Genomic DNA, 121,896 nt, shown 5'->3' with positions numbered 1-121,896 from the left:
GTCGTGCCCAAGCTCGTTTGATGAGCTTGGGCATTGAAAGGATCCATCTTGGAGCTCCCAGAACCCGCTAGAGAGTTCGAGAAGGGGGGTGTGGCCAGGACGGGGCCGGGCCACGGTGGGAGCATAAAAGGGGATGAGAAACGGGGCTCTGGGCTGTCCGTGGGAATCGGGATCGTCTCGTCGTTGGGGGCCATCCATTAAGTAGGTACGCAAAAATCTGTCAAAACTTGACCCCTCCTCCCCTTCCTGTACGCACGCGTACTTTTTACACCCCCCCCCCTGCATACGTACGCACGACGCACCCCCCCCCCCGAATCCTATAGAATGGCCAATATTTAATCTATGCAGAAACGATCAAAGATGAATGATTTTGACGGACTATCTAACAACGCATTTGAAGGCCAATGTAGACGAAGAATTATCAAGGCTTCACCCCCCCCCCCCCCCGTTTCCTATGCGTAGGCAGATTGTCAGTAGACCCCCCATACGCAAGCGTACGCATTTGGGTTAACCCCCCCTCCCCCCTCCATGCGTACATACTAAATGGGTGGCCCCTTGCCGTTATTTCATCGTCGCCATCGTCGCTTTCGTCTCTGTCATCGATCGACGTCTCCACTGCTAGATAGTTAACCAGCTATCTAGTCAGTACCGTTGTTGCTAGACGGTGGTCAGCGTTGTATTATGAGCTATTTAGTGTGAAGTAAGAGTAATGAAAAAAGGTGCCTCAACATTAATTGTCTCCGGAGTCCTACATTACATAATCTGTTGTGTTCTCTGGCTGTTTGATTTTGGGTCTATGTTCAGCCCAATATTGCAGCCTTCTTTTATAAAGTTCTTTAACAATTTCCCGAAATATTTTCAATGGTTATATTGGCTGTCATCGGCAAACCTGGACGGTTACTATTTTCTCCTTTAACGTTCACGTCTTTTATGTCTCCAACCACACTTGCAGAAAATTTATTTAAATGTCGCTATGAACAGCTGCAGCGAGAGCATACCTCCTCGCCTGACTCCTCCTCTGATTTGTATTCTGATACTTCTCGCAATATCTGTAGAGCCATTCCATCCTTACAATTCCATTGCACTTCTAGCCCTCCCCAATCCAAGGGTTTGCCGTGAGATGGACTCTCCTACGCCGCGGGGCCTCCGTCTTTGGCGATTCTCGCGAGGCGTCGTCCCGCGCTAAGTCCTGTCCAAGCAACGACGTCGTCCATTCCAACGTCTTCTGGGCTGGCTTCAGCCTCCTTTCCTAGGACCGAGCCTTTGCATTTATAAAAAAAAAATGGTTGTGATATTTACTGTATGTACACTCTGCGTGTAATATATACAAATAATCATTTAAATCCTTTCTTTATAAAAGCGTGGATGACTGCATACCTTTCCTCTGATCGTTAATCAAATATAAGTAATACTTTACAAATAAAATATAAATATTCTCTTATATACTAATAATCTCCTTTATTTTAACGGCCCTAAAAGTGTTTTCCTGCAGTATATTCAGACGGCGTTGGTGACAATTACTCTTGTGAATATATTCAACCTGTGCTTTTGCACCGTTGGTAAAGTGATACGTGCTTGACATTTTATTTCAAGAAGTTGCAGTGATTAGTCACAGAGAGTGCATGAAGGCTCATTAAAAATTAAACAATGCAAAGTATTATTTCTGAATTTCCAACTTAGTGTCATTTCCCATCATGAGACACCAATACGATATGTTATCGAGTTTCGTTTTCAGTGAACTTATACGATTTATTTTTTTAACCTACCCTGCCGAATCCATCATGTGACATCACCCAGCTTCATCTACCGACACGACTGACACTCTTTAACTCTCTCTCTCTCTCTCGCTTGAACTCAGCGACAGCGTAAAACAAAATGTGGCATTTTAAAACAACCAAATATTACGTGGTTGTACAACGCAACAAGATGCGATACGTTACCAACGTCGCACACTTCGAAACGTCTCTTCTCAGCCCTCTTTACTCTTCGTGAGCTACTGCCTTGGCAGCACATTTCTGGCCTTAATTTCAGCATCATTGAAGCATTTCGTCTCTGACATTTGACTCAAATTGTCTAACCGGTGAAAAATGAGACCAACCATTTCCGGCGGTGGGGCAGCAATCGACATCTTTGCATTCCACAACGTGTCGCCCGGTGCACTCACGCTCTCCCACGACCGAGGAACACGCGTTCCATGAGCGGCGAGAATTCGGCGGCACGCGAGGACGGTTGTAGGGAAACGATTCAGTGCCTCCTAGCAGCCGGCAATTCATTAATGCAGTGGCCTTAGGGACTGCGGCCCTGGGAATTGTTTTTTTTTTTAAATATTTTAGCGGCCTCCGAAAAAATATATAAAAACACAGCTTTTTTAATGGCTGAAAAGGTAAGCCTGTTGCACGATGACAAACGTGGAGGTAATTTAGTGATTTAACATCATGATGCGTAACAAACGCTCAAGAACATTTCTTCACTTTGATTTGTCGATACATCGATGAATCGTTACAATTCGTATATAAAATGTAAAAAGAACAGGACTGAAATAACAGAAGTAAATAACAAAGGAATGTTTGGCATAGTGCAAGGGTGGTGGTAAAACAGTAACGGGAAGAAATTAAATATAGAAAGAGCCCCCCCCGCCCCACTCCATCAAAGCGAATATTCCCAAGGCTCTCCTTAAAGGTTGTTGTGTTTGTCCGTTGCATACGGGGCATATCGTGAGAATGCCAACATTAATACCAAATGTTTTGGGCCAAAATCCCATCACAGTATTTATTATTATTCTGCTGAAACGATGCGCTTGCCTGTTGGGCACCTTGGGGCAAGTATGGGGCGGCTTCAGGTGGGCCATTTAACAAGACCTTAATAAGCTCTGCGGAATTCTGCACAAGAGCGGACCTATTGTCTGCGTCTGTCACGGATAAATTAGCAACCCGCAGAAATGGCATGCGCGTCTCGGCATCGTGCAAAAAAAACCCCCTCTCACTGCGTCTTAAAAAAGAAGATTTGCGTTTCCGTGGTGTGGGAAAGTGCACGGCACCATAAGCCGTGGGAGCGCAGGGGGGGGGGGAGGAGTGGTGGCTTTTTTTTGCTTGCGCTGCCGTTACACACAGCTGTTGGGTTAAATGTAGTTATCACGCGCTGGAGAGAGAGAGCGAGGGAAAAAAACGGAACAAACTCTCCCTATGTTGGTCAGTCACGCACACCCCTTAGGGCACCTCATTACCAGGGGCTGACAGAAATCGGAGGAAGTCCTCGCTCCGTTTCACTCACTTGGTGTGTGCGCGTTCAATAACGACAAAGGGGGGGGGGGGAGGGGGGTACTTCACAAAAACTGCAAGTAGCGCAAAACGCCCGAGTGCCTTTGCAACCAAGTTTTTTTGTTTGTTTAAATTGTAAAAAAAAAACCCGCTGGCTACTGTTTGAAATGAAAGCGATGTTGTAGCTTGCGCGGATTTTAATTCCAGAATGCTCATTACTCTCTGTCTCTATCCACCCTAACGAGGCGTGCGGATGTTGTGTAATCCTATCAGACACTGCTGAGTGTCAGCGGCGTTACTGTTTGCGCACATGTGCACGTGTGTATGTGTGTATGTGCCCGTGCACGTGTGTATGTGCCCGTGCACGTGTGTATGTGCCCGTGCACGTGTGCGCGTGCGCGTGAGTTAAAACATAAAAATGGACAAAGGGTTTTTTTTTGCGTGTGTAAACTTTTTAACCCTTTCATATTTGACTGCAGCTTCGGGTCTGATTATACGGTGACGCCTGTAACCAACTCACCCGGAATTTGCCCAGTCTCGCAGGCTAAGCAGATCGAGCCTGGATAATGCTTTGACGTGTGGCCACTGCGAAAAAAAAACAGGCGCTGCAGGTTGCGGGCGAGCTACGTTGAAGCAAAACACACATTGTTGTATCACACTTCTATGCTCCCATGTCTGTGTTCCCCTCCACCAACCTGTATGTACCCACATGGTGACGTATGCGGCAAATAACGCCCAGGATCAGCCATGCCATGGGGAGGCTCTCATCCAGCAGTGTATTGACAAAAAGGGCTGTACGTGTATATTTTATGATAGATGCAGCGATGATGTATATTCTGGGGGACTGTAGTTCAGTATATTAGTAAACTTCTCTGATTCCAAGGGACCTGGGTTCAATTCCTCACAATGCACACTGCCAGCGGGCACGCAGCTTAATTATACGCCAACATCCAATTTCTTATACAATTTTATTTAAATCTTCACCGTATGAAAAACAAAACTACCCCATGTAAGGAATTTGATCGTGGCTCTAAGCTCGTGGCTGCATGTGTAATTCCATTCGATGCCATTTTGAATAAATTGTCCACTGTTTTCGTCTGTCCAATTCTAGAAAAATAAACATGGACGTGGCGGGGTTGTTTTAGCATTCCCGTAGCCACAATTTTGTGTCTGTTCCACACATTTAAAAAAATATACATATATAGAAAATATATCTTAATTTTACATGCCTTATAAATATCTAAGCAACTCAAGAATCTGCACAGGGCAAGCGTATAAACAGCACATTCAGACAAAATAAATAATGAAATTATATTAAAAACAAGAGCACAAGTTTGGGAATAATTTGAGTAACCCGTCGTGACACGGGCCGTCTCAACGCCGCACAAATGATGACTTATACTGCGATCGACTGTATAATCAAATCAATGCCTTTGGTATTTGCACCGTTAAATAGCGAGGCAATTGACTAAGGCGCTATGTTTCACAGGCATCGTCTGCAGCCGTTTCACAGTAGATTGCTATGTGCTCTCCCCAATTGAGTACATTTTCAAATGTAGCACATTTTGACCGTGGCGCTGACAAACGGGACATATCCCTTTTAGAATGTACTGTGTGTACGTTGAACGTTTTTCGCACCGTACGTAGCCAACCACGCTAATCGGAGGTGCGTGTGAAGGACAACAAACGAACACACAAAAAAAAAACAGTTCTAAAGAAATTAGTTTTCAAACTAGATTTAAAAGTGCATAGCTCCGGTGGCTTCCTAATAACATAAGAATAACGTGACGGGAACTTTAACGTGTGCTGTGGTACATATGGTTACAACACACTGCCATATTAACCAGGGCGGCTGTGGGGCTCGAACCACAAGCCACTGCATCAAGGGGAAAAGACTCAACAGCTGGGCCACATCCCCGCCACGGCCATTGCTTCAGTGATGACTTCAGGAACATCTCTTGACTCGCGACGGCGATTGGGCTGAAGATGGAAGAGCCAAAGGGGTAGCAGTCAAAATGAATCGATGGCACCGTAGAGAAGGAAAGTCTTATATGAGGGACGAGAGAATCAGGAGTGCGGAGAGCCAGGAGAATTTCTCAACATCAGCGGCAGCAGAGGGGAAAGAGCGATGTCCCACAGTTTGGAGGTTGATTTTGGATTTCACAAAGAGATCTAGGCCGTTATGGTGACTGTGCAATCAGGGGAGTGAGATGGTATATATATCCTGCATTCCGGGATTGGGAAAGGGGTGACGCAGTGATTGACACACTGCGCAATGAACCCCGGTAAACTGAGTTCGATATCTGGCCACTGCTACCATCAGTGGCGAGTGATGTCTGAAACGATCATGCCCGCCCCCAACCTCCCTCCACCAACCCACATAGACCAGCATGGTGAAGTATGGTCAAACAATCCCCATGACTAATACGGCATGAGCACTTCATCCAGCAGTGGCTTGGCAAATGGCTCTCAAGAGACGCAACTAACCCGTGTATAGCTGCACATGTGTGGACTTTTACACAAAGGCACAATTTCATTCGGTACATAAGTTACACATCCCATTAATTTAATCCAGCATAACGAGCCTTCTATTTGATTAACATAGCCATTTAACGGTTTCATGTATATGCTCACAATTACTGGCATCTGGATCCGAATGCAGGCCACTTCATTAATGCCAATACGGTATTTTCAATTCACATGTATGCGCCACTCTGTACACTTTAAAGTGTACGTTTTGTGGATGAAGTATAAAACCTGCCCTGGATTAATCGACACAATGGTATGCTTGAGACACACACGCATGCAGAAGTAGCGAGGTAACTTTAAGAGGGAGTACAGCAAATTTGCTTCCCACTTAACTGTTCGGGAGTATGATTTATTTGGTGATGCTGCATTGGCAGTGGTGCACAAGCCACTTAAAAAAAATGATATGCTATGACGAAGGGCCATTGTTTGAAACGTCGCCTATTAGTTAGTTTTCATTTAAAGTGTTCTCCCGCTGTGTGTGTGTTTTCTCCAGGAACGCTGGTTTCCTCACGCATGTAAACACTCGCAACGGGATTGACTGTCCAGACATCACCATGGATGACACTCACGAAAACCATCTCAAGATTCAGCGAGGACTTCGTCACCACCTCAAAGGGTAATGGCAATCCTTTGAGCATGTTCAATCCACTGCTGGATGAAAGCCCTCCCCAGGCCGTGTGGGTGTTTTAACTTAGTCGACCTTGCTGGTCAGCGTGGGGGGGGGGGTGATGGGGTTCAGAGATATCACTCACCACTGATGTTAGCCTTGGCCAGTAATCAAACTTAGGTTGGCGCAGGTTCATAGCTCAGTTCGTGAATCACTGTGACATTATAGCACTGTATTTGAATTTTTTTTAATATAACCCAACATGAATGTACTGTTTGAGCAACATTTTTTTTCAAAAGCATTTTCTTTCTATTTCTACATATTTATTTTGTATTGCTACATATTATACTAGCAATACAAAATACCGTGTAGTATACACAGTTTTAGGTTTGTATGCTGTATATTTTCCATCCAAGATCTCACGAGAAGAAGTGGCTCAGTTGTCAGTGGTCTCTCACCTGGTTGTAAACAGAGAAGTAAGGGTAATATATCTAAAACTACATCTACTTTGCTTTTCATCCACATATTATCATCTACATAAAACGTATAACACATTTATCAATCACACTGCCTTGAAATATATAACAGGCAACGTTTTAGGAAATGGCTCTTTTTCAGAGTATATACAACAACGTAAAAACTATTATCTATTGCAGCAATATTCCCCATCCGTGCCAGCACGACTGAGTATGCCCGACATCACAGTTTTACGAACATTTTGCCCTTATGAAGGTGGACAACCTATTTCTCTGCAATAAAAAAAAATACGATTACAGTCCGAATTCGTCGACATATTATTCTCAAATAAAGCAAACACTAGTGGTTATGCCATGACCCACATGCTGTATTAAAATTGTCTGAAAAGTACGTCCGCAGCCGTGCAACTGTCCACGGATTACGCCTATACCCAGATCACTCTCCGTGCGCCCCCAGGTCCATATAAACTAAGCAGGGCTTGGGAGTGCACGGGAAAGTGTCTCGCAAATGCCACACGTTGTCGGGCTGCAATTGATAGATAGCCAGGAGATGGTAAAAGGTAGCCAGCAGATGTACAGCAAATGGATGGTTCAGTCCATGAGGAGCTTTGTTACATCGCGTATGAACGTGTTTGCTATTGCTAATCTGATTTCTTCCCACGCCACTCTATGCAGGGCCCTCCTGCAGATGAGTCTTGAGACTCATTGAGACTTTTCTGGATAGAGGATGTTGACATTGCTATTAATATTGTTGTGAAGGCCGATTGCCTGAAACGTCACTTATTATAGGATTTGTTTTCTCTTTAGGGCAGTGCGATTGAGGAATGTTGAGATTTTGTTTTTGCCAAGGCAGTATCACAACTTCAGGGGTCATTTGCCAATTTTGGGGGGATTTATTGAAATATTTCACATGGATAATCTGTTGAAATGGAATACCTCGTTTGCAAGGGTGACCTAGACCAGCATGTCCTGAATAAAACAGTTGTATTGCGTACGAACATATTATTGCTCCTCGTAAACATTTTCTTTTATAACAACCTAAAAGTCCTGGATAAATCTGCAGTGACTGTTGTAGAGGGCGATAGTATCAACAGACTAAGGTATGTAATAAACATACCGCCTATATGCAAAAACCATCAACAATTCCTGAACAACAGTATTGCGATACCTTCAATCATCATCAAATAAATGAATTTTTATCACGTGACAACAGCAGCACAAACTTGCAGGACCGGTGTTTGTCGTCACTATAACTCATACCTACCAACCCATACGGTTTACTCCGTATTTTAGTGCAGGGAAATGTAATTTTCGGTCCACATGACGTACGGCCGTTTCAATACGGGCAAAACATTGTTTTTGTCTTATTTTGGTGTTTCTCCCTTGTGGTGGGACTTGTAGGATGGACGTTGACATTTATAACGGCACGGGGTAACCAATACTGTCTGAATTATTCTGTGATAAGGAAGGCACTGATAAGGGGTTGACAGGTATGATAACTTAATTATCAACTCAGTATCATCACCAATGCTCACCGATGCAAAATCTGCCCTCTGCAAACCCATATATGTGGAGTCCCACACTTTTTATTATAATATGGGGCCCATTTAACTCGGCCAATGCCAAAGATAATGGACATATATAAATGATGTGAAGACAATAGCTGTCAACCCATACGGTTTACCCCGTATTTTTGTAGAGGAAAATTGAGTTTTCAAGCCCATACGGCGTAGTTCAATACGGGCAACATGTGTTTGTCTATGTGATTGTGTTTCTCCTTTGTGATGGGACTTTGTAGGATGAACGTTGAGATTTATAAGGGCACGTGGGTGACCAATAAGGTCTTAAATAAGGTAGGCACTGATAAGGGGTTGACATTAATAACGTAATAAGTGCGTTACTAGTATTAATATTCTGTCGTGATGGATGGGGGGGGGGGTAATGTTTTTTTTTAATTTCGTAAATTATAGATGTTTAACGAGTGTTCGGGAGGGGGGGCGGCGTATTTATTTGCCGATCTTTGATAAACTTCGCTTTTATTTTTTAACCCGTTCGGCCACTCCCTTAAATAAGAAAAATAAACGACACGGGGCGTGACGTCACCTCCCCCGCTGTTTGTCCCAAAAATCCCCCCCACCCCTACACCCCCCCCCCCACGAGTGGCGATTTCCTTTTATGGTCAACATCCGCCTCCCACACTCAGCCGGGATGGAGAGAGAGAGAGAAAGGTGGAGGGGGGCTCGTCCAATAGGAGCCGCTGAGCAGGGGTGTCGAGGGGGGGGGGGAGGTTTGAATGGGAAGGGCGAGGGCGGTGTTGTCGAGCCCACGCCCCGGACACGCGCCAACGAGCCCGCCCACCCCCCCCTCCCCAGCACGAGTTGGTATCGCCCGCGTTATGAATGGTGAAACTTTTCGCGTTGAGAGCGCGCGGTTGTTGCGGGGGGTGGGGGCAGCCGCTCCGACTGCACTCGCGCGGCGTGAATTTAACCAATTAAGCAATTAACAGCGTCGCTTGTTGCTGTTTTTTGTAGCTGCGGCGGTGGTAGTTGTGGTTGGTGGTGGTGCTAGCGGAGAGGCAGTGGAGACGAGGAGGAGGAGGAGGTGGAGGCAAGGAGGAGAGCTTGCGCTCGGCGTCAAGATGCCGCGCGTGGTTCCCGATCAGCGGAGCAAGTTCGACAATGAGGAGTTCTTCAGGAAGCTGAGCCGCGAGTGCGAGGTGGGGGACGCGGGGACGCGGGGACGCACAGGGGGCCACTGGCGGGGACTGCCGAGAGACACGGGGACACTAGAGGGGTACGGGGAGACGGGGGGGGTACAGAGACACTGGGGGGGGGGGGACAGAGACACGGGGGGGGGTACAGAGATACTGGGGGGGGGGGGGGTACAGAGACACTGGGGGGGGGGGTACAGAGATACTGGGGGGGGTACAGAGATACTGGGTGGGGGGTACAGAGACACTGGGGGGGGTACAGAGACACGGGGGGGGGGTACAGAGACATTGGGGGGGTACAGAGACGGGGGGGGTACAGCGACATTGGGGGGGGGGTACAGAGACACTGGGGGGGGTACAGAGACACTGGGGGGGGTACAGAGACACTGGGGGGGGCACAGAGACACGGGGGGGTACAGAGACACTGGGGGGGGTACAGAGACATTGGGGGGGTACAGAGACACTGGGGGGGTACAGAGACACGGGGGGGGGGGTACAGGGAGACGGGTAGGGGAAGGACACGTGTGGGGGGTGAGACGAGAGATACGCGAGGTACGCGGTGATACACGGGCAGCGATGGTGATACAGCGACAAGAGACAAGAAGACGTGGATTTGGGGACGGGGTTAGACACGTGAATACGGAGACACGTCAGGGGGTGGACAGAGAGACACAGACGCATCGTGAGACGTGGAGACACGGGGAGATTGCACACAGACAGCGGTAACATGGAGACACTTGGAGAGAGACAGGACGAGAGAGGGACATGGACTGTCACAGAAACGCATGGAGACAGGACACAGAAGTCTCGGAGACACTGAGACGGACGTAGAGGCAGAAGGGGTGACGATAGATGGGGGACGGAGAGAGACACAGTGACACAAACAGCGAGACACAGTGACATAAACATCGAGACACACAGTGACATAAACATCGAGACACACAGTGACACAAACATCGAGACACACAGTGACACAAACAGCGAGACACACAGTGACATAAACATCGAGACACACAGTGACACAAACATCGAGACACACAGTGACATAAACAGCGAGACACAGTGACATAAACAGCGAGACACAGTGACATAAACATCGAGACACACAGTGACACAAACATCGAGACACACAGTGACACAAACAGCGAGACACAGTGACATAAACATCGAGACACAGTGACATAAACATCGAGACACAGTGACAAACATCGAGACACAGTGACATAAACATCGAGACACAGTGACATAAACATCGAGACACAGTGACACAAACATCGAGACACAGTGACACAAACATCGAGACACACAGTGACATAAACATCGAGACAGTGACATAAACATCGAGACACACAATGACAAACATCGAGACAGTGACACAAACATCGAAACACACATTGACACAAACAGCGAGACACACAGTGACATAAACATCGAGACACACAGTGACATAAACAGCGAGACACAGAGTGGCACAAACATCGAGACACACAGTGACATAAACATCGAGACACACAGTGACATAAACATCGAGACACACAGTGACACAAACATCGAGACACACTGACACAAACATCGAGACACACAGTGACACAAACATCGAGACACACTGACACAAACATCGAGACACACAGTGACACAAACAGCGAGACACACAGTGACATAAACAGCGAGACACACAGTGACACAAACAGCGAGACACACAGTGACATAAACATCGAGACACACAGTGACACAAACATCGAGACACACAGTGACATACACAGCGAGACACAGTGACATAAACATCGAGACACACAGTGACACAAACATCGAGACACACTGACACAAACATCGAGACACACAGTGACACAAACAGCGAGACACACAGTGACACAAACAGCGAGACACACAGTGACACAAACAGCGAGACACAGTGACATAAACATCGAGACAGTGACATAAACATCGAGACACAGTGACATAAACATCGAGACAGTGACATAAACAGCGAGACACACAGTGACATAAACAGCGAGACACACAGTGACATAAACATCACATCGAGACACACAGTGACATAAACATCACGTCGAGACACACAGTGACATAAACATCGAGACACAGTGACATAAACATCGAGACACACAGTGACACAAACAGCGAGACACACAGTGACATAAACAGCGAGACACACAGTGACATAAACATCACATCGAGACACACAGTGACATAAACATCGAGACACAGTGACATAAACAGCGAGACACACAGTGACACAAACAGCGAGACACACAGTGACACAAACAGCGAGACACACAGTGACATAAACATCGAGACACACACTGACACAAACATCGAGACAGTGACATAAACATCGAGACACACAGTGACACAAACAGCGAGACACACAGTGACACAAACAGCGAGACACACAGTGACACAAACAGCGAGACACACAGTGACACAAACAGCGAGACACACAGTGACACAAACAGCGAGACACACAGTGACACAAACAGCGAGAGAAACAAAGCAATGCCTTCGCAGTAACGCACCACAGTGGCATAGACGGACAGCTGTTGTCCGTCTCGCTGGCTTAGACACACACCGAGTTTGGTGGCCGTGAGCGAGAATCGAACTCGGGAATCGCTGGGTTCGGTAGCGCAGCGCAGCGCGCTAACAGCAGCGCCACCGCTCCTCACGAGGAGACAAACATCAAGTGAGACACACAGAAGAGACACACACAATGAGACACACACACACACAAGAGACACACACGCAAGTGAGACACACACACAAGAGACCCACACACACGAGACACACACACAAGAGACACACACACACGAGAGACACACACAAGTGAGACACACACAAGTGAGACACACACAAGTGAGACACACACACAAGTGAGACACACACACAAGAGACACACACAACGAGACACACACAACGAGACACACACACAACGAGACTAGCAGATGGACACATGTCCACAGGGCTACGGCTAACACGCGTTGCACTGGTGCTGGGTAGCGGGACCTTGCCCCCTGGCAGGGAGGGCTGCGCTGTGGTTTAAACTCTCCTCCGCTCGCTTCACTTTTGAGTTTACTGGGGGTTAGTGCGGTGGTTGCCGCACGTGGGTTAATTGTGTTGGCATCTGGTGGTGGGGGGCATCCAGTCAACGCGGTGTGTGGTTTCTGTTGGAATCGTGGTGTGGTTCCGTGGTTGTAGCGTGGGGGGGGGAGCGGTCAGCTACGAACCCGGCGGCCCGAGTTCGACTCCCGCGCACGGCCACCAAACACCCATCAGTGACGGGTGTCCGAACCGGTCCTGGGTCTTCCTCCCCTAGGTCGACTCGGCCTCAAATGAGTAACCTGGTTGCGGTGTGTAAATATCATCACTTGCCCCAACAGTCTGTTGCGGGCTGTACGGGGGATCTTTGCATTTGTGGTGAACTTTAGGTGTGGTTGGGTTCAAGTCTACGCGTGGGGCAAATCTGTGGTCTGTGTTGTTGAAGGTTCGGTTGCAGTGAGGTTGTCCACTTAGTTTGGTGCGTTGGACACGGCAGACGTCTGACTTTTCCACTTTAAATACATACTTTACATGTATCATCAAGCCATGTAAACTCACCCCGTGTACCGTAATTCAAACAAGCGTCGGTTTCTAGAAGTTCAGGGTTTTTGTTGACACATCGCCCGTATTTTAAATAGATGAGATGGCGAACGCACAACCCCACAAACCGTGTATCTTTCTCTCTCATCCTCGTGAGAAAGCTCAACTCGTGAAGTGCACGTCATTTGCAGAACAATTGTCATCACATGTTATCGTAAATATATTGTTATTAACTTAATAATACTTAGTCATATAAGGGTAAAGCATACTTTTTTAAGCGAATGCAAATTATTGTAGTCTTACATTTACATTATGTAACATTTATTCCACCCCCCCCCCCCCTTTATTACTACGTTAAAGTATTATCCTACTCTCCATTAATTGCAACACGTGTAACACAACATGATAGACGTTAGATTTCCTCTTTAATCATGTGAAATTGCCTCTAGATTTGGAACAAAAAAACGTCAACATTTAAACCATTAGTTTTGAAATAGACAAATGTGTACATGTATCTGCACATGTGTATTATTATAAGGTAGACTTTACCACTACATATCAAAATACATCGACAGATCCACATCTAAAAAACGTAACAGCTTGACGATTTGCCCAATCCGTGGTGATGAAGACTTTGGCAGTTTTTTTTTGCCAAAAATATTACGACAAAAATGATAACACAAATTGAGGCCATCCAGGTGCAGCGGATGTTGTATGCTATCCCACTTTTAGGTTGTTAGTCTTATTTTATAATCTTAGCATTTTTAATATACAATATTCTACTTTACCTGTATTATAACTGGAGTGGTCTAGCAGTGGTTGGAACACGACACTATGAACATGATGAAATTAATGATGTGGCAAGTGATATCTGAATCAGTCCTCGGCGCCTGCTTCACCAACCTGTACTGACCAGCATGGTGAAGTATGGTCAAACAACCCTCACATCTGTCATGCCGCGGGGTGGCCCTCGTGCACCAGCGGTGGATTAATAGAAGACGTATAAATCGCAATAATTGTGTATTATATTTCCAGCATGTTTACGTAAAGCGTGGAATGCGTTAAAGCAGATATCAATTCAAATAACTGCATAAACGCACACGCGTGCACCAAAATGCGCGACTTAATTTAGCATGTTTTCAACACGACATGCTGCGCTTTCCCCTAGCAAGTACTGCCACATTTAGCCAATCCTTTCACATGTCGCATCATTAGGGGTTGATCGCTCCGATTGACTGGACGAAGCGTCTGCGGTGGAGGCAACCGCATCGTCAGCCGCTCGCTTGACTGCGCGGCGGGCTCATGCGAGCGATCCTCCTGGCTTGTGTGTTTGTGCGTCCGTGCATGTGCCTTCTCGGCCGCAGGTCAAGTACACCGGTTACCGGGACCGGCCCCAGGAGGAGCGGCAGATGCGCTTCCAGAGTGCGTGCCGAGAGGGTCGCTCAGACCTGGTGAGTGTCGAGCAAGCGGGCACTCGGGCGCACACAAAGACAGCGGGTCGCTCCCCGTGTGGCCTCTGCACCGTTGAGGCAATCGCTGCACGCTTGTGCAGCAATGGAGCAAACGTTTTGGTCTTGTTGTGTGGGCGGTAGTGTACAACTACATAGTAACACAAACGTAACACATTCGTCACCACTCCCCATATGAGGAAAAAAATACATATATAGGCGGTACTCCCTGGTTCTTTCGGTAAAGTCACGTGGATAGAAAAAATAATAAAAGAACACGACGTTTCGGTCGCAACGCAAGCGTCCGTCATCAAAGCTTCAAATCAAGATATATAGGTGATGTTGCAGGCCATAACCCATCTTCACAGCAAAACTCCCATTAGCACGGTTGGCTACGTACGGCACGAGAGAAGTTCAACGTACATACATACATACAAACTGTTTCCTGCAGGTGTGTTGCAGGAGAGGCGATGTTGTGGTTAGCGCACTGTGCTGCAAACCCGGCATCCTGTGTTAGATTCCCTGCCACAGCCAACATCAGTGGAGGATTTAACAGAACCAGTCCTGGGCCTTCCATAAGTTGGCAGTCTTCAATAATTAATTGATGTATTACTGAGAAGACAAAGGCGGCCGGGCATGGTTCTGACAACACCAACCTCTTAAACACTCTGCCGGCCTTCGTAGGTGCTTCCTAACGCGCACGCATACATGCAAATGCATGCACAAAACACACACTCTTTGGAACAAGGTTCCCACATTATCTGTGTTGACTGTTTAGGTCCGTGCAATAAATTCTGCGCAGATGTCTTAAAGAATGCATTGCTGTACTACCATCTTCTGGCCACCTCTCAAATCTTGTCTACAACACTCAGTTTTCCAAACATTCTCCCTTCCAGGCCCCAATTTGCTTAGCTTCTGAGATCTGATAAGAGATCGGGGATTTTCATGGTGACTTGGTCGTAGAATTCCCAGGCCTACGTTCAAAGACACCACTTGTCAATATTATTCAAGGTCAGGAATTTCAGCCAAGTCGTATTAATTGTAGAGCAGTGTTATAACTACTTTGTCACCACTCCGCAGCACGCGCGCGCAGACACGCACGCGCACACGCGCGCGCACACGCATGCATCTTGGCCTCGGGGTAGTCGGGCACTCGCGGACGCGTACACTTCCCTTCCTGCTTTAAACCTTTATCCCACCCTGCAGGCATTGCACATGCTCTGCCCTTACCACAACAAGGATCCTACTTTTAGAATGAAAGCGGAAAGTTTATAACTACGAGGATGAAGAACCCAGAAAAAAAAAAAGCTGGGCCTCTATTTTATCACGGTAACAGAGTATTTGTCTGTGTTATTAGATCTGCATTCGTACGGTATATTCAGGCACACGTATGTGAGGAGTAAATAAAAGGAAAGGTTGTGTTTTTTTTTTCTCTCTACCTAAAAAGAAAGCCGTTTAGGGTTTAAAAAAAAAAACATTTTTACAACCAATGTGGTCACGTCGCTCAGATGAAAAAAATGTAATGATCATACATTGTGGGAAAATTTATCACATTCTGTGAAGTCACTTTCTCCAACATAAACAACTTCCTTATGACCAAGAATTACTCCATGTAGTTAAAAAAGTCCTCCACTGACAAAACAATTCTGAAAGCATATTAATTAAAAACATGTCACGTTTAAATGATACATCCCTATAAAACACGTAGTTTTATTGTATATATGCTTTGTAAATTAACATTTGAAGTGCAAAATATTTGAATTTCAGTTTAGGCTTCAATAGCACTCTTTGTTTTAACAGCAAATATGTTTTCTTCACGAGTAATTTTATTGATTATGTACTTGACGAAATGTATTTACTATTATGGCCTTTCGGTGTTTTGAGAACTGTGATGTTATGAAGCATTGTTTATAATCCAGCATTGCGGTTGAAAACACGAGCTCACGGCTAAATGAAACGACTGTATTACAACCGTCAGGAATGTCGTCAATCGCACATGTGCAAGGAGTAGTGGAAACACACGGCAATTAAAATAATGATGTAGAACAATCGAAGTTTGGAAATATATTTTGGCCAATTAGCCTTCTCCAGGCCAAGGTCAAATGGTTACCAGCGATGCTATTTAACGTGCGTGTGTCATGCCTCCTGTTTGGAGCGGTGGAGCCCATGCCACCTGTGTGATGACGCATGGTCCTCTGATCCCCACAAGTCCCTCTTGTGTGCCTGGCAACAAATATTTTGAAATCCGCAAACGTGTTGGTAAATCAACAGTTTAATGTGATCGCTCGAGCCACTCGCATGTTTGCTACATTTCAAAGAATCGGCCCAATTTTATCACCAAGTTCAGGTGCCAATTTGGAAAAAGGCACGCTCCACAGCAGTTTTTGTGTAGCTCTCTTACCGATAATTGCGCGGTCCGGAGGTTTTTGCACTTAACCTCTGCGGTGCTTGGCAAACACCGGCATTTGCTGTTCGGCATAAAACAGCACTCGGACAATAGCATTTCGTTTGCCGCTCTTTCTCTCTCGGTGGCATCCGTTTGGTGGCTTTCAAGTTCATTAGAGGGCCTCGCGTTTCGTCCCGTAATTATTTCCATTCGCCCGTTAGGAGCACGCTCGAAGCGGCATTCCCGCTTGCATTCGCATTATTTATAGAAACCGTAAACGCTCGCTGGCAGCCCTTCTGTCATTTAAAAAGGAGACACGTGCTCAGTTGGCCGGGTCGTGCGGTTAACTTTATACGAGGTCCTCCGCCACATGGAGCAGCGTCAATGCCCGGTCTGCGCGAGTCGTGTGCGTTTTGTGAGGGGTTTAGGGCACGATTTTCCCCGGCTTCCTGAAACGTCTTCGGTTCGCCGGGGCCTTGAAATCGGAGGTTTTAAAAAATATATTTATTATACATTTGCTTTGCGTTTTTAACGGTGCCGTAGCCTGCTTTGATGAGAACAGCCGCTAAAACACGTCGTCCTGTTTTTGGGTCTTCATGGATCGGGTGTGTGTGTTCTATGCTTCGCTGTATTTGAACAAAATTAATTCAACAACATATACCGGAGTCGTGGTTCCTAAGTCTTATCGACTTGCAGACCACTATTATACCCTTGAAACATTTTCACAGAACCAACTTGCAGTGAAACAAATAGGTGTTTTGTGAAGAAGAAAAAATCGTACGTGCAACAGTTCTGCAGACCACTTCCCCGAGGTCTTGCTGTGGGCCCACCAGAGGTCTGCGGATGACAATTTGGAAGCCACCGTTGTACAGTTGCAGCATTTAAAAATAAAACGGAGAAATATGACTTGGTAGCATTAAGAAAAAGCGATTTATTCACTTTGCGATTGGCCTCACATTTTGAAATGAGCATCCATTACGTAGCGCTGTTACGCATCCACATTGGCACTTTTTACCATCTATAACATTCTTACCCACTGTGGACCAATGAGAAAGGAGCTTTTGTATGCATGCCCGGTACCCGATGCTTCACGATAATTCTACCATGAAATTGCATCTTTCTGACATGCAGAAACTATTCTTCATTGTTCCTATATTTTCGTCACTTCTCCGACATCCTACTTGTTATACTGCAGTGCATTTTTGCGGTGTTTGCGATGGGTTTTGAATGTTGAGTATGCACAGTAACGGGAAGTCTAAACGGCTGGGGTACGCGATGTAACATTTGTAGCCTGCATAGTTTTTCACTCCACCCCCCCCCCCCCTAATTCTTTTCTGCAGTATTTAGTATTGCATGGGCAAGTGCAGCACGAGGAGTTGCGATAGCCTACTTGTGACTGAGGTTTAGGGTCCGTGTGCGGAACGGTGTGGTTGGTGTCTTCTCTCTCGAGTGTTTGGTCGCTGGCTTGCCGTGTTTAATGAGCGATAGGGATGGAAAGTAAGAGAGCAGCAATTATCTGTAGAAGTGCCCCCAATAACCTCCACTCCCGCACTGATTGCTGCTGTTTATGACACCAATAACGGGCTTCTGGTATCTTGGTGTTTCTCCCGCGACTCTCAGAGTCGGGGAAAAAAAACGTTCAAAGGAGTGGTTTGAGATGTGCAGTGGAAAAGATGAACGCTTATTGCAGCTGGGCAGAACAGTCCGGGCCCATTAAACAATCAGGCGTTGCCCTCGTTCACAAAAGGTTAATTTCGCAATTTGGAGTTTTTTTTCTCGGCAGAGATTAACGGATTGAATTGTAGGTGATACAGTGAGGGAAAAAAGTCTTTGATCCCCTGCTGATTTTGCACGTTTGCCCACTGACAAAGAAATGATCAGTCTATAATTTTAATTGTAGGTTTATTTGAACAGTGAGAGACAGAATAAAAAAAATCCAGAAAAACGCATGTCAAAAATGTCGTAAATTGATTTGCATTTTAATGAGGTTAAGTATTTGACCCCCTCTCAATCAGAAAGATTTCTGGCTCCCAGGTGTCTTTTATACAGGTAACGAGCTGAGATTAGGAGCACACTCTTAAAGGGAGTGCTCCTAATCTCAGCTTGTTACCTGTATAAAAAACACCTGTCCACAGAAGCAATCAATCAGATTCCAAACTCTCCACCATGGCCAAGACCAAAGAGCTCTCCAAGGATGTCAGGGACAATTGTAGACCTACACAAGGCTGTAATGGGCTACAAGACCATTGCCAAGCAGCTTGGTGAGAAGGTGATAACAGTTGGTGCGATTATTCGCAAATGGAAGAAATACAAAAGAACTGTCAATCTCCCTCGGCATGGGGCTGCATGCAAGATCTCACCTCGTGGAGTGGCAATGATCATGAGAACGGTGAGGAATCAGCCCAGAACTACACGGGAGGATCTTGTCAATGATCTCAAGGCAGCTGGGACCATAGTCACCAAGAAAACAATTGGTAACACACTACGCCGTGAAGGACTGAAATCCTGCAGCGCCCGCAAGGTCCCCCTGCTCAAGAAAGCACATATACATGTCCGTCTGAAGTTTGCCAATGAACATCTGAATGATTCAGAGGATAACTGGGTGAAAGTGTTGTGGTCAGATGAGACCAAAATGGAGCTTTGGCATCAACTCAACTCGCCGTGTTTGGAGGAGGAGGAATGCTGCCTATGACCCCAAGAACACCATCCCCACCGTCAAACATGGAGGTGGAAACATTATGCTTTGGGGGTGTTTTTCTGCTAAGGGGACAGAACAACTTCACCGCATCAAAGGGACGATGGACGGGGCCATGTACCGTCAAATCTTGGGCGTGAACCTCCTTCCCTCAGCTAGGGCATTGAAAATGGGTCGTGGATGGGTATTCCAGCATGACAATGACCCAAAACACACGGCCAAGGCAACAAAGGAGTGGCTCAAGAAGAAGTGCATTAAGGTCCTGGAGTGGCCTAGCCAGTCTCCAGACCTTAATCCCATAGAAAATCTGTGGAGGTAGCTGAAGGTTCGAGTTGCCAAACGTCAGCCTCGAAACCTTAATGACTTGGAAAAGATCTGCAAAGAGGAGTGGGACAAAATCCCTCCTGAGATGTGTGCAAACCTGGTGGCCAACTACAAGAAACGTCTGACCTCTGTGATTGCCAACAAGGGTTTTGCCACCAAGTACCAAGTCATGTTTTGCAGAGGGGCCAAATACTTATTTCCTTCATTAAAATGCAAATCAATATATAACATTTTTGACATGCGTTTTTCTGGATTTTGTTGTTATTCTGTCTCTCACTGTTCAAATAAACCTACCATTAAAATTATAGACTGATCATTACTTTGTCAGTGGGCAAACGTACAAAATCAGCAGGGGATCAAATACTTTTTTCCCTCAGTACGTGGAAATTAAGACGGAGTTTTGAGGGTGACATGAGTTCACACAGACTCATTACTGTTTTTCAATATTCAACACGAACATCGCTAAACGTTTTTCTTGTGCACCAAGGTCTACTGCTGTTAGATGTAACACATGCCACGTACATTATTGATATGCGTTTTTGTAAATAAAAATTATACAATATCGTATATTAGGGCTGTATTAGTCCAATACAGCATATTATCCCTAAAATAATGTATTGATTGAAATATATTAATATTTTTTTACATTTACAATACATGCATCAAATCGTGCATGTAACAAGTGAATTTTCTCCGATTCATATGTGTTGTTTGTAATTAATGAAAGTGACTTCTGCAGCCACTTGAGGTTCTTAAAGTGCACCGCGACATTTACTAACAAAAGTAATACTAACAATCCATTGTTGAATGGAATCAGATCGCCTTGGTGGCGAATTATATCGGAATCAGAATATGTATTTATTTTGGAGAAATCCGATGAGCGATAAAGCTCTCTTTCACAGATGTCCAGTAGGGGTGGGTCAGAACGTTGCAACAACAAACAGTACAAAAGCACGATAGGAGTGCAAAGTATAGGAAACGTGTAAGAAAATCACGAGTTAAAAAATGAAATGACTATTTTTTATTTTAACAGGTAAAGCCCACTGAGCTCTTAGCTTATTTTTCAGAAGCGACCTGGCCACAAACGATAGCTTAACAAAGTGGCTCATCATGTGGAAATTTAGAGCAGCCAAATAATCTAAATAATCGGCACAGTGTATACATGTGCATGCGCAGTGTGTACACGGTTCTCTGAAGAGTGGACATGAATACAAACTGTGAACTGGACTGCATGGGGTGGTCCTTATCCAGCGGTGGATTGACAAAGGGCTGCACATGTATAACTTAATTCACAAGTCGTTTTTTTACCACTGTGTATTGCTGTTAAAATTATTTAGACCAGTATATATAGTAAAAGTATATGTATGTATATATGTAGCGGTTGCGTGTAAACATGATAAACAAGAAGATGTCCAAAATACAAATAAATATTGTACAGTTAAAGTTTTTTCACCGAATGTTGCGGGGGAAAAGTTGTTCACAGATGCTCATTATTGAAGTTGCATTGAAGATGGGTTTTTTTTGTAAATATGCATTGCGTGCATACGAGTGGTTGCATACGAGTGGGAGTAGCTTTGAAAAAATGAACCACAACATCTGGATCACAGCGGATTTGTCAGCTGAATTCCCTTTGAATTGAGTGACTGTATGGGCACACTGAGTCACTGGTATTCTCAGAATTGACTCCCTGCGAGACGAGCCCTTAAATATGACTCTTGTTTTACTGTCGGCGGACTTCACCAGGCTACTTAATTTTTTTGAAATGTAAAATATGTGTTAGTGAGGTTCATGAAATAGTTTATATATATAAAGACGGTAATTTAAGCTAGATGTGATTAATTACTTGTATACACGAGCGTCTTCATCAGCATCACGTGACACATTGTCCTTGCGGCAGTTTAGCCCCACAGATACTCCCGCCAGCTCAACAAGAAGGGATTTGGTCTCTGGCAAGCATTCACGATGGGTCAATTTAACAATTGTCTACAGATTATCAAACTGTATATAATCATCTGACACAAAACGGTCACTTATCACACACATTGTTAGCTGTCATGTGTTAGAAGTCATGTTTGTTAATATTTAGTGGCATGATTAGGTAATTCATGAAAAGCATTCCTGTACTCAAAATGTGATTTGTCTCAATTGTGTATGAGGCAGAGTGGTAGCAGTAAGAATTAGGGTACATTTTTCTTACCAAAAAATTATCTCCACCATACAGGTAGCTAGAGTTCGTACACATCACACATCAAATGTTGAGCAAAGAAGAATCCGCTGTAAGTGTTCTTAATGCGACAACTGAGCGAGGAAAGGTGGTGAATATATTTCCAAAGGTCTCCCATTTACCTTTGTGAGAGTTGAGGCAGGCATCGTTAGCGAGCACTCCATGTTTATATGTGTACACGTTGACATATTCAGGTGTTGTCATTTTTTTAAAAAAAAGTTTTGCTTATCGGTGGGCATATCAAAACAAAACTCTTGCAAACAAACGAATAACCAGCCCTAACAGCAACGTCTCTTGTGCTTCAAAGTTACGGGGCAACTTGCAGAGGCAATGTAGTGTACGCAGTGGTTAGGTAGCTGTTCTCATACACTAAATCTAACTACATTGCCGCACAGGTAATCCATCGGGTGACCCAGCGACACATCTGATACGCTTCTCTGAAGAGTAATGTGATTGTTCATCGTTTCAAACGTGAGGTTAAATGGAACCTGCAACATTGTTACATTTTGAATATGATAGCTATGGGATGTAACCAACGTTTCGCTATTAAAATCAATTCTGAATCTCATGATGCATACCTCGAATCATGCATGTCAAGAAGTGATTATATAAAATGTATGCAAATGATATGCAAGAAATATGCTAATAGTACATTTAGGCTGATGGTGCAAACAAAACTGGTCAAATAAAACTCCAAATTGAGAAACGCTGCAATGATTAAAAAGGAAAATGATTAATAAAGGAAAGATTCTTGAATGGATTCGCAACCGAAAATTGTGACAATTTATACGCACCATGGGGGTGAATTATTACATGCCTAATTACAAGGGCTGTACACCATGGGCACCTTTGCAAACGAGATGTTCCATCTCCAAGGGATTATCCAAATAAAATATTTTTTTCATAACAATAATAAATAAACCAAATTATACCCATTAAGTGTTGGGCAAAAACGTATTTCTCCCTAAGCCAGACACACGCCCACGGCTTCCCCCGTTTAACGGTGCCACCAATTATTCGCAAACGTAATTACGATCGTCTTGTAATTGTTTGCCCAGATATGCATATATAAAGACAAAGATCCCCCATATACCCTTAACAGAGTGTTGGGGCAATTGCTCTTAGCGAGCACCTTTGAAGGCTGGAACGACACATGAGGGGGTGGGTGGCAAACACCACGCCCAGCCCCTTTCTCTCCCCAGTGGTGATGTTTACACATCACACCAGGTACTCATTATAGGCTGAGTCAACTTAAGGGAGGCCCATGACCGGTTCAGATAATCGTCACTGGTGGTGGACGCGAGCGGGAATCGAACTCGGGTGGCCAGGTTCGAAGCGCAACGCGCTAACCGGTACACGAACGCTCCCCACAGATATACATATTCATATATACAACAACAACCGCCATTCGCAACTAAGTGGCGGTGACGTCACCACGACGCTTGTGCCACACATACATACACACACGTGTGTAAGGTTTGTCCGGTTTTTTTCCTCCCCCCCCCCCCCAACCTTCCAGGCGTTTGTCGCCACAGGCACGAACCTGTCGCTGCAGTTCCTGCCGCCCACCTTCCACACGGAGGGACAGCGGCCGGCGCCCACGCGCGATTACGTGGACTTTGAGAGGGAGCAAGGAAAGGTGATTAACGCGCTCACACACGCCCGCGACGACACACTCGCACACAGGATGCACGTCGACTCTTCCCCCCGCCATGCCCCCACCGGGAGCTGCCTACGTTTGACCACTGCCTAAAGCTGACGTGAGAGATATCTACCCTCGAGCAATCGGGGATCGTTGACGGGCTCGAGCAGGACTTGACTGTGATATGGGAGGACTCCCCGTCATTGACTTGTTCTTGACTAGGCCCTCTCTCATCTACGTACGTATGTACGTTGAACTTCGTCCACACCGTACGTAGCCAACCGTGCTAATTGGATTAGCGGGGGGGGGGGACACACACAACATACTAAACACAAAAAGGAGTTCTAAATAAATGAGGCGGCTGCAGAAGCGCATCTGAAAGCGCGCGATGCAGTGACTGTCATTGTTTGATGGCCAACCAAAGGCCAACGCTGTGAGGATGGCCGGAGTTCATGGGACTATGTGACCTTGCCCCACCATTTCCCCCCCCCCCCCGCGCCACTCTCCTCTTTGTATTCTCCTTACCCCACTCTCTCATTCTTCCTTGCGCCTGTACTCTTACTTATTTTCCGTAGATCACTGCCAACCGTGCTATCAATGTGTGGAGACGAAAAACTCCGGGTTCTTTTCTCTGATTGTGCTGCTGTTCGAAAAAAAAAAGAAATTCAAGAACGTGGAAAAAAGCCCAAGTTTATCCGACAATGGAATGCTGGGACAGGTGCTTTTAGCGTAAGCCGATTTGGATGGTAGTGCCAGCATATTTACAATTCCTGCATGGCCACTTTTATTTCCCCAGCCGTTGATAGTGACCGTGCCCTGAGCAAGGCAGTCTTATTAAGCTTGAGGCAATATGTGAAAGGGAGCTGTGGGCCAGGATTAGATGCCGGTTGCTTGCAGCATGCACGAACACGAATTAAACGCGCCGCCGCTGATTTTGTTTCTTAGCGCTGCTGTGCGTTAAAGCCACCAAACCGGCACTCCCCCTCTATGTAAACAGACCCACACATGCCGTGGTTACAGGAATGTACCGCGCACACCGTTTGCGCAAGGGGTAATTAAATCTTCAGTTAAATTGCTTGTGTTGTCTTGAACACCGATATACGTCAATGGTGATTCGGTTGGGTGAACATGTGCAGCTGAGGGATGAGACAATCCTCAATCTCTCCTCGGTGCCATAGAGAGTATTCGCAGGGTGATACATTTATAGATACACCACTATAATTACATGGGGAAATTATAGAATAAACACTTTTTTTATTAAACGCTTCGAAACGTCTCTCGCCAACCTCGGTACTCTTATCAAAATATGTAAACACTCTCCTCCGTAAGATGTGGAGCCAGCCCTTTCACAATGTTGTACATTAAATTATCCGATGAGAAGAAAGTGGAGCACATTGATCATTATAAATCAGTGGGGTATCCATAATTGGATCACCCTGTTTCCAGCTAAACGTCTCTCGGTTCAATCCGAGACACAACAGAGACATACCCACACACGCGCGCACACTTAGAGCTGATTAACAACGTGAACAAATTTCTGCAATGAATGCAAAATTATTTTGACATTTCAATTGCACTCGCGTTTCACATTCACGGACGGTAAAATGAGACTTTGAAAAAAAAAAGTGCATTGTTGCATATTCTGGGGAAATTTGGTAAATTTCCACCACACTGTTCCGGGAATTTGAAATGGTTTTCACACAGTCCGCTCAAGACCCTTTGCCATTTGACCTGCTGTATAATGCAACGTCAGCCCTTACCACTTAGCGTCAAAGCCTCTTGCTTGAGTTTTTGAAGCCTTGGGCTCCCACTTGGGCAGTATAAGAGCGGACGATTCGGCCCTTGCGATTAGTCACGCGCTTGCCTGCAAGAAACAACTGTGTGCATTGAAACATCTGTGGTTGTTTTTCCCTGTTGTCAATGCATCCTTCGGCACTGGTGGCTGAATAATGATAACTTACAAAAAATGTATTCAACGAGTTTAATTGGGAATGGAGGCAAGGGTTAATAGTTATTGAGGGAAAGAGTGTTGGTCTCACTGAAGCAATGATGTGCGGTGTTTTGGTGGATGTATATGACGTTTCATGGGCAGTGTCTCGTAAGAATGTATTGATTATGCTGCCTGCACCCGTGATTTGATGCATTGTCATAGGTGCTTTAAAGGATCGATTATTTTTGTCTCGTTTGGAGGATAGTTTATACCGTCCTACTCAAATGTCCCATCTTGGTTTTTTTTTCTCGAGCCGAGTGATGTAATTTTCATGAATTGAGTGATTGATTTTTGCATGCTAAATTCATCCTCTTTATCCGGGCGACGGATAATAAGATGCAGTCAAATTGGCGTAAAAACGATGCTCTTATTGGTGTCTATCCACGGACAGCCGCGCGGATAACAGGAGTCGTTTCCGAGGATAGACGTGGATGATGGGATTTACTGGTAGAGCACACACACCTCTGCTGCCTCCCTTGTCACCGTGGTGAAATACGACAAGATTCACTGCTTGTAATGTTTGATTGTTCAATTACAATGTTCTGCTGGCTCGGGACCGCATTATGAAATCTCACGAGCAGGGTCTAAGCGCCAGTGGAGGGCAACTTTTCCCTTGCTGGGGGCCGAATAGGGACCTTCAAACACCTTTCTTTGCCGGGCAACCCCACATGAACAAGCTCGCACCTTCGTATTATCCAGTAATAGCGTGAAAAATAATGAGGGCTTTCTACATTACTGAGTAACACGAAGTATTGCCAGGTAAAAAATGTTTCCTGTCATATCTGAACAAGGTGGCTATCGCAAGGATGCTTGCAGTGACAAATAAATATTGTTTAATAATAATCATATCAACTTGTAGCAAGCCGCACAGTGTCCGCTCTATCTCATAGAGAGAGAATGACTTGGAAGGCGCGAGGAACCACAGGCAAGCAGGGAAGGCAGCCACGCAACGAGCCGGCACCAACAATTGCCCAAGCTCTGTGGTCCTCTATATATTGAGATGTTGTCGGCCGATGAACGAGTGTTTACACGTGAGAGAAGGTTCCCCACCCCTTCACTCGTGGCACCTGTACTATTGTAACAACTGTCTGGCCCTGGCCATCGGTCAAATTCGTTGCCAGTCGCATGGACGCTGCCGCCGCTGCCGCCGCTGCAGCTGAGTCACGGGTGGCGTGTGGTGCTGCTTGCGGTGGCGGTGATCGCGGTGCGGAACGGTGGCCGTCGCGCAGTCGTGCTGTGAAGTGGCGGCCGTGCTCACGAGCGGCGGGAGCTCCGGGGGGGGGGGGGGGGGGGGGTGGGCCCGCTTAGTCACCGCCATGGAGCCGCCGTCGTGACCGATCTCGCTCGGCGGCGGTCCCAGCTGCAAACCGCCCTCTGAGAACGCGCATGCGACTGATGGGAATAACGCCCGTAGGTACGTACCCTAGTACCGCAATGGTAATAGGGTATGTTGTGTATTTGGTCGTGGCCATGTCCGCGTTACGTTTATTACGATGCATTGTATATGGGCAAAGGTAATTTAAGGAACGCTCCGCCAGACAGCTGCAGACCACCCTGTTTCAGGGAATCACACAAATGTGGCGAGCGGTGTAAACCATTGCGTGTGTAATCGCACCCACCTTGATAGCAATATGACTATCGGTGGTGTTGTACATTATTCTGTTATAGGCTATAAGTTATCACAGTGCGGTGCTTGTGTTACACACGTACGTGGGTAATTGCAATATTATGTTAAAAAAAAAAACACACGCTCCCAGTTGTAAACCGGGCCTTTGGGAATAGCGCTGATATTTGCAAGTTATAGTACAGACCCCAATGGTTGTCATAGCATAACAGCCGCATGTAATTTTTCTGTTATAGTAGCACAGTGCTTGAGAACGCTTACATTTGTGAAGGGATATTTATGCAATATATGTTTTGTATCCAATCATACGCATATCAGTAATGGAAATATTGTAGTTAAAATAATAAATATTGTCTGATAGCAATAGTGCATCTGTTACATGCACTATGTACACATATTGTCAGCTGAAAACTGCCCCTTTCAAAACGATGATAACAGTAAATTTTGATTTAAAGCTTTCGTGACTGCAGTAATTCATATTCTTAGTTCTTTCGGTAAAGTCACGTTGAAGGGAAACAACAAAATAATAAAATATATATAAAACAATAAAAATTCTCACGACGTTTCGACCATAACACAAACGGTCGTCTTCAGGTGGTTGAAACGTCGTGAGAATTTTTATTGTTTTATATATATTATTATTTTGTTGTTTCCCTTCAACGTGATACCGAAAGAACTAAGAATATGATAACAGTGTTTATATAGCAGTGCACTTACTCATGGTGTAATGGTATGATTGTGTTCTTTATTACTCTACCGTGATGTTGTTTAATGTAATGCCTCTCCCAACTGCGGGAATATTACGACAGGAGAGCTCCTCTTATCCGCGACCCTATTATCCGCTACTCCTATTTTCCCCTACTATTATCTGCGGCTCTGTTTCAACTTGTTCTTTATAATTTAAGCGATCATGCAAAGCAAAGCACCGTCCTCATTCTCGTTATTTTTACTCAGATAGGAGTCGTGCGGCAAATTGATCCCATTATCTGTGGGGTTACCCGTGATATTTGGTTTTAACATATAATTGTGGCTGATATGAGAGGGAGTCCTTCTGGATTGAGATACTGTTTAGCAATCTGATATTAATACTTTGATCCTCTATAATAGCAGCACTATTGGAACCATGAACAATATATTCCATGAATGTGATGTTGGCAATTATGCCCGATGCTTCATCGGTGCTTATCGTGAAGAGAGTTTAGCCCAAAATTGTCATAACCACCCCACAGTGCCTACATTCATACAACTATCGTGACTGATTTAAAATTGTATTTATGTTTTGGTATTGGTTTGAGGATGCCTTCATCCAGCATTGGAATCATCATGGCTGACGATGGTTGCTGCTTTTCAAATCAGTATCAGCATATGTATTTTATACTGGAGGAATCTGATGAGCTATGAAGCTCTTTTTAATGGCATTCACGACACAGGGGGGGAGGGAGAGCAATGGGTGCCTGGAGCTTTGTTTACCAGGGAGACTAGGTAACTTGAACCAGGTGTCTGGACACTGGCTCATTGAACCTCTGTATTATTTGTTTACTGTTTTCTTGACGACCAAACGATTAAACTAGTACTCGTGTCCACTTATCAGCAACGCCGTGAAAAACTCCCATGTTCATGTGCTGCGTAGGGGCAGTTTCACTCTGTATAGTACATGTGTGCGGCGGTGACATCCTAGCGGGAGCACGTTCATCACTTGCTGCAGTGGCTCATGGTTATAATCCAGTGGCAGCCCTGGTTATTATTGCGGGTGCATTAACCAAAAACAACAAAAATACACGCCATCTGCTTCGCGGTGGGCGTCAAAGGTCGCGTGACGTCATTCACAAGACTAGGCTATTGTGTGCTGGTGTCGTGGTCCAAAATTTGCAATATGTGAAGAATTACACTGGAAATTAGTCAATTGGTATATACATTGCCCCTGAATGCAAAAAACTTGGCAGACCATCCTAGTGAGGCGTTTCTGGGTAAAGAAGCATAATAATAATGTAATCGAGGGAGAATGTGAGCTGCTCCTTAAAGTTCTTAAAAGCTTCCATCGTGTCAAGTGCAACGTCAGACATCATGCTGAACGGCACGCAGATCCCTCCGAAACCACATCTGAGAGCTACGTGAGCATATCTGGGAAAACCTATACAATGTGAAAAAAACAATCCTGATTTGTTGTTTCTCTCTTTGTGTGCTGTTACACAGATACAGCGAGCACACGATGAGTATGTTTATTGTAAATTATGAAATATGCATTGTGAGTGGGTTGGCGATGCGTGAATCATACAACAGAATTTTTTTGGGCGATGAGTAATGTGCTTTGTTGCTCATGGGAGTTGGATTGCGGTATCATTGAATGTGCAGTGAACCTCGGTTTGTGTGGTGGTGGTGGTTGTTGTTGAAAAGGTAACGTAAGAGAAATCGGAGCACACTTGTACAAATTGAAATGTTAGTATTGGAGGAACACAACAGAATGTTTAAATGCACAGCAGTTAGAGGGCACACCTGGAGCAAAATGATGAAATTGGCGGGCGAGAGAATTTTGAATGATGTTGGACAGTTTAATATGATAATAAAATGCACTATACCACTGTGCCTAATGTAGAACGTTTTCAACTGGTGCACATTACCTGCAGTGGAGTCGATCCGAAACATTGACATCGAAGAAAATTGTTCAAAAATTCAAAAGTGTGCAAAGAAGCATGGAGACATGCACGCTATGAATTATTATTATTGTCGTGGGCTTATCCTGCCGAACCCAGGCGACCAACCGCATCATCAGCAGCATGGAGTGGGAGGAACCTGAGTCCACCGTTGAGTCCACCGTTGAGTCCACTCAGGAAACACTCAGTGACACGGTCTGCCACTGACCACAGTTACATTGCGAGACGGACAAAGGTACACGTGGATCAGAGGACACCGCAAATTAGAGACATCGTAGTGGCTGTGATTGATTGAACGTAAGTGGGGCTTGGCCAATGGACGAGGATGCTGATGGAGTGACAGCCAGGGGAGGGATTTGTGCCGGAGAGGACAACGATCCGCGGAGATGGAGTGATGAGGTTAGCTCACGTGGAGTACCGCCATCACGGAATTGTGTGGAGTCGCGATACCGTGAGGAGACCTTTATCCAAAAGTGGATAGAACATGGCTGATTACGAACAATACTGCAGGCATATTTACCGTGACAATATTGGAACGTCTGCTTTACAGTGGACATTAACACCCCCAAGATGTCATTCGCAAGAGTAGGCCAATGTATGCCGGTAGCATCTTCCAAATGAGAGAAAAAAGACGCAAATTACTCGATTTGGGACATACATAGCAATCATTGGCACATATCGCAAAACTTTCGCAGGACCCCCCTGTGAGGCTTTTGCGGGTAAATAAGCGTGAAATAATAATAACAGTGATGATTCATATTTTCCTGCTTGTATGCAGACAGGATAGATCGCAGACAGGACAAATCACAGGCAGGATTCGGTCGTCGGCCTTGCTGTTTAATAAATGCTCAATGTAAACGGTTGGACGATCATCAGATATGTTCATCGTGGCCCAAGAAAAAAACTTGGCTTCGGTGTGTAGGTTCTGGCCACCCAAGCCAGACTTGCTCCCCAATCAGGGGCCGATTGCCGTGTAAGTGGTTACAATAGATTAGGAAGCAGAGCGTAATGCTTTTGGTTGTGGTTTATTCAGATGGTGCACGTGTGTCCCGGCTTCCACAGTGCATCCAGGTCGGTCGGTCTTTGCAGGTGTGATGCTCGGTATTATTGTGCTGATCATTATTATTAGAATAATTATTCTTGTTTACCCAGGAAAAACTCGCTGAGGCTCGTGCCTCTTTCAGTAGGGGGGCTCCTGTAAATTAGATTCGATATAATAAACTACTGTGAATTCCGTTCACTGATATGTCATTTTATAATGTATGTGTAATGTATGTACACTAATAAATCGCATCGAAAATGCTAATGATGCCATCCGTTAACCCAGGAAAGTCTCGCTGAGTCTGAAGACTTTTTTTCAGGAGGGGGTCCTGCTTTGGGAGGTTTGGCCAATACCGTGAATGAGTGTTTGACACGTGGAAGGAAACCAGAATACCCGGAGAACACCCCACGTACACGAGGAGGGTGTGACACCCAACACTGCCATCTCGAAGCCAAAGCCACACAACTGCTAACCTAGATTACCTTCAGAGATCTGGTGACATCAGGTGTGTTTGCAGTGATTGGTTCGTAAGCATGGGATTGCTTTACAAAAAATAGTTGGCTGCACACATCGTTCAAGAGTGTTTATTTAACAACAAGACAAACTTGGACTCAATGTTGGTGTTCCCAACACCCTGTATCTAGCTGTCTAAATGTAACTAGCGATGCTTGCAGACAAAATGGGAGTCCAACTAATACGACAGAGGCCAAAAAAACCATTTACAAAATGTTTCCTCATCATCAGACATGGTGAATCCACTGCTGGAGAAATGTTTCCCCAGGCCATCACCATCTCTGTCACCTCCAATGTAATACATTCACCTGGCCACCTGCGCACGAGTTGATGTTAACGTTCCATCTCAGACATTTATCATATATCATGGGTATTGGAATAAAAGGTAGAGTGGTCATTGTTCTGAGTACAAGAGACAACTGTGCTGTGTTAGCAGGCTATGGGAGGTACAAGAGACAAGCGTGCTGTGTTAGCAGGCTATGGGAAGTACAAGACACAACCGTGCTGTGTTAGCAGCCTATGGAAAGTAAGAGACAACCGTGCTGTGTTAGCAGCCTATGGGAAGTATGAGAGACAACCGTGCTGTGTTAGCAGCCTATGGGAGGTACAAGAGACAACCGTGCTGTGTTAGCAGGCTATGGGATGTACGAGAGACAACCGTGCTGTGTTAGCAGCCTATGGGAGGTACAGGAGACAACCGTGCTGTGTTAGCAGCCTATGGGAGGTACAAGACACAACCGTGCTGTGTTAGCAGGCTATGGGAGGTACAAGAGACAACCGTGCTGTGTTAGCAGGCTATGGGATGTACAAGAGACAACCGTGCTGTGTTAGCAGGCTATGGGAGGTACAAGAGACAACCGTGCTGTGTTAGCCTATGGGAGGTACAAGAGACAACCGTGCGGTGTTAGCAGCCTATGGGATGTACAAGACACAACCGTGCTGTGTTAGCAGCCTATGGGAGGTACAAGACACAACCGTGCTGTGTTAGCAGCCTATGGGAAGTACAAGAGAACCGTGCTGTGTTAGCAGCCTATGGGAAGTACAAGAGAACCGTGCTGTGTTAGCAGCCTATGGGAGGTACAAGACACAACCGTGCTGTGTTAGCAGCCTATGGGAAGTACAAGAGAACCGTGCCGTGTTAGCAGCCTATGGGAAGTACAAGAGAACCGTGCTGTGTTAGCAGGCTATGGGAGGTACAAGAGACAACCGTGCTGTGTTAGCAGGCTATGGGAGGTACAAGACACAACCGTGCTGTGTTAGCAGCCTATGGGAAGTACAAGAGACAACCGTGCTGTGTTAGCAGCCTATGGGAAGTACGAGAGACAACCGTGCTGTGTTAGCAGCCTATGGGATGTACAAGAGACAACCGTGCTGTGTTAGCAGCCTATGGGAGGTACAAGAGACAACCGTGCGGTGTTAGCCTATGGGAGGTACAAGAGACAACCGTGCTGTGTTAGCAGCCTATGGGATATACAAGACACAACCGTGCTGTGTTAGCAGGCTATGGGAAGTACAAGACACAACCGTGCTGTGTTAGCAGCCTATGGGAAGTACAAGACACAACCGTGCTGTGTTAGCAGCCTATGGGAAGTACAAGAGACAACCGTGCTGTGTTAGCAGGCTATGGGAAGTACAAGAGACAACCGTGCTGTGTTAGCAGCCTATGGAAAGTACAAGAGACAACCGTGCTGTGTTAGCAGCCTATGGGAGGTACAAGAGACAACCGTGCTGTGTTAGCAGGCTATGGGATGTACAAGAGACAACCGTGCTGTGTTAGCAGCCTATGGGAGGTACAAGAGACAACCGTGCTGTGTTAGCAGGCTATGGGATGTACAAGAGACAACCGTGCTGTGTTAGCAGCCTATGGGAGGTACAGGAGACAACCGTGCTGTGTTAGCAGGCTATGGGAAGTACAAGAGACAACCGTGCTGTGTTAGCAGCCTATGGGAGGTACAAGAGACAACCGTGCTGTGTTAGCAGCCTATGGGAGGTACAGGAGACAACCGTGCTGTGTTAGCAGGCTATGGGAGGTACAAGAGACAACCGTGCTGTGTTAGCAGCCTATGGGAGGTACAAGAGACAACCGTGCTGTGTTAGCAGCCTATGGGAAGTACAAGAGACAACCGTGCTGTGTTAGCAGCCTATGGGATGTACAAGACACAACCGTGCTGTGTTAGCAGGCTATGGGAGGTACAAGACACAACCGTGCTGTGTTAGCAGGCTATGGGAGGTACAAGACACAACCGTGCTGTGTTAGCAGGCTATGGGAGGTACAAGAGACAACCGTGCTGTGTTAGCAGCCTATGGGATGTACAAGAGACAACTGTGCTGTGTTAGCAGCCTATGGGATGTACAAGAGACAACTGTGCTGTGTTAGCAGCCTATGGGAAGTACAAGACACAACTGTGCTGTGTTAGCAGGCTATGGGAAGTGTGCCGCAGTCGTACACAAAGTCCGCTATGCTTGAAGGAAGCCCTTTGTCGTACATCAGTTTCAAGGAAAAGCTACTGATGCTACATTCATTTTCCGAGTTTTTTTTGTTGGGTACCATGTTTCCACAATAACCACACTGATAAAGATTAAGGATTGAGCTTTGTTTAAAGGTACGACTGAATCGAAACAAATGAAAATAACCAATACGCACTTGGATAAATGAACTAGGCCAACCTTGATAATTACGGACGCATTTTTATTGTTTTGTTTGACTTTCTCGGAACGGTCGTGTTTAGTGTTTACATCTCGGAGCCAAGTCGGTGGTGACTGCCCTTGGGCAAAACAGTGCTTGTCATTTTGAAAATAGCACTTGAATTCTGGGAGACTAAAACGTACCGCAAAGCTTATTGCTGTGCATGCATCGTCCATGTACGTCTGAAAATGTTTGCGTTTAAATTTACAGCCCTTTGTCAATCCATTTCTGGGTGAAGGCCTCACCATGCTGTATCGGTCAGAGCGGTTGTGTTGACCACCATACGTCACCATGCTGTTCACTGCGGGTTGGTCAAGGGATGTGGGGGTGGGAGCTTGAACCGGTTCAGATACCACTTCCCTCTGATTTTGGCGATGGCTGGGAATTGAACTCGGGTGGCCTGGTTCGTGTATCTACGTTGAACTTCTTTCGCACCATACGTACCGCACAGAGCCCTCGCCACTGCACCGCCGATCCACTTGAGCATATTTGCGTGTACGCTATACAGTCCGCACACGTATGCTGCGCCAAATGCAAATGCCCTTCTTTTGGTAAAATGTGTGACAGAGTGGATGACGACAGGCCGGTATGCGTCTCTAAACTTACATTGGAGATACTTTTACAATAATGAAAATGTTTTATATAGTCATTGTCTGTTCAGGCAAGAGCGATTTTGTTCCCTCTCCCCTCCAGCCCCCCCAATGAATTAGGGCCGCTGCCTTGGTGTCACGGTTGGCGCGCTGGACTCGCAATCCCGCGGGTCCACTGGTTCCATTTCATCTCCCGGCGCGACAGATCCACCTATGAGCATGTTTATTTAATTATCGCCTCCTCTTCTGTGCGCCCAGCAGCAGCGTGGAAGGGTGAAGTGTGGGTAACCTCCCACCTTTTTAGAGACGTCCGGCCAGTTGGTAGAGTAGGCCAAGTGCCCCCGAGAGAAGGCTGTCGAGAACTCCCTCTCATCGATCCCTTCTGCAAACAGTGGCGTTGAGTGAGTGATTGCACCTCTACCGTTCACAGTTTATGGAATTGGCGATACATCCAGAACTAGAACCCTTGTGAGAAATAGTCTTGAGAGTCGTTCATGCTTTCGCGGAGATTTATTCAAGTGCTGCTATGATCCACATGCACTGAACCCGGTTGAACTTTTGGCCCGTGGTTAGTCTTTTTTTTTAGTGGAAAAATAAAAAAAAATTCCAACCGCGGTTAAGGGCCGCTTCTTTTCAATTCGAGCGATAGCTGGAAATTAAATTACTTGCGTGTGCGTTTACAGAAAGTGGCTCAATTAGTCTAGACTGTGGCACTGTGCGTAAACAATTTACTGCAACGAAACTCGCATTGCTACTTGCGCCCTTGCACACATTCTGGACAGCACGCGCACGGTAAGCCCGGCTGTATCGTTGCAGTCATCCAAATGGGGTGTGTTTTGTAGACAAAAGCCCTTTTTGGCATTTACCTAATGGGGCTTCACCACCCACGTTGTTCTGTGCGTGTTTGTGAATCCCTACAGACTCATTTTGTGCTGTTAGTCCATGTGGTGTATTTATTTATTGCAATGCACTTTCGCCTGTTGTACGATTTTCTTTAATATTGTCAGGTGTTGTGCCCCTAACTCAGTAGCTCATTATCTTAATGGATCACCTGCGCGGGATTTTTTTACATAAGTCTCCGCACAACAGGATGGGGCGCTTCATCTCCGCTGCTGTACCTATGGTCTAGAACATATTTCCGCTTCCCTCACTAACCTTTCACACGTTGTAACTATCAAATTGCTTCGCAACATTGAACATAGGTTTTTTTAAACGTGCCGGCTGTCTGTTAAAAAAAAAATCTTAGCTGGATTGTTGACATTGGCTCTTCATTAAAACCGTTTCGGACAGCCGTTGGTGATTAAACCAGGAATTGATGGTCTCACCCTGGCCACCAGTGACTCAACATCATGATTCATTTATATTCTGCATTTAATTTGCTTAAATTCCAGCTCGGTTTGACTATTATTCCACGAACTTTGCTCTCGGTGGCAGAGCAGGTGGGAAACTGCTGCCCCCTGTTCATGTGGGGGCAAAGGTCACCTGAAGGGATTTCAAGATAAATCTCCCCGATATCCGCTATCGCAAATGGTCGCACTGCCCTGCGAGACTTCCGAGTGACGCCGATAGCACGATTGAGATAGCATGGGAGGGGGGGGGGAAGATTCTCTGAGCTGAGTTCTGCAAATAAAAGGTGTGGCGCTGCAATCGTGTGCTCACGAGACTGCTGGACGAACGGACCTCGTTAGAGGGCAGCTCTTGGGAGCCCCTTCAGAGGATATTTGGCCTACTCTTCCACGCTGGCCAGAAATTTGGAAGCGGTGGGAGTACCCACATTTTATCCCACCACACAATTTTCTGATAGGCTATGGTGTCGTGGTGGCGAGATGTTAACTACCTCACCTGGTATGCAGTAGGTTGTGGGTTCGATTCCGACCCTGAGGCCTGCTGTATATTTGGAGTTTGCATGTTCTCCCCCCCCCGTGGTCGCGTGGATTTTTCTTTGGGCCCCTCCGGTTTTCCCCTCCACATTGAGACTCAACATGCGTTTAGAGTATTTGGCTACTATAAATGTCCACGCAATAAGCCACTTAGTTGAGCTAAAATTTGTGGCCAGGTCGCTTCTGAAAAATGAGCTGTATATTTCAGTGGGCCTTAACCTGGTAAAATAAAAATAGTTTAGTGGGGGGGGGGGGGGGATTCAATAAACGTGGCCCATTGTTTGAACTGCCGAGCGTTGCGTGATAAAATTCAAACAATCCGACCCCCGGAGCAAGTCCAGTGCGCTGAACCGCTGTGACATCGTCGCCGATGGTCGGCGGCCGTGAGCGTGCCCCGTCAAACTCGTGCCCCGTTCACGTTCACGCGGTGGTCGACGCTAACAGCGGCGGCCTCCTTAGAGTGTCCCCCCCACACCCCACCCCCCAAAAAAAATCGTCGCGAATTTGGCACGGTCGTGGGGCGGCCGTGAAAGTCGCCGCTTGTCTGCCTGTGCGGGGCGGCTCCTCTGCGTGCTGGAATGCTTCGGTCGCGATGGGCCCCCAGTCTCCTGATAACAGGAATTTCTTGTTCCTCGTCAGCGGGTTTTAATAAGAACACCAAAAAAAAATAACTGAATGCACGCGCGCATGCGAAACATACATGCATATAAAATGAAATAAAAACGAAGATAAAACAAAACGCGAGTGTGGAAGTTTCCAGGGCAGACGTCGCCGCCATGCACGTGTGCAAAAATACAAAGGCGGCGGGGTCCGGGGGTGCCCCGCTGTTCTTCCGCGAACAAATGAAAATATTTCTCTGGCGCGTGTATTTTTGTTTTAATGCTCTTTTGTTGTTGGCACGTTGTCGCCCCCAATCCCCCCCCCCCCCTCGTAACTGTTGTTCGTGAAATTCCCGCCGTTGTATTCGGTAACGGACGATAACGTTGAGAAATCACGCGAACCTCTGGAAAGGTGGTGGGGGAGGGGGGTCTGTGTGGTGGCGCTTGGCGCACTGCGCTACGCACCCAGCGACCCGAGGTGGTTCTACGTCACGGCTGACATCGATGGCGCATCGAGTGACATCTGCACCATCACTGAGCGACCAACCCACCCCCCCCCCCACTTCATAATCCCTCACAGACCAAGGTGGTGAAGTATAGTCAAACAACCTGTAGTTTGGGGAGGCTCTCATCCAGCAGTGAATTGAAAAACGCCTGCAAAAATATTACTTCGCTATTTTATAAAGTGCACCATCTCTAATGCTTTAGACTGTAGGTAAATTTCATGACCTTGACCGATTACATTTGACCTTGACTGACAAATTGGAAATACTCCTGACTCGCAGCGGAATGAGGAGGAGGTTCTCTACAGAGTGTCTTCATCCTAACCTCATGATTATTTTTGAGCATTTTTTATTATTACCTTGATCTTCACAGACAAAAGCAAGGGGAGGGTATATTTGCTTAAGGCGTTTCACAAAAGCCACGTGTGTGTGTGTGTTTTGTGTTAGCAGTTGGGGGTGAAGGGAGTTGGCGCATAAGTTGGGGGTCGGGCGTGAGACTTGAGACAAGTTGTGACATTCATGAATGGCGCGCTCCGTGGCCAGACAATGTGTCACTTTACAAGGCTCTCGCTATGTCTGCTCGGGGGAGGAAAAAAAACAAACAGAATCCGAGAGCGCTCCAATCAAGAGCTAACGGAATAAAATAAAACCCCATCCTTGGCCACAACCCACATGGGGGCAACGCATAAATTGTCTCTGCAATTATGATGGAACAGTTGTATGTAGGATTGAGAATGACTTGACGACATAAGAGAGATTGGAGCCAGAAATATGTGGCACTGCTTTGAGCATATTGGCACAAGGGGGAAAGTGGAAACAAATGACGAAATATGCAGTGGACACCTACGGGTTATCTGCCCATGGATCGTAATGATGATGTAGGTTTGGTGATGGGGTGGGGGGTTGGATTTAGAATTGCCGTACTGTACGAACTTAAAAAAATATATGGACCTCCGTTTTGCTGCGAAACTTGTTATGCGAGGTTATCGTGACACCGCATGAAAGAAAACGCACTCTCGAACGTCCGATGCAATTTTTTTAGATGTCCACGGTGCGATGGGGTATCCCGTCCATCCAATACGGTATCACCGTACCTTTACATTGAACAGCGGTCGATCGTCGGTTAATGCCGATGTTCGAAGGCTCGCTTGTTCGCTCGCTCGTGCAAAGTGTGGAATGCAGTCGGAGCAATACACCTCCGAAGTGCCAGCCCAGCGTTTTAAATTTTTTTGCCGCAGGTCGTCGTTGTCATCTGCCTGAATGGTCAAGTGCCTCTTACAAAGGACACCCCCTCAGAGCAGCCACAGAGGCTGCTATAGTCCACGGGCTGCCAATGCATTGACACATTTGTCATCGTGATAATGAAATGTCACGTCGATGCAATTGAACATTTGAATGTAGGGAACGAGTATTACATTATCTCTATTGATCCCGGCCGCTGGTAATGTTGCTCAAATCTTTTTTCTCATTGCTACCATGTATTTATGATATATGTTCACGTGTATCATAACTCATCCGTATATATGCATGCATGTAGTATACCCGTGTGTATAATGTATGCAGACTTGTGCTGAGTGTCTAGCCCAGGGAATTGATATCACTCCAAACCTCCTTATTTAAATATCAGCCGTTAATACAACTGAGCCATTTATGAAACCCAGCAGGCATAAGAGAAATGTTGTGATGACAGTCCCCCCCCCCCCATCGACTCTAAACGAACACGTGCTCATATAAAAATAAATTAGACACTGCAGTCCTTTAGAAGAAGTTCTATATGCATTTGAAAATCCCGCTTTGCGCTTCCACGGCCGTCTGGAACGCTCTTCCCTCCGACATGAGGAAGCTACTGGAGCTGTGCACTTTTAAATCTAGATTGAAAACTCATTTCTTGAGAACTGCTTTTTGTGTTTAGCTTGTTGCCCCCCCCCGCCCCGCTCCTGTGATTAGCACGGTTGGCTATGTACCGTGCAAAAGAAGTTCAACGTACATACATTTGAGCGTTCTAACCTCCAAAGTTTTAAAACCCGAAGCAAGGTTTGCATGCTTATGACAGGTCATGGCACCCTGTGCACATGGAAAAGTGGGCGTAGTTGAATCGCGAGCGTGTCAGTGCGTGCCATCGCAGTTTAATAAAAATGCCAACATGCAAAAGTGAACCCCCCATTGCTCGTGTGTCTGAAGGAGCCAGAATTTCCCTCCAAGTCGAATCGTGGTTATCTTTTTGCAAATCCCGCAGCCCGGGAGGTTTTTTTTGTTTTCACGCAAGTGGTGAGTCTTATCAAGCGTTGTCATGCTCACAATCTGCAGTTGTGCACCCAGAATAATTTGCTTTCAAAAATAACCAACGCCAGTTGCAGTAATTTTTGTTTACAAAAATAAACTTTTACTCAAATGCACCCACTCATCTGTTTTTCCACACGGTACTGTGCGTAGCATTGGGAGCCGTGTCTTTGCCTAAATTATTATTTTGCTGTTAAGCGATGTAAATTGAAATAAAGAATTCGATAGGCATGGGGCGGATTTATTAACCCTAGATTTTCGTGACTTAAAAATATAACTGGAGAAACTAATCCTGAAATGTGTTTTTTTATATCTAAAACTGATGCCCAATAACAGATCCCTTTCTCAGTCTCAATTATGTTCATAATGAAGGAAAAGTTTTTCTAATGGGATAAGATTTGCAAATTCGCACTTTGTGGTCATGGTACACTCCTTGTAATCCACCGACTTGAAGGCGGGGTTGGTGGACCACGCAGAGATTAGAGCCAGCTTGAGAAAATGCTTGCAAAGTAGCAAGCTGGTGCCGATAAGGAAGCGGTAGAGCAACTTGGTCCCCTCCCTAACTGTTTGCATTTGAATGATATCCTCTCATGTAGGGGGGGGTTTCTCCAGCAACTCCGCTTGTTTTCTCGCATACAAAAAAAACCACATACTACATTGACCAACCGTCCCAAAGCAAAATGCTCCTTTTCGACGAGCCTTGGCACTCGGTGATACTTTCGTGGGTAAATATAGGAGTCTGCAACAAACGAGGTATCCTTTCGATGCATGTCCAAGCGCAGAGCGATGCATTCTTGGATCGCGAGAGGTTGCGGTGGCTTGATGTAAGGCCTTCATCCAGCAGTGGATTAGCCATGCCAGAGACGGTGATGACGACGATGAAATGCGGTAGGTGTGCTGAACGTTTCGTTTGGCCTCCGCGGAGGGAGGAGGGGTGACGCGGCTGCGGTGCGGCGCGAGGGATTCCGCAATTCATTTCCTGCGATGCAAAGCGGCGGGCGCTCGTAAAACCGAGCCGAGCGGCGCGCGGAACAAAATGAAAGCCGTCCTATTCATTGACAGCAGCGCACCGCTCTTACAGTTGCCTCGCGTACACGGCATGACAGGAATGGCACATCCTACGTGGGAAAAGACGACGCTACGGAAAGTTAGTCGCACCATAAACGTGTGCCTCGTCTCGATAAACCTAGACGTACACAAGCACCTAACCGGATTATAAGATTCACTCCCCAGATTTTAGTTCGAAATAGAAAAAAAAGCGCACGATAATCCACCAAAATACGGGAGTAATTAAAAAAAAAGGTCGACCCGTAAATTTTAACCATCCCCAATATATAAAAATAACTGTTAGAGATGTATTTGTTTACATTTTAAAAATATGAAAATGTTCACCGATGTGAAATGAATGAAGCGCTTCTGAACATCTACTTGCCATTTTTTTCCCCCTTCCCCTCTCCCCCCCCCCTCTGCGTTGGAAAACATTGTGTCGCGCGTTGGAAAAAATGTTGTGTCGTGCATTAAGGCGCCCTCGCCAAAGCAGCAGCAGCAGCAGCCGTCCTCGATGGAGAGGGAGGCAGGCACGTGTCCGCTCCCACCGGGCGCGTTTTAACGGAGGGGGACGCGGCTTTCGTGCGCAAAAGCCCCTTTTGAACGAGCGGTTGGCGGAAATTACTCCGGGCTGCAATTGGCGCCTTGTTGAGTCCAGTGCACAAGGGGGCTTCAACTTTCTTCCGGAGGCCTCTACACCGGAGCGATCGGTCGCGTGCGACCGGTCGCTTACGCATGGACGTCTCGGCAACCGGGAGAAGTCCACGTAAAAGCGGGCAATTAATTTGCGTGATTTCGTGAACGATTACCTATGTGCAGTGCGGTGGCTTCTGAACCTTTTTTCCCCACTCCGGCGGCACTCGAATATGGGCCCGAGTGGTCTGGGTGAATATTGTGGGGGGGGGGGGTGGGGGGGTGCTGACGGGCCTGTCTTTTGTTGCGCTGCGCTGTGACCAATGGGGAGGGGAGGGCGTGAGGTGGGGGGGTGGATCGGCCACTGAACGGTACGGAGGAAGGTTTGTCTGTCCCAGCTTGCGAACAGCGAGGTTCTTTCCTTTCCTTTAATTCCAAAAGCACCGCGGCACATCTGGCACTCTTGCCGCGGAATACCGGTTGTGAAGTGCTGACATTGCCCAACTACCCTTTTACTCATTGATTGTCAATTTAAGATGCTTGTTAAGCTCGTATAATACCTTCTAAAGTCTCATCACCATCCGCTCTGGTCATTCCACTGCTAGATGAAGGCTTCCCTAAGTCACTGCCACCTCTCGCGATACTGCGATGCATTGCGTGTATAATGTCTCGTGTATAATATAAAAAAAACAGAGTGCTGGGCACAGTAGCTGTAATAATAAGTAAAATTTGTACGGCAAAGGATGTTTATTTTTGTACTCTTCCTCGTAACCTCGGTTTAAAATTCAGACTGCATTTCTCTGTTCCATATTTCTGCAAATTCTCATTTTGAAACTAATTTTGTATTAGCTATGTAGGGGCACCCACGTGTTTGTTGCTTGGGCCCACTATGAAAACACAAATTATCACTGCGCACAGTAATTACAGGCATGGATGCAGGCATTGGCATGATTGTTGTTCTTAGTTAAAAAGCAGATAAGTGCGTGAAAAGCAAAATGCAATATGGCAAACGAACGTTGCTGATTAAGAAGAACTTTTGGCCCAGTCCACCAAGCACTACCGTCTCGGGTCATGCAACCTCCACTCGCACAACTCCGTCGAACCTTGCACACGTCCTGGCGAGAACACACGTGCAGTAAAATACCCAAACTGCAAGGGAGACCTTGGGTTCATGCGTGTTACACTTCACTGCTGGATGAGGGCCTTACCTGTCTGTGTGGATGGATCATGATATCTGACCATACTGGTGAAATGCCGGTTTGTTCATTGGGGGGGTGGGTGGGGAGTACAGTACAACAACGGATTTTCGTTTCCTAGTCCTCTGCTGCTCACCACGTGGCGTCGTAAGCCCCATCACAACCCGCGTGTGCACGGAACTCGCCCAATCTAAGCCATATCAGTCTCAACTCTGTTTGGCGTCCATAGACGTGGTCATCATCAGACCTTGGATAGTAAACCTTGTATTGTCGATATTCGGTGTACAATACATTGGCTTTGGAAAAATAACCTCTGTGGCCCTGTCAACTTATTAGCCCTTAAACTTCGCTAATTCACAACCCCCCCCACACACACGCACCAACCCCCCCCATGCTGGCTGCTTACGGATGTGGCGAGGAGTGATGGGGGCTGCGATAAGACGGGGTGGGAGCCAGCACAGGAAGGAAGTTTCCGTATGCCTGCGCTGTTGTTGGTAATAAGTGCTGTTTGGACGGGTTTCTAAAACAGAAAAAATTGCCCCGTAAAAAAGGGGAGCTTCGCAAATAAATAAAAAAAGGAAAAAGAAACGCACACCCAAATGAAAATCCCCAACCGTGGCTCGCAATGACAACTCATCTTGAAGACGGGCAAAACTTGCGTTAAACTTTCCCCGTGCTCAAGCCATTTGTCCGTTGTACGACAGCGGTGCCGTGTTTTTTTTTAAATCAAAGTTTCCTTATTAAGAAAAGCCACAATAACATGAATATTGTACGGCACGCGTGTGCTTGCCATGTTAGAGCTCAGCATTGGTGGCAAGTGACTCTACTGGATGGTTTAAACGAGTACTGTACGTGGTGCGTGAACATCGCAGCACTGGGAAGACAAAGGCGTCCGGGCGCGTTTCTGGCCACACCATTCCCCCGAGCCCCGGGCATTGTGCCAGCCTTAATGTGCTCACCAGCAGCACTTGTGCCCCAATAGGCTATGGGGCTATACCTGGAATCTTTGTGCGTGTGTGTGTATGTGCGTACTCTGTGTGTTTATACGTATATACACACATCTCTCTCGTACCATTTTTTTCTTTCATTATTTGTTAATTTAATCATTTTTTCTCTCCCGGCAACCGGCGCGCAAGTTTGTAATAAATCACGATGTACTCAATTCCGCCACTGCTTTCTCCTTGTCGCTGCAACACGCGTGGATGCCGCGGCGACTTATTCGTCGTTTCATGTTGTCGTGTTGCGAGAGACCAGCAGCGAACAGGGCAAGCCGCGTGTGTAAGTCGCTTGACATCTTTGATGGCATGCCGCCGGCGATATGTCGCCGCTGATGATTTTTTTTTCGTTTCCATGTCGCGGGGGCTAACTAAGCTCATGGCAAATTGCGACAGCCTGGATTTGTATAGCCCTTTGCAACGGGCCTTTTAAATTGTGTAAATAAAAATGGAAGAGGGGTGGGTTTGGTGGGTTGGGAGGGGGGGGGCATTCCATTGTTTATTAGTTTACAGCTGCACGGGAAACTTGTATTTCAGTTGGGGGGGGGGGGGGGGGGTGGGGAAGTTACTCTTCTTCTTCTTCCGTTTGCCTGTTATTGTCGTGCGAGATGAGAAACGGATGGCACGGGCGAAGAAGAGGCCGCGGTAAATCGAGACACGGGTGACGTGAAATCTTTTTTGTAACTTTCGGTGGCTCGCGCGCCCTCCTCTCTCTTTGCTCGATGTTCCGAAACGGGTCTCAAATCTGCACCGTCGCCGACAAAGGAGAGATCGGCCGTCGCGACATTTGCCGGGGGGGGGGGGAGAGCCTGGCCGATGTACGCGGCAAAGAAATTATTTCGGGAACGCCCCGTTGCTGCACGCTGCTGCTGCTGCAATTTGAATCGTCTGGCGTTCCCAGCCACTGAATCATATCGACGAAGAGAGAGCCCCCTTCAATTTGCCCCACTCCACCCCACCACTTTTTAAAAAAAACGCGACGCTCGGCCCCACAAGTAGCGTGTGCCATCGCGAAGGGCTTCGACGCAACTCTACAAAGAAAACTTAACGGTTGGGTCGGGCAATGTCGTCGTTGAATAATCAATAATGGATTTGGGACACTTTGAAAACGCACGTGGCGCCTGCAAAGCACCTTTTAATAAGGGCACTCCTTTAATGTCACAGCGCGCATATGCTCGCCTGGGTTTTATTTTTTTGGTGCGTGTGTGTTCGCAAACGGCTCACAAATGGGCGCTAATCAGATTAACGGAAATAAAATTTAATCATCGTTGTTGTTAGGAGGGAGAGGGCTCGGGTGGTGGTGGGTGGGGGAGACACCGGGTCGCTGTACCCGGAGGCTTACTCATGCCCGCTCGGCTTGTAATTACCGTCTAGACCGCGTGTGTGTAACCGTGGCCCGAGTGGCTCTTCCTCGTTAAGCCACGTGCCGGGGACGGGAGAGGGGAATGCCGAGGTTGGGCGCGCGTTTTTGCCGTGTGACTCAGTGGAGAGAGGGAGATCAAAGCGGCCGCTGTGGCGTTTGATGTTGATGATGGTGGTGGCCTTTAGTGTGTGCGACTACGGCGGACGGACGGGGGGATCGGAGAGACGTGAGTGGCTGGGAGGGGGGGGGGCCCTCATCGTCTTTGTTAGATGCCTCGCGGAGGAAAGAGGTGGGGGGGGGGGGAGCCCTCTATCGCCACGACACAGCAAATTGCCTTGGCGCTACCGTGTGGTGCCCCCCCTCTCCACCCCCAGTGGCAAGACGGAGCGATGTGATGCCAAAAGAAACGGTGCTCCCTCGTATAGGAGCACAACGGTGCTTCCGCCGCGAGCTTTCAACTGCATCGCCAATCGCGGTGGATGGGAGAGCGAGTGGGGAAGTCTGCCGAAGCAATTTGAGAATATCGAAAAGCATTCGTCAGCGGTGGTCGACCAATTTACAGGCCTTTGGTTCTTTCGGTAAAGTCACGTAGATAAAAAAAAAATTAAAATATAAAAACCCAAAATCCATACTCTTTGGTTCTTTCGGTAAAGTCACGCAGATAAATTTTTTTTTAAATATAAAAACCCAAAATCCATACTCTTTGGTTCTTTCGGTAAGTCACGTAGGTAGAAACAATAATAATAGATCACGACGTTCTGATCGCCACACAAGCAATCGTCTTCAGGTGCATTGCTTGTGTGGCGATCGGAACGTCGTGATCGATTATTATTGTTTCTACCTACGTGACTTTACCGAAAGAACCAAAGAGTATAAAAAACCAAAAATCACGACGTTTCGATCGCAAAGCAAGCGGTCGTCATCGGGCGGAGATGATGAGGACCGCTTGTGTTGTGATCGAAACGTCGTGATTTTTTAAAATATGTTTTTTTATTTGGGCTCTATGGAGGCCCGCCGTTAAGCGATGAATCGCTAACAGGGCTGGTCGTTAAGAAGGACTTCTAATGTATTCCTGAGATAATGTTAACGTGGATATATATACCGCAAACTGTAGGAGTCGAAGCGGTGGAGAAGGGACACTGACTGAGTAGATAGTGATGATGTACGTCATACAGGGGTTTCGAGTAGAAGTTCAAGAGGTGTATTGTGCTCGTAGAGAAGGTTTTTTTTTTAAGGAAATACGAAAACCACTTAGGAAAAGTAAAGAGGGACAGTGTTATTGTTAAAAATGGGCGTTTGAGACGGCACTGATGTCTGCGTTACTGTACAGATCTGAGAGCTGGACTTTAACAGAGCATCCAGAAAAATAAGCTTCTGTCCTTTCAGTAGAGTTGCGTTCGATGTTCGGAAACCGAACGGCAGTCGGTATACGTTACACAACTTGGAAGTTCTGAACGAATGCAAATGACAAAGCATTGTTGATGTCATTAGAAAGAGGTTTGCGATGGGTGGGACATGTGCAGGATGGATGAGGGCAGGTGACCGAGACAGGCAATGGAGTGGTACCTGGAGGTCTGTGACCAAGGTGATGCGATACCAGCTGGTGGCATGATACCAGATGGTGGTGTGATACCAGGTGGTCTGATACCAGTTGGCTTTAGAGCAGTCCTTGAAGGACCGGTGGGGGACTTTACAACATCTGCTGCAGAGTTTAGCAGAAGGAGGGAAACGATGGTGAGGTGTGTTGGCATCGGCAAGATTAGGTGGGTGATAACCTCTTGACCTTGTTATCATGGTACGCCGGTTGCGGTCACTCGTGTTTGTAACACTGCGACGTGCAGGTGGGGTTGGTGGATCAAGCGAGGATGAGGCCGTGATACATGTGACCCCCCCCCCACATGAAGCTCCAGGGTTGTTACCTCATGGGATCAGAAATCTGAATCTGTATTTATATTGGAGGAATCTGATGAGCTAGCTCTTTTTCAGAGATGTCCAATACTCCGGCCTCTCAGGTCTACGAGGTTACAACAAAAAAGTTTATGCAATAAAAAAAACCGCGAATGGCCTAAAGATTCAAGAATAATCTTTTGCTGACAAGTCTGGAGACTCAGGAGAATAAGTTTAACATATCTCTGCAACTGCTGCGCCATCATTTCATGTCAGAGATGAGATGCGAAGGCCGAGGTTTCCGTTCTAAACCTGCAAGAAATACTCAATTGAATAAACTGCATGAAATCAGACCCTAACCCAAACCATGCTGAGAAAATAGCCATAGCTCAGGACAAAATTATTTTGCAATAAGAGCACTGGTTATTTACTAAAATTATACGTTTTGAGTTTATTTTCTCAAACCAACAGTCGACGTGCAATAATTCAAGAGCTCTGTTCACATATTTGAGCCAGGGATACCTCTGTAAGAAGAATACATTTTTCAGTATAATTTCATATCACACGTATGATGTACATAAATTAGATCACATTTTATAATCTGGGTTGATCGGAGCATGAGGATCTGCAACGTTATTTTACGTGTTCCCATTGTGCAGCTAATCACGGTCAGTTGGTGTGTCAGGACGTGTGCACTCTAACTGACGATCATCAGTGTAATCGCTGTATGTGAAAACTTCTATAGGCCACCAGAGGTACAAGACCAAGGCATAATTAAGGCTTATGGGCTCTTCCCATTGATCTCATTAATGGCAATTGTAAAGTAAGTTTGTATATTTTATGGGGTCAAATGATTCCTGCAAAGTGAACTCGCATGTTGTATTCCTTGTATCAATCCTCCTAGAATTCTGCGTCATGCTAACTCTAATAAAAAAAATTCTGCCGTGTGTGTGTCTTGTGTGCACGATGAGGCTTAAATAAAGCTGCTACATCTGCAACAGCAAAAAAAACATTAGTCACGAAATAGCAACAGTAGAAATGATGATCACCAAAATTTGGGTAGAGGATCAGCTCAATGATTGTTAATGTTTTCTTGCACACGACATATTCCTAAACTGATGTTTACATATTATGCAATTAAAAATGGTAACTATTAATATAACGAATATAATAATATACATGAGGAAACTCCATAATAAAATGTGAATCCAGTGAAATTACTGAAATATTTTTGTTCTTCATTGGCATAAATAAATTTCAGCAAATGTCTAAAATAAAACTGGCGATTCAATATAATGCAATATTACACCGTGAATAAAGATTTTTGTAACGGTTTTATTGTCCCATGTTATTATAGCGCAGCAATTAACCAGTGTCTTTCCTGGATCGACTCAGAATGATTTCTTGCATCTGGGGTCATGACCTCTGAACGTTATAATTTTCCGTTGATACGAAACACGTCAAGCCGTGGCTTGTAATTACACTACCCTCCAAACTAACTGCAATCAAGTGTCCAAAAATTACGATAATTATCATGAGTTATTCGACATTTCCTGGCAAAAATAATGCATTCCACTTTTATGTTTCCTACATCCATAGCTAACCTCAATGTTGTTTATATTGTCCGTACTACAGTTATTTATTTAACAATTACCGTCGTGTATTACATTTTAAAATATCCGGGAAATGTCAATTTTGCATCTTGTGCATTTCTACGGAGGATGACCCTAAAATTGAAAAATAATTATTGCACATTAACATAATCCGATATTTATAATTTCAGAATCGCGTCCACCTTTCACACGTGGAGCAACGTAGAGCGGCTAGCTCGCTGAACCGCTAATCTCAATCGCCCCGGTTTCATTCTTGTCTATGCACACCCATTGTCCACCTGTTCTGCGTCTCTTTTCGGCCAGCTCAGCCTAAAACGAGGACCTGTTACAGTGAGAAGAGCATCAGCAATGTGAAGATGTACGTGGCTGAGCAGCTCTGCGTTTGTCTCCACGGTTGCGCTGCTTAAATGTGCTCGCCTTAATAGGCGCTCGCTTAGCAGCACGTGCCACGTAATTTCACCTCTGTGAAAAAGATGGCATCTTAGTCTAGGTGTAAATCTCGGTGCGTTGGTTGCTGTTTATCCGTGGTGCCGTTCCTGAAAGCAAACCATTCTTCAACTTGTATCAAGGTTGGGTAAATACGATTCCATTTACTACTATATTTACCCAAGAATGTCAGTGTGTAATGCGCGTGACGGCACTCCACGTCGACCAGCCCCCCTCATTAATAATCATGAACAGGTTACGTCCTCCAGATAGACCCGCCCCTCATTAATAATCATGAGCGGGTGGCGTCACTCCGCATGGAGAACCCCCCCCCCCCCCAATTAATAATTATGAGCAGGTGACGTCACTACATCGAACATCTCCCCTCATTAATAATCATGAACAGGTGATGTCCTCCAAATGGACACCAACCCCACATTAATAATAATTAGCGGGTGACGTCATTCCACAAGGGGGGGGCGGGGGGGCGAGGCGCCTCCTCCCCTCATTGTCAACTTACAAACCTCACGACAAAGGCAGAACCATCACGTCAAGTGATCTCCGTGGCGCCGTTGTTGAGACATAGAAGTAAAAAGGAAGTCACGATGAACAAGGGATTATAACCTTTAAATGAAATAAGGCTGTGTCACCGCGGCCTTACAAATTGCACACAAATTGATGCAATGAATATCACGTCATGGTCTCATTTTCGCTTGCAAGTTTCAAATCTACTGCAATACACCCGTACTTGGACGGGCAAAAGGCTAGTTAATTATTAGAGTGTACCTTTGGTTGCCACTGTTAATTGAAGCAATTGGCAGGACCCCGGGGTCCCATCACTGCCCCGGGGTGGGAAAAACCGCGTAGCGACACGAGTCTTGTTGCCTTACCGACAACAACAAAACTAGTGGTGGTCAATCGATTGGCCTCGTCGAGAGCTACTCGGGGCATTAAGTTTCGTAAAAAGTTGAAAAATTACATAAACACGTTAAATTCACCGCTTGGGGGGCGGGCTCGCCTTGGCAAAGAGGCTGAGGATCGACGGCTGACCGGAGGGCGTCGTCGCCGCGCGCGACTGCGGCGGACGCCCCCCAGGGCTCGCGTTTGGCCGGTGGGGTGGCGCCCATCGTGTTGATCGCCGCCTGCTGCTGCTGGCGCTTGTTGGCGCGAGTCTGGGCGGGCGGTGCGTTGCTGTCGGGATCACGAGTGGGCGGACTGAAAAATAATAATTATTGACCTGATTTTTGCGGGACCCCGGGGTCCCACCAAATGATTCATGTGTACGCACGATTAATTGGAAAATTTATCACAGCTAATAGTTGCAAGGCGACACTAGGTGCGTTCCTGCTTCTATACCCCCCCCCCCCCATCAGTGCTGGATTTCTGAGTTTTGGGTGTAAACGTTTGAAACCTACAAACCCTAAAGGTGCCCGAGTCTGGCACGCTGTGACTGTTAATGCCTTCATACACATTCGTGTCTATGATGTAAATTCGACACATCAAAAATAAAACAGTAACAATATCTGCCTGATGCGGCGATGAAACAACGTCCTCGTGGAAAGCCAATGGAGGCAGCCAATCAAAAAGTGCGTGTCAGATCCCTCCCTTGAGTAAATATTTCGAATGTCCTCTCGTACCCCAGGTATCCCTTGCAAAAGAAACAGCCCATTGTATGTTCAGTGGCCCTCAAATGCTTCTGTTTAGAGTGAATGCAATCTGTGTCTTAAATGAAAGTTTAACCGTGCAAGTGATAAGAAAATCTGACGCTCTAATTTTATCAATGGTGGTAGGGTTATTGGTGGACTTTGTGGTAGGCAAAGGTAGGCCCAGTGAAATAAACACTTTAGTTTATCTACGGGGGTATTAAACCGTGATAATTAGTCGGTAAATAAATAATTCACCGTCTTGCTGGTTGGTGCGGGTTTGTTGAATGGGGCCCGGCACAGGACCGGTACAGATATAATTTCGCACATGACATCCTTGACCAGGAATCAAACTCAGGTGGCTGGGTTGATTGTGCAGTGCACTAACAACTGCGCCACCGGCTTCCATTGAAAGAAAAGAATGTTATCACGTTGGAAATGAAATAATTGGCTTTACCTGTTATCACAATTGAGTCCAAAGTACACGTTTAATTTTCGCGTGGGAGAAGCTGTGCAAGTCACACAGGAGCAGCATTCACAATGGATGGTGAGATTGTTTTACAGGGCAGTACTTGCATAAGCCACTTCTAAACCAGCCTGGTACATTACTCCACATCGCACACATATGGTCAACTCTTACTCCACACATATGGTCAACTCTCACTCCACACATGGTCAACTCTCACTCTACACATATGGTCAACTTTCACTCTACACATATGGTCAATTCTCACTCCACACACATGGTCAACTCTCACTCCACACATGGTCAACTCTTACTCCACACATATGGTCAACTTTCACTCCACACATATGGTCAACTCTTACTCCACACATATGGTCAACTCTCACTCCACACATGGTCAACTTTCACTCTACACATATGGTCAACTCTTACTCTACACATATGGTCAACTCTTACTCCACACATGGTCAACTCTTACTCCACACATGGTCAACTCTTACTCCACACATATGGTCAACTCTTACTCTACACATATGGTCAACTCTTACTCCACACATGGTCAACTCTCACTCCACACATGGTCAACTCTTACTCCACACATGGTCAACTCTTACTCCACACATGGTCAACTTTCACTCCACACATGGTCAACTTTCACTCTACACATGGTCAACTCTCACTCCACACATGGTCAACTCTCACTCTACACATATGGTCAACTCTCCGTCATCTGCGGGTGGATGATCCAGATTGAAATATGTGTTTGGGAATTTTTTTTTAATAACATCTCTATGCACGCCGGTATCATTATTTACAGCTCCTGTCTTGTTAAGGGTCGGTGAACCCAAACGCCTACAGCTGAAACGATGACTTTACAAAGTTTGAAAAACGAGACGGGACACTCCTGGTGGCGTCTGTACTCCCATTCTGTGTAAAAATAATGATATACGTTTCAGCCTAATTTACATGTGTTTTGCATGATTCGAGTTGTTTTATCTGGGCCACCCCTTCACCCCCCACCCTCCACTTACACCAGATAACTGAGAGTTGCCTGTAGTTGGTGGCTGTGTGGATTGATATCGCCAATACGCTGGATTGTTGTGAGCGACTTGTGCCAGTCAGTGGTTGATAATTAAAACTGTTTTGTTCAACAACCGCACGCCCTTTACCACACTAACCACACGGTTATCTGCTGGAAAGAAGCAAAATAAGTGTGGGTTAAACCTCTGCAATAACAAGATCATAAATACGACGTTTGGTTTTATTCAGATAGTGTTTTTTTTATTTAAACGTATTGATTTCACTTGAGTGGGTTTAATCTAATCCGGTAGCAATGCGTATAACGTAAAATTTAATATGTGACATATAGACTGGAGCAATGGTGTGTTTATTATGTATGCAAGTGTGTGAATTATATATAGTACTGCAGCAGTGTGAGAACTTAAACCGATGTCGTCTCCGGGAAAGGTCACAGAACGGAGTGACTTATTCCTTTTAAAGCAACGACTGTACAAGGTTTTCCTAATTCACACCACCACGACCCTGTGTTTATTTAACAGATATACTGTACGTGTAAGTCAAAACAAAAATTTAACGCACCATCCAAAAATTACTGGGCGGTGGAGAGTTTGCATTTTCAGAGTCAGAATATTCATTTACGCTGGAGGAATCCGATTAGCTATGAAGCTATTTTTCACAGGTGTCCAGTAGTTGCAATCGTATGTACAAATTGTGTATGAGAATAAGTGCATTGATGTTAGGTTGGTTGTACTGAAAAATTTAAGAAATACTGTGCTCGTGTGTGCAATAGCCTGTAACACAATGTTGGGGCAAGTGCTGTTAGTGAGTACCTATGAAGGCCCAGAACGGCACACGAGGGATTGGGGGTGGCCAACACCACGCCCGGCCGGCTTTGTCTCCCCAGTGGCGATGATTACACACTGCACCAGGTACTCATTTGAGGCTGAATCGACCGAGGGGGAGGCCCTTGATCAGTTCAGATCATCGTTACTGGTCTTGGCCGTGAGCGGGAATCGAACTTGGGCAACCGGGATTCGTCGTGTAGAGCGCTAACCGTTACACGACCGCTCCCCTCAAAGCACACGCACAGGCACATGCGCACACACTGGGTGGTGAACCAGCCTCTTTAGCTTCCATCATCTCACCGTACGATCCGTCTCGCAATCGCCTCAAGTGCACTCCTTGTCACACACGAGGCATGGCGAACGTCGCTTCTCTGGTGCTATTCCGGCCACTTGGAATTCACTCCCGCAGACTGATGCCCATGGACTCGCACAGAAATCCTACAGATTCACACAGAGACCCAGAGACTTAAGTCAATGGCCATGGGTTTATACGGTCACAGGGACGAACAAATAAGACTTTGTGCATCTCAGAATGGTGACTCAAACACAACTTTCGATCACGTCATGCAATCATTAGGCTAGACGCATGCATCTCTTGTTTACCAGTTTTAATGTATACGTGTGTAATTGTGTGTCATTCCTTGGGTAGCCCGAGTTACCCATTGCACGTTTTATTGCTGTGCTCCCATTCAAAACAGCAAACCACTGCAATCTGCATTTTGAGATTCAAATGCACGCAGCCATTTTATAACCTTAAATTGCCTTGCCCAATCTTCAACCTTGTCTGGTGGTTGCACATTCACTCGTGGCAGGCTATCTATCCAATTGACTGCGAAAGTATATCAGTAGGTGAATTGCATCAATAAAAGCACACGGGAACTTGCATTTAACAATCATTAATATCGTGAGTAAAACACTAAGGTGGGGTGTGATGGGGAACGCCTTGGTAAAGTGGACAGAAAAAGGAACAGGGGTAAAGAGTGAATTAAGATGGGCAAGACAGTGTTGTAAACATAGTAGGGAGGACGGTATTAGCAGTATTACAGCAAAGCCCAAAATTACAGAGTGGCTTAGCTTCATCGTCGAGGTCACCAACACTCAGGAACGATGAGAGACAAAGAGATTATTAGTATAAATGCAGCTCGGTGCTCTAACATGGACCTCGCAATGTCGTGAACCTTGCTCGTTGTTCAGTGTGAGCGAGCGTTTACCCCCGGGCCCCGCCGTCTTTTGCCATCCACGGTGGGCTGGCCAACGTTTCCCCCGCCTTCGAGAAAGCCGCTTTTTCGCAGGGGGAGATATTTTGCGGTGAGCGAGACGCCTTGCGAGTCGAGCGGAAATCGCAGATTGTGCCGGAGCTCGCGTCCCGCTGCCAAGTAACGACGCCGGTGGCTACGGCGGCGGTGGCGGGCGGACGGTGCCCCCGGAGGTCCCGTGGCTTCGTGCACGATGGATGGAGAGAATCCATGTGGCTGCGTTTGATAACCCCCACTCCTCCCCCGTACGATCGCGGATCGAGCTGCCGGGCCGGACGCAAGGCCCGGCCAGACCGCTCAAGCGTCCGTGTGAAATTTAACGGAGTGCGTGCGTGTGTGCACTCGCACTCACACACACACGTACCCATGTGCGTGTTTGTAACCTTTTTGCGTATTTGGGGAGTGGTCGCGCATAGGTTTGCGCTCTGAACTGTGAACCCCAGCCATCCGGGTTAAATTTCCAGGAATGGCTAACATCGGCAACAATGTAGCATCAGAACATATTATGCATCTCCCCACGGCCAACTCAGCCTTAAACGAGTAACTGTTGTGGTTTATAACCACCGCTCGAGGTACTGGGCCGGATGCATTGCTGGCAAAACCTCTCCCTCGTACAATGTTGCCCTAAATAGGTGGCACTGCCCCGCTAGTCTATACGGCTGCCTTTGTCTATTTGTATGTGTGTTTACGCACTTATTTTATTATGATAATATACGATGGAGAGTTGGGTATGGTGGCGCATGGTCGTGTGATCCAGCACTCTGAAAGCAAGGTTTCGTTGATCAAACAGATTTGTGAAGATGATTGCTTGTGTTGCGATCGAAACGTCGTGATATTTTTATTATTTTTCTATCTACGTGGCTTTGCCGAAAGACCCATAGAATGTGTCCCAAACCCGTGTTGGGCTGTGATGTGGCCAGGAGACAGCAGAACATCAAGTGGGTTTTTTAACCCATCTGTGCGAACTTCTCAATATTATCCTATTATATGAATGCGTTTTCTCCCAAGTTCTCCAATTTACTCCCATATGCAATGCAAGGACTCATCAAATAGGAATTGCTCAGACAATCTTGAGACTCAATTAAGCTTTTCTTGATAAAGAAACGACCCTGCAAAACAATTTAAGATTTTCTTTTATATTTCCTTCCCTTTCCCAAGCAAGACTCACCGAGTCCCAAGACTTTTTCCAGGAGGGTCACGTTCCCTATTTACATATTCACCGATTGCCTTTCGAGTAATTTTGGATGTGGGAGGAAGTGGGACTTTTTAGCCAAAGCCCATGGGTGCAAGGTGATAACACTCGCACACCACACATGTGGCTTAAGGGTAGCAACCTACTTACCAAACTGCCTTCTGCAAGCACATTGCTGCCACGCAGATGCGGGCGTAATGCACGCATGAGCCGGATAAGGTCTCCACATGAGCCACCAACTCGAATTCCGGTATCCAGAAGAGGGGTTGCATGCAGGCTGAAACATATCTTGGCATAATTGTGTTTTATATCCGTGCATTTAAAGGATTGCAGCTAGAAGGGGTTAATGTGCGAGCGAGCCAAGTTGGGCTGACGCCTCCAAGTAACAGCAGACCTCTCCCTCTCCACGCCTGCGCCCGCAGTTTCAAGCAACACGCACTCACGTGAGAAAGGCACTTGGCCTTTGTGCATTGTGCAAAAAAGCATCGGCCTTTCCTGAAGAAGTGCATTGTGGTCCTCTTGTCGTCGGTCGCCGACAACTTATGGTTGAGCGAATGTGACAGATTGACAGGCAGCAGTGACGCATGTGTTGGACAAGTGTGGACCGGTTTTGTCTTTGTTAGGTCTCATCAGTACTACACAGTCACCGACGCTCACTGCTGGAAAGTCTGCTTCTGAGAACTGTGAATTTGGAGTAACCGTGGCGCCAATTGGCTTGGCTAACGCCAACACCAACAACCGAATATGTAAATAGGGGAAAAAAAACCCATGCCTGCACTCGCTCATGAAATGGATGACGGGCGTTAATTACACGCAAATGTTAGTTACCGCGTCCGGCTTGCTGGGCTTGCAGGGATAGATTGAGGGGGGCAGCAACTGAGGCTAATCCGCTCCAGTATATTTGTGTCGAAAGACGTCTATCCGCTTCAATGAGCCTTGAATGGTTGGGTATCTCCGTTAGTGGTCCTGAGCCAATGGTTCAAAATGCTGGTCCATGTCACTCAGAGGAGTCTCTGTGACGTGGACCAGTTTCTCAAAATGATGCACGTCTTCCAGAACGACACAGTGATCATAAAAGTGTATACAATGACTTGCTGTGCGATCATTTAAGATATATTAATTTGCATCCAAACAATGCATCAAGTACACACACGAACAAAGGTATGCATTATATTTCCATGCTCAGTAGTTGTACACGCATGTGCATGTACATACCTATGACTGAATCGCCCTGATCCTTCCTGATCTTGTCGGATTTTTTAAGTAAGTAACTTGGGAGGAAGACTCCCTGGAAATACCAGATGTTGCTGACTTTGGCTTTCAGATGGCGAGGAGTTTGCAGTACAGCAATGGATTTCTTACTCCATCTATTTGAAGCTTTGTGTGTTATCCCCTAATATTTGTTGGGTTTTCTCCTACATGCCAAACACTCATATGTGAAACTTTCCAGTGTAGGCGGCCCTCTTGAAAATGAGCCTTCAGCCTGCGTAAAACTCTTCCCGGTAAATAAATAGTATCAAATTATTATACGCGCAATCATCGAATCAAATCGGGACATTAACTAATTTGCATGCGTACATAAGCTTTGCGTAAACTCAATACAGCACAAATATGCGTTGGGTGCTTTGTACAACCAAACAAGTGGGCACACTCCTCCCACGACGGGAGAATTTAAGTGTAAACGTTGTGGCTGCCGATGTTCAATAACAGAGCTCAGCCCTTCCCAGAGATCTGAAACTAAACTCTAACTAAACAAATTTTTTTATTTTACCAGGTAAGGGCCCCACTGAGCTCTATAGCTCTTTTTCAGAAGCGACCTGGCTACAAATGATAGCTCAAAGAAGTGGCTTATCACGTTGAAATGTATAGCAGTAGCCAAATACTCTAAACGCACGTTTCTAAATGTGGAGGGATTTCGTTTTTTTTTTTCCCGGAGAAAATCCACACGACCACAGGGAGAATATGCAAACTCCAAATATTTAGGCGTCAGGTCGGAATCGAACCCACGAACTCCCGTATATCGCGTCAGGTCGGAATCGAACCCAGGAACTCCCGTATATCAGGCGAGGTCGTTAACATCTCGCCACCGCGGCGCCCTTGCAATCTGTTTGCAATGAAAGCATCGGCGGGGAAGAGTGTACGACGAGGCTGCGGGCAATGGTGGCCTGGCAAACTCCATGATGAAAGGACGCTTCAAAACTGACGCGTGGCCGCTGCCAAGGAGCTGTGTCGCCTGAGTTTTAATTTCCGTCTGCTGGGCGGCGGCGTTCACCCTCCCTCTCGCCCGCCCGCCCGCCTGCCCGCCTGCTCGTCTGCCCGCCCTCACGACCAAACTTTCGCCCTTCCTTGCCGTCTCCTCTCTCTTGCAGTTGTTGCTGCTGCTGCTGCTACACGAGCGGACAGATTGGGCCTCTAAAAGTAGTGGCCGTGGCGAAAAAGCGCAGGCTTAGTTTCTGTTGGTGAACACGCCGGCAGCAGCACGTTCACTGACAGCGTTGTTTTAGCTCCTGGAATCCGTTTTGGACCTCGATATCCTGACGGTCACGTGGGGGGGGGGAAAAGCCTTGCGGCTAAACGGTTGCTTTGACGTCAGCCTCCTCGTTCGGTGGCGGCTACCGCCTCCCTGTCCGCTTTTGCCTTCAGTCCCACACAAACACTGACCCCCCCCTTCCACCACAGCCATCCCCCGCCACCCACCGCCCTTCCTCACCCAAGCCCGCCTCTCGACGGTTCTTCTGCCAACCTGGGCCCATAAAGGGCAGTCTGCTGGCAAACTTTGATTTCGACTTGGCACAACTTAAGGGAGTTCAGAAATTTCTTTCCTCGGAAAGAGGCTTAGTTATTACAAGAGATTGGCTGTTCTTGATTTTTTTCATCTTTATATATTTTTTCCTCTCTCTTTTATTCTCCTTGGGGGGATTTACAGTAAAGAATTCTTTAATTCCTTAAGTGGCGTCCGCCCGCTACTGTAAGTACCCTTCTATACAGCTACGTTTCTCGTCGGTTTTTTTGTTGCGTTCCGAAGCGGTACGGGCGAGTAGAGTTGGTGGCACAATGACCGCCCATGGAAAAATCAGGACAGTTGAGAGAGAGAGAAAAAAACACTTAATAATATTCTCTTGAAATTTCAGTTAGAGGTAGAACTTTGATTTAAAAGGTACTCGCGTAAAATGGAGGAACAAAATGCAAACTGCAAACTGCGCCAAGCAGATTTTTTTGCCCCAAGTGAACCTTTCCAAGTTCCGAGCAATTTAACCTTCTGTTTGACGTGACAAATGCCCACAATGCTCCATTAACCCCCAAACTCTCTGAATTACCGTAATTGCTTATGAAAATAAATGAACGAACTTCCATGTCGTGGCAAGGTTAGTGAACCATACACCGATTGCTGACTTGGGCCTGAATCTATTTGGTAGGAAAATCACTCATTGAGGTTTCTAAGTGAGAAAGTGATAGATAAAAAGAAAACTCCACAATCTCTTAACATGCTTGTCACATATTCGTTTTTATGTACATGATTTGAACTAATGAACCCGAAGAATGCTTGCTTTGGCTAACATCTTCCCGGGGTCCAATGATGCATTGATTGATCAATTAATAATGATTTTTTAGTTCAAGATACGTGCGTCAAATTGCGTGCCTATGAATACTTTTTTTGTCAGTATATGTTGTATATGACGAGTTCACATGACCCTGGTAGCAATGAGCGGCCGCTAAATTTAACACGGTGTTAAAAAAAGTTACTAATCCTTTAATCAAATTGCGGCCATGAATTGTGACATTTCATTGGATTGCCCGTTGCATGATCCATGTGTTGGCTCTGCAGGTTTTGGAAGGGAAAGCTTTTCTCCCACGCACGATGGAAACGTGCTGCCTCCTGCAATCGCTGCCCTCTTTCTCCTCCCGGTGTTTGGGCGTTCCCTGATAGCATTCCCACCTCCGTTTGTGTGCAGGTTCACCTGAAGGCGCCTATGATCCTGAACGGTGTGTGCGTGATCTGGAGGGGCTGGGTGGACCTGCAGAGGTTGGACGGCATGGCCTGCTTGGAGTTTGACGAGGAGAGGGCACGGGTAAGGGCTCAACCTTCCGACCTCGGGTTACGAGAATGAAAACAAAATCGCGGTCGATTGATTACATTGGTCAAAGAATGAAATAACTCAATTGTGTCCCTTATTTGATTACGCGGGGAGCTTGCGAATCCGTTGGGGGCATTTATTCGTTTTTGTAAAAACTTGCCTATGTTGGCTAAAAAAAAGAGTGTGGAAGGGTGAGAGAGAAAGCGAAAGAGGCCGTGGAGTTTGCATGGCCTGCCAGCGAGCTTGCCCGCCTGCACACCCCCAGGTGCATTGAACAAAACTCGTCTTTTTCCGACGGGCGTTGGTATCGATTTTGAAGTTCCTCCTGTTCATACCCGCCTGGGCAGCCCGCGGCTAAATTACCGCAGCCGTCCGTCACAGGCCGGGCTAGCGGCTCGCTGATGGCACAGTAATTGCATTAGGAGTTGCAGGGGTGGCGGGGTTTACGGAGTGGGGGGAGAGAGAGGAAGCAGGGAGGGACCCGGCAGCTGAGCACATCGGACACGACAACTGGGCCTCGTGGCGTCGAGTCGGCGCCGGTCCGATGCTCGAAGGGGGGCACCCCCTTCTCCCGGCTCATTCCCCCAGACTCGATGACTCGCTTCATCTGGCGTGTCCCAAGTCCCCTCCAAGAACGATTTATGTGAATCAAAGATAATGAAAGCGTTTAGAGGTAGTGGGAAATGAATTAATGAATAAATATGAATTTGTTTATGCTGAATGGCCTCGTTTTTTGTAAAGCAAGCAAGACTCTTTGGTTTAAAAGCGGTCTGTTTTGGATTTTTTGTCATTGAAAAAAATAGTTGTGGGAGAGAACTTGAGTGCTTGGAGAAAACATACGAGGGGGTAACACAGACAGCCGTGCATTGCCACCGTCACACGCCGTGAAACTGAGGTGGCATTTTGTTGTGTGCGTGCTCTTGTTGGCTGTTTACCGAAGGGTGCACCAAGTTGTTTGCTTGTTACCGATTAATCAACACGTGGGTCGTGAGGCTGAACAAAAAAAAAACAGCGGCACACTTTCGCAGAAATTAGATGGCCAACTCGCAATCTCTGTGGCACACTTTTGGACTATGTGGCAACGGCGGCTTGAAGAGAGTTTGATAAAAACAATCTTTAGTCGTTATCCGTTGAAAATAAAAATGTATTTTTTTTTGCCTGTGGACGAGCAAAAATAAAATGTAAAAAACCCCGATGCAATGCGGTTTTCGGAGTAATCGCTCACCTCATGACTCGGGTTCATGGAAGCATTTGAAACATGGTACTTAAGGTCATAATGGAGAAAAACAAACTTAATATACAAGTGTGATTGGGCGGGTCTTTCATATGCTTTCTATCTTTTCATAATGACACACACACACGGTTTATATATCTTGGCTCTAAAGGGCTTAAATTGATGGATGTTGCAATAAAAAAGACACAACGTACTGTATCTTGACTTCGGGCTCTTTGTAGTTGTCAACAAAATAACACCCACCTTGCATGGCGACTCCATAGTTAAATGGTAAGAAGCATACACATCGCTCAAGAGTGTATTTAAAATTGTGAGAACCCGTACGAGATGACAGCTCTTTTTTTCCCAGTTGAGACCTCGGGAAAAATGTACACGTAAGGCTCTTTCGTCAATCCATTGCCGGATGAGGGCCTCCTGACACCGTGTGGGTTGTAGGGGTCAATCGACCATACTTCACCACGCTGGTCAGCGCGGGTTGGTGAAGGCAGACAGCATAGACATGGGAGCATAGAACTACGGTTCAGCAATTGATATTACTTCACGGCAATCTGATGGTCCACCTTCCCCCCCCCCCACCTGGCCATGTGGCCCCGTAGCCTATAACACCTGTTACGCATGGTGGTTGCCCATCCAAGCGCTATCCTTGCTCAACCCTGCTTAGATTTGAAATTCGACAAGGCTGCGTGCATTCTGGGTGATGTGTGGTCATGGTTCTCTGGTGGAAAATATTGATCAAAAATAACATGAAATTCAGCACATTCATCACATCTAAAATGTTTACTTACAAAATGCAGTGTAAGGTGAGTTCTAAACTAAAATCTAAATTAACAGCCCGTTGTCAGTCCACTGCTGGATGAAGGCCTCCCCCCCCCCGCAGCATCGGCCATGTTTGACCATATTTCACCATGCTGCTTGGTGTGGGTTAGGGAAGTGGTGCCCCTGACTGCGTCAGATGTCACTCACAACTGATGTTAGCCATGGCCAGGAATCAAACTCTCATTTCCAGGTACGTAGTACAGTGCCCGAATCCTTGCACCGCGATCCAAACCAAAACGTTGATATTCATTGAATTTTCCGATGGCCAAACCGCCCGAAATGTGCCCGATCACATCAGATCTCGGAAGCAAAGCAGATTTGAGCCTGGATAGTGCTTCGAAGTGCAACCACCACGTGTAAAAGGCAGGTGTTGTAGGCTTCCGTGGGGCTACGTTGTAAGCAGATGGCAGTGAAGCAAAATCAATCGTTTGAGTATTCTCCAGTGTCTGTCCTCCTACCCCTTCTTCACCAACCCACACTGACCAGCGTGAAATGTGGTCAAATAACTTCTATAACCCGCACGGCATGGGGAGACCCTCATCCAGCATTGGATTGACAAAAGGGCTTTACGTATCCATTAATGGAATGTTATTAAACACCTGCGAAAGAAGTTCAACACACACACGAAGTTACTTTATTCGCCACCTGTATCAGTATAACGTAGCATAATTCCTGCAGCTATTCTTTGTTCTTTTTTACTTCTCGTCCTCCGACCCGGGACACCCTTGTGAAAATCCCAGAAAATGGCCCTGTGTGGCGCGATCTCCAACGCTGGGCCAGGGGGCCCGGCTCTGCCGAGCCTCTGCCGAGCCTCTGCGAAGCCCCACAGAGGGGTAATGGATCCCCTCATCTATAATTCAGAGGGCACCCTCGGAGAACGGCTCTCTCCTAAAGTCACATTGAGAGCCGGTCGCCATGTCCTTTCTTGTCCTGAGCCCCAAATGGGAGGACTGGAAACACCGAGGCAGTGTTTTTTTTTTAGTGCTGGGGAAATTATTCTGAAACTGCAATTGCGCAGTGGAAAAGCCATTTATATTTGTTTTTATTTATTATTATTATTGTTAAACATGGCAAACATGCAGTGGAAATCCTGACCCACTGGTTGATGTACCCGCATATGCACGTAGGGCGTGAGTGTACGTGGAAACGTGCGTCTGTGTACCCAGCGATCGTAAGAACGAGACTTATTTTCAGTAGAGTCCTACTTGGCATATTTGGCCATTTTTATTTCTGGAGAGTTGCTTATTTGTGAGGATGACCAGAGAAAGTCGATGCATACAGAGGAATATGATACATTATTAGATATTATCATAATAGCTGTACTGCCTCCTTTATGCACCATATTGTCCAAGGTAGGAGTTTTACATCAAATATATGCTACTCGCGAGCAGGATGAAAGTTAACGTTTAGCTTGTCAAATACATTACTTTAGGATGCATTGCATTTTTAAGGTGAAATTACGGACGGTCTCATACAGTTCTGATTAGAACACTACTGTACACAAAATGCATTGGACATGGCAGACGATGCTGGTCGTAGGACACAATTCCGTTGTGAAAATAAGTTGTGGATTTCCTCCAATGTTTTTTATTGAAACCCAGAAACTGCAAAGAGTGGAAAAACTCTACAGTTAATAACGGTAGCCATGTGAGGCTTTTGATGAGAATAATTTTCTTAACCTCTGCCTATGGCTGGCAGCTTCTCTATCCTACAAACACATGCCCACTGTCTCTACCGAGCATCTGGAGACGCGGTCGCAGTTACACCCCACGTAAATCCAAATGTCAACGTATCGCCTAAATGTGGCGCTGTTTAACAAACGCGTCGAGAAATTAAACGGTTTTCGAAGTTTAACACCGCAGCGGTGGCGGCGATGGATAGACGTCGTACAAGGGATGAGATCGACGTCGGAGCCATAATTGCAAGCGGCCCAGAATGATTCCCTTTGTGCAAAAACACTCGCGGCCGCGATTACGTTTTTTTTTGTGCGAGCCGGTCTGCCGACGTAGCGTTCCCGCGCGGCTGCTCGCTAAACCAGCGGGGATCGGTTACGGGCCCCCATTGATTTGCGATCGCCTCCCGGAGGCCCCCCCCCTACTCGGACGGACGCGGGGCCGCTTTTGAGTGAGCGGGATTTTTTTTGTTTGGTGATGTTTCTGCCTATTTCAGCGCCGAGCAAAAAATAATTGCGCGCCGCCTTGTGTCGCCAGCTTCGTCGCGTGTTGCGAGCGTGCCGGAGTGTAAACAACCAAAAAAAACCAGTCGAAAAATAAAACAAGAAAAAAAATCGCAGTTTGCACCACGTTCACAGTTACCTCTTGTGAACGATTAATTCAACAAATCGATTGGCGCAACGTTGAACCGTCCTTAATGAATAGGGCGCGGTTAGATGCTTTTCCGTTTGGAGAAACGGACCGGCAGCCCACAGCGTCACGGCAGAGGTGCGCTCGATCGCTCCCCCGCTCGATTCGCTCCCCTTCTCTCTCTCTCTCTCGACGGTTGACACTGCGATGAGCAAACAAGAAGTACGTGCGTGCCTGCGTGTCCATGTTTGACAGCGCCAAGTCGCTGTGCCGCAGGCAAAGGCGTCAGTCCTGCCGTCGGTGCCAACAAAATGCATTCGGCGCACACGTGCTCACGCACGCACACAGAAGACAAAGATCTCCCGTTTAGCCTTAACAGACTGTTGGGGCAATTGCTGTTAGCGAGTCGCACCTATGAAGGCCAGAACGGCACACGAGGGGGTGGGGTGGCCAGCACCGGGCCCCGGCCGCCTTTGTCTCTCCAGTGGCGATGTTTACAAACCACTGCACTACATGCACACACACGCACAAAAATATCCCTAATATATAGTCTTAACAGATTGTAGGGGCAAGTGCTGTTAGCGAGCAGCACCTATGAAGGCCAGAACGGTACACGAGGGGGTGGGTGGCCAGCACCACGCCCCGACCGCCTTTGTCTCCCCAGTGGCGATGTTTACACACCTCATTTGAGACCAAGTCGACCGCGGGGAGGCCCGGGACCGGTTCAGATAATCGTCACTGGTGTCGAACTTGGGTCGCCGGCTTCATAGCGCAGCGCGCTAACCGCTACACTACCGCTCCCCACGCACGCACACATGCACAGCCCCGCCGAAGCTCACTTTACAGTGGGAGGGGCCCTGTGTGCATGCCGATAGAATTAAAAGGCATTTGTGCAAATCCGTGCAGCCCTTTGCGTGCCGAACGGACTCGAGCCGGATTGATCTGTGGCGTTCTTTTCAAAAGGATATTCTGCTGCTGTTAAAATTGGAGGTGTTTGTAAATGGACAATTTAATTACCGTGGGATGTGCTAAAGTGGATTTAAAAAAAAGAGTTTAGTGGTTATGCTGGGCTGGAAGTTAAATCTGAATGAAAGCAAAACTTTACGAAATATGCAAAAAACACGTGTAATTTATTTTCATATTTATGTATCCAGTGAGTTTTCAACAAGTCCCAGTTGCTCGATCAAGATGATCCTGCAGTTGGAATGTTTATCATCTTATATTTCAAGGAGTGTGTTTGCACGTTAGAGGTCTACCACTTCAAGGGTCCGAACAAGACAGATTCACAAATCCTTTTGCTCTGCTGCCAGCCTCTCGCCCCACAGCTCAGCAGCTTCATGAGATCCACAAATCCACATTATCCAACCAACTGTTGCGACCGAAGCGCTGGCTTATACTGCACTGTTGGTCTACACGACCGTGCCCAGCGAGAAACAGAAGGGTTCATCCTGTTTTGGATATCATTGTTAACGTTATAAATATTCTGCTGCATGGGTGTTTGCGCTTGGACTGTGTAGCTCTCAGATGTGTTGTCGTGTTGCGGTGCATCCTGCTTGGTATGGTGTCTGACGTTTTGCTCCACGTGTTGGGAGGTTCTTCAACTGTTGAACGAGCTTCCTTAAGGAGCTTCAACCTCGCGGAGCGAAACGTCGGACGTCGTGCCGAACAACCACGCGGTCCAAACGGGAAACACCGGAGAGCTGTTACGAAGTTAAACGTCTCACAAATTTGGCCGATGCGATGTCCCCCTGTAACGTTCTAAGTGTTCAAACTATCCTTTTCAGCCTTTTGTGAAGAGTCGCATTGATTAAAGCTTAGTAAAGTATAAACTTTGCTGAAATGCATTAGCATATAAGCCCTGTTAATAATTGATGAAGCGTTGGCAATTGACACCAGTGAGTGAAGGGTGTAATTGTAGCAGGGAAATCTGTGTAGCTGCAATTACCGCCCCCCATCAAGAATCCAATGCAATTGGCAAAGTTTCGTCCCTTGTAGGAATTGATGCTGCTTGACACGTAGCTTCATACGAGGGGGGGGGGGGGAGCGGTTCAGGAGGAAGTGCTGATGCAATGGTTAGCAAAGTGTGCTATCAATCCTGTGATCTGAGTTTGATTCCTGGCCATGGCTAACATCATGGTAGAGTACGGCCAAATAACCCCCCACGACCTGCAAGGGACGTGGGGATGCCTTCATGCAGCAGTGATTCGACAAATGCATTTATTGTACAATAATTTTCATTGTTATCATATATAATATCAAATTGCAACGTGCCGCACAGTATTCGCTCACTCAAGTAGAGAGAGAGTGTGACTCAGAGGCGCGAGGAACCACCGAAAAGCGGGAAGGCATCCACGCAATGAGCCGGCACCAACAATTGCCCAAGCTCTGTGGTCCTCTATATATATTAATGTGTTATCAGCCAATTAATGAGCATTCACACGTGGGAGGAGACCGGAGCATCCGGAGAAAATCCACACGTGCGAGGGGGAAACACTGTATCCCATAGAGATAGAACAAGCGGATTCCACATTTTTGCCAGACATCGATGCTCATGAGAAGGAAGTTCTGCAACATTTGCGCTGCGATCCACCAACCCTCTCCTTTGCAGTGCTTTATTACAGTCGTGCACCACCACCGCCCAGCTATTATATGAACTTAATGACATGGGTTGCATGCTGGCCATTTGTGCAACTGTGCGTATATTATTATGCCATAACAAGTTCCCATTGTATTGTGAGTTTTTGCCTCTGATGCAGTGGGCTGGCTACATTTTGATGAATCGACTCTGTGTTGTTATCATCCTAATGGGACCTACAAGTAAACATGATACGGAAAAAAAACAACCACACGCTTTCAATGAAGAGCAAATTATGTCATTAAAAGAACAAGAGATGTGTTAAATAATTTTGTTTTCCAGAGAAACCTTGTGGAAGCTAAGGACTCGTTTTCAGGGTGGCCCATCGTGGCATGTTTACCGGTTCACCGTACCGTGTTCGTCACCGCGCGGGAGGCAATCGGACGATCTCAGAGTAAACACGCGAATATGAAGGGGGGGGGGTAACGCGCGAGCGCTGTGCAAGTCGGGGAGTAACCTACTTGCTCTTCTGCTGCCTATAGGCTCCTCTAAGCACATCCGATGGGCGTGTACAGTATTCCCACGTTATGCACGAACTTGCTATCCGCGATTTGATTTTGGTTCTCCACAAGTCGCATCTGAAACGCTGCACGACCGCAGAGAGAGAGAGAAAGAAATAAAGTGATGAGAGAGAATGTGATACGAGAAAGTGATGAGACAAAGTGATGATGGTGCTACTGCGTAGCATCATGATGCTACTGGGAAGTAGCGTCATAATTTAAGGTAAGTTAATTTCAAAACTATTATTTAATACTTTATATATATTTATTTTAGTTACTTTGTTTATTGTCACCATTTTCGTGTTGTGATAATTTTGATGTATTTAATAGCTAATTTGTGTATTCATTTAAGGTAATTAATTAAAAAGATCAATGTTCGTGGTTTCCACCTTCCACGCCGCCAATGGTCGACCATGAACCGAATCTTGGACCGGGCATGGCCGATACGCGTCAAAGATTCAGGGGCCTGCAAGTGCGGCCACGAATCCCAAAACCATCGACTACGTGGTAAACACTCCTTCGCTGCTGTTTCACTCCTTTGAAGGAGGAACAGACAAGATTCACTCGGTTTCTGAACAGACAATTGAGTGGATAACAAATCTAAAATGACATCTTTAATCCGCTGCTATTTATGGATATGAAAGAAGATTTTTCGCGAATTTCGCTATTCGCGAGTATTTCCGCGAGCGTCTCCCTCGCGAGTAATGAGGGAATACTCTTTGGTTCTATTCGGTAAAGTCACGTAGGTAAAAAATAAAATAACAAAAATCAAGACGTTTCGGCCACAACACAAGTGGCCTTCATCAGGTGAAGGGACTGTGCTGTCATGAGGACAGCGTTGGAGTGAAAACAGCCAAGCCCAGGTCGCGTCCTTTAAGATTGTTATTTTTTAGCTACGTGACTTTACCGAATAGAACCAAATAGTATGGATCCTTGCAGTCACGAAAGCTTCAAATCTAGAATTAATGAGGGAATCCTGTACCGGAAACGATAGATGTAACCTACAAACCCTGCCTCCTAGTGTCTGCTTTATGCATGTGCACCTCTACAAGATGGGAATGTTTGTGTGTCCATTAAAAAAAGTTACACTTCACAAGCTTTCAAATTCACACAGTTATTCAAGTAAGTGCAGTTTATCCGGATACACATTTTGGAGAAGGAAATCCACGGAAAGAATAAAAAAAGCATTTGTCCGTCCGAAAAATATATCCGACGTGCGAGAATGGGTTAATCTTTGGTTCTATTCGGTAAAGTCACGTAGGTAAAAAATAAAACAAAAATCACGACGTTTCGGCCACAACACAAGCGGCCTTCATCAGGTGAAGGGACCAGGCTGTCTCGAGGACAGCGCTGGAGTGAAACACAGCCACGCTCAGACCGCGACCTTTAAGCTGTGTGCGAGGAAACAAGGTGCCTTGACAAAGGAATTAGCATAAAAATTAGCATTTGATTGGCCGACTTAGCATGATGAACGGTGTAGAGGTGGTGTACATGCGGGTGAACAAGCCGGTTGGCGCGGGGGGGAGGGGGAGTTTACCTGATCAAATGCTAATTTTTATGCTAATTCCTTTGTCAAGGCACCTTGTTTCCTCGCACATAGCTTAAAGGTCGCGGTCTGAGCGTGGCTGTGTTTCACTCCAGCGCTGTCCTCGAGACAGCCTGGTCCCTTCACCTGATGAAGGCCGCTTGTGTTGTGACCGAAACGTCGTGATTTTTGTTGTTTTATTTTTTACCTACGTGACTTTACCGAATAGAACCAAAGAGTATGGATCCTTGCAGTCACGAAAGCTTTAAATCTAGAATGGGTTAATCATTTTTACATCGTCTTTATATTGTCGAATGAATGCATTTAGGCTGATTAGGTTTGAAGTTATCCATAATATGGGGTTTTTTTGTGGGTTAGATTTTGTAAATATAAATGCGTCGTTAAACCGGCCACCACCCTACACAGCCAATTGGTAAAGTTTGTCACGTAAACAAAACTTGCCGATTCGTTACTAGTTTAGCACACCGGTGTGTTGGAGAGTAAACCCACAACATTTACAATTCGAGTACGAACGTTTGAAGTTGGAGTGTTTTATGTGCTACTGATTCCGTTTAATCAGACAGCTCTACTAACTGTGAGGTTATTGTACAAACGTCGCATTAATCAATGCACACAAGGCCGGTCGTGCCTCCTAAAGGTACGTCATTCTTTCTCGGAGAACATGAAAGTTGTTCAACGTATTCGCGTAGAAACAGAGCGGTTTGGATTCAAACAAGTTTAATAATTTCTCCTGCATATTAACGGAAACCCAAATGACCGTTACCATTGACTGGCAGATATAACCGTGGCATGTACCACTCCTCGTGTATAATAAGAAATATGCGTAAATCAATGCACTTTTTTCTCTCGAACAAAGTTTGTACCGTCGTGGGAGAGGTGGGGGGGTAGTAAGTGAGTGAGAGGCAATAAAAAGGAGGAGCGAGCCATTGTGTGTGTCGCTCTGAGCGCCTGCAAACTTCTGGGATAGCGCCAGGTGGTCCGTCTCCCGTTCGCTTTTGTTGGTGGCATGGGCTGCGTCACGACATGACGGTGCGGCGTGTCCCGGCACGGCGCCGGAGCGCGTTACTGAAACACTGGGCGGGTGAGTTAGCCAGTTATTGGGTGGGTGGATGGATGCGTGGGTGAGTGGGGAGCGGTTAGCGCTCTGCGCTATGAACCCGGTCACCCGAGTTCGATTCCCGCTCACGGCCAATACTCAGTGACGATTATCTGAACCGGTCATGGGCCTTCCTTGGGGTCGACCCAGCCTCAAATGAGTACCTGGTTTAATGGGTAAACACCACCACTGGGGAGACAAAGGCGGCCGGGCGTGGTGTTGGCCACCCACCCTCTCGCGTGCTGTGCCGTCCCTCAGATGCTCGCTAACAGCACTTGCCCCAATAGTCTGTTTAGGCTCTACGGGGGATCTTTTGTATTTATTGTGGGTGGGTGAGTGAGAAAGTAGTTAGGTTAGTGGACTGATGAGTTGACTGGGTTGATGGATGCGTGAATGAGTGGGTGGGAGAGTGGCTAAATGAATAGAACGAGCAAGTGGTTACTTGGGTCAGTGGGCCGTCAGGCACAATGTTGGAGGCCCAATGGGCCATGGGGACAGAAGGTGGGCATCTTGCAATTTCGGCAGCCTCACAGATGTAGTGACCTAAAACAAAACAAAACCGAACACAGAGGTGGCTGGTGGCTTCAGGGGCTCGTAATGCCTGGCGTCAGATCACTGGGCCAGCGCCATTAACAAACCTGGGTTCAAACCCCAGCTTCCATGAAACTGTTACCAGGCGTTCATTCATAGAAAATGTATTGATCTCAGTTTGGTCACCATTTGAATAAAAAAACAACGTATACAGTGTGCGAAGTTATACTCTGGCACATGAGCTATTGTGTACAGTACATGCTTAGATCTTTTTAATGTGATGAAAAATATTGAACGAAGCGATCGTCTTTGAGGTTGGAGGCACGGTCGTGGGTATGCGCTACGAGGAGAAACCAGGAGTCCTGCGGTGTTATCGTCCAGGGCCGTTCCCCAGCTTTATGATGTGTTGCTCTACCGCCTGTAACGGGTGTATAGGTAGCGAGCTACGGAACAGCTGTTTGTTCCTTTGTGCCGAGGCAACGGAAACATAAACAATGTCCAACATACGTGCGAATAATACTCTAAACATCGAAAAGCAGCTGTGGATAGCAAATTGGCCATTTTTAATTAAATTTAATATTGCTTTAACGTATTAAAAGCAATAACAATGCCCTCTGGTTATGTAGGTAAACCTCAATGAGTCCACATTTTTTTTGTAAGGGCCCCGCATTCAGATGACTGACCACTGCTTGTAAATGAGGGTTCATATTTACATTGTACTATATTGTTTTCTACACCGAGTATACTTCTTAAATCTGACTGTAATTGTGTTTTAATTTTGTGCCGTTCCTGCCATTGCCCTTCGAGTGGCTTTCAAACAACGATTGCCTTCTCCCCAAATCGACCATTGTGTGTATGTACGTTGAACTTCTTTCGCACCGTACTTGGCCAACCGTGCAGAATTGTAGGCGCTGAGGAGATGCAACAACCGTGAACACAAAATGCAGTTCCAAAGACGCGAGTTTTCAATCGAGACCATTCGAATTTCCGATTGGACGTCTCGGGCGCGCTCGGGCCCCGTGCGCGGATGGAGCCTGCTGCGGGTTCGGGCGTGCGCGCTCTGTCCCGGTTGTGTCGCCGTGCTCTTCGACTCTCTCTTCCCCGTTCCCTCGCACGGCGCACGCAAGCAAGTGCCGGGCTCGGCTATAATTAATTCATGCACCCGGGCAGCGACCACGCTCTGCTCAGGAACGTTGCCCGGGGCCGCCGATCGATGGGACCGGGGGGGTGCTTTTTACCGCGAGCGGGGAAAATTAAATAATAAAAAAGCACTTCAGCATATTAGCCGGGGGCCTCTAATGCGATTTGCATCGACTGCTTTAATGGAGTTTGTTTGGTACAAATGTTTTATGCCCTCTCCATGTTGGCCTGCCTGGTTCGGGTTCACTTTATGTTTTGCTATTTATCCGTAGCCGCCGTTTCAGAGATGACCTAAATATACGTCAAACCGGCAAACTTTGTGAGGATGTAACTTTCGTAACAGCTTCGGTTGGCGCCATGGTGCAGCCGTTAGCACCCTGTCCAATTAATCCTGAGACGTGAGTTTGATTCTTCGACATGGTCGACACTGAGTTGCGAATGTGTATGCGAAACCACGTCTTGGGTCCCCCACCTCACCAACTCACACTCACCAGTGTGGTGAAGTTTGGTTGAACGGCCCCTGTGGCGAAGCCTTCATCCAGCTGTAGATTGACAAAGGGTCTGACATTTTTGAATGGTTACCTTTGGCTTAGAAGCTCAAAAACAGCTGCAACATTTTTGTTCGACTTGTTGTTGGTAACAGCATTTTGCAACGTAAAAATGCAATGTGATGAAAATATCGTATGTGTTCGGAGGTAATACGCCAACAAAATAACTTTTTATTTGTATCGTCACACGTTGAATTTGATTAATGATGCAGTACCAATGTCGAAAATAAATACGTTAAATGCGTGATAGATTTACCTAACAAACTAGAGGAATTGAACTCGATACGTAGTATTGTAGAGCGAGTTCAGACGAACGTGTTCAGGGCAACAGACGGTGTGACCACTCAGGCAGGGGTCTGGGGGGTGAGAATGCACTTCTTTGAGTCACACGTGTGTTCTTAGTCCAGCCTTGGTGTCTCACGTGCATAGCCTGGCTGTTGATTTGGTACAGAATTTCTATGACTTGGATCTTGGGAGAGGGGACTAGGGTCCTGTGGGAGATCAGAGGGGGTCCTGGATTTACAGGTTTGGCTTTATTCTGCAGTTAAAACCGTCATGGCCATGAGGTCCTTTTAAGTGATTTGCGCTTGTTTGTTAAATATTTAGGGCCAAAGCCATGTTTATAGGAGGAGGGAAAAGTTTGAGTATTCCTTTCAAAGTAATGCATAATTAATTATGATGTGAAACTTGAATTACGCTTGTTTCAAAGCACACAGCATACAGTGTTATGTATAACGTGCAATTTTTTTCCCTCCTGGGTCAAAATAAATAGTGGCTTTTCTTTAGCTTACAGGAAGTTGGCTGTGTGTTGGGTTATCCATTATTTGCCCAAGTTGATAATCTTTACCGTTAAATACTGCTGTTTACAAAGAGACACGGGTCGTATCATTGAATTTGTTCATGTTGGGTGAGTTTGTGGAGCCTCCTAGTGATGTCTATTTTTAGAAAGGAGTGCAGTGTTTGATTATGTTTGCACAGCCTAACTTCATTAGGCCTCTAACCGCTTGTTTACGAATGTCAGTGGGTTGTTTTACTTTACCATGGCTAAGCGGAATGGTCCTGCTAAGCTGCTCACAGATGCTTCATTCACAAAGAGGATCCCTAGTTGAGTAAAACGTTAGTTTTCTCTATTATTGTTATTTAGTTATTCGGAAAATCTTCACTGAATCTTAGGACTTATTTTCCGACGGTTCCTCAGTTGGGATGTTTGGCCACTCACTTGTTGTTGAGTATTATTCAACTTCTGGACAGTATGATGTGTTTTCCGGTTGTGCTCTGTGTCGTGTTTGGCATGATGTCCCAACGTTTCGCTCCAGGTGCTGGAAACTTCTTCGGGAACTGTCTTAAGAAGTTCCTGAACTGAAGAACTTCCTGTTCCTAAAGAAGCTTCCCAGCACGATGAGTGAAATCGTCAGGCATCATGCCAAACGACACGCAGTACAAAACACATCAGAGAGCTATACTCGGTACAACCGTGGAAACCTACACGGCTGTGGTTGATTTTCGAAAGCGCAGTAAACAACCGGCGAATAACGTCCCCTCGGAAGATGAGACAACCGCTGTTGCAGTAGCCACGGGTAAAGTTGTCGTCCTAGATATTGGGGGAGGAGGTGGGGGGGGGTCCTGGTGATTTGGCAAACCTTGGACCCGCGGATCGACGACCGTGTGTGCCGCCGTTCTCCACGCTCGCTCAAGCTGCCAAAACCTTATCATGACTAAAAGTAAACAAGAGCGCTGGAATTTGCTTGGTTTTAGATGCAAACAGGCAACAGGCGGTCGCTGACGGGCAGGTGTTGGAGGAATTTGATTGGTGGCGGCGACATTTTTCCCAGCGTCTGTCATGAAGCATTCTGGGAGGAATGGCTGCGCCGTCTATTGCCGTGCTCGAGTCGAAGAGGCGGCCTTGATTTTGTTATTATTTTTCATCGCGGGCTAATGCAGATACGAAGGCGAGGGGCTTTGCTGATGATTCCTGAGATGAAACCGGCATACAGTTGTTGCATTGTCCTGCTGCTGTCTAAAAATAATGACAATTTTGACTCTTGTTTCAGTTGGTGGCCTAAAAGCGAGGCTGCGCGCAATACACACGCGCAAGTATGGGCGATGTCACGTGACATGCAAGGCATGATGGGAGGACCAATGCTATGGTCACAATCGTACCATCGGCTGTTTAGAAGTCGCCTTTTGTGTGTATGAATACTCTTAAAAGTGTGCGAGGGTTGTTATTGTTCTTATAAATGTTATATTTTTTATGGCCTTTACTACAATAACCTGTATTATCATCAACCACTGTCTACTGCTGGCTAAAGTCCACCCCATGCCATCAGAAATCCATCTCATTCCTCTGTGAGAGTCCTCCTCTTGGGTGCATACTTTATTTTGGGGGTCATACCATGTTGCTGTCCATTGGCTATTATCCCTTCTCGTGATGTATCCTGCCCAGGCCCGCTTACTCTCATCAACAGTCGATATGAAATCTTTGATTTGCATTTGTTCTGTGATCCATGTGTTCCTCTTTTTATCGCTTTAAGCGTAAATTCCAAGTATGCATCTCCCGATGCACCATTCGTGCACTTTTGAGCCGTCCCATTTTCTTTGCTTTCTTTTATTTTTTAACTAAATTGGAATTATTACGATACACGGCTGTAATTATGATTTACATACTTTTTTTTTAGTCATACAATTGTTGGTTTACTCGTCATGCGTTTCTTAAATATTCGCAGTAGAGAGGTGCAAAAATTATGAGAAAAAAAATAGACGTTTATTATTCATGTGGAACCTCAAAAAATAAAAATCTGAAAAGCATGTGGATATGACATGTGGCACGTGTGTGATTTCGATGTGTGTTGTGAGTTGGTCCCCGCTGTTTTAAGTCTTACATTCTGCCGTGTCCTCGTCTGAATACGACAAATTCCACAATTTGTCAACGCACCTCGCATCTCAAAATGCTTTTACAAAAATTAACACAAAAAATCACATTCGGTAGAGAAGGGGCAATGGGGATGGTGGGGGGTGGAGACAGGGCAGGGTAACGCGGGGGCCGAGGAGAGAGAGCGGTGCTGCAGCACAGCCCAAGATGAAGCAACCAGGGCCCGTCGTCAACAGCGACGACGATGCTGATGACGAGCTGCGGGGGCAGCCGCGGCAGTCGGGGCAGCACCAGTGAGTCAGTGGGCAGTATACATGGATCAATCTTCATCGCGGACCGCTATTTCGCACAAACGATACCTTAGCCTGACTCCGAGGTACAAACTTCTCCGCCGAACACGGATGACGGTCAAAATAAACACGTGGACTGCGTAACCAGCTGAGAGTTCATTGAGACAAGTCGCTGTTGGGAGGCAGACCGGCTGCGTGAGTGAGGGTGAGCAAGTGGACGTGGGCACGCACCCACGTGTGGGTGTGGCTGCATATCTGCGTGTGTGTTCGTGCTGGTGTCCGTTACTATACAAGTCTTGCCCTGCAGTCTGTGTGTACGTTTTTGTTTTGTGCGCGCGCTGTGCATTGCAGCGAGTGGTGTCAGAGTGCTTTGCGCACTGCGTTACAATTATGATGACCCGGGTTAAATTGCTGACGAAAGTGGCTGCCGAGTGTTGTGTGTGTGTGTTACACATCCATAACACAGGTTTTTTTGGGTTAGATCGCGTAGATATAAATGTGTCGTTAAACCCGCCACCACCTGACACAGCCAGTTATTAAGGTTATTAAGGTTTCTCACGTAAACAGGACACACAGCCAGTTATTAAGGTTTCTCACGTAAACAGAACACGCCAATTTGTAACTAGTACAGCACACCGGTGTGCTGGAGAGCAAATCCATAACATTTACAATCTGAGTACTCAGATTTGGCATGTTCTGTTTTTCGTGACAAACCTTTCTAATTGGCTGTGTCGGGTGGTGGCGGGTTTAACAACACATTTATATTTACGGAATCTAACCCAAAAAACCCTGTATTATGGATGATATTGGTCGCGAAAGCCGACGTGTTGAACTATGTCTAATTTCCTTCGCACCGTACATAGCCAACTGGCCATGGTGCTGGCCATGCCAACCCGCTTGTGTACCCTGCCACCATCAGTAATGACCGTACTTGCTGCGCCGCGCGTTTGTGGGTGCGACTCTGCAATTCTGCGGGAAAGGCATTGTAAGAACAATCTGTTCACGTTTAGCGCGGTAATAAAATGGTTCTCTTCTATACGCGTCGCACCAGACAGCTGCGTGAGAACGTGTTTAGTAGCTATCAAAGCCCAAACAAACCATTCTGTTAAATCGTGTGATAATAAAGCTTTATGTGCCTCGCTGCAATTTTCATTGCTGTAAAATTGCCCCCGACCAAATCCTTCAGGGCGCCATTCCTAGCCTTGCTAAAAGGGTATTCCCCAATACTTTATTCTACCTTGGAAGGGGATTTAGCATGTACACACGCCTACCATTTTTCCTACCCCCCCCCCCACATCTTATTGCCAAGCTTACAGATGTCATTTGTACACACGTAGCCATACGTACACGAATCGCACCTCAGTTGGGATTATACGTAGCAACCATCGTCCGCAACTTGCGTAGGCTTGGCAGGACTCTCCTGAAAAAAAGTTCGTGAGACTTGGTGAGGCTCCGATCCCTCCGGCGAAAGAAGAGCGTACAAGTGTTGTCATCACATCAACGCCTCTATTTAAGGAACGAAACAGTAAGACTTCTCCACAAATCTGGCTGTCGCCTGATGAAGCTAGTTATAATTACTGGCGAAACGTCGTACTCAGATTGCCAATGTTGTGGCTTGGCTCTCCAACACACCGGTGTGCTGTACTAGTGACGAATTGGCCACGTTCTTGTTTACGTGACAACCCTTACTAATTGGCTGTGTCGGGTGGTGGTGGGTTTAACGACACATTTATATATTTACGCGATCTAACAAAAAAAACCCTCCCTCCGTATTATGGACGATTTTGGTCGCGAAAGCCTACCACGTGTTAAGATTCTATAATACTGCTTCTCGTGTCTTTATGGCAGCGTGATGTGGTCAGAGCGCCCTCTGCGGTAACAATCCGCCCATTGCGTGGGCTTTGTATGCCGTGCAGCAGACAGTGGGGGGGGAGAGGCGTTGGGTTCGTGCGAGACTTGAACGTCGTTGTACTTTGTCTCACGCGCCGGTGGCTGCGACCGTACTCACAACGCGCGGCGTTGCCTTCGAAAGGCGAAACAACATACTAAGACCCCCCATTTCCCGCCCCCCCTCTTTCGATCTAAGTTAGCTGAACAGCAACAGAAAATGCCCCGCGGAATGTGCGCATCCCTTGCGCATTTTGTGGGTTGTCCGTTTCATGTTTTGTGTGCGCCGACGCCGCCTGCCTGGGATGTGACCGTTGCTGCCAACCATTAAAGCGACGTTTTTAAACGATAATAGTTTCATAAAAAATCTAATTATTGTTCCCGCCGTGTCGGTGGTTGTCTGGACATTGCATCGAGAGGCGTGTTTGTGTTCGCTAACGCAATGTCGGCATTTCCAAACTCCGGGGGTGGCTGTACGCATTGTAATGCATGATGCAAGAGGGTGGTTCAAAATTTGTCTTTAACACTTATATGGGACTGTCGTTTTTTAAAATGAAAAATAACGGATAATACATTGCAACATGATAACAAATGAATGTTAATAGCTTCAAAAAGTCTGAATCTCTCAACTTGTTCGCCATCGTTGTCAACGCGTGGCTTGAATCTTCTCCAGGTGGTCTCCGGAGCCTGGAGCCGGCACATTTCTCGTGGTGTTGTTGCAAATTCTCGGAAGTGTTAACATGTTTTTGAAGCACCCTGTATTATCAATGCCATTCTGCGTTTGGCTGCTCTTTGGTGGAGAGCTTTTGCAGGGTGCTAAGCACATGGTGCCTTGCGCCCAGCAACCTGGTTTCCATTCTTGCCATTTGCACAGCGGAGCAGTGAGACTGTACCTGGGCCTCTACTGCGTTGGCTTTGCCTGAAATGAGTACCTGGTACAATGTAAATGAGTACCTGGTGCATTGTGTAAACATCAGCACCAGGGAGACAGGAGGCTGGGCACTCTGCTCACCACAATACTCCCTCGTGTGCCATACAAGGCTTAATAGGGGCCCGCTAACAACATTTATTTGCCCCCCAACGTTCTGCGGAGGCTATAAGGGCGGCAGGGGTTGGGCAGGGGGGGATCTCTGTCTTTGTGCTCGAAACCCCCTGGCAGAGACCCGAGTTGGATTCTCACTCAAAGCCAACATCGGTGACGATTATTTGAACCTGGTCCTGGGTCTCCCCTAGGTCGAATCAGCGTTAAATGAGTACACGGTGCGATGCGTAAACATCAGCATTGGGGAGACAAAGGCGGCCGTGCGTGGTGCTGGCCACCCGCCCACGCATGCGCCGTGCCGGCCTTCATAGGTGCTGCTCGCTATAACAGCACTTGCCCCAACAGTCTGTTAAAGGCTCCACGTGATGGGTGGGGTGGGGATCTCTGTCTTTGCGTGTGTCCGCATGCTTGCAGCAGGAGGACCTGTTGGCCCAGCAGGCGTTTGAGGAGGCTCGCAGGCGAGCGCGGGACTTTGAGGACCGGGAGAGGGTGCACCGCGAGGATCTGGAGGTCAGATAGAGCTCTCGGCGACACGCGGCGGCGTCGGCGCCGCCAGGCGTGGCCTCTCGGCCCTCCCTCAGTGCTGCATCCCCATCCCCCACCCCCCCCCCGCTGCCAGTGGGGTTCAACTGCTGATGGCAAGTGCAGTTAGTGAGCGCCCGTTACGGACTTGTCGAGGATGCGGGCGTCGACGGAGCGCTTCTGAGTGTAACGTCCGAGGCTGATTCGATGTGGTGGGGGAAGTGGTAGATGGATTCGGATTGCCCATTGGGTGTGCATGGCTAGGAATCTTGAGCCCCCCTTTGCACTGGGGTCCGCGAGAGGTCAGTTTTCCCAATGGACTCGGGCGCATATGCACGCGCGTGTACGTGAGTGTGTACGTGATTGCACGTGCGTTACACGCAGAACCGTACAAGATGGAATGCACCGTTCATCACGAATTACTGAAATCCGATTGTAAAATAAAATTGTCATCTTCTGTTTCTGACAAAATGGTGCACGTTGTTTCTGTTAGTATTCAATGCTCAATAAATGTCTCCCAGTACAACCACAATGGGCATAATCGCGTGTTCCTATGATTGTGTGCTTGTGGGTATATGTTACTGTGCCTGATTTGGCTTACGCACAATTGCACCTGCGTGCGTGCCTGTGTCAATGTGTGCTACGTAGCAAATCTCTGTGTGCACGCACTTGCTGTGTGTGTGATTGTACGTTCACGTGCGTGCGTTTGTTTTCCGCGTGTTCCCGTGCGACTATGTACGTCTCCACCGGTGTGCGTTTTGAGATTGTGCGTGTGTGTGCGTGTCCGCATGTGTGGTGTTTTTATTTTATTTTTTTGACCCAGGGGAGGAGACACCCGGACACGAGTCCCAACTCTGGAGGCATGAACAGCGCAGACGAACTCAAGCTCCGCTAAACGAAACCAAGAACCCCGATAAATATCACTGCCTGAATAAAAAACGGAAAACTTACAAAAAAAGTGTTTTATGGAGTTCGAAAGGAGAGCCAAAAAAGCTAACGAAAATTGCGTTGGATTCTTTTAACTTTTTAAACAAGATACCCTCTATTGCTTCCTTTATATTCCTCTTCTAACGATAAAAATATAATTTCGCGAATATAGAGAAACAGCGTTTAAGCAGCTGGTGGCGGGCATCTGGGCTTGGCCCACTAGCCGTCATCGTATGGAGAAGCCTTCCGTGGGGCAGCTGCTCGACGTTTTGCCCGCTGCGTTCATCACACAGGGACAGGAATAAACTTGTGCACGAGGGGGAGTCATCTGATAGATGCATTGGCTTTTATTTCTTAAGGGGGGGGGGGGGGGGGTGGCGTGTGGGGGGGGGGGGGGGAAAGGTGCCTAGAATCCATATGAGTGCATTGTTAACTGATAAAACGCCAAAAAAAGATATATATATATGAGAGAGAAAGGCATGTAACACGATGAAAGAAACGAGAAGGACTTGGCGTGCGTGGAAAGTTTTTTTTTTTTCTTTCTCCTGGAGATATTTCCGAGATGAGTAGAGTGACCCTGTGGAGGCGCAACAAAGGGTAAGCCGTGGCTGTGATGTCGGATGTAATTTTACCCCCCCCCCCCCCCCCTTCTCGCTCTTTAGACTGCTCGTGATCAATAACTGGAAGCCTTCGGGAATCTCGGTCCCTAGCATCCCCATGCGCTGCGACGTAAATAACCTCGGCAACTGACCTCGGCGCAGATGTACGGATGCGTTGCACCGATCTGTTTTTTTTTCTTTTCTTTTAAAGTTTATACGAATAATTCAGTTTATTCCGTGACGTGGCGTTATAAATCGTCTCTGTATCACGCTTCGGACTGAGCGGCATTTCGCTGTGGATAATCGCAGTCTGTTTACAATTCTTGTTTCTCGGCAGTGCTAGGGATAGGGGGGGGGGGGAAATGAGTTTAATCTTGACATCACATTCACATGGCCAGTTTTCACCCGTTTTTGGAAATTAATGACGCAACAGATGGATTTCAGTTTTGCCTTGCTGCAGTTGGGCCAAGACATTAATCTTTACTGGCAGCGGGGCCTTACACAAGCAAGCATAAGAGAAAGTAAGATTATTGTGATGTTTCCTCAATTGAGTTATTGCAGGTACGATCAATCAAATATTTAAATATGTATCATACCTGGACCTCTCAAAAGCGAACACGACGGGTAAACATACCTTTCACACGGGGATGTCTGATTATTATTTTGTGGTTATATAAACGTTGTTCTTTGTTTCAAACACTCGGCCTTTTCAAAGCGGGTGCGAGTCTAACTAATCATCTCGTTCCAGGCTTTTGTCCCTGAGGAGAAAACAGTTTCCCTTATTTTTGTAGGGCCCAATTGTGCTTTAAGCGCGAGTAAACATTTGGAATCAATGTGTATTTTTCTTTGAAAAATATCACACGTTAAGTTAATCTATCCCCGTATGCTCGGGTGGTGGTGGTGGTGGGTATATTTTGTGGGGTGGGATCTATGCTATCTATCGGTTTGTAATGTTTTTATTACAACGAGATCGCATCGGTTTGCAAACGTAGTGGATGTAAATGATTCCCCTTTTTTATGACTCCACAAACTTTTCTTTTAAAAAAGAAGAGAATATATTTTATCTTTTAAAATCAGTGATTATTGAACATTTCCACTTAATTATTCACAGCCCAAAATACAATTCATCCAATTTCTTGAAACTTAATTGATTCTCCTTTCTCCATGCGCGGGCGGGAGGGGGTATAGGAATTCGGTATTTTTGTTGCGTTTGCTAAATTGTGGCGCTGCATTTATTGATGATCTAATGCAGTTGGGTGAGTTTTACATTATCTCTGTTTGGTTTCCCTGAAAACCCCATGGCTCCATTTATGGTGAAGTTTGTATTGCCACTCCCCCCCCACCGCTTCCCCACCATTGGCTAATGCACAGCAGATAGGAAGTTTAATAACGAACCTACAGTGCAAAAAGGTCATTTGAAGGCTAACTAATCATCCCGTTCCAGTGGGTAGTGTACTCTGTGACATAAACAAATACAAAAAATGCGAAATTAGCTTCGTTGTCAAAAAAACAAGCAAATGTTCTTCACAGCCTAAATTGTAATTACTTTTTTGCCGGTTAAAATTAGCAGCCTTTGATCAATTAATTATTCGGAATTATGTAAACCACACAATTACTATAGCTGCGTAGTTCTGTATAGATATCGTACAGCAAATTAAACAGCACCAACACATTCAATCACTTAGTTAAAAAAATATTATTTTAAGTGTCACCTCAAAGCAAAGTTCAGCTGTCGCTTTATTAAATACGTAACGTAAGTCCTAATTAGTGTTTTTTGCGAAAGATGCCCCCGAGGAATGGAAACCAATCGTTCATAACCACGAGGGGGAGAGGGGCCTTGTTATCTTATCAAATGCGAACTGTGGACGGGTCTTGGCCTACAATATGTGTTGTTGTTGTTTGGCAATGGCACCTCGAGTTGTATGTTCATCATCACATTTCACCTTTTTTGAACACCCTCAACGTCAATCCAACGTTGTGATGGTTCTACTTCGTATTACCCTACCGCATTCGCGTATCTCAGCTGTTACAGAAACTGCCATTGTCTGTTTTGCACTATTACGTTTTGTTTTATATGTGTGTGTTTATTATTGATTTGTACGCTCTTTATTTTATTAGATAGATCATCGCCATGTTTGACCTATGATCAAAGCTTTTTCGTGCTCGTTTTTAAGTAAGTCTCATAGGCGGACGCTTTGCTGTTGTTATGCTTTTGGCCTCGTGTGTGTTGTTTTAACCCTTGCAGCTGCCGCAAGCATGGGAACGTTAGATGTCTTTGGTACCTTAACGCCACCACTTATTGCAAATCTAATTCGCGTACGCTTCTTATGGGTTATCACTGCTGGAAAACAAAAGCACAATTAGTAGATTGTAAAACTGAAATATGTTGGTCATGATGTGTTTTTTTTTATCAATTGTATTATTTTAAATTGTTGATCTATAGGTATGGGATGTGGCTTGTGCATTCATTGTTGTTAATTTTGCTTAAACTGTTGTACGGAATGCATTTGTGTAGCCTGCATCTTATAACCACAGCGTTCAGGAAATATTCTTTCAAATAAGTTTTACGGGGAATCAAATGCAGTATTAAAATAAATCCTAAAGTGGAAAATTATACAATCCCTAAAGCTATTTCCGTTAACATATATACAGGTCCAATACAAAATAGTACATTTCAAAAAACATTGAAGGAAGCACATAAATAGTTATCACTGTACAATATGATCCTTTGAAACATGGTTTAATTTGCTATCAGAATCAAAATACATCCCACGTGACAGGATAAAGCGTTAAAAATCACTTGAGGATAACAGTGGTTGTGATACAGTACTGCAGTGAGGGAAAAAAGTATTTGATCCCCTGCTGATTTTGTACGTTTGCCCACTGACAAAGAAATGATCAGTCTATAATTTTAATGGTAGGTTTATTTTAACAGTGAGAGACAGAATAACAACAACAAAAATCCAGAAAAACGCATGTCAAAAATGTTATAAATTGATTTGCATTTTAATGAGGGAAATAAGTATTTGACCCCCTCTCAATCATAAAGATTTCTGGCTCCCAGGTGTCTTTTATGCAGGTAACGAGCTGAGATTAGGAGCACACTCTTAAAGGCAGTGCTCCTAATCTCAACTTGTTACCTGTATAAAAGACACCTGTCCACAGAAGCAATCAATCAATCAGATTCCAAACTCTCCACCATGGCCAAGACCAAAGAGCTCTCCAAAGATGTCAGGGACAAGATTGTAGACCTACACAAGGCTGGAATGGGCTACAAGACCATTGCCAAGCAGCTTGGTGAGAAGGTGACAACAGTTGGTGCGATTATTCGCAATTGGAAGAAACACAAAAGAACTGTCAATCTCCCTCGGCCTGGGGCTCCATGCAAGATCTCACCTCGTGGAGTTGCAATGATCATGAGAACGGTGAGGAATCAGCCCAGAACTACACGGGAGGATCTTGTCAATGATCTCAAGGCAGCTGGGACAATAGTCACCAAGAAAACAATTGGTAACACACTACGCCGTGAAGGACTGAAATCCTGCAGCGCCCGCAAGGTCCCCCTGCTCAAGAAAGCACACACACATGCCCGTCTGAAGTTTGCCAATGAACATCTGAATGATTCAGAGGACAACTGGGTGAAAGTGTTATGGTCAGATGAGACCAAAATGGAGCTCTTTGGCATCAACTCAACTCGCCGTGTTTGGAGGAGGAGGAATGCTGCCTATGACCCCAAGAACACCATCCCCACCGTCAAACATGGAGGTGGAAACATTATGCTTTGGGGGTGTTTTTCTGCTAAGGGGACAGGACTACTTCACCGCATCAAAGGGACGATGGATGGGGCCATGTACCGTCAAATCTTGGGTGAGAACCTCCTTCCCTCAGCCAGGGCATTGAAAATAGGTCGTGGATGGGTATTCCAGCATGACAATGACCCAAAACACACAGCCAAGGCAACAAAGGAGTGGCTCAAGAAGAAGCACATTAAGGTCCTGGAGTGGCCTAGCCAGTCTCTAGTCCTTAATCCCATAGAAAATCAGTGGAGGGAGCTGAAGGTTCGAGTTGCCAAACGTCAGCCTCGAAACCTTAATGACTTGGAAGATCTGCAAAGAGGAGTGGGACAAAATCCCTTCTGAGATGTGTGCAAACCTGGTGGCCAACTACAAGAAACGTCTGACCTTGTGATTGCCAACAAGGGATTTGCCACCAAGTACTAAGTCATGTTTTGCAGAGGGTTCAACATTTTTGACATGCGTTTTTCTGGATTTTTTTGTTAGTCTGTCTCTCACTGTTCAAATAAACCTACCATTCAAATTCTAGACTGATCATTTCTTTGTCAGTGGGCAAACGTACAAAATCAGCAGGGGATCAAATACTTTTTTCCCTCACTGTATATATTCGAAACCATTTGAGAATTAGATAATCGACGTTTGCATTGCCTGGGTATAGGCATCGGAATGAAGCATCCTGCAAATGTAGAAATGGGCACGCGGCTACATTAAAATAAAACGAAGTAGGAGTGCGGGCGAGTCTACTACCAGTGTCCAATTCAAATAATATCACTGCCCCTCGTACCCATTAAGGCTTTTACATTTTAAATTGTTTGGCTATTTTCACATCTGTTGCCCTTGCAGCGTAGCCCAACCCCGCCGGTCGAGTTCACAACATCTTCCTTTCTTCTTAGCAGTTGTGCTCAATCTCAGACGCTCCATCGGCTGCTCCGTGAGCACGTGGCGGGTGTCTTTGGGCGAGCGACCGTTTAGTCCGGTCGCAAATTTGGGCGAGTGTCTTAAAACCGAACAAGCAGTAGAGAGGAGGCGAGGAAGGCTTCTGACGGAGCTTCGTCTTGCCTCCCACCGCCGCCTGCCCCTCCCGTCAGCTGCGGGAGTAGCCCCTGCGGCGAGAAGCGACGCTGGGACTGTCTGTGGCCCTTTAAGAATTACGGTTTGCAATGGGCCCCCTCCGCAGTTCCCCCTCCGCTTGTCGCCACGCAGTGTTATTTTGTTGTTGTTGTTGTCCAGATTTGCTTGGGTTTAATAAGTCAAAAGGTTGGTTTGACCGAGTTTTAACGATTTAACTTTTTGTGTGTTAGCACATTTTCAGTCTCTTTCTCCACTCCCCCCCACCCCCCCCCCCCCGATTGTTTTTGTATCCCATTCCGGGCTTGACTCTTTTTCTTTGTTTTGCTTCAGTTGTAACGTCGGCTTTTATTTACATGATGACTACAAAATACCGCATGGTATACGCAGCGTTGGGCGAGGGGTCGTGCACCAGTAATTAAACTGAATCTTTCAAATCACATTGCATGATACGAAAGAATATTTTCTAAACATTTTAAACTCTTTGTTTTGGTTTGCACTAGCAATATTTTCAGGGGGTGGGGGGGGGGGAAATTCCCTAGTCTCATGCAATTCGTGTCCTTTATTTTTTGAGCTCTGGTTAACAAGAAGCATTACATTTCCGCATGGCGGTTCATTGAATTTTTTTTGCGCCAAGAAAATAGTTACCTGCTCCATGGGTTCTGTCGATAGCTCCCTCGGAAGTGGGGGATAGAGTAGTGTGAGCTGTGATGTAATAAGGAGGCAAAGTGTGAGTCTTTCCGCCCTCCTTTGCGAAACATATCGAATCAAACGCAGCTCGCACGTACAATAATCACCTTAAGGGGTTTTTATTCCTTACTTTTAAATTGTAAGTTCTGCTTCGTGGCCACGATTGTGATGCACTGTTGCCGTTCGCAAATGCCGTCAGGAATGTTTATAGGCATAGGAATCTATAAAATAAAAAGAGCATTTTTTTCTCTTCTGCTAATGGTGTTGGACAATTCAAAGATAATTTAAATTGCGTTGATGGGGGGGGGGGAAGTACGAATGTACTAGAGTCATTCTCTCAGAGTTGCCTCAGCCATGTGAAAGCCATATAAAATCCCATTGACCCAAAACAAGGACGAGTTTGTTATTTATTTTCAAGTGATATCAACTTGTGTCGAACAGCGTGGGTCACATTGCTGGCTTGTACTCGACTGCAAGTGTGCTCGTTTGAAAATGTGCTTTTAAAAGATGTTTATTTAATCACTTGGTTTGTATTCTTATTTAATCTACTTAAAACTTTTTAAATTCGAATGTTGGCTCCATTACTAAGGCTATTGAAATTACATTTATTTAGAAAAAGATTCATGTCACATCATCTTTAATCCCTTCAGTTCCCTTAACGGAAAAAAGCTACGCTGACATGATTTCTCACTCTAAGCTTAATATAAATATAATTGTTTTACAAATGGTTATAATGACGATCTGGCTTTCATATCACCGACAGTTTAACATTTAACTATAATTAGCATAACCCGTTTAACAAAGATATCTGATAATGGATGTATCATGTATGGCTCTTTTTACACTTGGATCCTGCAGGAAAATGCGTGGTGTTGTTAAATGTTACGTGAGTGAGAATGTGAATTCTAATGGGGACATTCAGCAGGTCACGTGGGCCATTTTTTGCTGGATGAGTGCAGTCTGATGTTCGCGGTGATCGCTCCTTGCAGGGTTAAAATGAAACCCAGCGGTATTTACGTAAAAATCATACTTTTAAATGTCGGATAAATGTTTTTTTTCATTTTTTAAAATATATGCACTATAAATTAATATTGCATGCTCGGTCAGTTCCAAATATGTTAAAATGTTTGATTATTATGAAAAGAAAAGTTAGCATTAATGAACGTTAATGGGTCTGTTTATTTTTTTAATTTTTAATTTACTTAAATCTGTAAGATAACTTCAAAGTAGAACAAGCACCGTATTTGTAGCCACGTTTTCTCGGTGTGGGGGGAGTCGCGGCCCGAAAGATAAAAATACACTGTGTTATGCGTGCGCATTCCAAGTGCTGAGTATCAAGCAATGCAAACATGCTTACAGTTTTTTTTTTTTAAACCGGAGCACCTGGAGAAATATTTAAACATTTTTTTTTCTCATTCTATGCTTGCAATAAAGTATCTTTTGACAAAAGTCTCGAGCTTGACCACTTTCTGCCAGCCAATTGAATTACACGCTTCCCCCTAAAGTCAAGGAAACTTTAAACTCGTCGGTAATGGGCATGCAATGATTTACCACCTCCCCCACCCACATCAGTTGTGGTGAAATGTCACGATTTGATTTAAAACCAGAGTGGAACCGAACTGTGAACTCACGTTAACCGCAAATTTTCCTGAAATTAAACCAAAAAACGAACCTTCCGTTCTGAATCAACCCCCTCCAACACCCCCACCCCCTCCCCAAGAAAAGGAAGGATTTAGTTCACAGTTTTAACCGGTTCAAAGGGGTTTTGTGCTTAATTAGCCGTGGTGTTAACACTGAAAGTGGACGTAATCTCTGAGCCATATTGGTGTTCTAATCATAAGAGGGGCAGTCGTGCGGGTGCCTCATAATCACAAGGTTGAGATTTTAAATCCCTCTGGGTTCAAAAAATATGTAACACTTTGTGGTAAATCTGACCTTCTCCACAGACCTAATCATACACCAATCGTAACCGCTTCATTCGGTTTTAGGGTAAACCCAACCGCTACCCCAAAAACATCAGTCGGTTGAACTTCCCGGATTAAACGATCAATATTTTTTTTTCCGTCTATTTTTACGATCTAATTTGTATCGCTTTGTATTGTTGCCGGGCACAGTAGCCTACATGGATCAGTGTATAGTTGGCACACTGTGCATCGTAAATGTATCCATGAACAATTCAGTGCATTAATCATTGAGTTTAATAACAGATTTTTTTTAAAATTTAATCAATGTGCGTCATTATGCACCTCGTAAATAGAATCTGCTTTCTAGATGTACGAGGAACACACACACATGCTGTAAAATGTGCAGTTAAACTAGGATACAAATCTGTTTTACCTGTCGGAGAACTGGAGCGAATCCATGATAAGCACATTTGTTTTGCTCAGGACATGACTGTATAATCAAATGGTTCTATGGGTTTTATTTATTTTGAAATAAATAACGTGGACAGCTGCAGGTTGCGATGGACTTTGGCATTAAACAGCAGAACAAATGTTTGCGATATTAAAATAAAAATCACAGTGGCATTTACCACCCCCCCCCCACCCGCCCCCACGTGATTGCTATGAAAGCACTTTTCCCGCTCAATGCAACTCACTACTCTACGGGACGTCTGGAAAAAAAAAAGATTACGAAGCTGCAGCTTGTACAAAATTCTCTGGCACGTGTCGTGACGGGTGCTTCAAGATCCGACCGTGTCCGTCCAGTGCTCGCCGAAGCCTGCTGCATTGGTTTCTGGCTTGCCGAACGAATACTTTGTAAAGTCGCGCTCATTACACACGAAGTTATTGCCACAAATGAACCACACATTCCCTTGTTGATCTCGTCAAGGAGCATAAACCATCACGCGAACTCCGGTCCTCCTCGGAGAGGCTTTTGGCTAATCACCGAACAAAGGCGGTGGTCACCGCATCGCGGCGCTTTCAGATGCGCATCTGTGGCCGTCTGGAACGCTCTTTCGATATTAGGAAGCCACTGGAGCTGTGCACTTTGAAATCATCATCTAGATTGAAAACTCATTTATTTAGAACTGCTTTTTGTGTTTGGTGTGTTGTCTTTCCCCCGCACTTCCGATTAGCGTGGTTGGCTACGTACGGTGCGAAAGGGTTTCAACGTACATACAACACCGCACAGAAGATAATCGCAGGGCATTATGTGCTGATTGCATATATTATGTTTGCTTCAAGCTGTGTCTCGGGAGAGAACCAATTTTTTTTAAATGAAACGGTGTTTGGGATTTGGTATCGTATTTGAATGTCTCTGCCGCTCTTTTTAAACTTGGGCCGTCAGGTTTGTGATGGTTGAGTGGCAGGAAACAAAAGAGAGAGAGAGATATGTTAATTCTTGTCAAGTTTTCTCTTTGGGGCACGTGTTGCTCACGTGGATCCCCCACGTGCTGGATTTGGCACCACGTGCTGTATTTGGCACCACGTGTTGTATTTGGCACCACGTGTTGTATTTGGCACCACGTGTTGTATTTGGCACCACGTGTTGTATTTGGCACCACGTGTTGTATTTGGCACCACGTGCCGGATTTGGCACCACGTGCCGTATTTGGCACCACGTGCTGGATTTGGCACCACGTGTTGTATTTGGCACCACGTGCCGTATTTGGCACCACGTGTTGTATTTGGCACCACGTGTTGTATTTGGCACCACGTGTTGTATTTGGCACCACGTGCTGTATTTGGCAGCACGTGCTGGATTTGGCACCACGTGCTGTATTTGGCACCACGTGCCGGATTTGGCACCACGTGCCGTATTTGGCACCACGTGCTGGATTTGGCACCACGTGTTGTATTTGGCACCACGTGCCGTATTTGGCACCACGTGTTGTATTTGGCACCACGTGTTGTATTTGGCACCACGTGCCGTATTTGGCACCACGTGCTGGATTTGGCACCACGTGTTGTATTTGGCACCACGTGTTGTATTTGGCACCACGTGTTGTATTTGGCACCACGTGTTGTATTTGGCACCACGTGCCGGATTTGGCACCACGTGTTGTATTTGGCACCACGTGTTGTATTTGGCACCACGTGCTGTATTTGGCAGCACGTGCTAGATTTGGCACCACGTGCTGTATTTGGCACCACGTGCTGGATTTGGCAGCACGTGCTAGATTTGGCACCACGTGCTGGATTTGGCACCACGTGCTGGATTTGGCACCACGTGCTGGATTTGGCACCACGTGCTGGATTTGGCACCACGTGTTGTATTTGGCACCACGTGCTGTATTTGGCACCACGTGTTGTATTTGGCACCACGTGCTGTATTTGGCACCACGTGTTGTATTTGGCACCACGTGCTGTATTTGGCACCATGCCCGGGCCAGTCGTTATTTTGTTCGAAGCCCTTGTCGTGCTGGGAGGGCCACTTCTCTCACTTGGGGGGGGTGGCTTGAGGGAGGTTTTTTTTTGCGGTCACAACTCTGTGGAGTCCAATTAAATTGTGCAATAATTTAAATTCCGCGGAAAAAATGCTTTTAAATTCAGTTACGTTCTACGAGAAATTAAATTCCACAAAGAAATTGAGCCGCGGAAGCTGGAGCCCGTCCCATTGATTCTGTTCCCAAGTCAAGATGCACACTTCACATTTGCAGCGTTTCTAAATCTGCGAACACAACGCTGCGTTGTGTCAGCAGTGTTCACTGTCCTGTACGTTTTGTTTGTTCTCATGCGGTGGCTGACTGGCATGCTCTCGGGTCGCCACACAAAAATAACAAGAGGAGACATTTTTTTCCGATTATGGTAAAAACAACTCAGTTTTTCACGAGCCGCAACGCACGTGGTGAATACGAGACGGTGGTGGAACTTAATAATAATACAAAAGATTACGGTCACGAAGGAGTCACTTAAAGAGCTGCATGCGGCTGCGTAGCCGCAAGTTTCCGACCCCTGGGCTTGATGCTTGACTCGAGCCAGACTTGGCCACTGCTTTGTCATCTTTCCGTGGCCGCAGATGGGAGAGAGCACACACTGAGGTGATGGTTGAGTGATGGGAAGCTGCAGAAACTGAGGTGATGGTTGAGTGATGGGAGGCTGCAGAAACTGAGGTGGTGGTTGAGTGATGGGAGGCTGCAGAAACTGAGGTGATGGTTGAGTGATGGGAGGCTGCACAAACTGAGGTGATGGTTGAGTGATGGGAGGCTGCACGCACTGAGGTGATGGTTGAGTGACGGGAGGCTGCACAAACTGAGGTGATGGTTGAGTGATGGGAGGCTGCACAAACTGAGGTGATGGTTGAGTGATGGGAGGCTGCACACACTGAGGTGATGGTTGAGTGACGGGAGGACTTTTCAATTTGTTGGTGGCAGCCACGGACGCTTGGGTGGAGGAGCAGCCAGGGATGCAATCGTTGCCAAACTGCTAAGAGGCAATTTATGATGTAAGGGTAATGAACAATTGAATGCTCGTCTCCTTAAGCTGATCTTTAAAACATTAATTGATTTAATTTGCGTGACCGCATCCAGGCTGTTCTTCTCGTGGTAATGCATATATTTATATTCAAGAAAGCATTCAAGTAGGAGACTGATTAAGTAAGGGTCCTACATCGGTTGTTTGGACAATTTATTTTCTTAAAACATACTTGCTGTACTGCCTCGTATAAATGCATGGTCCTGCAGGTAGGTGTCACACAGGCTGCACCGCTGTATGATCCACCAACCCCACGACTAAGCATCACGAAGTGTCCACACCACCATACCTGCTGTGTTATTTTGTCGTTGGCTCTGAAAAACATTGTCATGGTGGCCGGGTGGATCAAAAGTTAGCGCTGAGCTGCCACCACTGAGATCACGGACTCGGAATTGAGGCCGCCGCCTGTGATGAAACCGGGTACTAAAGTGCAGAGAGTTGATGGTCTCAGCCACGTTACCTCTCTGCACACAAAAAGACAAAGATCCCCCCGTATAGCCTTAACAGACTGTAGGGGCAAGTGCTGTTAGCGAGCACCTATGAAGGCCTGAACGGTACACGAGGGGGTGGGTGGCCAGCACCACGCCAGACCGCCTTTGTCTCCCCATTGGCGATGTTTACACACCGCACCAGGTACTCATTTCAGGCTGAGTCGACCTACGGGAGGCCCAGGACCAGTTTAGACAATCGTTACTGGTGTTGGCCGTGAGCAGGAATCGAACCCGGGTCACTAACCGCTACACTACCGCTCCCCCCCCCCCCCCTGCACACACAACTACAGTTAAGTTTGCTTCTACACTTAATTTGTATAAATTCGAGCTTCGAAAATTATACCATTATATATTGGTTCAAGTGTGAAGGGTGGGAAAGTGCATCTAATTTTACGTGAACCAAACGTCACGTGAAGGGATCCCAGACGTAGATCTGTGGTATCCACTTCCGTTGCACTAGCCTCTAAACAAGAATAGTTGCATTGCTATGCGAGAGATCTCATGGATACTTTGTCTCTCGACATGACACCACGAGTACAAGTGGCATACAATCGGGGGCGAAAGACAAAAAAATCAATAAAGATGGCGTTCATATTCTTGGTTCTTTCGGTAAAGTCACCACGTAGAAGGGAAACAATAAAATAATAAAAATATAAAACAATAAAATTCTCACGACGTTTCTAGTGCAACACAAGCAATCATCATCAGGTGTGAAAACCACAGCAAGAAGTTTTGAAAAAGCTTTAAATCAAAAGATGTCGTTGTTTATTCTGTTTGGATCGTAAGAATTTTGAGAGTGATATCTCAAAAATATGGATCAAAAACTCGTCGTTGGTTAAATGTCAGTAAAATATATCACAAAGCGGGGTACGATTAGCATTGTTTTACCTCAATTGCCATTCCGTGAAAATGTGAAACCCAACCCAATTTTAGAAACACGCAAGCGGTGAAATATAATGTGAGGTTTTGGGTGATTAATTTGCCCGTGACACTCTGACAATGTGTCTTCAGCTGGGAGTGTCAAGGGACAAAGAAGCCAAATTAACATCCTCTGGAAAGGATTCATAGGGGTGGCAATTATGTTTCAACCTGGTGAACTCCCGGCCTGTGGGAGTAAAGTGTCTGTGGAAAGAGCCTGCTGATCGTAAAAAAATACATCTCTGCTCACTGCAGCTCGAATTTCCAACTTTATTCATGCAGAGAGCAACTATTACCTGTAAATGTCCTTTGAAAAACAACACGTCGCTAGAGATGTCTCTCTGTTTCAAAAGAGCCAATTCTGTTAGTAGGAAAATAAATCGCCTAAAAAGTGTTCTGTATGACATGCAGTGCCGGATTATCATCGTAGCAAAAGTAGCTACACATCTAGTAGCTACGGGCCCCGCACTTTCAAGTGCCCCGCGCTAAATGCTTTCAAGCTATCAAGGTTTAGTGATTCTGCACTTGCTCTATTACTATAGTACTATACCGCCTTCAACTTTTACAAACGACTGGTCGTTTAAGGTTAGCGATTTGTCGTATTATCTGGCTGTAAAGCAATTGAAAAAATACAATTACTTTACTATGTAAGTAAAAAAATCTATGTGTTTTGATATTTACGTGTGTGTGTTTTTTTTTTATTTCGGGCCCCTTTATAACATATGCTGTAGGTCCCGCACTAGCTTAATCCGGCACTTATGACATTTGCAATACAGAATATACTGTAGTTCCCATTTAACAGTCAACAGCTGACTTTCGCCACGAGGTGGAGGTGATGTCATCATGGTGCCAGCGCTATGTTGGGATACAATGTTATCGTCATTATCAGCCATGGCCAATCCAATGCCGGATGAAGACCCTTTTAAATCATTTATTAATAATATAAATCACGTCCTTCATCCAGGAACGTCTCATCAAGTCTTACGACTCTTTCACCAGGGTCCTGCATCGGAGATACTTGGTCAATTGAAATAATGAGTGACATGTGATAGACAATTTAGGCACTGAGAGAATTCATGTGTTGAAAGGGGGTAACAAAGTTCTGTACAGATAGATTCAATAATCCATAGTACTGCCATCTCCTTGGATACCTTGCAATCTAAATCCTACAACACTTTGTATCCCCAGAAAATATCATACAATCCTGCTCAGCCCTGCTTGGCTTCCAAGATTTGGCGAGACAGAGTGATTTATGGTCGTTTGGTTGATGAGAACAGAACGCGTGTAAAAGCCCCTTTTCATGTGCAGCGTAGGTGTGTCGTCCCGAGTGACATCGACCGAGTGGGACGGAGCCGTGAATTCAGCTCGTGTGAAGGCACTAGATGGATTACTCTTTGGTTCTTTCGGTAAAATAACGTAGAAAGAAAAATAAATTAAATAATAGCATACGACGTTTCGATTGCAACACAAGCAATCATCATCAGGTACAAATGAAAGAGAAAACAAACCTAGTAAACTTAGACAATGCAATACAAAACAGAGAGTCGGCTAACATAACAGTCAACACCCCACCTGGTTGATTACGTTCTTCCAAAGATTGCTAAATTTGAGAGAGAGCAAAACATAGCCACGTAGACACATAGACAGACACATAAGCAGAGAGAGATAATATAGAGACACACAGAGAGAGACACAAACATAGGCACACAGAGAAACAACGCCTCTGTGTCGAGGCCTTAAATAGAGAGAAGGGGGGGGGCAGAGAGAGAGGGGGGGGTAGAGAAATGAGCATGTCAATGAGAGATTTGGAGCTTTCGTGACTGCAGGAAATACTACAACACGAAGACACAGAGAGAGAGCATTGTTGATCGTGAGAGATGGCAGCGATTTGGAGAGGCTCTTCATCCAGCAGTGGGTTGGCCGTGGATAATGATCGTGATGCACTACCGTGTGTAATGTGTACATGAACACAACGGGCGTGTACATCTCTTGTAGAAAGTGTGTGTGCATGTTTATCTCAAATTTGTTCTCCTAAAAAAATTATAGTCCAGCCAGGCTCCGATATTTAAAAGATAAACTGAACTGAACGTGCAGCATAATGCAATCGGTTGATCCGAGCGCTATTGCGCGATAGGAGTGAAACAGAACGTGGTGCTGTTAACATCAAACTTCTCGCATCCCCACAGGCTTGTGGCCATCAGAGGGCACTGTGGGCTCGGTTTAGGGTTCGTCTGCTGGCAGGCGGATCATAAACGAGTCTTGTGGTCTGTAAAGGCTGCGGTGGCGTTTGCTGATTACTAATCACGGGGACAGCCACACGGCACCTGATGTGAACAGACACTGAGTGGCGCATGGTGAGGCTTTAAAACAGCAGGCAGGAAAGGGGAAGATTGATGTTTATTTATTTTGGAAACTAGGGTGAGTGTTATGTCACCAATTGGCGCGTTCATGCTGCAGCAGCAGATTTGGCTGTTCTGCTCATTAACACTCGACGCTACACCAGGCGCTTGTTGAAACTGGAACGTTTCAAATTACACGGCATTGCTTGCGTCTAATTGCTCTCTTGGCATCACGTCCTGAGCATCATCAACATCAGGGACATGTATTCATTTTTGGGAGGGGGGGGGGGCAAAGAACAATCACATCTAGATAGCAGATTCTGGGATAGCATCGTCATGATTATAAGCCACGCTGAATTCACTGCTGAATGATGGATGAAGGCCTCCCCAAATAGTCGCCATCTCCCATAGCCCCACGTGGTTACCTGCACGCGAGCCGATTTAATTGCTCCGAGCCTTCTCGGAATCTATTTTGAATTCGTGTACAGTGTTCTGTCGTCCACTCGGCATCGTTACATAACGTTGCGGACGTCTGTACGCCTCGCGCTGCATATTGCTGCTGATTTCTCTCTCTCTCAGCAGAGCTGTCTGGCTGGCTGCTGCTGACGATACGCAGTGTAGCTGCTTCAATCAGTTATTTTTTTCTATTGTGCATTTGTCAAATAATTGTGGCGAATTCATGTCCAGGGCGGGATTAAGTTCTGGTGCCCCGCCGTGTTTTTTGTTTTATCAGGGGCTTTTATTTGACCATGCTTCACCATGCTGGTCAAGTGCGCACAATGAACGACTCAGTGGATATTGGGAAAAAGGGGAAGAGAAGCAGAAGAGACCGGCTCAAGAGATGGCAGCGGCGGGACAACGTCACCGAGTTTGGAGGCCACGACTGGACCGGAGCAACTCGGGGGAGGGGGGGGGACGAAGCAGATGGAAGAAAACGGGGGAGGTTGTTTTGCCCAGCAGTAATCCAACTAAATCAGGCTGGGTGGCATGGTTGTTTGAGTGCGCAATTCGCAATCGTGAGTTGAAATTCCAATCAGTGGGCCAACTCAGATCTTCATCCCATCAGGGAAGTCGAGAGTGGTAGTCCTATGGACAAAAACAAACTTGCCCCTGTCATAGCAATGTGCAATGTCAACCACTGACTCAGGGCTTTAAACAGGACGTAAGCGCTGACCCCACGCTCGGTTGAGCAAAAAACTCGCTTTGACCTTTGACTTTTGACTTTTGACTTTAACCAACGTGTGGATGTGGAACGGGTGAGATGGAGCATAACAGGACTTTGGAAACGTCGTGGCGTCCAAAATTCACACTCATGAGCACGTAGAGGTTGTTGATACAACATTTTCAGAATGGAGGTAGCATTTGTCCTTCCATTGTCCCCACGAAACAAATGCGCTCATAATTTATTGTGTAATGAAAATTTGATGAAAGTGCTGATTTATGGGATTTGTGTGTTCTGTACAATGTATATCCAGTACATGCCTATATGTCGAGGGCTTTGGAGTTCCTTAGAGGCTGTTCTTGTAAAGTACAATTATTTATGCATTGCTATTTGTATATTTTATTCTGCCATTGGCAACTCACATAATTAAAGATGAATTGTGAGACTAGGTACACTGTTTTTTTTCACATGGGATTACAAGATGAAAAAAGGAAGTAGTTTGAATTCATAGTTGATATCTATTTTGCAAGCAAGTCAGCGCTGTCCTCCAGACAGTCTCGTCCCTTCACCTGATGAAGGCCGCTTGTGTTGTGGCCGAAACGTCGTGAGAATATTATTGTGTTATTTTATTTTATCAATTTATTATTTTATTCTCATTCTACGTGACTTTACCGAAAGAACCAAAGAAGATGAATCCTTGCAGTCACGAAAGCTTTAAATCGAAATTTACATTTTATAGTTCTGGTATGTATAGGTACTGCACACTAACGTAGAATTCATAGAGCAGGTAAGAAAGCCACTTGCATCCCAGAGTGAATGCAATAAGAGCAGATCTTGCTGCAGGTCCTGGGGTCAAAATGCTGCTCAATCCATCAAACGGGAGAGACGTGCAGCTTACTTAACGACTGTAGCAATTGATCATCTCTCAGGAATATCCTTTTATCTGGAAAATACTCGAATAGAAGCAAACAATCCAACGGCAGAACTTAGCAACAGCAACGGAAACGCATATTTTTACCATTGTTCTTATTTGTGTTGATATGTAAGCTTGCATTGCCCCCAACCGTAATGCAATAGGATTCAAACGGTAATAGTTCATGCGCAGTGAACCCATTCCTCTTGGCCAGTGAGGTTTCTCCAGATCTCGGCACTTTAATCATTTATCCTCTGAAGTGCTCATCCATTCTCGACCACAAATGGGTGAGCTTGCAACAATCGATTTTGTAGTAGTTGCTTTTTTGTTGTTGTCTGCTGATATTAAAATTGATCATGTTGGTTATGTCTTAACTATATTTAAGGGCTGTGTGTGTTTTATTTGCTTATATCGCCAGTTAAGCTGTCGGTCACAATTTCAGGATCCACGGACTGGCTTTTTGTGTGTGTGTGTGTGTGTCATAGGGCACTTGCAACAGGCTGCTGCTATTGCTCCGTAAATAATCTCTCTCTCTCTGTATTAGTCCTCTTCTTTTGTAGGGCAAGATAGAAAAGCAAAACGTGTTTAAACGTGTTGTAGCTGAATGCTAAACGTGTTCATCCGATCCCGAGGAGGCAGCAGTAAGTAGACACTGTACGGATCGCAGCGGACACCGTCAGGATGCTGCACGGATGGCGCGATCATCGCTCATGGGGGTTTGATCGTTTCGACTTCAACGCAGCCGCAGCTCGGCGAATCGTCGATCTCCCATTTGTGGGAGGTGCACACCGCGTGCGTTGGAGCGCGCGTGCGGTGCAGCGACGTCCGAAGTTGACGTGGGGGAGAGAGAAGCGCGGAGTCGTGGGCACGGTCGAGTCCTCGGTGAGGTTTTTTTTGTTTTGTTTGCCACGTCCATCCAGCGAGCTCCCGAATGCCATCTAAGCGAGTGCCGATGCTTTTACTTTCGGCTGCATTATGCATCATGGGCAATGCTGTTTTCAGCAAAAATGGCTCTTATCCACGAGCCGTTATTACCAACCATGCCCCTGTATCGGCATCCAGAATAAATCCGTAAAAAAAATCCCTGTTAATCGAGGATGGATTCTTCCTGTTGTCTGATTTTTTTGTTGTTGATTCAGAGGAGTGATCAGATAGCGGTGGCAAATTTGTCCTATTATTCCCATTTATTAATGTGTAAGAGGAACCGTACTAAGATGCACCATCTCCTTCACAGTGGAAGTTAAAGATCCCCTGACGTCATTCGCAAGAGTAGGCAATTGTGTGTCGGTGTCACGGTCAGCATTTTCCAAATTAAAACATTACACCGCACATTACTCAATTAGGATTTTAACACACGGTATAATTCATGCGCCCCCCTCCCCCCCCCCTACTGACAGACTAATGCGCCGGCTCATGCTTGAAGACGAGGTTAGCCTGGTCTCTTTTGACTTCTCACCGGGTTAAATAAACTAAACCAACTAAACCCAGAAATGGCCTCCCCGGAACGCTACTTGTTCCCTATTATCAGCGTCTTATCGCTGAAAGGAGGCGCGATGCGGAATCGCCCCTGTCAGAGGAGACATCTCCCCCCAGAATATTTTATTCCCTTGGGACCGAATATTAATTCTCTTGAATATTTGTTCCCTGATGTTATTTTTTCAAATAATGTATCCCTAAACCTTCATCTTAACTGGAAGTGTTTGAGCAAGTATGCATTCCCTCTGGGGGCACAACATTCCCCAGAAAGCAAATAATGCGTGGAACCGATACATATTCACACCGGCACACTCTCTCTGTTATAATTGTATGCCTAGATAACAGCGTGGATATCAGAAGTTATTTTCGCGAATGGGCGTGGATAATAATATCCCCCAAAGCCACCCCACCCCCCGGCCCTGCCCCCCATATGGACGTGGATAAGAGGAGTCTCACTGATCAAGGCGACATTGCCCACTTTGCAGTCATCAGTACCACTTGATCACACAGCACTTGGACACCGTATCACATATGCAGGAAAATAGAATGATATCCCTGCGTTTCACTTATCACGTGAAGTTTTTATTTTTTTTATTTACAGACTCCATTTGCTGGAGGCAACACACACTTGCGAGATAAATGGTAGTTTATCGTGAGGAGTTTCTTTCGCACGTTGCTGTGGACTTACTGGCCCTGAGCTATTTTGATTTTTACCCCAAATATCATTGCGATAACAACAATGCAAAGTCAGTTTCTCCGCGAACGATTGGGAATTTCAAGCCCACTACAATGATGTTTACATTTTAGAGACCCCCAAGCACATTATGGAACTGCAGGTATAAAACAGTGCAGGCATTTGTTTGCGAGACTTTGTTTTACTTCTCCTTTAAAATGTTGCCTTTTGCTATGAATAGACCTATCCCACATTCCCTGTCATTGTGTTCTACACCCATATTCACGAGTGACATTAACAATAATTGCGATACCTTCATATAAATTCACGATGTGTATGAACATCGAAGTAATAATTTCATTGCATGCAATGTGATTGTATAACCCACACCTATATCATCATCATCATGCCATTTTAAAGGATCTTTTGAAAATGCAACATGAACAATTGTTGTGTGTGTTTGCCCAGGGGTGTTTTATTCTTTCTCGTTGATGGCCAGACAAACTCCCTCTTCACACTACGGAGGCCATCATTGTCATCATCACCCGACTATTGGTTTATTGGAAGTAAAAAAAAAATCAATCTGCGTATTGTGCAAGGACCAAAATTTTGCGCAGGAACGAGTAACACAAATTTCAGACGCAAAATTCCCTTTAACAAAATTCTCCGTGGATTTTTGCGAGGAACTGGAGAGCATGATTGTGTTTCTAATGTAGTGTTTGGTTGGTTGTGATCACTCGTGAGGACACCTGTTGAAGGATGACTGAATTGTTATATATATATTTTTGTTATTATTGTGCCAACATTGATTTAGGATATTGAAAGATGTTTCGTTTGCTCATTATTCCATTTGAACTTGAGAATTAAAATGGGTACAAGGGTGAGACTATGCGTTCATTGGTATCCTTCCTGGGTGCACCGTTGTAGTGGCAAGATGGAACCAAAGGATTAATCATAGCTATATCAAAACGCTGAACTTGGGGTTTTCAGAGTAGGTGGAATAATGCCCTGTCACGGGCACGCAAGCCTCAGTAGCCACACAGCCAATATGGTCAGCGTATAATGATATCTTTAACATTTGCAAGCGGTGGCAAGCATATTAATGATGCGCCCATAATATATTATAGTGGGGGATAATAAATTCACGTATGTATGTACAGAAGATCTGCGACGAGTGCGCGTTTTATCATTGTGGTGAGCGGTGGGATAGTGGTCATTGCACTGCATTACCAAAACACTTTCCTGGGTTTGATTCCTGACCACAGCTAACATCCGTGGCAAGCAATATGTGAACCAGTGCCGGGTCTAGACTCGATCAAATTAGACATGGATGTGTATCTGATGTGGTGTGTAAAATCCGTACTGGGAAGTTGAAGGTGGACGCACGTGGGTACTGATCCCACGACTCATCTCGTGCGTCGTGTCGGTCTTCATAGGCACTCGCCACTTCCTAGAAGAGACTACGTATATTGTTCTAGAGGGGGTATTTGTATCATTGCGTACTAAATAATGCATATGTGTTTATCGTGTAAATGTGTATGCAAGTTCAGTATACAGGGTGTCCATAAAGCTGTCATCCATTATTCAAGAATCATAACTAGACAGCTATTTGTGTTGGTCAATACAAAGACAAAGATCCCCCGTATAGCCTTAACAGACTGTAGGGGCAAGTGCTGTTAGCGAGCACCTATGAAGGCTGGAAAGGTACACGAGGGGGTGGGGTGGGTTGTATTGACCAAATTAAAAATAGTTAAATAGTGAAAAAAAGAGTCAAATGCTTCGCTCGATAGAATCCGGGTGCCCGAGTGCGCCCAGGATAAACGCTGCGATCAACGGGCAATGAAGCCATCAGCATACCAGGCGCCTCGTCGTCCGGTGGCACAACGCTCTTCGCCAGAGTGTGAGGGACTCTCATTCGGCTGAGTCTTTTAGGTCCCATCCTAAAATGAGATTTGTTTTCGCTTGCATTTGTGTGAATGTATGCTGGACTTCTTTCGCACCGTACGTAGCCAGCCGTGCTTAACGGAGGTACGGTGGCAGGATAACACACGCCTGTGTGCGTTTTTATGCCTTTTTATATTTGTATTCTTTTTGGTTCTATTCAATTTAGTTTGTAAAGGTTTTTTTTTATTTACCTCCGCTGTATTTGTCTGTGAATGTTTGGGTTCTTTTCTGTGATGCCTTGTGTGGACAGGGCTCTTTAAAATCGGGGCCTAGTTATCTTCTGTTGAATTCTATGGGAATATTTTTTTTGTTACATTTCAACTTAAACTTTATCTATTTAACCAGCTGAGAATCTCAAGAGACCAGGATAGTATAATTTGCAAGAGTGGTCCGGGGCATAAGTCTGCCAGTGAGGGCGCGATGATTGCTCACTAAGTGATTATCGGATAATTTATTAGAATTTGGCAAAGTTGGACCGCGACGCTGGCACACAGTGTCTTGGTCGTACGAACTACGTCACAGGGTCTTTAACGTTCACTGGGAAGCAGACGGCGTGGATTATTGTGGTGATCACGTCCGCAGTAATAATCAGGGCGGCCGCGTCAATTGAACCATGAGCCTCTGCAACAAGTGGCAAGCACGCTTCCTCTTGGCCACGTCAACCGCTTTATTATAATTATAATAATTCCTTAATCATGGCTGATACTTGTATGCATACCGTGTATATCCCAACACGTGTATGTATGTATAAAACTACAATACAATTCCGGGCAGGAGTATGCAGGTATTTGCCGTATTTTAAATGGCAGTGAATGCGCAGTGGTTAGCGCTCAGTGGTTAACCCGGCGACCTGAGTTTGATTTCCAGTCACAGTTAAGATTAGTGCGAGCGATATGTCGTCTGACCCTCGCCTCTCCCATCCACCAACCCGTGCTGACAGTGTGGTGAAGTACGGTTTGACAGTTCCCATGACTGACGTGGCATTGGGAGGACTTCATCGGTCGCGGATTGACAATGAATGAAACTTTACATTCTCGTTTACGACGGTAACTCTATACGTCATGCCCTTGTGCTCGATACTTGCATTGCCTTTGTGCTGTTCGACTTTTGGCATTCTCTGGTCTAACACTGGTGATGAGACAAGGCCACAAAGAAGGCCGTCTCTGCTATAGGCCAATCAGTTTCAAGGACAATGCATACATTAAACTATGCAACACGATTTTTGTTCCTAGGTAATAATAGTGTTATTTTCTAATTGCTTATGCCTCAAAAGTATAGAAAATGGATATTATTCCCCACAAACTTTGCTTTTGTGACCAGGACTTTGTGAAGTCTTCGTCACAAATGCCCACCACGTTTTCTCATTGAAAATATTGAAATTTCAAAATATCACTGTCCTGGTCACAAAAGCAAAGTTTGTGGGGAATAATATCAATTTTCTGTACTTTTGAGGCATAAGCAATTAGAAAATAACACTATTATTACCCAGGAACAAAATTTTGTTTTTGTTACACAGTGAATTATCAAAGCGCATTTGTTTTCATGTTTTACCACTAGCATGTGTGGTTAATGCAGACTTGATGCCTTGTTATGGGTGTCTATTTGGTGTTTGAACATCTGAGCACCTCCTGTATTACTTCCGGAAAGGATAATGCCTATTCATATTAATATCATCTATTACTTAACATAAAACACATGTGATACTTGTGCCCCTTTACTTCACGTGATTAAAGTGCACCTAGCCTGGCACATACAGTCTGGTGACATCACTTCTAACTGGTGGCGAACAAGAGTTGTTGTGTATAAGTTTGAGCACGTTTTGTTCAGCCTCCACTGCTGGATGAAGGCCTCCCCAAAGCTGTGTTGGTCATGGGAGTTGTTTGACCATACTTCACCACACTGGTCAGTGCAGATTGGTGAAGGGGGGGAGGGGTCGGGTTGCTGACCAGCTCAGATACAATTTGCCACTGACGTTAGCCGTGGCCAGGAAGCTACCTCGAGTCGCTGGATTTGTAGCGCAATGCACGGACCGCTGTAACCACCTCTCCACCCTGTGCACACACGTTGTACACCTAATCTGTCTAAAGTGTGCCGAGTCCTGCACGGACGTTCTTGTAGCATTAGTGGTGGACATCGTCTGTTGTTTAATTTCCTACGTAGGCTTCCACGACCGATATTACGAGTAACAAGAAGTTGTTTCGTGTGGGTATTTTGCCACACAAGGTCTAACCCTAAAATAACTCGTCATAAATCATCATCATCAGTTGTTGTTGTGTACACTGTACTCGATGTATTATAGTGCGCGCATTGGTATGCACAAAATGTATCTATATCGAGTCGTTAAAGATGCTCTATATCTGAAAGAAAAAAACATTCAGATCAGAAGGATCACCGGGGACATCTCCCCAGACCCTCCCGGAGTGACCTGTCACCCCCCCCCCCCCTTACTCAGACACGGTAGTGTATCTCGGACTACGTTTGGGATGGACTCGCCAGATGGTGGCCACCCGCTCAGCCCTGGCCGCGTGCTCACGTGAGCCGGAAAATGGAATAAGCAGAAGGAGAAAATCCCTGCGGCAACGGTGGCACTATTCATCAGCCGTGTCAGCTCATTGTATCGGCGCAGACGAGGAGCGCCATCCATCGTAAAGTGACCGTAATTCACAAAGGCACCCCCCCCCCCCGCCCTGCCACGGTGATTTACCGAGAACTCGCCGCGCTTATCAAGGGCCCTGTCGTTTTCGGTGCGTTCCCTTTTGCATCACTGGCAATTACTGCGGCGTTATGAAGCCGGCATCTATGCAGGGCAAAAAGTAATGATGATCAAGGTGTTTAGACGCGCAGGGAAATGTGTATTAAGGAGGAACGATGTGGGAACGGCGCATTTGGCTTTTCATAACAACAAAAAAAAACTAAATACATTTGTATTCTTTGGGTCTTTCGGTAAAGTCACGTAGATAGGTTCAAAGAAAATAACCAGAAATAACCTATCTACGTGACTTTACCGAAAGACCCAAAGAATATGAATTCCTGCAGTCACGAAAGATTTAAGTCAATAAATAAATTGGCTTCGCCATGCTGCTCAATGCAGGTATGTTTGAAGTGATAGGCATGGGTGGCTGAGGGCCAGTGCCGTTAGATATATCACTCGCCACTGATGTTAGCCGTGGCCGTGAATCGAACTCAGGTTGCTAGGCTCACAGTGCAGTGGATGCACCACAGCGCTACCGCTCCAATCCCTGTGGGTTTTTAATACTGCAACTGGGAAATCTTAGCGGTAAAGTACACGCAGCTCAAATAGTTAATCAAAATAAAACATTAATAGAGCTACGTGCACCCATTAAGTCGAATAGGCTTGCAAATAAATGGCTGATTTAATAGCATCATGGTCAGATTAATACATTTCATGGCCCTGGGCTTGAGTTGGTGTTGAGGCTCCGCCTTGCTCGCTTTCTCCTGGGAACCAGAATATAAGCAACAGTTTCCTGTACGTGCGTGTGTGTGTGGCACAAGAATAAATACACAAAGCCCTTCTGACGGAATTATTAATGGTACAGTATTGCTCCAACATATTTGTCGCTACGAGGTCTTTTTACGGGAAAATTCGGCAAGATTTGCTGCGGATGGGTGTTCAGAAGCAACATTTGAATATTGCATTTGTCCACGTGCTGTATGAATACACAACTGTGGAATGCCCTTTTTTAAAAAAAATCACTCAATGCAGACAAGGCCGCACAAAATCCTTCACCTAACCAAACCATGTTTTTTTTCTATTTGTGTGTACGTTTGAGGTTTTTTTCTGTTTGTGTGTACGTTTGAGGTTTTTTTTTTCTGTTTGTGTGTACGTGAGAGGGTTTTTTTCTGTTTGTGTGTACGTGAGAGGGTTTTTTTCTGTTTGTGTGTACGTTTGAGGTTTTTTCTGTTTGTGTGTACGTTTGAGGGTTTTTTTCTGTTTGTGTGTACGTTAGAGGTTTTTTCTCTCTCAGCATTATTCTCTGAAAATGGAACAATACTAATTTCATTTAAGAGGCTTAGACTCCCACACGTCATCCATCGCACAGTGCCTTTCACAAATAATAAACGGAGCCCTCAAGTGCCAATCGTGAGCCTTGGCCACGGGAAACTTGCGTTAAGAAACTCGATGCTTAGAAATACGAAATCAATAATATACAAAAAGAACCCTTAAATTATAAATGTAGAGAGAGAGAGTGCCTCTTTGATAATTAACGTGGCTGAGAGAAGCAGAAGAGAGAGAGAGACCGGCTGCTAAATCAACGTCCAATGTGGTGCTGCTAGTTTCTCCGCAGATGGAGAGGCTGCATCGCGCGTGCGGGTGATGTTAATGACGCCGAGAGACACGAGCAGAGCAAAGGTTGGTCGCTATTCAGACATCTGCAAAAGGCCTAATTGCCCCGTGCTCGCAATACTTACAATGGCTGCAGGTGCGCGTGCTGCTCTATTGATCGCGGAGCTTTTCAGTGCTGTTGTGCCCGTGGATTGTTGTTGTTGTTGTTGCTGTTTTTGTTGTTGTGTTTATGACATGCGCGACTAAGCGCTGTGACACAGCACACTTGTTAGCGGTGAGAGTCTTAGCGTAAAAAAATAATTGTATCATTGTAACGTGTACTTTAGCTGTGCCTATGTCATTATCCGCGTGTACATGGAACTATCATCACACGTGGGTGAAGGCAGGGAGCATAGACAATGGGAAATAAGACAGTTCCGTACAACAATTGATGTTTCTGCTCTGCCCTTTGCTGACAATGCAGCCCTGCAGCAGCCTACATCACCTGTTTTATGTAAATCAGGGTGGGCGCCTAATCCGATATTGATTTAGGCTCAAACACGCTTAGCTTTCGAGGCATGGGATGAGATCAAAGACCATTCCGTGTGATTTGGTAAAAAAAGGCATTGTGTGTACATTTTTTTGTCTCCGGTACTTAATTGTTGTTCGATTTATAATTGTCACCATCACAGCTGTATGTGCGCCAGGGGCGGAGCTACGGGGGGGGGGGTGCTGGGGGGGGGGGGCTCAGCCCCCCCCCTGAAATTTTGGGAAAGTCGGTAATCGGGATAACCGGATATCCGGCTGCTGAAAAATGCTGGCTGCCACCTTGTGCTGCGCCCAATGGAAAACATAAACACTGGATATCTCAGAATATTGAAGTAAGCCGCCCCAAAGTAAAAATCCTGGCTCCGCGCCAGGTGTACGCACAATCCGTATACATCGCCAGCAAGGGCCCCACACATAAACAAAACTCAACGCAAGGTCCACAAATATCACTCACTGCAGCTGCCACCAGCGATTCCTATACCATTAGGACTTATGACCGAATGTCAATTTTGAAAAAATGATTTTTTTTTTATTAACAGACAACAAAATGTCATCCTGTGGCTTGATAACGCTGATAATTATGCAATGCAATTTGGTCAGCCATTTTGATTAGTATTTCAGTATTTAATCAATGATTACACTTTGTTTTTCTTACCAAATCAACCTGCATGTACCACATGTCGCCCGGTTCTTACAAGCTAAGCAGGAATTTTAAGCCTGGCCAAAGCTTTGGATGGGAGGGCTGTGATGTGGCCAAGATATTACACCACAGCAGCAGTTTATTGTATTAAACATGTCACATCCAATCTCTAAACATTATCTCCGAGTAAATGTTGATTTGAGCCAGGTTCTCCAGTTTCCTCCCACATGAATCCACCACACACATGAATCCACAACACTCGCATCAATGGAATTAACAAAACGTCCTCATGCAGGACTCTTCTGAAGAAGAGTCAAAAGACAAAGGAGATACTTCCTGCATAAGTGGCATGCATGATGTCGCCTGCAAGCGGTAGGAAACCAAAGCTTTAAAGGAAGGTGGTGTAATTTTAACTCATCAGCTTTATTAATTGTCTAAGTGTCCACATGAAGAGGTTACAGCAGAGGCCGTTAAGCACTTAATATTCATTTTGCAGCCATAGCATTGTCTGCCTTCACACTGGGGGGAAATAGCCGGCTGGCCCTCTTTCTGTTTCCAATTGTGTTTGACAGGGTGACCTGCATCCTGGTGTCTTTAATTGAGTCTCTCATTTTCTGAATGGATTTTATTTAAAGGCACTTAATAGCAGCCGGCGAACAAAGCACTGGCTGCAATCAGCATTTGCAATTGAACGATTATGAAACTTTGCCACCGTGAGATGCGGTTTATCTACAGTATTGCAGTTCGTGCCTCATATGTGGGAGACTCAGTGGGCTCTGGACACTGTTGTTGTTGCTGCTTAATTTGCCTTCATATTGAAATCTGCCATTTCATGACATCGGCGTGCGGTTAAAATGGACCGTGGAGGAAGATCCGAGAGCAACTCATCAGACAAACACACCACGACAGCTGTCGACTTGCCAGCATGCTAAAGTATGGCGTTCATCTTGATGGATTATGTGCACGTTGATTACGTTTGCTGCAATTAGAAATAATACCTTTAACATATCGGAATTAATTTGACAAGATTCACTCCTTGACGGATACGGCTCAATCTCTTGGCTACCTGGCGTTTCATGCAGGGTTGCCACCTCTGAGGTACAAAACACATTCCTGCGGAGGGAGCTGGTAGGAACGTTGGGTTGCTCGGTCAATGGCCAGGGTCAACGGCGGCACCACCACGTGGTGTATTCCGCAAATATGCCCGACTGTGAGGGCGGGCACAAGCCGGCGTGAGTAGGTTAAACGTTGAGTTTTATAAGGGCACCACGGGGTGACCAGCCCCTCCCCACCCAGCCCCACCCCTCCCACCCCCCACCCAGCCTCACCCTCCCCACCCAGCCCCTCCCCACCCTCCCCACCCAGCCCCTCCCCACCCTCCCCACCCAGCCCCACCCTCCCCACCCAGTCCCTCCCCACCCTCCCCTCCCCACCCAGCCCCTCCCCACCCTCCCCTCCCCACCCAGCCCCTCCCCACCCAGCCCCTCCCCACCCTCCCCTCCCCACCCTTCCCTCCCCACCCAGCCCCTCCCCACCCTCCCCACCCAGCCCCTCCCCACCCTCCCCACCCAGCCCCACCCTCCCCACCCAGACCCTCCCCACTCTCCCCTCCCCACCCAGCCCCTCCCCACCCTCCCCACCCAGCCCCTCCCCACCCAGCCCCACCCTCCCCACCCAGCCCCTCCCCACCCTCCCCACCCTCCCCTCCCCACCCAGCCCCTCCCCACCCTCCCTTCTCCACCCAGCCCCACCCCTTCCATTTTTGGATGCACGACGGGCGGACGGACACAATAATCCCCCGTGGGCTGGTGTAACCAGGAGGTTCCTACCAGTAAATATACTTGCATCATCTCGTGGGAAGAATAATTTCTTACAATATCGGAAGAGGGGAGACTTACATGTAAATTAGTTGTCTTACATGGTTGCATCTTTACGCACCTGATAAAATATGGGACTTGTAATGTCCTTGAAAGACTTACACATATGCATTGACAGCTACCTCAAAAAGAGGACGATCCTGGGAAAACCAGTGACATGGATGCATTTCACGCTTCAAACAACCTTCAGTAATGGTGCACAACGAGACCTGAACAAATTAAGATAACTAATTTTTAAAATGTATTCTTTTATTTATTATTTTCTCTTTCTACGTGACTTTACCGAAAGAACCAAAGACTATTTTTGGTATTTTATCAGGTTTTAATTGTGCTTACTATTTTAGGGGGGGGGGATTTATTTTAATCCACACACTTATCGCTTGCACGTTTAAGGGTTGGATTTTTCAGATAATTTTACGCGCGTGCATATTTGAAGCTCTGTACGTGTTGAGTTGTTGGTGCCTTCTGTGCCATCCTTTGCCACCTCCACGTGATCCCTGACCTCGGGAGATTTACCTCGCTTGGCAGCTCGCTCAGAAGTCAACAGCTGGAACATTTTCTGCGGCTGCATTGCAAGATCCTTTTGAGTTTGAGAGGGAAGAGAAAAGTAAAAATTATAAAATAAAGTTTTATTGACTTAAAGCTTTCGTGACTGCAGGAATTCATATTCTTCGGGTCTTTCGGTAAAGTCACGTAGATAGGTTCAAAGAAATAACAAATATAACAAAAAAAATCTGAACCTATCTACGTAACTTTACCAAAGACCCAATAATATAAAAGTTTCATTATGAAGCGTGATGGCTTTGGAGAAGATAAATTACTACGTCTATTTTGAAGGTCAATGTAATTTGAGTTAGCGGTAACAAGCTACACATGTCTCCTACGTGTGCATACATGTGCATTGTATTTGCATAAGAATACACGTGTAGCGAGCAATAACAAATAATAGTGTACATTAAGATATTACAATACGCTGGAGGCATTTTCAATGCCACAATGTGTGAACGCCTCCTATGTTAGTCGTGGGAATTGTTTAACCATACTTGACCATGCTGATCAGTACGTGATCAATTTTGATCACTTACCACAGATGTTTTCATAGCTGGGAATTTAACTCGTTACTCCTGATTCATAGCGCAGTGTGTTAACCACTGCACCATCGCCGCTCCACTCCTTGAAATACTACAAAAACAGGGGAAATATAATTATCATTTTTAACACTTTAAATGTTTCAGTTGAATTTAAATGCCTGTTTCTGTGTGACTGTTTTCATTGCCTCTTAAATAGCACTCCCATGGATAGAAACTGTATGAAACCAGATGCAATAATGCAGTTCTTTCAATTTGCCAAAGAAAACCAATCTCGTACTTTTGATTGTGCATAATCAACAAAGGCTGCTTTATGATCCCAAGAGAAGCCAAAGTCATTCTGTATGAAACCATACCGAGTTTGATTATTCACATTTTTTGGGGGGCTTTATTAGCCGTTTTCGTAAAATAGCTGTAAATAATATCGCATCTCGCAAATAAAGAAGCGGTTGATAAGTGAACCCGTGGATATGTGTAAAATTCCTCACCACGCGTCCAACATCAGTGGCAGGTGATATCTGAACCACTCATAGGTAACACCCATGTAAGAACCTTACCTGACAAGTGCTGAGAGGCACTCCAGGTAGTCATTTGAGCCAAAGTAAGTAAACAAATACATGTTTTTTTTTACATAAACCTCTAGAAGTGGATTCCTTTGGTGGAGAATTCTGGTGGCAAAAGACATCTTCTGGAAGAGGCCTATGACGGTATCCACCGTCTGAGGAGAGGAGTTTCATTTCGTGCGGGGGGGGGGGGGCTGGTGTCTCAAGACGAGAGTGCTGATCCCAACAAAAAGGCCTGTAAAGTTGCCAGGAGAAACCCAGAAAACCAGCCTGGAGAAACTGTAACAACGTTGGAGCCGTGGGTGACAATTTGAGATCAACTGTCGCTGACTTTGACCGATGAAGACTGTGCGAGGCTTCGTGCTTTACGTCAGCGCAGACGATGTCGCGTCTGCTCTGACCAGCGGCGGTGATGTCACCGCGGTCACTTCGTGTGCTACTTTGAGGCCATGCGAAGTATGGAAGGCTCACTGCTGAGCTTGGAGGGTAACGGGACAGACCCAGGCGTTATGGATTAACTGATATGACTGGCAGATGCACCCGCCTGTGCTCAACTGTTGGCACACATCATCGCTGTGTGTTGTTTGAGTTCCATAATGAACGCGCGCACACTCTATTTTTAATTTTACCAGGTAAGACCCACTGAGCTATGCAGCTCTTTTCCAGAAGCGACCTGGCCACAATAGATAGCTCAACGAAGTGGTGTATGTGGAAATGCATAAGCAACCACATTCTCAAAACGCATGTTTCGAAATGTGTGAGGGGAAAGCCGGAGGACCCAGAGAAAAATCTACGCAACCACGGAGAGAACACGCAAACTCCAAATAATCACAATTTAAAGGTTTCTGGGTTAGATCGCGTACGTATAAATGCGTCGCAACTCTCCACCACCCGACACAGCCAATTAGTAAGGAATTTGTCACGTCAACAAAACGCCAAATAGTCAGGGTCCGGATCGAACCCACGACCTCCTGTATACCATGGGAGGTAGTTAACATCTCGTCACCTTACCAAGAAGCACGCTCACACGTGCACACGTGCACACGCTTGCGGGACGGAGGGGAGGCGGGGAAGAGAACGGGAGAATAATTGAGCAAGGCTGTGGCAGTGGGTGGGGGGGGTAGGAGTAAATACACAAAGCTCGCGAGGTCGGGTGAGTCGGACGATGTGACACGGTCCCCTTGCGAGTCAGGCTGCCGTTCCACTGGAAATGTGAAACGGCGTCTTGGACATCTGTGGGGGGGGGGGGGGGGGGGTGGAAGAGCTACGTAGCTCATCGGATTCTTCCCGTCTCTAAATAAAGATTCTGACTGCGACTTGAAACTCTCTGGCTCGCTGCCACGCGCGCGTCTCCCCACACCTCCTGAGCGCGCGCCCTAATGGGAGCTCTAATCAGCGCCGAGAGACAACATTCGCCACACGTGCACGCCCATCAACCCGCACACTGTATTATATTTATACACACACACGTATGCCAGTTGTAGAAATGCATGCGCAATTTACTTTGCGGATGGCTTAGGTCGATTTGAGGAGGCACGCCGCTCACGATCCATAAGGGCACGAATCCAATGCCTGGCCAGGGTTGACCAAGCGAAAGGTTATATCGGTGAAAATACGAAGGGGGATGTTAATACCCCTTGGTGGGAACTCACCAAGAGTGTCTGCTATGGAGAGATCATGCCCACCGCATCACAATGTAGAATTTTCAGTGGTGGTACAAGGACAATAGCAGAGATACAGAACTGCCCACGACTTGATAATGCATACACTTTCATACATGTTCTGTGAATTTTCTATTACCGGCTCGGGCGCCTTTCTGCGTGGAGATTGTATGTTCTCACTTTGTTGTGCATAGGTTTTCTCCCATAGCTCATTAAACAAAACAAAACCCTGGTTAAATTTAAATGGCAGTGGCCAATAATCCCAATGCTGAAATATTACCTGCAAATTACTAAATTGAGATCCCACATGGCAACAGCATCGCCCCCTACTGCGAAAACTTGGCAGAACCCTCCTAAAATGAGTCTTGAGACTCAGTGAGGCTTTCCTGGATAAACAAGTGTGGTAATAATAATATTATTATAAATTTGTTATAATATTGCAATCGTTTATACATTGCGCTATGAATCCAACAACTCGGGTTGAAAATGTATTTCAACCCGCGTTCCTTCCCCTGTACCTCCGATTAGCACGGTTGATTCCGTATGGTGCGAAAGAAGTTAATCATACTTACATTCCCGACCTGGCCATTATGAGTGGTCATATCTGAACCGTTCCTGGGCCACTCTCTTCATCAACCCGCACTGACCAGCAAGTATGGTCGTAACAACTCCCATAATTGACACGGGGTGGCCTTCATCTGACAATTAGAAATGATCAACTTTCTGCTACACTTCTGATTTTACAGTGTTATTGTTTGTGCGTGCGAATGTGCGCTTCGTACGAGGATACATGCGTGTGTGTGATTGACTTATTTTAAACCACTACTCACTCGTGCACAGTTGGTTAACTTCTGCCGCTGAAGTGCGATGTCCAGTGTCTACAAACCTGGCGCTCGTTAAACAATGGGACCCAGTGCCGGATTATCCCAGTAGCAAAAGTAGCTGCACGTGTAGTAGCTGCACATGTAGTAGCTGCACATGTAGTAGTAGCTACACATGTAGTAGTAGCTACACATGTAGTAGTAATTACACATGTAGTAGTAGCTACATATGTAGCTAGTAGTTACGGGCCCCGCACTTTCAAGGGCCCCGCGCTAAATGCTATACTGCCTTGAACTTTTATGAACGACTGGGTGTTTAAGGTTAGCGATTTGTCGTATTATCTAGCTGTATAGCAAATGAAACAAAACAATGACTTTACTATGCAAGTTAAAATTTTTGTTTTAATATTTATGTGTGTGTGTGTTTTTTAGGGCCCCGTTATAACATATGCTGTAGGCCTCGCACTAACTTAATCCGGCACTGATGGGACCTACCGGGTGGACGAAGGGGTGCTTCCTCTGCATCAGCAGAGTCGGGGTGGGTGGAGGGGAGGCGGGGGGACAGTCCACCGCTGCCATTTGACCTGAGACTTGGGACCAAATTTATAAAGGCACCGGTGGGGAATCGGAGCAGAGCCGGGGATGATTGCTCCCTCGTGTAGACGTCATTGATGATTCGTTTCTTATCATTTATCTCTGCCGCTGCGGCCGTGCAGTTGCTTACTCACACCGCAGCTGGCGGAAGGGCCTCCACTCGAGGCTATTTCGGCTGGACCATTAACTATTTTAACTATTTTGTTTTTACCAGGTAAGGCCCACTGAGCTATATAGCTGTTTTTCAGAAGCGACGTCGCCAAACAATTTTAGCTCAACGAAGTGGCTTATCATCGTGTCGAAATTTATAGCAGCCAAATACTCTGAACGCACTTTACTGAAATGCGGAGGGGAAAACCCGAAGGACCCGGAGAAACATCCACGCGACCACGGGGAGAACACACAAACTCCAAATATATCGACGTCAGGGTTGGGATCGAACCTACGACTTTATGTATACCAGGCGAGGTAGTTAACATCTCGCCACCGTGACTCCACTGAAAAGAGTACCCACACTTTACTCCACCACACACAGGCTGACAGTCTGCTAACTGTGGTGCACACATTTATACACCTGGGTGGACAGGGGTGGGGAGATTTAAGATAATTTCCTTTTTATTTTTTTCATGGTTTATTCAAGGGATCGAGCTCGTGACTTCAGGATTGTGGGTCCAGTGTGTTAACCATCATATCTTGGCCCAGGTGAATTCACGAACTGGTATTTTTGCCAGTTACGTTTATTATAGTTCATGCTAGATGTGTGCATTAGAGTTACAGAACATTCATTTGCTTGAATCCATTTAATCTGGTTTAGTAGCTCTTTTGACCACGCATAGACACTGTAGTAGTTTTTTTAGGAAAGTCCCCTTTGTGTGTTTGATGAATACGAATACTGAGTTGTGTTTATTCTCATGTGGGAATGAAATCCATGTGTGTCGGGAGTATTGGATCGAATAACTGAAAGGTCACAAATACCCTTTAGAAATATTAAAAACATCATTTATCGCGCGCATAGGCGCAACCGCATGTCAAGACACTGCAGAGAAGCAGTGGGTGTGTTTATTTTTGGAGAGGAAGGCAGCCGATTATAGGCGAAGGTTAAAGTGAAGGTATTTAGCTAGGACTTGAGTAGGGGCATGAGGTCAAGAGAAGAGACGGCAGCGGGAAGGGAGTTCCAGACTACGCCTCCAACAGAAGGGAATGAGCAACCTCCACACTGGCTGGAGAATTTGGCAGGAAGCATTTGTTGCTGGAGAAGGAGAGAGTGTGTCGAGATGAGAATAGAGTGACGTGGGGGGAAAACCTTCTTGTTCTCCTGCTTCTTCATGGCGCCTCACTGCCCTGCAGTTCAGAGTCTGACACGGGCTCAGTTTCTGTGTAATCCACCCACCCTGCCTTCCAAATTGGGCGCATCCCAAGTGTGTAATAGTACCACACCTGGAATATGAAGACATAAATAGTGCTCTTTATATATTTAAAGTAAAAAGGTGGAAAATTATCTTTGGGGCTCGAAACATGGCGCTTGAGCTCTTAACTTGTGATGTCACGTGACCAAATCAGGGCATTTCAGCAGAACATATTGAAATTCAACGTGTGGCAGCGTCTGCAGTTAATCTGATAAATACACAAATGAGTAGCAGGCTTTGTGTTCCAGGTCCCCAGTGGAAATAAAACTTTCTCGTGCGCCAATGACCAAGCCTCATGGAACAAAATACTTCTTCTATTGATGCAGCTGTGATGAACTGATATCACTGAGATAAGGCGGGGGGGGGAATATCCCATCAGTGAATTGGCATGATCAACAGACGCTGTCTGTAAGCACAGTGCGTTCCTTACTTTTCTCCGTAGATTGTTACATATTATTCTTTCTTTTATTTGACCTTTTTACCTTCATAGTATCCCAAATAACATATTTTAAATCTGGCCATAGTGCAGGAATTGTTTTAGTTGGCACGTTTCGCATTAGATTAAGTATAGGCTGAAAGTTTTGTACGGAGTTTTCGTTTTCTGATTTAATTATATGCACATATCTGCCAAGCAACATTGAGCCATAGAGATGTATTTGGGCATTGCGACGAACGTCCTTAGCTATGATTCATTTCACGCAGCAAAGACAAGTCGTTCCATAAAGAAAACTAAACTTCTAATGGAGTTATATTCAATGAGGGGCAGAGCACTGAAGTGTTGAGGTGAAGGCGGTAATGACTTTTACCAAAGTGGCTTAGAGTTCTTTCGTAATGCTGCCAACCTGCCCATTCTCTATGCAGCTCGGCATTTCTTGGGGTCAAGCGTGGGACTCCCACTTCCTCAGTGCCGGATTATCCAAGCAGAAAAAGTAGCTACATATGGAGTAGCTACGGGCCCCGCACTTTCAAGGGCCCCGTGCTAAATGCTTTCAAGCTATCAATTCCGGTTCAGTGATTCTGCACTTGTTCTATTACTATAGTACTATACTGCCTTCAACTTTATTGAACGACTGGGTGTTTAAGGTGAGCGATTTGTCGTATTATCTGGCTGTATCGCAAATGAAAAAATCCAGTTACTTTACTGTGCAAGTAAAAAATTTGTGTTTTAATATTTAAGTGTTTTTTTTATTTAGGGTCCTTTTATAACATGCCCCGCACTAGCTTAATCTGGCACTGCATTTCCTCCTAGACGCCTGGGCCAGGATGAATGAATACGCTAAAGATACACTCTGGAAAGTCTCTCTAGAGCAGAGGTCGGCAATCTGCGGTTCCGGAGCCGCATGCGGCTCTTGAAATATTTGAGGGTTGTTTTTTACCGAATTTGAACAAAAAAATGTCTCTTCTTGTTATTTTGGTTGACTTCCCCTGTTCTCGAGGACCTCTACTTGAGGCCTTTCTACCCGCAGGGGCATGATCGTGCAATTGCGAGTCTGCACTGTTATGCTTACCTTATCAATAAATGGGTACAACTTACTTGATGTGATTCAACGGTCAACAGATCGGAACGTGGCGTGCGTGTGAATTGACGAGGTGAGTATGAAAATCAGGAATAACAATGTCACTGAGGCTCAAGATTCTGTTCCAGAGGAACCCTACTTAGGATCGTTGTCCAATTGCAATTTGAAGCTATTTTTGTTGTTCAAAATCAGTGGCAGAGGAAAAATACCTGCATCTCCACATTGAAATAAAGTTGGTCTGTTCCAATGATATAGGTAATGCTTCGTAATTGTGTTTTTTTCTTTCAGAGATCCAATGGGAGACCTTAAACACTCAGAAACAGTATACTCCCGCGTGTCAATTTAATTAACCTAATGAATATTTTCGTCACACTGTAGTATTTTGTACGCATGTATGTTGCGCTTCTGTGTGGTAGTGTGGTTGGATGGCTGGGTGGCTGTAAAGATCAGTTGTTACTGGTCGGCTGGATACTTACGTGGCTGTTTGGCATAGTCGCCCACAGTGTGACCTCCAGAGAGTCCAGGGCTCACCGGTCTGAATTCACCCACAGACTTCACTGATAATAATGACGTGAAAGGGAACAGTCCGTCGTCAAACAGGTTCAGTTCAGTTCATTTATTAGGTATAGCCCTGTGAGCCATTTGGCTCATGACTCGGGTGCAACCGCAACAAACAAAAACATGAACAAGGAATATCTTAAAGTGACTACGCGCAACAGAGAAATCCAGGAAAAAACAGCAAAGTCTTCCAGAAAAACTACCGTATATCAATGCAGTGTGCAAAAATCCCAGTGGGATGCAAGTCAAACAATAACAACCATAAGACAATTTAGATTAAAGTTATCAGCCTAACTCTGTACTACAACAAACAAATATGGCTAAACGAAAAGGTGTGTCGTCCGCAGAAAATTATGGCCCATTTGATGATTTGTAGACGTTAAATATCTGATCACCCCATGAGCAATGGCACCATAGTGTGCTCGTTTTTTTCTCTCAGGGCACATTTGTATGGAACATTGCCAGCCACGACTTCACTGCACGTGGCGAGCCAAAATTGTATTGGCTGTTCTTGTATGTGGGCTTTTAAGCGGCTTAAAGTGTGCAGTTTTCTTCAAGAATATAATAAACAATGTCATTATATGTGACATACACAGTGACGTCTACATCAGCGTTAATGCACTGGGCAGTACAAACTCTGAAGCCGATAAATGAGAGTGCATGTCATGATCAAGCTGCATATGACCAAATCACCAGGAATGAGCCTGATCTCAGATCTCGGAAGCTAAGCGGGGTTTGAGCCTGGATAGTGCCTCGATGGGCGACTGCCACGTGCAAGGCGTCATAGGCATTGTGGGTAGTAGAGGGCGATACGGCAAAATAACATTTTCGGCAAATCTCACACCCGAGCCAACCAGCAATGACCAGCGTGGTGAAGTAGGTGAAAAAATAAAATAAATTAAATCACGAAAGAACCAAAGAATATGGATCCTTGAAGTCACGAAAACTTCAAATCTAGAATGAAAATGTAAATATGTCATTAATTCACTCTCTCTTTGTATCTTCTACAAAACCTCTCCAACAAACACGTAAAACACATGTTCCGATTGGCCCTTTGTTCCTTTATTGTGTAGATAATGCTATGGACAATTACTTTCGTTCTTCTTCCTGGTTCTTTCGGTAAAGTCACGTAGAAGGGAAATAATAAAATAATAAAAATAAGACATAATAAAATAAAATTCTCACGTCGTTTCGGCCACAACACAAGTAGCCTTCTTCAGGTGAAGGAACAGAGCTGTCGGGACGACAGCGCTTCAATGAACACTGCTAAGCTTGGCAGCGTCTTTTAAGCTGGGTGGAAGGAGCAGAGCGCCTTGACGAAGGAGTTTACATATCAACAGAAGAATTTAGCATTGAAGTAGCTGTGTTAATGTGTTGGATTAGCAGGATGTTAAAGTCAGAAATTAGCATGTAACTGGGAGATCAGCATGATGTTAGTGTGAGGAATTAGCATGTAACTGGCCTACGGAAGTAGCTATGCTAAAGTCAGTTTACATATCAACAGAGGCATTTAGTATATTGACGCTAAAGAACTGCAACTACCCAACTATCATACAATAAACCGATGTGATAGAACTAAATATAAACTACATCAATATAAAAAACTAAGAATATGAATTACTGCAGTCACGAAAGCTTTAAATCAAAAATATTATCAATGTACTCAATATATTCTCCACTAAGCTCAGCTACTAACAATAAGCCATTATACATTACACTTCTATGTCGCAAAAAATATTATAATATGCCTCCAACTAATCTTTTTTTATTTTAAACTGCCATAGACAGACCCCAACATTGAATTATACACTGCGTTACTATACACTACCCTATACCTTAGATTATAATAATATTAGACTTGTAATATTACACTCTATTAGTTTACCAACCCTACTGTATACCACACTGCTGTATATTCACTATACAATTACGAAACTATATATTACCTTGTAAATTATATTAAACATTACACTGTTATACTATTTATTATTATACAACATGCTATAAACCATACCATTGACCGTCGCGTGAAAGTACTAAGATGCAATGCCAGCGATTGGACTGCGGTCTGAAAGTCACCGTAAAACACAATCAATCAAGAACCGAAATGGTTTATAACGTCTTTCCAATGATTACTGAGCCAGAATCCATCTTCTCGGTGGAAATTGTCTCTGTGTTTGTATATGTGGATGGCCTCATGAACGAGTCTCTCATGGTAGCCAGATGGTTTGCAAAGAACCTCTGTTTTGGAGAAGTTATTGTCATGTGAACCTACTGAATTATAACAGTGATCTGCCACGGCCGAGGTGTTGGTCCTACCGTGTTTCAGGTCTGCTTTGTGTTCACGAATGCGGTCCGAGACATGTCGTTTGGTTTCTCCAATGAAACTGCTACCACAGAGGCAACTTAGTTTGTAGATGCCCGGGTGCTGTATGTCTGGAATCACATCTTTTACAGACGGGACCAGATCACGGATTTTATGTACTGTGTTGAATCGGACCTGGATCTTGTGTTTATTCAGGATTTTGGAGATCTTTTTTGTGACCCCCGCAATGTAGGGTAAGGTGATGGTTTTGAATGGCTCCTCAAGAGGATCCTTCTTCATGGTTGGAGTGATGGCTTTGCGGATTGTGTAGTCGGAGTAACCATTAGCCTTGAGAGCTTGGTGTATGTGCTTGAGTTCACTGGCAATGTGTTCCTGGTCGGAGATGGATTGGGCTCTATGGTATAGAGTCTTGATGAGGGAATTCTTCTTGGATGGATGATGCATCTCCGACCAGTTGGGTAGTTGCAGTTATTTAACGTCAATATACTAAATGCCTCTCTTGATATGTAAACTCTGACTTTAACATAGCTACTTCCGTGACCAGTTACATGCTAATTCCTCACATTAACATCATGCTAATCTCCCAGTTACATGCTAATCTCTGACTTTAACATCCTGCTAATCTCTCACATTAATACAGCTACTTCAATGCTAAATTCTTCTGTTGATATGTAAACTTTTTTGTCAAGGCGCTCTGCTCCTCCCACCCAGCTTAAAAGACGCTGCCAAGCTCAGCAGTGTTCATTAGAACGCTGTCTTCCCGACAGTTCTGTTTCTTCACCTGAAGAAGGCTACTTGTGTTGTGGCCGAAACGTCGTGAGAATTTTATTTTATTATGTTTTATCTGTATTATTTTATTATTTCCCTTCTACGTGACTTTACTGAAAGAATCAAGAAGACGAATCCCTGCAGTCACGAAAGCTTTAAATCGAAATTTACTTTCGTTCTTGTTTTACCGAACGAGCAATGCGTCTTACTTTATAAAAAGTGCAGGTAAAAGCACACAAACTTTTACTATTTTCTGGAATGTATATTTTGGCTCAAGTCACATACTTATTTTGAAATACAAAGTTTATAACATGAATGATGATGAAATAAATAAGAACACATTTCATTACATTGCTTGAATATCTATATATTTTGCTTCCTTGTTGCAATGTCACTTTGAGGTTCTGACCAAATTCGTCCAGCTGAATAAGATTTTTGCTCCGAACCACATTTAATAGCTCATTCCATCCTGTTACCGGAGCGAAGACATGAATCACCACGATGACATAGGTGCTGTTCAGAACATTTGTTGAGCATAAAGGAAAGCGGAGGGCTTTCTTTTTTTGATTTAAAGCTTTCGTGACTGCAGGGATTCATATTCTTAGTTCTTTCGGTACAGTCACGTAGAAGGGAAACAATAAAATAATAAAAAATATAAAACAATAAAAAAAACCACAGCAAATTTTCTTGCAAATTTTCTTGCTGTGGTTTTCACACCTGATGATGATTGCTTGTGTTGCAGTCGAAACGTCGTGAGAATTGTATTGTTATATATATTTTATTATTTTATTGTTTCCCTTCTACGTGATTTAACCGAAAGAACCAAGAATATAGACTTCTTTTTTTAAAGAGTGAGATGCCCAAGGGGGGAGCCAAAACTGAAAACAAAAGAGATACACGCAAATAATAATAATATTATAATTCCCCTTTTCAAGGCAGGCCCAATAAAAGACTTTCAGGGCAAACGTTAAACAAATAAAAGATCGTGAATAATATAACACGGTAAAGGTGTGGCTCCTGCGAGCGCCGGCCCACGCCACTGCTGGCAGGGAGTCCTCCACTCGAGGGAGCTATAGATAGCACCTACAGCGGGTTGCATGGCCTACTCTTCCGTTGCGGCTGGAAGTTTTGTTTTGCGAGTGGGGAGTACGCTTCCACACTTGCTTCCACCAAAACATGTCCTGCCAATAATCTACTCGCTGGGTTAATAATGCATTTGTGCCACACACCAAAAAAAAAGAAAAAAAAAGCGCAGTTGATCATCGATTTGCCGGCTGCTTCCAGAATTATTCCGGCGGTCCCGGACCGATCGGAGGAAACCGACGAAACCGCTCCAAATGTTGTAACCCAGTCCTGTTACGCTTGATTTCATTGTCGAATATTACATAGCGGTACATTATGCACACTACTTACAACGACTCAAACAATTAAAACACTGCGCGTGTCTACATTTTTCATGACGAATAAATGCGGGCGTCAACAAATAATTGCGTTGTCCAATGCGGCATTCGCCGGAGCACCGCTCTAAAGACTGCACCAGTCCTGCGATCGTCAAACACATGGTGGTTGTTGAAACAAGAGCATAAGTTCGTCCGTCACCCCATGTAGAGTCTTCGAGATTGGTAAGTACGGCACAGTAGACTCAGCAAACGCTTTACAGTAAAATATGATTAATGTTTTGTCTAAATTGTACGTTTATTTATGCCCGTTTCATATCGTAAATCATATTTAAACCACTAATAAGACATATACGCAACACCTAAAAAGATGTTATCGTAATAATGCGCAAACATAAACTATTTTGCAATAACGATGATGTGGTGATTATCCGACGTTTTTGAAAATTCCGGCGTCCCCTTCCCCCCGAAGCAGCTGGATAATCTCTGATCTTTTGTAATTCGCCAAATGAGAGAACATTTTGATTAGTAGAATAGTGCAAACGCACACAACAACAAAAATACATTTACA

The 121,896-nt window shown here is 45.7% G+C and overlaps 1 protein-coding gene and 1 long non-coding RNA gene across 6 annotated transcripts; one reads left to right on the top strand and one right to left on the bottom strand.

Annotated features, from left to right (window-relative positions):
* Positions 1 to 9,237: 9,237 nt before the first annotated feature.
* CBFB (core-binding factor subunit beta) lies at positions 9,238 to 80,148 on the top strand. 3 transcript variants are annotated; one of them, XM_032960602.2, is made up of 6 exons: positions 9,243 to 9,585; positions 14,535 to 14,621; positions 23,767 to 23,886; positions 59,783 to 59,899; positions 78,760 to 78,852; positions 79,688 to 80,148. In XM_032960602.2, the coding sequence occupies exons 1-6, from the start codon at positions 9,508 to 9,510 to the stop codon at positions 79,757 to 79,759; spliced, it is 567 nt and encodes a 188-aa protein (XP_032816493.1). In that variant the 5' UTR covers positions 9,243 to 9,507; the 3' UTR covers positions 79,760 to 80,148. The 3 variants fall into 3 exon arrangements, with proteins under 3 accessions (XP_075925776.1, XP_032816493.1, XP_032816492.1); XM_032960601.2 differs by having other exon boundaries at positions 9,247 to 9,585; positions 78,757 to 78,852; XM_076069661.1 differs by lacking the exon at positions 59,783 to 59,899 and having other exon boundaries at positions 9,238 to 9,585; positions 78,757 to 78,852.
* LOC116945920 (uncharacterized) lies at positions 15,880 to 65,072 on the bottom strand. 3 transcript variants are annotated; one of them, XR_004403393.2, is made up of 4 exons: positions 64,940 to 65,072; positions 53,682 to 53,819; positions 17,786 to 17,841; positions 15,880 to 16,841 (listed from the first exon to the last, which is right to left on the bottom strand). It is a non-coding gene; the product is annotated as an uncharacterized LOC116945920 (long non-coding RNA). The 3 variants fall into 3 exon arrangements; XR_012945303.1 differs by having other exon boundaries at positions 15,880 to 17,841; XR_004403392.2 differs by lacking the exons at positions 15,880 to 16,841; positions 17,786 to 17,841 and adding an exon at positions 50,412 to 50,622.
* Positions 80,149 to 121,896: the final 41,748 nt, after the last annotated feature.

Source organism: Petromyzon marinus, chromosome 25 (genome assembly GCF_048934315.1).
Source record: "Petromyzon marinus isolate PM22_M1 ecotype Great Lakes invasive population chromosome 25, UKy_Petmar_22M1.pri1.0, whole genome shotgun sequence".
Lineage (NCBI taxonomy): Eukaryota > Metazoa > Chordata > Hyperoartia > Petromyzontiformes > Petromyzontidae > Petromyzon > Petromyzon marinus.
Note: the sequence above shows the minus strand (reverse complement) of the source record. Positions and strands in the feature narration are given on the sequence as shown.

Coding starts and splice junctions, on each gene's coding strand:
- CBFB (XM_032960601.2), top strand. CDS start 9,508: ATGCCGCGCGTGGTTCCCGATCAGCGGAGCAAGTTCGACAATGAGGAG. Junction 9,586..14,534: donor AGCTGAGCCGCGAGTGCGAG/GTGGGGGACGCG, acceptor TCTCGGCCGCAG/GTCAAGTACACCGGTTACCG. Junction 59,900..78,756: donor TTGACGAGGAGAGGGCACGG/GTAAGGGCTCAA, acceptor GCATGCTTGCAG/CAGGAGGACCTGTTGGCCCA.